General features: G+C 43.1%; 3 protein-coding genes and 2 non-coding genes across 7 annotated transcripts; 1 reads left to right on the top strand and 4 right to left on the bottom strand.

Annotated features, from left to right (window-relative positions):
- Positions 1 to 41,648: 41,648 nt before the first annotated feature.
- On the bottom strand, positions 41,649 to 43,685 carry RASL11A (RAS like family 11 member A). Its single transcript, XM_058799927.1, has 4 exons — positions 43,519 to 43,685; positions 43,375 to 43,431; positions 43,216 to 43,295; positions 41,649 to 43,017 (listed from the first exon to the last, which is right to left on the bottom strand). The coding sequence occupies exons 1-4, from the start codon at positions 43,637 to 43,639 to the stop codon at positions 42,565 to 42,567; spliced, it is 711 nt and encodes a 236-aa protein (XP_058655910.1). The 5' UTR covers positions 43,640 to 43,685; the 3' UTR covers positions 41,649 to 42,564.
- A 4,513-nt stretch (positions 43,686 to 48,198) lies between these two features.
- On the bottom strand, positions 48,199 to 52,893 carry RPL21 (ribosomal protein L21). Its single transcript, XM_058799955.1, has 6 exons — positions 52,854 to 52,893; positions 51,370 to 51,448; positions 50,753 to 50,814; positions 49,686 to 49,798; positions 48,877 to 49,027; positions 48,199 to 48,329 (listed from the first exon to the last, which is right to left on the bottom strand). The coding sequence occupies exons 2-6, from the start codon at positions 51,434 to 51,436 to the stop codon at positions 48,240 to 48,242; spliced, it is 483 nt and encodes a 160-aa protein (XP_058655938.1). The 5' UTR covers positions 51,437 to 51,448; positions 52,854 to 52,893; the 3' UTR covers positions 48,199 to 48,239.
- Positions 49,494 to 49,626, bottom strand: LOC131555006 (small nucleolar RNA SNORA27). Its single transcript, XR_009274501.1, has one exon. It is a non-coding gene; the product is annotated as a small nucleolar RNA SNORA27 (small nucleolar RNA).
- On the bottom strand, positions 49,982 to 50,062 carry LOC131554994 (small nucleolar RNA SNORD102). Its single transcript, XR_009274489.1, has one exon. It is a non-coding gene; the product is annotated as a small nucleolar RNA SNORD102 (small nucleolar RNA).
- A 13,281-nt stretch (positions 52,894 to 66,174) lies between the features above and the next one.
- On the top strand, positions 66,175 to 98,912 carry USP12 (ubiquitin specific peptidase 12). 3 transcript variants are annotated; one of them, XM_058824647.1, is made up of 9 exons: positions 66,175 to 66,395; positions 77,172 to 77,252; positions 82,659 to 82,872; positions 85,861 to 86,087; positions 91,115 to 91,191; positions 91,371 to 91,454; positions 93,780 to 93,977; positions 95,733 to 95,811; positions 96,352 to 98,912. In XM_058824647.1, exons 1-9 carry the CDS (start codon positions 66,348 to 66,350, stop codon positions 96,451 to 96,453), a joined length of 1,110 nt encoding a protein of 369 aa, XP_058680630.1. In that variant the 5' UTR covers positions 66,175 to 66,347; the 3' UTR covers positions 96,454 to 98,912. The 3 variants fall into 3 exon arrangements, with proteins under 3 accessions (XP_058680630.1, XP_058680639.1, XP_058680636.1); XM_058824653.1 differs by lacking the exon at positions 66,175 to 66,395 and adding an exon at positions 79,197 to 79,389 and having other exon boundaries at positions 77,178 to 77,252; XM_058824656.1 differs by lacking the exon at positions 82,659 to 82,872 and having other exon boundaries at positions 66,298 to 66,395.
- The last annotated feature ends 44,560 nt before the right edge of the window (positions 98,913 to 143,472 follow it).

Genomic DNA, 143,472 nt, shown 5'->3' with positions numbered 1-143,472 from the left:
TGAACTGAGTTGCTGCATTGCAGCAAATCCCAGGCTGATAAGCAGCAATAGCATGTTAAGCAGGTTTCATGCTTCTTTCACAGATTGCTTGATTCAGCTGATACAGCCTTAAACTACGATTAGCTCCATTTTCTTGCCGTGGTCATTTGACTTTAATGTCTCTCTGGTGCTCAGTCTGCATAGTCAGAATGCAGTGATAATAACAACAGACAAAATCTCTTTTAATGTTGAACTCAAGCTTCCTTGAAAAGGTACCAAGATGTGTAGCAAATTAGACTTCATCAAGTGGATTGTTACATCCCTTGCACAGAAGTGTATTAATTGGAAGTGCACCAATTCAGAGTTTCCCAGCTGAGATAACCTTTCAGTACATCAAGAGATGTCACACAACCTTTATGCAATCTCACTGTGCTGCTTCAAAAACATCCTTTGACAGATTTAGATACGTGGATCAGAGTGAGTCCTTGCTAAAACACTCCAGCCCTGAGGGGGTCCCAGGTAAGTCTGAGCTGCAAGCTGCAAGCCTCTACGAGTAATTGACCTGTGTGGAAAGCCAGCTGGATCACCTGCAGATGTTAGTTGTCCACAGGGAACTGGATTGAAGTTACTCAGTTTTCATCAGATAGCAAAAATTATCCCTCTTTATTGACCCCAGATGAGCCATGACTTCCCAGTGTGAAATGGCTCTGGATACCAGCTCGAGCTCATAGAATAGAAGTAATGTCACCACTGGTTTCCTCCTGGCATTGGATGATCAGTGCAGACAGAAAGCCCTTGTCATTCTGCCCTCAGTACTTACACCTCTGAGCTCAGTCCAACTCTTAACACTGCAGCCCAACTCTTAGCACAGCGTCACAGACCACAGCCCTTACCTGCGAACTGTCTGCATCCAGATCTGTAATGAGCACCATATCCTCATCTCTCAATGAGTCCTGGTCAGAGGAGGTGTCTCAGATAGCCTTGGCCAGTTAAAAACAGTCCAGAAAATCCAGATGAATACTGTTGGACCTGGACATGACTGTGGAATTAGCTGAGGACTAGAATCACTAACGTAACAGCTTTGTGCCTGACTGCTTTCAAAGAGATAGGGATGTGTCCCCAGACCAGGATAAGCTCAGAACAGCCCTTCAAGATATTGGCAATGAAGTAAAATGCCATTCCTCAGACTCTTTTAGTGCATGGCTGATGTGCAAGAGTCTTTACTCATTCAATATCTGCTTAAATGACTGCAGATAGTATCAAGCCAGCTGGGAGGGTGGAGTTGCTGCAGGCACTTTACAGGACGAGAGCCATGTCTTGCTTTCATTCCCTCTGAAGTTTAAAGGCAGCTTCAGTGAGCCCTCCAGCTAAAAGGCAGTGGAGATCTCCTGTGACAGGAAACTCAGAGCAAAGATAAGAATGCATTCTGGGAAGATTGCTTGGGTACTGACTGTATGGTATGGCAGACAGAATTGTAGAATCACAGGATATGCTGAGTTGGAAGGGACCCATCAGGACTGTTGAGTCCAGCTCCTGGCCCTGCACAGGACACCCCAAGAATCACACCATATGTCTGAGAGCATTGTCCAAATGCTTCCTGAACTCTGTCAGGCTTGGTGCAGACCTCCTGCATCTGCCTGAAACCTGGATCTGTGCTTGAAGATCTCCCCAAGCACTCATCTGCCACGACACCTGCTGTAAGAGAAACCAAACAAATTAGTTGCAATAGGCATGAAAATGGGGATACTGTAATAATCTGCATTCTTATTTTAGGCAACATTTTTGCTACGACGAAGGCTAAGTTTTTAAATACAGTTTAAAGAAACACTGCATCTGGAAGGTCTGGTTGGGGTCAGAATAGCACAGGTGTGTAAGTTTGTAACTGTATTTGCCCCTGAGAGCAGAAACAGTCAGTGTGGACCTCTTTAGGACTAGGAGGGTGAGAGTGAGATCCTCAGATAGCTACCTATATCCCAGACTTTGTAAGAAACAAGTTCCAGCACACAGTCTGAATTTCAGTTCGGGATGCTCACAGTACATGATATGAAGCCCTGCTTGGTACTCCAGCTTTTGTTCACCTCAAAACTGAAATATTCTGTGTAAGAATTGATTAGCAGTTTGAAAAATGGAGGAAACCAGTTGCTGGATAATTTACTTGATGGCAAAGCTAGAGTGATTCTTCCCAGAGGTGTCCAGAACAGCAGTCCTTGACCTTGGTGGAAAGGAGGAGAAGGCCTTCTCTGGGAGCCCCAGTGTGTATCTCAGGATGTATCAGATGGTGAAAAACCCCAAAAGTAGTTTTCTTTGCCCTCTTCACTTTTCTGTATCTTTGTCCTTACACACATATATCCATGAATTTTTTTTCTCTTCAGGAGCCATATGAGGACTATACTTGTCCGGAACCAGGGCCACTCTCTGGTGACTCATCCTATTCCATTAGATCCAAATGGTCAGTATGTTCTTAAAAGGTTATATCTCAGGCTGAAGCCCAAGCAGACATGGATGGGGCTGGAAAGCCAGTTTGAGAACCAGGAGTGCAGGCTCCTGTGTGTGCATCAAGAACCATGGGAGCAATGAGGAGCCCAGCACACACCAACATGTCAGCATTCCCATGCCTCCCACCCTCACACTGACACTTCCACATGAAAGATCCATGCTCAAGTTGAAAGATCCATGCTCAAGTACATTTCTCCTGGACACCAGAGCTCTGTCTTGCCCAGAGCCTTGACTCCATCTTACAGCTCTGCAACAGAGGTCCACAAGTTCTGGAAGTCACCAATTCCCCAGTGTGTCACAGACAGCTTTGGCTCAGCAGAGCCCAGGAGTCCAGACTGCTTCACAACCTCCTAGACAAGCTGGCAGCATCTCACAGTCAGATCTGATGGATGTGTGCCCAAATTGAAATTAGAGTATTTCTTGAATATTCTGGCTCCTGCAGATTGATATTCAAGCCTGGAAATCTCTGTCACTGCAGAACTCGCAGCCTGCCCTGACTCTGCCCTCAGTCCTGCTTTCTGGCATCAGGACAGCCCCTGCACAGTTCCCTGCACCTCCACCATCCCAGCAGGCACCACTGCTTTGGTGTTTTCCACAGACCATGATTCCACCTGAGTGGCCATCAATGCTGTCATGCATGTGGGAGGCACATGGGACACGTTTTCTGTTGAGTATTGACAGGAGGTGGTGACCTTTGTGTTTGTGCTGCTGGGGATACATAGGGAGTGTCAGCACTGTGTTATTGAAGAGCTTTCACTGCAGGAAGAGTTAATAATGCCTGCTTCTTTCCCTCACACTCCTGCAGGACTCGGTCAAGCCCAGCACCGTGATTGATGGTGTGAGCAAAGCCTTGTTGGCGCCGTCTCGAAGGCAGGTTCCTATTAATGACAGGAGAAGACAAGGATGAAGGTGTCTTGCAGGACTTACAGCTCCCCTATCAGCTCTGGGCAGTCAGAGTGAGTGGCTTGTTCAGGGGGTGTATTTGCTGACAAAAGTCTGTGCAAACAAGGACCTTGAGAGAACGCACAGGAACAGCTGCACTGTATCTGCTAAAGGTGAATGCCATTTGCAGAGCAAACTCGCTCTAATTCAGGCAAATACTGTTACAAGCAATGCAGCTGAAAAGAAAACACGTTTAGTGGGATGTTAACATGACTCCTATCAAGTGCAGGGAAATGGAGAAAATGCCTGTGTCTGTGAAACTGCCACCTGAAGCAAATAATTCCTGCCAGGAAAACCCTTTTGCAAAAGCATCTTGCCTTGGCTGAACATTCTCAATATCTGAGGAGAAAAGGTGCTCAGCATGTTGCAGGATTCGGCCTTCACAGGCTCTCTCTGAGCACCAGCTCAGTGATTATTTGCAAAACTATTATTGCTTCAGATTTTGAATGCAGGTTGGAGCTGCCCCCACTGTTGCGCTGCAGAGGCAAGGGGTGCTGAACACTTCCCAGGAATCAGCATCTTTCAGGGAGATGGCACTGAGCATCCCCATGCTGAGCGCCTCAAACCACCTTTCCAGAAAAATTTCATCCCATGTTTCTCCCTCCCCATCTCCAGGACCACTGCCACCACCGTCAGCACCTCAGAGGGAAAAGATGCACATGCCTTCAGGAAAGCAGGAAAAGCTGCAAAATTTGGGGATAGAGCCCCACCTCGTGGAAACGACCTCAGGCCCTGCCTACCAGAGGCTTTTATGGGTTGGCTTCGAGCCCCAGCATGACCTAACGCCTCACATCCTTCCTGCTGCTACATTTATTAGTCTAATAAGAGGTTTTATCTCAGTGTCAGTCACAGTCACACCGTGCACAGCACAGGTATGGGGTGGTGCCTGGGTCTTCATCTCCCTTAGCTCAAGATGTTATGTGCAGCCCATAATGGTAATGATATTTGTGTTACTACTGAAAAGAAAAAAGGTTTTATTCTTTACACTGGGTTTCTGATTTAGAGGCCTGGTTGAAGGCTAGGCTGAGCATATTCCATTGAAGCAAAGAAATTAAATGGCCTTTTAAGTGGTCCCAAGCCATGGGAAGGCACCAGACTGAGGAACCCCAAGAACCAAGGGGCTGCCTACAGCCAGGTCAGCTGCCAGGAGAGCACTGGCTGGGGCAGCTGTTCAGCAAGCAAAGATGGTGTAGCCGAGGAAAAGCCGCAAGTCAGCAGCTCCTTAAACCCTGCATTTTCTGGGTTTCAGGATATAGAAATGGCCCTCTCCTTATTTCCCCACCTGTACTCAGGGAAGGTGGTCTCTACTCACGTTTTTCATATATAAAGTGGGATAGTAAGAACAGTTCATTTTTCTCCACCTTCTGGAAGCCCCCCAGAAAAATCTGTTGGCACTGAACCAAAGTTCAAAAAGGGCACCCTGTTTTGAGAAAACTATCCAGTGATGATGACATCTCTCAGTGCTTGGCTTCATTAATATTTTTCCTAAAATTTTATTTTTTTATCCTATGTTTTGGTGCCCAAATTCCTGTAAACAACAGAGGCGACGTTAAAAGCCCATGACTTGGCACACCAGAGCACAGAGCTCCTCAGCACACAAAAAGCCTGAGCCACTGGTATATCTGATGATGTTCTCCAGGCTGGGAGTTCCCAGTATTTGCTCAGGAATCATTATTAGTTGGTAAGATGTGAGAGTTGCTTAGTCAGCCAAGTTCCCCACCAGCACCAGACATTGGTGTGAGGCCAGAGGTGCTCAGCCAAAGCAGTTGCCTTCTGCCAGAGCAGAGCAGCAGCAGCAAAACCCTGGGCTGTGCCCAAATGCCCTACTGATAAGCAGATCAGTTTGTAAGCCTGACTATTTCTTAACCTTTTGCAGTAAAAATGCAGGGACTGCAGTGTCAGTATGCCTGGGATTAATGAGACTCTTGGGTCCAGGGTTTGGGGAGGATTCAGGGTTTTGATTTAGATGTTTTATAGAAAGCCTGAATAAGCACAGTGCTAATTAATGATTAAGCTGGCACCAAGCTGCTTTCAATTGATTTTTTAGAGGGGAAACAGCAAGCTGAAATCTTCATTTCCATGACACACAGGTGTCACACCTGTCACGTCACACCTTTACAGAGGAGTGACAGGGGCTGGCAGTCTGGACCTGCTACGCTGGGGAGCACAACACCTTCAGCACACAGGACTGCAGCAGGGGACACTCTGTCAGAGACATCCCTGGCCCAGAAACGGTGACAGGAGGAGATTGAGATGGGGATGAAGAGGAGGTGATGGTGGAGACCGGCTCCCCAAGGTGCCAGCACTCTGCTTGGAACAGGTGTCCCTGTGCCCAGCAGAGTTGGCAGTAACATCTCCTCCCTTCAGGGCTCCAGCAGTGGAGGCAGAAGTTTGGATGCTGTCCCCGTGTCCGGCATGGCCCACAGGAGTTTCGCCGCTCAGGATGCCCATGATGCCCTCTGAACACCCCTGCACCGTCCATGGGCTGCATTTGAGGTAAACCCTCCCTCCCAGCCTCCTTGCTGCCTTGGCCGCCGCCCGCAGTGGGAAGGCGGCTCTGGGCGGCTGCGGGGTGCGGTTTGCCCGCTGGTGCCTGGTGCATGGGTGACATCTACCGGCTGGACCTTCAGCCTCCTTTTATGCTTTTACGACTAAAAAAACCCGTGCCAAGGGAAGTGGCACTGGAGGTTGTGTGCTGTTTGAACTGCTCGTTTAACTGTGCCAAGGTCAAAGCCGATACATTATTTTCATAACTGTGTGAAGGCTGTGTGTCTCATGCCACGGACCTTCTCTGGGGTTTGACAAACAGCTGGGAGTTCAAATGGAACAGTGCAAAGCTGCAGGAAATCTTGAAACATGAATGGAGGTTATCCCCTGGTAGTTTATTCCCCTGCAACCGAGATTAGATTTTGGATCTATTTATTTTATTGAGAATTCACAACCAGTCTAGAGCACAACTAAAAATATGAAGTAATATTAGTGAAGTTTTCTCTACAGAAAATTGCTGCCACTTATTTGAGGATTTGTTTTAGAATGGCAAAATAATGCTCGTTTCTCTAATATTTTTTATCTTTTGAAGAGTATAAGGCAAAATTAGAAAAAAGCACCTGCCTAGCTGTGACCAAAACCTAGAATAATAACTAATCCAACACATATTTTCAAAAATTAAATATTTGTGTCATTTTTTAAAAAAAATACTTCAAGGCTGGTGGCCTTTGTTGTATTGGTGTTGGATGAAATATTATAAAGTTAAGCTCCAGGTTATAACACTTGGACCCATGCTCAACAAACTGCCCTGGCTGGATACAACTCACCAAGTGGCTGGCTGTGGGCACAGCCAGAAAGCTGGAGCTGGAGCAGTGTTGCTCCACATCCTGGTTCTTGCATGAGGCTGAACCTTGCAAATTCTTATCAATGCAGCCATAAAGAAAAAAAGTTGTAAATACACTACTCAAAGGGTCAAATTCAAAGGTGAATAGAAAGTAAACAACATTCATGCTTTCAAATACTGTGATTTTAAAGTTTTTTATTATTTTGGCACCTGGCATATAATTTGTGAGTGTTTAGGTAAGGTGAGGCGGTGGTAGAGACTGTACAAGCAGTACCTTGGCATTCCCACAGTTTAATAGCACCCACAGCCACTGCAATATCTGCAGTGCCATAAATGTTAATCCAGCTTGTCCTCTTTCCTCATGTTATTTCTTCACACCTAAAGAAGAATTTCTTCAGCTCCTAAAGCACAAGACTGGCACAAACTGCAGAGAAGCCCTGGGTGTTCTTGAGGATGAAAGGCTGGACAGGAGCCAGCAGGGCTTGTAGCCCAGAAGGCAAACCACATCCTGGGCTGCATCCAAAGCAGTGTGGCCAGCAAGAGGGGATTCTGCACCTCTACTCTGCCCTCATGAGACCTCCCTTGGGGTTTTGTGTCCAGCTCTGGGGTCCTCAGCACAGAAAAGATGTGGAGCTGTTGGAGTGAGTCCAGCAGAGGGCACCAAGGATGATCAGAGAGCTGGAGCACCTCTTTTGTGAAGACAAGTTGAGAGAGCTGGAGTTGTTCAGCCTGGAGAAAAGAAGGATCCAGGCAGACCTTATAGCACTTTCCAGTACCTGAAGGGGTCTTAGAAAAAGGAGGGAGAGGAACTTTTTGTATGGGCAGATGACAGGACAAAGGGCAGTGGTTTTAAACTGAAAGAGAGCAGGTTTAGATTAGATATTAGGAAGAAATTCTTTAAGGGTGGTGTGGCCCTAAAACAGGCTGCTCAGAGAAATTGTGGATGCCCCACCCCTGGAAGTGTTTAAGGCCAGGTTGGGTGGAGTTCTGAGCAACCTGGTCTAGTGAATGGCATCCCTGCCCATGGCATCCATGGGATGTTGGAGCTGGATGATCTTAAAGATGCCTTCCAATCCAAACCATTCTATGATTCTCATTCTGTGATGGGAAACTGGTTCAGGCTGGGAGAAGGCAACTTCAAGATCATCCCTGAACATAAAGATCTCTTTTTCCCTGTTAGCCGTTCCCAAAGGACAAGTGCTGAATTACTGTGAATTTATTAGCATCCCTTCCAGGGACTGTGAGTTTCCATTCAATGCAGCTGAGCACCTGTTCCAGTCTCCAAGGCCACCAGTTGTTCCCCTACAGTGTCCTAGTTTTCGTGTGCACTGACTGAACATCTCCAGGAACCATCCTGGGGTTCTGCTCTCTGCTTTGACCACTGGGGAAATTCTGTCCATGACCAGCTCCTGAAGAATCTGCTGTGATCTGAAAGCCCAGCCTTATGTATGTGCTGTGTTGAATCCCGTTTTCTAAAAGCTGCCTGATAATTTCTCTGAGGGCATCCAATGAGGTGCTTCTCAGATACCCACAGAGACTAAATAATTTTCTCCCTGTGAAGAAAGGTGGCAGGTTTATTTGGTATTACCTACCTTTTCTAGATCAATATTCTTCCTATTTTTTAAATTCCTGTTTTATATCCACTTCTCTGGATTTCATTATTCAGCCTTTCATGGGCATGTGAATTAATGGGCCCATTCGTTTTTCCTGTTTTCCATACTCCTTCTGACTAACCTCATCTCAGTCCTTCTTGATTATAAATCTTCTACAGATCGATAGCACATCCTGCTGTTAATAAATTGCCTTTATTACTTCATTTATATATTTTCTAATCTAAATCTCTCCTGATTAGCTCCATTTGATCACTGAGAAAACTTCCCCATGCTCCAGTGCAGGGTGTTAGCTCATCCATGAATCACTGCTTCCCCAGCAGTCAGCCCCAAAGATTGGAACACTATAAGCAAGCACAGTATATTTAATGTGTGATGCAAACGACTAATACTGTGTTTCATTTTGTGAATTATAAAATAAACTCCTTCTGGAGATACAAGAATGCAAATCATGCAGAAAATTATTTGTTCAGATTGTCAACCATGTGGAAGAAGAGTGTTTAGCAGCTTTAATGCCTGATCTCCAATAGTAGACTGGATGAAATCTAATGCAGCTCATCTTGTGGTGCTCTTTTGGATAAATCTGTAAAGAAAGCTCCTATAAGGAATGCTCCTGCATGTTAACATCCTGCACTTTTATTTTTTTAAGGACATGATTTAGCAGATATCCTTTGGCAAAATTCTCTCTTAAATGTTCTGCTCACCTACCCCCAGCTGACATCTTCCAACCCTTCAATGGTACCTCACAATTATTGCTTTTGAAGCCCTTTGGAATTTACAGCTGTATAAATGTCAGTGCTGTTCTGTAAAAGTATCAGTTATGTGAAAATCTTGGAAAGCTGCCCAGCTATGATGCTGCCAGGAATTTGGATATAAGTACAACATGACTGGTTTGGATTCGATGGAGACTAGAGCAAGTTTTTTGATTGATAGTTCCTAATAACCATGCTCTGAGTGTCAGAATAGAGTTTGCTGTGGTTTAGATTTATCCATTCCTTTAGAGGAAGAAAGTGCTCTGGCAGCTTCTCCATAAAACACATTGTTTGGCATGCCACCAGGTGGTGCCAGCAAGTCAGGAAAACAAGAGCGGGACAGACTCGGGGAAATCAGCCTGGACTGAGGATGAGGCAGCTCCCGGGACCTCTTCTTTCTGTTTCTAGTCGGGAACTTCAATCCCAATCCCTTCCAGCTGCTCTTATAATATTTTTCATGTTTTTATGTCACACTTCAGAAGCCTATTTTAAGACTCAGCTGAGGATGCTGTAGGGCAGCTGGCATGCCCTCAAAAATGTCCTCTTTATAAAAAGACAAGCACTACTGTTGTTTTTCCTAGTTCCTAACAACTGTTTAAAATCAAATGACGTGGAAAATCTAGTGATCTTTATGTCTTAATCCTTCATGCCTCATTTCTTTTGGATTAATATTTGACTGTGACTATTTTTGTTACTTAGTCATTGCAAAAATCAAAGCAAATTCCGGTGCTTCTTTTAAGAAATCAGTCATTCTAAGCTGTGTACCAGACTCTTTCTTCTGAGCTCATATTGCTCACATCCTGTTAAACTGTTGTCAGGATATTTCCCATCTTTGAGTCTGGATGTAAAATTAAGTCCTGCTCAAATTTAAATGACATGGAAAACTCACATGGAGTTTTGTGAGGAAGCCCAGAGATCCACAGAGAGTGGAGCTGTAGAGTTGCTCTTGGCATGGGGTGGTAACAGGGCCAGGGAAATACCCTATAGCTCCATCATTTCACACAAGCTGGGCAAAAGGATGGGGTACATGGAGTGTTTCTCAGCCTTTGCTCATACAGGCAGAAGTAAAAAGAACATTGTAGTGGATCAAGAGAAGGGATTATCCCCTCTAATCACCCTTAATTATACCATATCTACATACTGCATCCAGTTTTGTATTCCCAATACAGGAAAAATAAGATGGGGATGATGGGGAGAATGCAGCAGAGGTCACCAAGACATATTCCTGGATGCGAGTAGGATGAATTACCTTTAAGTGCTTTTCTCTCTCTGATTACAGAGGGAGCCTAAATACCTAAAGTTAGGCTATATGAATCTCCTATGAGGTGAATTTCTGAAAGTTGTAGGAGGGTCTGGACCAGAAGGACAGAAAGCCTGATTTTCCTGAGTGTTTAGCAGCTGCTCCAGCAACTGATTTGGACTTGGTTTTAAGCTTGTCCCTGTGAGTGTGCGGTTTGCCAGGCCTTTTTCATTGGTTCCACCTGTGCAAATGTTAACCTTTAGCCAAGCTTTCATCACAGGTTACTCACTGAATGAATGTAAAATCTCTATATCTACACCACCATCTTTCAGGTGATCCAATCATCATTTCAACAGTAATTTTTGCATTGACCCAAGAAGAATAAGTCCATATCATCAGCTGAGTCAGCTTTTATGGGTAGCAGACTCCATAGACCAGAAGCATCCTACAGACTTGTGTGTAGCCCTAAGAGAGAAACAGGTGTGATCAGCAATTCCTGCTCTGTGATCTGCATTTGAGTGCCTTGCCAATTGATGCTGTGATGCTGAGGTGGCCATGGAAGTCAGTACCTCCTGCTCCCAGGGTTCACTCTCATTTTCAAAGGTGGAAGTTGAAGATGCCTGGCAGTGCAGGAAATGAGGCCTCTTGTGCAAGTCTGTAAATACAGCTGCAAAAATGACGTAAAGAAGAAAACAGATATAGCTGTCTCTTACCTGTCTGCTGCCTCATAGACTCCTGAAACTATTATTGCACAGAGCTCTTGTTGGCCACAATTTAAATGGTAACAGCTGTAGCAGAAAAAAAATCCTATTGAAGTGAAGGGGAGACGACCATCCTTTAATGCATCGAACTCCGATTTATTGATCGATCGGTCACTTTATATAACAGTGCTAATTAACTTCATGCATATTACAAAATCCAAGCTCACGACAGGCTAGCAGAGAAAACTCTAACCACTCCCTTTGTTTTACAATACCTATAATTGTTTATTAGAAACAGAACCAGTGTTCCCACTGTGATATGAAAGGTTCCCAAAACTTCCATATCTGTTCCCAGGGTGCCATCTTTTTCCAGAGAGGGTGTTTTGCTTGTTATGGGAAGACTGTCTGAGAACCTTATTGTTTATAAAGTGATGCATGAGAGAGCCTAATTGTTTATAGAAATCAGCCTGGGAACTGCTTTTGGAACTGCTTTGCAACTACCTTTTACTGTTCTCTCAACTTTATGCCTTCATGGCCTTTTTCTTTAAGCCATGCTTGAACTAAACTCTCCACAACATCCTAGTGTTTTCCTCACTGCGTCTGCAAGACACGGTGAGGGAGAATACAAATTTAAAATATTATTTTTATCTCAAAGTCACAAGATACATGGTGAAACTCTACCTCTCCTTAAAGAAGTGGATATTCTTGGAAGGTCAAATTGTTAGAAAGCTGTTTGCATTATTTAGTCATCTCAAGATGATTTCAAAATTTTAAAATAATACAAAGAAATTGCACTCTTTTCTTCTTCTTAGTTTGCTATCCCTGAAAAAGTTCTGTGCCAGCAGAGCATACAGTCTCTGTGCATGCAGTCTCCTTCTGTAACAGTGACATTTAGGCACAGCTATTTAAGAACTCAGTGTAAGAGACTGCTACAGGTTGTATTTGATAACAGCAGAGGTGCGGGGGAGTCTGTGACCTTTAGTGCAATAAAACAGTGGGATAACAAGGATCAAAACTTAAATCCTGAGGACCCACAACAAGCATGGCTGGTGCTGAGCCCTTGGAGGAAAGGCATCTTTGGAGCTGTCAGTCATAGCCTGCTTGATATGTCACATTAGCATCTTTTCCACGCTGACCCCACTGAAATGTCACAGCCCATTTATTTCATCCAGTGCCAGTGCTTGTGGCACAAGGTTGCATTAGCCCTGAAAGATTTCCTGCGCATTGGCCTGAAGACAGAAGACAAATAGAGGTGCTCTGTGCTCTAGCTTGGTCAGTCAAATTGACCTTTCAGAGCAGCCTTACATGGATCTATCCCAGATTTTCAGCACTGTAATCTGAGGGAAGTCTTGTGTTTGTGTTGCAGAGAAGCAGGCTCTCCTCCAAGAAGGATGGCAGATGTGTGTGTGGGAAGAAACCTCAACTAGTCCCTGCAGGAGGGATAATAAAATCATAGAATCATTTAGGTTAGAAAAGACCTCTCAGATCATCATATCCAACCATTAACCCAGCACTGCCAGGTCCACCACTAAACCATGCCCCCAAGTGCACATCTACACATCCTTTCAACACCTCCAGGGCTGGCTACTCCAGCACTTTCCTGGGCTGCCTGTTCTAATGCCTGACTATCCTTTCAGGAAAGAAATTTATCCAAAGGAAAAGAAGGTCCTTTCCATAGGGACAAGGAGAGCAAGCTGTGTAGGGAGCTCTGTCTCCTTCTTCACAGAGTGTTAGACTTCCTCAGATCTTGCCTCTAGCATCAACATTTGTTTCCATGCTTGCATGTGTCAGAATTTATCAGAAACAGCTCACTCACCTCCAGAGGCAATGGGAGAAGAGGCATGTCCCAGAAGACAGATACATGTCAACATACTCCTCCTCACTGGTGGTCAATGCTATTGCATGACCATGGCATAAGAACCTACACAGGAGAGAGTAAAACTTTTCCAACTCCTACATTAATGTCGTTTTCTGGAGAAAAAAAATTAGTAATTTTATAGAGAAAACTTTAGAAGCAATTAATATGTAGGTGAACCAATAGCCAAATTATCCTTGTAAACCTTGGTGTACAGTTCTCAATACAGGGCAATAAAACCTGGGAAACAGGAGCTCAGTGTCCTTCAGCAAAAACCAAATAAAACCTTCCTTAGTTATTTTAGAAAGCTGAATAGCACTCATAAATATATTTTCCTCCTTCAAAAGGCAGGTCACAGCAGCCTTAATTATCAGAGGGACAGAATGGAAACAACATAAAAATAAATCCTTTGAAAGTTTGCTCTCATTACCACATTTGGCATATTTAAGCATAAACACCATCTGTGTTTATCAAGAAACACAGCAATAGCTGCTGTCCGATCCCGCAGTGACACCAGTGTTTACAGAGATTTACAGTAAGGGCACAGGCAAGGCTTCCACAGAAACTGAGCTTCTCTGAGAGGATTTGCTCAGTCGCCAGCTGCTCACGTAGATGAAGGCACTTTTGCCAAGAGAAGCATCATCACAGAAGGAAAGCAAAACCTCAGATCTCTCATGGAAGTTTCTTCTGGCAACCCCAAGGAGGCAAATAGCAGCAAAAGTTGCTCACAGCGAAGGATGAAGCCATACAACACACATTGTGCTTTTAGCGTTGTACCTGCCAGGGTTGGGAGGAGGAGCATCTGCGGCTCTGGGGTCAGCTCAGTGCTCTGCCCCCCTCACTGGCAGAATGGGCCCCTCCTGCTCCTGTGCCTTTGCAGCAGGCTGGGAATGCTGGAGGGGACTTGCCCTGGCAGAGCAGCCCCCAGGCAGGGAGGGAGCGGTTTGTGACCTGACCGAGCGCTGCGCTCTTGCACCAGTCTCTCTCATCCAGCTCCGGTGCAACAAGAGATCCAGGGGAGGTTGTAGGCAAACCGGTGCCAGTGGGAACAATTCCTCTACAGATGCTGTGGTAGCTTGCCCTGCCAGCCACCTGTGCCCATGGGTTTGGACCCTGGGTTAAGTTTGTTTGGGCTCTCCTTGATCCTACAGCATCCTTCTGTGCAGAAGCAATAGCAGAGGGAAAAAACAGAGACAAGAGCAGAAGCAAAACATGCCCTGCCTAAAGCCAGGATGCAACTTTGCCAAGGGGCAATGATGGCTTCATCACAACCTAGACACTGTTGTCTAGCTCAGCACAGGCTTTTGGAATCCTCTCACCAGGACCAAACTGTCCCATGGATGTGGATCCAGGCAGCTGATCAGCAACAACCAGCAACACATCCTCTGTGAACGTGAAGCCCTGAGCTGTCTGAAGCACAAAGGCACAGGCAACGATAGGCCTGCCTTCGCTGCAGGCTGTGGCACCAGTCTTTGCTTCTCCTTTGCTGACACACAAGATTTAGGCAAACTGCTCATACTAAAATCCCAGTGTGCTTTAGCTTCATCATGCAAAAGAGCTGTGTGAATAAATGTCAACTATTTTTAGATGTTAGAATTATGTGAATACATAACAAGCTCTTTTACACTGAAAGATTAGAAGAAAAATACATGGACATCCAAAGTACATCACCTAAATCTGAACAGCCTGGAACAGCATCTGATTTCCACTGCTCTAGCATCATTTGCCCAAAACCAGTTAAGAAGACTGATACCAATATTCTCAGCATAATTTGGCTCTTCCTTCTTGTAGAGGTGGCATTGAGTGGCCTGATTGTGATAGAGATACAGTGACTGATGCAAAGGCAATCCAATTAAAATTAAAACAAATTAAAAATCCACAGTATTGATGTTAATTTTTTTTTTTTAATTCCAGCCTGATGGCTTTATGAGAAGCGGAACTGTGAAAGTTAGCAAAAACTGTAGGCAGCAGTTTCACTGCCTAAACTCTTTCACCAATATGTCCATAGTATTTAATTTGAATTTTCCTTTTCTTAATTTTCTCTCATTTACCCTAATTACATTGTCAGTGTGCTTGCCTGAGTAATTTTTTTCTATCAACAGTGTTTACTGTCCTCAGATATTTACAGACTGCTTTTATATCTGCCCAAACACATGTGTTATACATCAGAAAAACCTTATTGTGCTTTATGATTTTACTTTAGAAGTTGATCACTCTGATCTTCTCCTGAAATTGTGGCTTTGTCCTGGATTCTGTCATCTCACCTAGACGGTGGTCTCAGTGCTCGGTGTACACTCCCAGAGGCTTTGAAGGCAGCAAGGAAGATCTACATGGTAAACACCCTGTCCCAGACAGAGAAGCAATTTTCAACCTGTGCTCAACTCTAAGAACACAAGAAATCCTACTTGCTTTACTGAGGTTACACATGCCCTTAAAATAAAACTTTGTTCAGCTGCTGTGCTGGAGTGGGACCAGAGGGTTCTGGTTTACATCAAGCCCATTGAAAAGGGTCTTTTCACCCATTTCTCCATGACAAAATGCATGTGTGTGAGTAGAGTTCAGGGTGTGTTCTCTTGCAAGTATTTGATTTGCTGAGCACTGTCACTTCAGTATCTCTGGATGTGCTCTTCTACCTGTGCTTCTCCTCCCTAAACATTTGGGGCTTATGTATCTTTCCTGAACAACTTCATGTTCCTCCAAGCCAAGACACATTCTTATTATTTTTTTGTCCGGCTTAAAAAGAGCATTTGAACAAGTGGAGGGATGAAGAGGGTTTTGTTGATGTGGTTTGCCTTGAGAAAATATGACTTATGGTGGGAATGCAGGTGGAGTGGTTTCCTGGTGAATTTCTGCTGAGTCACTGCATTATTTTGTGCCAGCTCCAAGACTTTTCTCAGTGGCTGTGGTGGTCCTAATGTACCTGTCTCATAGAACTTCCCTGGTGTCTGTGAAGACATTGGTCCTTTTCTCCTGCTTCCCCATGCTGACATGCCCAGCACCTCTTTTTCTCCTGTACATAGCCATTTATTTTTTTTTAAATAGTGGGACACATCAGCTTATGTCAGTCAAAATTTGATAGTGCAGGAATAAGGAGGAACACCTGCACACAGGCTTTTCTGCCTAAATCATGGCATAGCAAGAGCTTCATTTGTGTAGGAAGCTTGGCTAAAAGAAGACTTGCTTGAGGAAACAAGGAGTTATCCCAGATGAGTTATGGAGATTTGTACCATGCTAATCACATTCTCATTCCTTTTAAGCTAACAAATGACAAAATCAGGGAGATCTGCAATGCTGAATGGCTTTAAAGACAGATCTGTTTTACTTAGATGTCCAAGTATGGGCCTCAGTCTGTAATGCCACTTCTGCAGCTCTTGTAGCTGAAGCTCTCCAGGTCTGGCTGCACACTGCACTGGTAAGGCAGGCAGATGCTGGTGACTGCTTCAAATAGAACAAGTTTGAAGACGTGACATCTGTCCTGTGAGGGAAAAACAGTATCAGCATATTGGAACTGCAGGGGACCACGTGAACAGTTGCTACATGCACCAGAGGCTTCATCTGTGATACTCAGACAGTGAAATGGCCACAAGCACAGCTCAGAGAGCTGCAAGATGTGTGGGGTAAAAGTGAAGGGCACCCAGCAGCCCTATGGTGAAAAATGGTGTGTGCCAATGGAGCTGCCATCCTGCCCAGCCACAGAGGGCAGGAGCAGCCATAGCTCTGCTCATGATGAGGACACCCAGGCCTGGCACTGCCAGCACTGGTGGAGCAATTAACTGGGACCCTTGACACACCCATACACAGCAAGTCTCACCTCCAAGGTGATGGTAGACCTGGACTCTTCCGTCTGTCAGGCTTATTTTTTCGTGACTTCAGATCTCACAAATCTTGTGTTGTTGACCCCAAGGAAATTTTCTGCTGGGATGCCTGATTGCTCCTTTTGTTTCTTCTGTTGACCTAGAAGAGATTGTAGAGCAACCAAGTGTGAGGGTCGTGCAGAGGGATGAACCCCATTGACTGCTGCTGTACAGCGAACATATCCATGGCAATGCGCATTTGTTTGGATAACCTGCCTGCACCTACAGCTCAGGTGTAGATCCAGACAGTCCATTGCACTTGTACGTGCACTGAGTCTCTTGGGAGCTGAACTGTGCCCAGGTGTTTGCTGCACCAAAGGGTGGCTGCTGGGCATAAAAACTGTGCCAGAGGTGTGCTAAGTATTCCACCAGCTGCAGGCTGGTGGTGGAGGCCTATGTCCTGTCCCTTCCTAGTTTGTCTACATAGGTGTATCCAGAGACCAAAAGGAGGCCCAGGAGAAGATGGTCCATGCAGGTGAAGAGCAAGACGAGGACAGTCTCTGGCAGAGGTGACGGTGTAAGAGCTGAGCCGTAGCTGGAGTAACAAGCCAAGCCACCACACCACACAGCTGGGTTGCCAAAAGAGGCGAACCCTGACCTCTGCAGAGCCAGCAGTAGGTGTCAGGTTGGAAGGAGCAGGCAGAGGGGGATCAGCTAGAGGGGGAACAACTATGCACACCAGGCTGGAAGGACCCCCCATGCACCTGGGGGCTGGATGGGCCATTTCTTTAAGAAAAATCATCCTCTGGCTCAGAGCCCAGACTCTCAAATCTGCTGTGAATCAAGCTGCCCTCTTTCAGCACTGCACATACCTTTCATATTTCTTTCCCTCAAGGAACTGTTTTGTGATGATTAATGAATTATGAAGGTCACCTTTTGAGTCTTCAGCTCTTGCAGAACTTGAAAGAAAACAAAATCCGGAAAAGTTTGAGCTAAAAGTGTCATGGCAAATGCATCCATTTTACTTTATTTATGATTGTGCTCACAATGGATTTATTAAGTACGTTCTTTAAATAAACAGAACTTGAGACTGTTTGTGAAATACTGGGATTTTCTGCCTTAAAACATCTGCTGCCTAATTCTTAAGGACCATTTGGGTAACACTAGAGCACGTACAGATATGCATCTATTTCCTGGAAATTGCTTAAGCATACTTCAAAAATGTAGAAATCTGCACCTTTACCACCCAAGAAAACCTAAAACTAAAATGAATGAGACTGGGCAGTCTCTAGCTGAGAGAAATTCAATAAATCTAACCTGCACATGAACTGTGTTGGTATGTGAGATTGGAAAGCTTACTGGCAGGAGACAGGGAAGCTGGCTGTAAGTCTGTATAACTCAAACTAATAATTTATCATGCTGCATAAAGCAACCTGGCTATTTGAGCACTGTGCTTTTTCTAATGGTGTGCCTATTGAATAAACATCTGAGAGCTTGCATCTTCTTCCAAAGCTGATGATGCTCTGGATGAGAACTTCCTTTTGAGTGTCCATATCATTATATGGTTGATAATTTATATCCTTGGGGAATCTTCTTTTAGATGCCAAGTACAAAGAGGCAGATATTAGCAACATCTGCAGGATAAGTTTTTAATGAGATATGTTCTTGACAAAAATCTTCACGATGTTTGATGTCTCACCCCCTCTCTGTCTGTAAGAGTCCGACTGCACAATGACATCCGGTGGTTATATAGACAGTGTTAGACCTTCTCCAGTCTGGCTGCTTCTTGGCCTTCCTTTTTGTAACTCTCTTGTCTCTAATCAAAAGGAAGTCAGAAAATTAAGTCAGATTCAGCCTTCAAAGTCCAGCTGCTGCAGAGTGCTCCACAGCATTTCTTGCAGCTTCCTACCTTCCTTGCTCCTCAGCCCATCACAGCCTCGATGTTCCTCTGAATAATGGCGTGTCCTGCCCAAGTTTGCTTGAACCCCACTGAACTGACTTGAAGGATGCAGCTGAGATTGTAAGAAGCCCCTTTGAACATTTGCTAAGCTGCTGTCACATGGGGTGTAGATATCCCATCCCGTTTGTTTGTAGCGCAGATTGCTGTTCTGTTCTACAAGAAAACAAAAGTCCAATTTCCAGTGCATGCTGTTAATGTGGCTAGACTGCACAATTGTTGCAGACACTGTGATGAAACTCTGTCTGTGTCTGTTATGCTGATTGTGGGTCTCTCCAGCAGATGAACAGGGACCATATAAGCTTGTGAGTTTTGGATGAAAGCTGCCCTAGACTACTATTTCCCCCTTCCAGAACTACCACACCTCATCAAAGACTAATCTTGCTCTAGACCTGGGAAAAAGAAGAGGGAAAAAAACATATGGGTTGTAATATAATGTGGTGCATCATCTGACTTGCAAGGGAGGCTTGAGAAACAGAGCAGAATTTTTTATGACAAGAATGAAAAGACCCTTTCTGGTCTGGACCCTAAATGATAGCCATGTGATCCCAGCAATAAACAATCACCCTAATCACAATTCTTTAGAACATGTGACTTTAAACTATCTTCAGAGCTCACAGGTCATCTCCATGGCAAAAAGGGTGAGTTGGTAGCCAGCTGCTCACATCTGTTCCCCTCACTCAGCTCAGGAGCTGTTCAGAGGACTTACTCTCTCAAGCCTTTGCATAGCCCCCTTCCAGCCCGGCGCTTGAAGGTTTTGCAGAGCATGTGTGCAAAGGCTAAATTGATAGCCAGATTCTTTTACATTTATCTGGGGATGTACAAAAACACTATCACAACCCCTTAAGGATCATCTTAGTTATTTACAAATGCACAAATTCAAAAGATGCCTCTTTTTACTTAGTGATTTTGATCTCAGGTCCATTGTTCCCTTGGTCTTACCCTGCTCTTAACCCATCAGTTGAGACACATCAGCCAGCTTCCTTGCCATTTCTAAAGAAACACCTTTATGCCAAACTCTCTTATTCCTGCAGATGAAGGATTTGTCACTTTCTCAGCTGGCTAGCCACAAATGCAAGCTCACAGCATCTGGTTTTACACTAGTGATTGACAGCACATATGTTTATTCCTAACTAGCAATGTCTCCATAGCTGCCCTGTCAGCTGTGTCTGCCAAGATGGTGCACATTGCACATCCTCACTGCTGCTGAGCTGCATCAGAGCAAAGCCACCTTGACCTCTGGACATCACTCCAAACATTTCATATTCTGGAACAGCTGTAGTGACTCGCACATGTCTCTTGAAAGAGCACCAGTCTGGATCCTGGGTTGTCTGGATTTGTTATCAGTGAAAATGCACTGATCCTGCTGACATTTCTTTTCTCTAGGTCTTGTGTGGCTGAAAGGGAGGCTCAATCTGAGCATGACAGAATGCTTGATTGTTAATATTAAATATGGTGTCTCCGGGCCTTGGAGCTTCTTACATTATTCAGGACAGTTATTAAATTCTCCACCAAGACATCTGAGGAGTGTTTTAATTTTAGGAAAAGAAGAGTGTCAGCCTTGAGCAGGCAAGAATTAGCCATTCATGTTCCCTCACTATGCAGGGCATGGAAGAAGGGAGGAAAAACCTGGCAGGAGCATTGTTTGCCTTGGCTTGCTGAGAGCAAAAGGATGGTGTGATCTAGGATTTGTCACTTGGAGAAAGTCCTTCTGGTCAGAGCTTTAGCAAGAGAAGCAAGGATCCTTCCTCAGATCAATCTCATCTTAAACACACATTGGAGAAATCCTGCAGCAATTCTCATGTAGAATTGCAGGCTATCAGTTAAGAGGGTTTGCTATGTCATACAGGAGTCATTAGAAGAGAGAAAACTTTCTTGCTTGAGGGACTTCAGCAGCCTCCCAGCTTGAAAATTCAATTTTTTTGGCAACAGCAACTGCCAACTGATATTATTTCTCTCCCACCTGTGAAGAGAAAATAATAGCTCTGTCTTAGGTGTATGATTTTGATGGAAGTTGTGGTTAAGAATAGAAATGATGCTGAGATGCCAGTCTTGGCACCTCTGGGGTGCAGAGCAATGGGTCTTTCAGCTCTGCATACACCAGCAGTGGGGTGGGCAGTCCTCCCCTTCTCAGGCAGGGGCTGGCCCATCGCCTCGCTCCTCGGACCAACTTTGCCAACACAGCAGCTCTGTGTCTTGTGTGTGTGTCAAGGTGCACAGAGTGCTGGGGTGTTCTAGACTGGTGAGAAAGCAGGCTCTGTACACCTGCTGACCTTGCCAAAAAAGACCCTTACACAAATCTTCAAATGAAGATCAAATATAATGTCTTGATGATAAAATTTCACAGGAATTAATCACGTTCATCTGGATTTATGGAGTAGGAAGCTTTTGCTCTGTTCTGATTCAGTTAAATAATGATCTGTACCAGCTGCTGTAAACTGGGTGAGTTCACTTCTTTGATTCAGTTATGCCTACGCATTTTGGAGTCAGCATCCTCCTCCTGCATGGAGCTATCTTCAGAAAGCTTTGCCCTCCCATGGGGCTGAGAGAGCTGGTCTGCTTGCAGAAGTGGAGCTGTGCTGTCCCACAGCCCACCATTTGTGAGGGCACCACCTCCCACCTGGCCCAGTGTGCATGGATGAAGCACACACCACCAGAGGCAAAAGCCACAGTTTGCAATGAAGTCCCCCTTAAGCCTTGTCTTTGCTCTGATGGTTTCAAAACCCTGGGTAATATTTCAGATGCTGATGTGCTGCATCACCTCCTCACAGGTGTTCAAGGTTGTCCCCCCATCTCCCTCAGCTGCTTACCTTGCCAGGAGATCTGCCATCTCCCACCGTGTCCTGGGGCACTGAGCACCTTGAGGGAAGGGACTGTGCCTCTGCACCACCAGTGGGATGAGGGCTGTGTCAAGAGCTCCCAGTCAGGCTGCTGGGGCTTGTGTAGGCTCAGCTCATACCCCTGTCTCTGCACTGTCAGTATGGGGGCCTGGGAGTGGAGGTAGGGTGTCTTTCTGTTGGTTTTAGCTTCTATCAGCAGAATATCTCTTTTCAAGATTTCATTCTGTTCTGATTTTTCTAGTCACTTAGCCATGGTCTCAGTCCTCCTGCAGTCTGAAGGGCTAATGGATAGTTACTCCTTTCAAGAATGACATGTACTTTCCTGAGGCATCTTTCACCTTTGGAGATACTCCCTTTAGACAGAGATGACTCTTCCTTGCTTCTAAAGAGAGAACCCCTTAGAGGAAGGTCTGTAGTGACAGATATTGCAGAGCCTGGGTGTGGAGCAGACAGAACAGTCATAGACAGAGGTCATTTCAATTTTCTAGGTGGGCTAAACTATCCAGACAGGACAATGAAGTTACTGCTCTCAAGGCCTGCCTATTTTAGGCCTTTATGCCTAGGTCTCTGTGACATGTACTAGCAGTAAAATGTTGCACTTCACAAGCACTTCTGCCAGACTCGCTGACAGCACAGCAGCAGCTGGAAGGGGCGCTGGTGGTTTCCACTGTGCTTTCCAGTTAGGAGCTGGGACATCTTTCATAGTCCTTCAAGGAGAAGAAACATAACAATGAATAGATTTAGGTTCTGGCCTTCTTTTGTTCTTGATTGGAACAGCTCCTGTCCTAATTATAATCATTTGCCATGTGATTTTAAAGCAATTATGAATTGACTGTAATGCATGCAGATTACTGATCTCTCATGCACAAAATTAATTTACTCTGCCAGCAATTTCAGACACTGAACTTCAGCTGGTGACTCACAGCTTTGCGTAAATGATTCTACAGAAAACCAGTGAAACAGTAAACGTTCAATACACATTTTTCTTTAGCAGAATCTTCATTATTACTCCTTAAAAGGAAGCTTTGCCAATGAAAAAGAAAACACTCCCATGCAAACACAGGCAATTTAACTGGATACCTTTTATGAGGCAGGAGATTGTTTTATAACTGATGTATTTATTATGATTACACTTAATTACAGGGAAAAAAAGAAAAAAAGAAAAGAAAATCACACGGGCAGAGAAAAGCTGAGAGCAAAACCTTACCAGGTCCCTTGTCCAAGAGTTGTTGGGTCATCTCTTCAGGTGCTGCATGAGAACTGCCGCAGGTTTAGTGACAGTGGCTGGAGGATGCAGCCCAGGAGGAGAAGCTATAAAACACAGGATGGTCCTTGAAAGATAGAGGCCCTTCCAAAATCACAGGCTGCTTATGAAACAGGCCAGTTCAGTCAAACCAATGGACATTCCTGCTTTGCAATCAATAAAGTAGACTTAAGTCTGATGAAATAGGTGAAAACTGCAGGGAAATCACAGAATCTTAGAAAGGTTTGGACTGGAAGGGACCTTAAAAAGCACTAAGATGTCCTTCTCAAATCTTGGTCAACTTTACTAAATTATTCAAAACCATTTCAGACAAGACTGCCAGGGACCCATCTCAAATTATTCCATGTACCACCACTAGCATACTGACTCTCCAGTGTCAGGGAAGCAGCAGATTCACTATATATGCACAAAGGCCATTTGTCAGGAACTTCTGGGTGTTAAGAAGATTGGGAAACTAACCTGGAAACTCAGGAGATCTCTGCCCAAGGAATCAGCCAGCCATCTGAATAAATAGGGATAGATAGCTTGCCACAGGAACCTTACAGCTGGTCACACTGTCGGGAGAGGGAACTGATACCAAACCCTCAGTTCCAGCTGAAGTTGTGCCAAGCAGTCCAGGCCACAGAATTAGATCAGTCAATTCCTTGGCCTTTGTCATTGTCTGCCCTATACCCCCTTCAGAAGATTGTGATGATAAATTTGCTACAGTTTCATAAAATATCACATGCAATTGCTTGCTTACTAACCACATTGTGACTCTTCTACTGCAGAGACCATTACCCAGCAGGAAAAGAGTGTGCTAATTCACAGCATCATTTCTGGGAGGGCAATCCAGAGCCCTGTATATGACACTATTGTATAGACAGTCAATTGTCTATACAATACTTCTGAACACCAGGCTTCTCCTTCTTTTACTTACTGATAACAGCCGCAGTGTCTGAGGCTTAATTCACATCAAGGCAAAATCCTGCTGGTTCCAGCGAGGGCTGAGCTAGGCCCACAGTGATGAAGGAGCATTGGAGACCAAGTGTTCAGCTGCCTCATGAGTGGGAGTTATTAGCAAACAATGAATTAATTCTCTTTTATCTTTTATAGAGGTCTTGCAGCAGTGCACTCAGGGAGAGGAAACATAAGAGCCACTTGGAAAGGAACAACAGTACTACAGCATGAATGAAGCCTTTATCACAGCAGACACAGCAGTCCAACAAAAGCAGGATTCCATGGCTGTGGCAGAGGAGTAACTGATCAGTAGCACTGCAGCCCTACAGGTATATATACCTTCAGGTCATCACATAAGCTGAGGTGTCACAGGATCCAGTGCAGATAATTGAAGGGGACCATTAGGGAGACAAAGCGTAGGACAACTCTTTGTTCCACAGATCTGCAAATACTTCACATCAGCAAACAGGTCAAAATATCCTGTGCACCTTGGGTTTTTGTGTCCTTTTGTGTCCTGACAGTACTCACTGTCCCAGGCTTGGGCAGGGACCATGGGCAAGGGCTTGACCTTAAATACAGTCCTTGGCTAGAGGTGAGTTGATAACCAGGGTCCTCACGCTCACCCCACAAATGTCCCCAGAATGAAGCAGAGCTATAGAGTCCTCATTTATCTGGAAAAGAGAGGGAGGCACATGTGCAGTGCAGGCAAGTTGCTGGGAAATACCTGCACAAGCACTGCTGGCCAAAAGGTGGTTGAGTATGATGCTGCTGAGGACTGCAATTACTGGTTTTACTGAGTCAAATGGAATTTGGTGGGACTTGCCCACTAGACAGAAAGTCCTGGAGACTAGAGCCAGGCATTACTGTACTTACCCCACATATTTGATGGTATCCATTCCAAAGGCAGTTGTGGCCAATGTGACTATAATTTCACATTATCTTAGCCCTCTTCATTTTCTGCCATCTTTCTGACAGCTGTAGCTCAGGAGAAGCTAAGAAGGACATAAACCAACCCAGGGAATATAGAAGTTCAGGCAATTAACACATCAATTATGTTTTCTGTCTCTCTATCCATCCATTCATGCATTTATCCATCCATCTCTTCCTTCTCAAGTACAGTCTACAGAGAGGGGCGTGGTTGAATTGAGTCAGCCAGGAGATGGGACAGGTGATAATCTGGGATTTCCCTTGTCTTCTAACTTCTATCCTGGCAGAAGTTGAACCCCAGTGGTACTTTCACTCAAGCTCAAGAGAGCCTTACTTGACTTTACCAGGCTGTCCAGTAAGAACTTGCTACCTTTGTCTAAGACACAGATGTCTTTGCTGGCCAGGGGCTACACTTGTTTATGTAAAAAACACCTAAGTGGACTAAAGGTGTAAGAACCAGCAGTCTTTAAAAGATGTACCAACTTTACTGAGTAGAAGAGACCCAGAGAGACAACTCAAGTACTGAATCCCCCAAGCAGTTGTCCACACTCTGAGCTCATGCCCTGACTCCAATCCAGATGCCTTCAGAAGAGAAATCTTGTACAAAAAGGACTAGCCCTGAGCATTGTGGACACTCAGAGCAGGAGGCTGGGGTATGTCTCCAGCAGTATTTAGTCTCCAGAATAACTCATCTAGTCTCCACTGTGTTTAGCTGTGTGGACAAAGCTGTGCAGAATCTGGGTGGTCAGTATATGGATGACTGATCTATCCTCAAGTCATGAGCACATCCTTAGACCTCAACAGCAAAAATGGGAGTGAGAAGTAAGGAAGTAACAAAGTTGTTAATGGTCCTGGAAATTGAATAGAGTTGAAAGCCCAAAAAGGAATCAAGAAGTAAAAATAGAGGTGAGGCTACCTGTTTAGAAGTTTGAGAAGCTGTGATTCAGGGAACTCCTAACTAGGAATAACCAGGTTCTCTTGGCTGAAAGCATATATATTGCTCTTTGCGGAGAAATGGGCAGTGTCTCCAATCTCTGATCCCTGAGTAGATTTTGTCAAGCCAAAAGTAACTTGAATGCACTCCTTCTCCATTGGTGTAGTATATGGTAGAGATAATTCATGCTATATATGTATAAAATATTGTAAAAGTCCAAAGTTATGTCTTTGACCACTCTGGCTGGGAGCAGTCTTATTTCCATTCAACTAGTTCCCGGACAATGTTGAGCTAATATCAAGTCTCTTAATGTATGAATGGGACCATCCTGGGCCATGATTGCTGACTTCCCTGGCATCTGCACCTGGGAAGATTGCATCTAAAACTTCCTGGGCCATGATTGCTGGAATGTCTAAGCTACTCACAAGACCTGCACCTGAGATGATTACATCTACCACGCTCAAGAACTGGCATCACTCTGCTACATATGAATACAGACTCTGCCTGGATGCTCAGACATTTGTCTGGACCCCTGGACCTACCTTTGTCTGTTTCTACACATATATGGCCCCAGTTCTACATGTGAAGAGACACAAAGAAACGTTCAGTCATCCCTGCCTCAGGCAGAATAAACTGTATATAAGGTAGCTGCTTGAAGAACTCGGGGTGAACCAGTGGGGAAATGCTGTCACTTTGTCAGTTGGATCCTGGTTCACCCAGCACCAAAACCCAGGTTCAATGCTGCCCAAGGCTGTGGTGGTTTGTTTTTTCTCAAAATTCCATTTTGTTAATGATTTAATAAATCTTTGTTAATTTTTTTTAATAAATTTGGCTACCAATTTGATCATTTATAACAATTGGGAACAAAAAGTGACATGAGAATTTGATGGTGGCAACTTCTCTAAAATCCCTGATTGGATCTTAATATATAGTAATATAACAATTCTTTCAGAGATATTCAACAGCTGGTTGATTTGGTTGTGCTTCACTGCCCAAAATGTGAAACTGGAAATGGTAAAGCCTAATTCAAAGTCCTTTTCCTTTATGTTGAGGCAACATGTGTTCCCCAGAAATTGGGAGTTTAAAGGATTTTGGAAAGTTCACCTCCCAAAAGGCAGTAAGATCCAGAGGAACATCTCTTCTGCATGGAAAAGCCTTCCTCCTCCTTCTTCATGACTGCTTATGTTTTTTTCCTCTCCATTCTTTTAGTACCTACAAACAAGAACATAGTGATGCTTTGCCTACCTCTTCAGGCTCCTTTGGATGACTCAGAACCACTGTGTGCAATTTTGTGACTTAAATGATAAAGAGGGAAGGGCAAAGCTCGGCCACTTGTTACTGTACTTAAAGCTGTTATTGTGTGTAAGTACTTGCAAATATCAAGGCCATCTTTAGAGACAATGATGTGTAATGGCTCTTCCAGCTATATCCCGTTTTCCAGTGGGACATAATGGCTAAATCAATGCAAAGTGTCATGAATTTCTTTTTTCTGTTGTCCCTGGGGCTGTTCTTTCCAGTTACGTGTGTTCAGCTTTGAACTCTAGAAAAATCAATGAAGATTTAGTAGTTCTCAAAAACCCCAAGCTAAAAATTTAAAGCATTTTCTGTCATCTTGGTATGGAATATGTAATCCCTCTCCCCCTCAAGTACCCTTCGGAGCATGTGACTCAGCAAGCTTTTGTTAAATAAGCAGTAGCATAAAAACAAGTTTTTACTGAAATGGTTTTTTCCTCGAATCTCATTCTTAAATATAATCAGTGAAATTTTATTAGTAGTACTGTCATAAAAGAAACACTACCACTTTGCTGTTCCTGAAAAATAAAGGCAGTTTTCACTCCCAACAAAAGAAATTAAAGAAATTTACTTCTGTATCCATGCTTTGTCATTTTCCTTGTGTCAAACCCTGGCTTTCAGTTCACTTCTACACAATAGAAAACCTCATGATGCAGTTAGCCAATGTCTGCAAGAAGACAAGGCATAGCTATGAAACTGTATGGAGGAATAAACTGAAAATAATAAAAAAATGAACCAGCACACTAAGCACAAACCAAAATATTTCTATGTTTATAGAAAAATAAATCTTTACAGAAGACATATTTGCAATAAAACCTTCATTTTAGCACCTAGACCTTCACAGTGGCTCTTACTTCCAGTACAACTTCCCTACTTTAGGAAAATCAGATACCACAACCAGTAAAATAATGCCTTACCTCTCAAACCCCCTTTAGAAGCAGTAAAGTTTCATGCCCTGAGATATAATTCTGTTCTTACTACAGAAAAACCTACAATTTTCAGGAATGATGCAACACCATCAGAGCATCTCTCTGCAAAGTGTATCGGGGTCTTGGGAGCTAAAGGCATGGCACCCAGAAAGGTTTGGCACCACAGCTCACCGGCAGACTGCTCAATAAAGCAGTGGGAACGCTGAGCAATCCAGGGCAAACAAAGCAATTCATTACCATTTCAGAAAGTTCTTGGTTCTGATTTTAGCAGCTCAAATACCAAAACTGCCTGGATATTGGAAAGTCAAAGCATCTGCTTAGGAGCATCAGGATTTCAACAGGTAAAAGCTGTGAAAAGTACTTTCAAGGCACCTCTTGGCCCATTCTTCTGATTTATATATTTCATAGTATTTGTATATTCTTCCTATTGGTTGTGTGGAAGTTTGAGAGTTTTGCTTTGCAAACAGAAGCAGATTCAACAGCCCAGCTCAACCAGTTGCTAGCACTTCTTCTGAGGAAGGAAAGAAGCCAAATCCTCCAGCAGCATGGGGGTGTATCAGCACACCAGCTGGGTTACTGCTGACACTGCCAAGCAGGCAGGATGCAGAACCAGACATAGCCATTCTGGTGCTGATTCTGTGCCCCAAGCACCCTCATTTCCCCCAGTAATGAGGTTAGTGTTGGCATTGAGTTTATTTGGGTCTGATAGGAAGAATGTGTAACTCCATTTTTGGGGGGGAAAAAAACCCAAGCTCTTTATCTGCAGCTGCTCAGTAACTGATGTCATCAAGACTGTTTCATTACTTTAAGTTGAAAATTGTTTTGTCAAGCATCTTCCCCGACTCTTGTGTAAGAACAGACCACACGGGGTGGAGAATGCCAGGAATCGACGAACACTTATATCTGTGGTCACATCATCATAACTCTTGGGAGCAGAGGATAAAAAAGGGGAGCTTGAGAACTGAAAAGGCTTCTTGTAATGCCACTCATCAAACATGATGTCCTTGCAGGCCGTTTGCGGGGAGCAGGTAAGCCAGGAAATGAAGCTGGAGGGTATTCAGTGTTTGGCTCTATAACAAAGCAAAATAGCCCACGAAATTTTGCTCTGGTTTATCTCATTCTCTCTCCCATCTTCTCTGCCTCAGCCAAGCATCACCAGCCACACTACAGGAAACATCTGGCACTTTTCTTAAAAGGCACAAGCCAGCTCCAACTTGACTGGTGTCTTCAGAGAAATCTGAGAGAAGTTAAACCAGAAAATTAGATTCTCTCCTCATCTGACCAGCAGAAATTTCTGGAGAGCAAACTGCAGGAACCCGGGCATATCAGAGGTGCTCTGAGGAACAGGTCAAACACACAGGAGTTTGAAACTTGGTGTTTGAGATTGTCTAACACAAATGGGGTTTCTGAAGGAAGAAATAAGTCTTGGCCAGCACTCAAGACTGTACTGGGAAGTATGTGGAGAAGAGCACAAAGGCTTGAGTGAACCTGGTCCTTTCCAAGCCTTGGTGTCCTAGATGGGCAGGTGAGGAGGATGTCCCTGTAGATGCATACAAAATGCTTCTGTCTTCCAGAGGCCCTGGTGAGACCCCTTCCCTCTGAAAGAGCAAGAGAGGTCTGTGTAGCAGGGAATGACAGCACCTCCTTTCCACCTGGCTGGACCATCCATCACCCATTCATGCCACTGCAGCAGAGACAAATCCAATTACATGCTAACCCACCAGCTCCTCCATTCATCTCCTTCTGCAGGGGAAAAACTTCCATACCAACTATGCAGCAAAAACCACCACCACCACCCCAATAGCTCACATTTGGGAATGTTGGGAGGACAGGGTACCCTGCTGTGCCTGGGCTGGAGAGGTGATGTCCTGTCTCTTGGCAAAAACAAGGGCAGGAAGGAGAGGCAGCATCCAAGCAAGGGGTGCAGGGACAGGGATGGGGACAGGGATGGGCAGGGAGTACAGGCTGTGTGGTTCTGCACCCCACCACAGAGGACCAGGGATTGTCCCAGCAGGCCTCTGCTTGATCAGGAGCTCAGCAGAAAATGTTACAGACACAGAACTCAGCAGAGGTTTAACACCACATTGTGCACACAAAACCAGTACATGCTAACAAAATGAGACTACATATTTATTATACACTGGAAAACAGGAAAAAACAATACTTACAAGAGACCCTGTAACTTTCTTTTTGTGCTCTTTCTTTTGTGCTCAGCTTGAGCTGCCTCATGCTGGTCTCTGTGAGGTTGGGGACAGACAGCACGATCTCCACACTGGGCCACCACACAGCCAAAGGTATTCCCTGCAGAGCAGAAGCTCTTCCTCAGGTGTGCTGAGGTTCCTGGGCTCCGTGTTTACCCGTGCACAGAGGGGAATAAGACTCAGGAAGACTTTTCTGAGCATTATAAATTTCTGGTGGAGATGGATCCTCCCAGGCCTGGAGTAAGAGCCTCCCATGGTTGTTCACATATCACTGATGCCTATAAGCACTTGATGAGCTCATTTCAGGAAACGGGACTAATGCCCACATCCCACCCTCTCTAGAGGCTGATTTCACTGAGTCAGGGCTAAGCTGTGTCAGTAGCTCCTCCTTGGTGGGGTCTGCCCCAGGCAGCAGCCCCCAGCTAAGGCTTGTGCAGAAGGCTTCTGCTTCCTGCACTCTTCCTCCCTCAGCTGTGTGCTTTGGCTCTCCCAGCTGAGCACAACCCTCTGCCCCACGCTGATGGACAGTAACAAGGGCCTGGTTCAAATTAGAGCTGTTGATAGTAGCAACTTGCTCAAGCCTTCAAGCACCAGGGAGATTAAACACAGCCCCAGGGAGATTAAACAAAGTTGTCAAAGTCCCCAGTGAGCAACATTTCCAACAAATATAAGGGATGAATCAACCAAATTTCCTCAATTCTAGAGAAAGAGGGCAACAGCAGAGCAAGCAGATGATGTACAGTAACCGGCATTTCCTTTCCCAAAGCACACCAACCCCTGTCTGGAACTCTCAAGAGCTGCTGCTCCCAGGTTTCAATGACTCTGATTTTGGCTGACACAACTTTCCTCACTCCAATGGATTGCATCATCATTTTCCTAAAGTACAGAAAAGCTGGAGAAGGGAGAAAAATCACCACAAACCACCCTTTATCTTTCCTAATTCTGTCTCCACATTAGTAGATTGATTTAAAAATCATACAATTTAAAAGATAAGCGTTGGAGCTCAGGATGTTCTCTAATTTTCTGAACCTTTGGGTCACATTAGATCATAGCCCATCACTTTTCTTTTAGTGTGTGAAGGTCAGAAATTTGCATTGAATAACAGGAGAGATTTGTCTCCAGGAGACAAGGGTTTTAAAGTAAAAGTCACACCACAGGACTTGTGCTGTAAAAGCAAGTATTTATAACATTAGAAATAATTTAGAAAAGTTGGTAAGAAAATCTAGCCTGCCTTTGCTTTCTGGTGAGGAAAGTGACATTTTCTTGAGAGCAGCAGCAAAGACTACATGAATCTATCTTTATTTTTCAGACAGGAGAAGCTGTCTGTAGTTGTTAGTAATAAAATATCTCAAACTACCTGCTTGTGGATAGACTATATAGAGTTTTCCAGGAGAAGAAAAGGAACATAAGAAATAGAAAAAAATATAAGATATAAAAGTCTTCCAAGTTCCTATTTGCTTTGGGAAATCTTTCATTATGGCCTTTGATACCACAAAGTGCATCTTAGGACTAAAATTGGTCAAGAGTCATCAAGAGTCTTTCTGAGGCTTCCCCATTTTAAATGTTGTTTAAATAATATAAACTATTACAGCTTCAAGAGTCTTTCTGAGGTTTCCCCATTTTAAATGTTATTTAAATAATATAAACTAATACAGCAGCTGTGCTGTACTGCTTGAATGCACTCTGTTATATGTACAATACTTGCCCCCCAAAACAGACATCATCTTCCTTATTTTCACCCTTTGCAGTGTGCAAAACACCACCCCAGAACTACATCCCACCTTATTTGCAGTTTTGCAGCAAATTCTGAGTGTTCACTGGGAACTAAAACAGAGCAGTGAACATCCATGGGTTAAAATTTTTATAAACCACTTTTGGAGAGCTCTGAAACTGCACATTGCACAAGCTCATCAAGGAATAGGCTGATTTCATTAGGTAATGCAGAAGATTGAGGGCGGTTTTGCTTTTGTAACATCTTGTTTTAGCTAACTGGAGCAGAGATTTGTGACTTGGGATGTCTGTGAATGTCCTTAACTGTGGCTCCTGTGGGGTAAACCTGACCTGAAGGAGGGCTGGGGAAGAGTGGATGTGATTAGATGTCACTGTTTTTTTTTTTTTTTTTTTTGTGGAAATGCACGTGCTGAAGTGAAGAGCTTCAGCCCAGGTTTGACTGAAGTTTTTGGTGAAGACAAGGGTGGGCAGCACAGGCAGGAGCAGCTCCTGTCCTTGCAGGGGTGGGAGCCCTTGGAGCCTCCCCTGGGGAGCAAAGCTGCACCCTGAGCACCAGGGCTTTCCTCTCCAGTGAGCACTGAGCCCTGCATTCCACACTAGATAGTGACTGATGAGGTGGTGCAACCTTTCCATGGCATGCTGCTGAGCTGGAGATGGAGAAAGTGCCCTGACCAAAAGTGCCACAGGGCCACAGGGCACAGCTGTGTTGCTTTTTGACAGGGGGAGGACAAAAGGGAGTTACTGCTGAGAGTGGAAAGCATGACAATTATAGCAGATTTCTGCTGGTATGTGCTGAGTGACTCTCTAAATTAAGTAATCTAAAATGCTCCCTGGCAATGTTCAAGCCACTGCTGAAGGTCATGCTTGAGAGCATGGGCTCCCTGCTGGATGGGAACTGCTCCAACAGACCAAGGGACCTTTCCAGTTCCATCTCACCCAGCAGTATTCCCAGTGCTGGTGGCAGGGAGCCATGCAGTAGGGAGACTTGTTCTGGTTTACATTTCCAGCTCCCTTTCAGGATCAGCAGCCCTCCACATTCCCTGCATTTCCCTGGGTCCTCCAGGAAGGTGAGCAGCCCTCAGCCCCGTTCTCCGGGGGAGGATAGCAGCCCCTTTCCCCAAGGAGTTGTGTGATCACAGGCACCCACTAGCACGGCTCCACTGCTTTCCAAACCATGAAGAGATGGAGCTCCTGCTAGTGAAGGAATGAAATGCATTTTTCTAGGCCAGAAAATGGGAGGGTCAGAGAGAGCCCTTGAGGGCCTGGTCAGGTGGAGAAAGGAGATGAAATGGACAGAGACTCACAGCTGAACAAAGCAAGATGGTACATCAAAGAGCCAAATGTGACCAAAAACTGGGGCTGAGCAGGGCTTAGGAATTCATCCAGCATTTCCAGACCTAGGGCAGGAGTACCTAAACCCACTGCCCTCCTCTTTCTTCTTCAAAATTCTGAAGGGTGAGATTTTATGGGATTGATGTGCTCATTTTCCAGACTCTTAAAAATTATGTTCAAATTTCTGGCCTAAATCCCTGTGCAGCAGCTTATATCCATTATTTGCTGTCTTCTCTACAGCTGACAGGAAGGAGACAAGACAAGCCCCATGGAGACAGAGCTGAACTGTCAAAATGCCTGGAGGCAGGAGGGCTCCTCAGCACTAAGCCTGTGCTCCTCAGAAGTTAGGTGGGATCTGAGCTGGTGCCATGGACCCAACGTGCAAATGGGGGATTGCAGTCTGGATGTGGGATGCCACGGGGGAGTGCTTGTAACCTGACGCCCTAAATCCAGCTGAAGGCCGGGGAGATCACAGAAGAGTAACAGTGGCCCAGGGAGTATGGAAATGACAGCTTAGCAGCAAACAGTCCCCTTGTGCAGCATTTTGTCTGAACAAGCATCTTCTCAATTAACTGACATGTTAAATATATTTGTTTAACTTCTTTAGAAAAAATATTATGTGATTTGTTTTCCATCAGGACATACTGGGGAGCAACTGCCATTTTGAGAACCACTTTAAAAAAAAGAGCAGAAACACTACAAGATAAAGCATCTACATAAGGTGCAAGCCCACCATTGCTCCAGGGGTCGCAGAGCTAGTGTTCTAAAAAAAGAGATAACAACAACTGGAAGCATGGGCAGGGAACTGAAAGGAGCCAGTAAGCATTGATCATTTACTCTGGAATGAAACCAGAAAGGAAAAAGCTTGGCTGGAGCTTAGACTCTATGGCACAAGAAGAAACGTGAAGGATGGATGCTACACGTGTCTTAGCAGCAAAAGCAAATGTGGAGAAGTTGTGAGTCCATCAACAAATGTGTGAGCCAAGCCACTGACAAGACGAGAAGCAAAAAGACTAAAGCATTTAACACTTTTTTTTTGCATACATTTCATTGGCAAGTCTTACTCCCACACCTTGCATATCCAGCATGGTTTACAAGAAGGGGAACAACCAATAAGGGGAGGAACAGATGAAGGTCTGCCTTGAGAAGCTGTAAGTATTGGGATTCAGGTAAGACTGGGATTCAGGTGAGCAGGTGGGATTCACCTGAGGGTGCTGATGTGACCTCATGGCTGCTGTCCATTATCAGAAACTCCCAGTGATCAGAAATAGCTCTGACAGCTGGAAATCCTCCTGCAGCATTTTCATGCAAAACCTGAGCAAACAGGAATTGGATGAACAAATTGTTAGATGGATTGAAAATTAGCTGGACCAAAAATTAGCTGGACCATTAGGTCAAAGAATAATAATCAATGTTGTGATGGGCCATCTGGCAGCCAGTAATGAACAGAGGACCCCAGGGAATGACACAGGAGTTGATATTGTTCAACATTTTCATCAGTCACCAGTCTGATGATACAGAGGGCACTTTCAGCACATATACAGATGGTAATAGATTAGAAGTAATGACAGCCATCTCCATTTGGATGAGCTCGCAGCAGCAGTCCAGAGGGACTTTGAGAAACTTGGGATGTGTGACAATAGAAATCCCACGGAGTTTAATCCCATGGAGAGCAGTGCAAACCCTTTGCTTTGGTGTAGGACAGCTTCCTTCTGCCTACACAACAGCCATGAAGGAAAGGACCTGAGCTTTGCTGTAAGACTTCAGCACAATTGAAGGGTAGTTATTGCTCCCTTTTTACTCACTGCTAGGAAATCTGCCCCAGAAGTGTTGTCTCATTTAGGGACAACAGCTCAGTAGTTCATTGAGGAACTGGAGAAACTCCACAGGATGGTCAGTGGCCTAGAGCACAGGAGACACAGAGAGATGCTGAGGGACATGGATTTGGGTAGTCTGGCAAAGAGGTGGCTTAAGAGAGGTCTAAAACCAGTCTGAATCTGCATGAAGGGGAATGACAAAGATAATGGAACCAGACCTCTCTACATTAGTGGCAAGCTATAGAAAACAATCTTGATCTTCACTGAGGTGAACAGGTTTGTCTCTTCAGGGGCCTGAAGGAGGGTCACTGAGTGGACTCCTGTGGTGGAATTCTGCCCACCTACTCCTGCTGACACTGCCTGTCTCTTGTGTGGTTGGCCCCAGCCAGTTCAAGCACAGCCCTGGGAACAGCTCATTCCCACAAGTTGTCTCCCAAAGGACAGCATGGATGGGGTGGTGTTAGGTCCTGCCACACAGCCTTTATCAGGACCCTCTTGGGCACTGCACTCTAAAATGCCTCTGCGAGCCTCATGCAAGAAAACACAAAGCTATTTTGCATGCTAAAAGTACCACTCTTATGGGCTCAAATACAGCTCTCAAATAATTTGGAGTATTTTGAACTGCAGAGGGAAAGAAAAAAAAGGAAAAAAATATAATTTTAAAAATATTTTTATCATTTTTTAATATTACTTGAGTATCCCAGAGGGCCCAGAAGAGTCCCAGGACTGAATATTATTTCATGTAGACCTTCCTAATCTAGGGGCAATCAGCTTTAAGCAGAGTGGGTATGGACCAGTCCACTAGATGTTGGGACTGGGATTCAGTCTCCAGCTCTCTTTGATGTGGAAGCATAGGCACAACTGTGGAGACTTTCAGGCAGTTGCCAGGGGGAACTTCCCCAGTGTGTAAGTCATGTTTGCCAGCTCAGCTCCCTGCTGGGAGGATGCTGAAGATCAGGAAGGGCACAAGAAGTGGGAGGAGCCCATGGTGTTGCCTCCAGGTAAGCAAGAAGCTTTTATAATTACCAGTTCCCATCATACAACACACAGGCACGTGCCTGGGTGGTGTGGCTGGAAGCAGAACTGACATCTCCTTACCTGTCCTCTGCTCTGTCCACATGAGAGTGGACCCCTGAAATTCCCAGTTTCCTCCTCTGTTTTTCCTTCACTATGCAGCCAGCAACACAGCTCACTGCCTTGGTTAAAATAACTCAGTTCTGCTTAATGTCTTTCTTTTATTTTACCAGCTTCATGTTTGAAGATCTCATTAATACAGACAAACAGATTATAATGCCTTCTAAGCAAGCTTGATCAGAAATCCCTGAAACAATCAAAAGCCCAGGAAAACAATTCATTGCATTTGATGCATCAGTTCTTGGAATTGCAGCTATATTAGGCACTACATCTTTGCTCACTCACATTAAGTTAATTGAATGCATATTTATTGTGCACTGTTCTCCAGCATCCAGGCAAAATCAAAGGAGTCTGTTTCACTAGCGAGATGGTAATTTTGCATAAGGAATATGGACAGATTTACATCAGGCTATTAATGCTATTCCATTATTCAACACCAGAGCTAAAATTAGGAGTCACCTCAACAACCAGATGCATATTTTATCTTCAAGGTAAGAGCTTGAATTAGCACAGACCTCTGCCTCCTGCCTATAACCCCTAATTCTAGACAGGCTCTTCTACAGCAGGATCATTGGCGTGAGAGAGGCACATGAGACTCAGGCTAACACTTATGTTTGCATCTTCCTGTTTAAATCCTGAAGGGTCACCAGAAGTCACACTCCATCTGCATCCATTTGCTATGTGCTGAAAAAACATGAGCATCCAGATATGACATTTTATGAACATTTTTTAATAGCAAATCACTTAGTGGTACCTGTTTGAAGGAAATGGAGGCCACCTGCACCTGATTGAGCCCACTGCAGAAGCACCAGTGCTTTCCCAAGGCCTTCCTTGAAATAAGACAGCATCTTTCCCCCTGCTGTGTGGCTGAGGGACAGGGAGCCCCTAGCACGGAGCAGGTGCTGTAGCTCATCTGCACATTGTAATAACAGCCAAAGCCTTGTTGTGCAACAGCCACAAACCAGCCCATTAGGAGGCTTTTTAATTGGCCATATGTGAGCAGCACTTGGGCAGATGTAAAAATTCCCTCCTAACTAACCCTGTGTTTAAGTACCTTTAATCTGCAGGGACATTGCTACTTGAGTGGGATACTGGGCACCTTGAATGCAATAAACCCAAGCAGAGCTCTCTGCTTTAGCCTCTACATGCTGTCTGAGACATGAGGCATAAGAGAAAGGGTAAAAAAACATCATAATTTTGATATAAATCCTCAAATGCTCCTCCTGTCTGTACTGATGGAGTGGCTACTTATGTCTAAAGCCCAGGCCAGCTCTTTCCCAGCTCAGTCCAGAGGCTCAGAGATGGTGAAGAGTGAAAAGTCTGGACTGTGGCCTTATCTCCTCATTGCTGGGGAGCACAGACCAAGGTGCCCCCACAATGCAGGGTGGTTTCCCACCCATGGAGGAGCAAAATTATGTATCTCATGGGCTGTGGTGCTTGCTTTACTCAGAAGCTGCTGAGGAGTCTCAGTTGAGCTGAGGGCAGGCTCCCCAGCCATGGGCAGGAACCCCTTGGGGGCTGGGGGCAGCTGCCCTCCCACTGGCCCTGGGCACACTGAGGTGACAGCCAGTCCTTTTCTTTCTCAGCATCTGAGTGCCACCAATGAATTTTCAACCAAATCAGCCTAATTGCATCCATATTTATTGCCTGCTGTTTTCTTACAGGAAGGCAACACCTACTTATCTGCTTCAGATCCTGAGGGGCTGCCAGTACCACGCTGCTGTCGCTATGGTTTCTTCATGTTCTCTGCACTCCTCAGGCTTCTGCCAGATCTGTCTTCCAGGGTTAAAAGAGATGTTTGGACTTCTAATACCAAAAAGAAATGGTGGCATAGGGAAGTCTGCTTGCTGAGCATGGTTCAGATCAAATCATCAAGCTCTTCAAGGCTCGTGGAAGGGTTCAGGCTCTGAGCCCCAAACAACAGGCACATTACTTTTCTGGCTTGGGGATTTGTTTGCAGGAGCGGAAGGAAGTACCAGCTGCAGGACAGGAGTCTGTAATTCACCTCACTGCTCAGCTGGGGGAGAGTGTAGTCCCCTCTGCTCTGAGCTGCTCCCAGAAACAACATTTGTTGATATTGGCTTAACCACCCCAAGGGATAAAATTACTAGGAAATGTTTACAAGGGCCATTTGAAACCTGAGAAGAGGATGTTTTTAGTAAGGCAGAAAGAGCCAAATACCTTAGAAGAGAAATATTCCAGCTTTAAGAATTAATTACTGCTTCCCAGTAATGCAGGCTGACAAATAAGCTTGCGCAATTTCCCGGACAGACACATTTTAATGGAAATATTGTGCACAGGTCAAGAGCAAAATAGAGTTGCTGAACCATGACCCCCACAAGCTTGGGTACATGGGTGCCTCTGCCCAAACACTTGCCCAGCAAAGCCCAAAGGGCAGAGCATGGGGCTGAAGCCACTTGTACACAGCAGCTTGTACACAGGACCATGAGGGTCCCTGGTGAGGATTGCTCCAAGGGCTTGTTGTTTTCTGTCACAAAGGAAAAACGTGATTAGCAAACAACCAAGCACATTTTTCAAAACAGCAGCTATGATATCTATGAAACTCTGTAATCATTATGCAAAATTCACTATGTAGCTTTTCAGTTGTAAATCAAGTATTACAGGGCACTGAAATGAAAGCTCAATCTCTATATCTTAATTTTTCTTTTGGTAGTGTGGGAAGATAGTATATAGCTGATTATGGTCCACAGTATACACTGGCATAACAAGTCACAATATACATTTATTATTTTTTCAGTCAAAAGCATCAAGCATTGAATGTAGTAAGAAAATTTCATGAACCAATTCCCTCAAAACCATTTTCAATAAAAAGTGTTTGCTTTCTCCCTCTTTTTAGATAGGCAAAATGAGGAGAGTGGAGGAAGAGCAAGCCTGAGAACCAATAGGGAAATCTGAATTGTCATTAATTACTCCAGATGCAATCTGAGCTGCTATTTTGTGAGCTCTACTCATAACAAGGTTTTCAGGGATGTCACTGAAGATACCTCAGGGACACAACTCTTTGGAGTATTGCCTACAGTTTAGTGCAGTGACCCAGCAATGGCATCACCCTCAAAGATATTGCTCCTAGAAGGACAACAGACTTCAGATCCTCACTTCAGGAGAAACTGAAGAGATCCTGCTGCCCTGCTGATGTGAATCACCAGTGGTCATGTGCCAAGTGCAGCTGCCATAAAAGGTCACCTTTGCCTAAAGGACTTCATTTGAAATCTATTCAGACCTTCCATTCAGCAAAAGCTAATGAAGTCCCACAGGAATAAAATCATTTTACAGGAGATCCATGCATGGCATGCAGATTTGTTTCCAGTCATCCATCCATCCATCCATCCATCCATCCATCCATCCATCCATCCATCCATCCATCCATATCTCTACCACTTTTGCTCGCTGTCTGAAGCTCGAACCCAACTCTTGCCCATGGTGTGAACACAGTCCTTGTTCGCAGCCTGCCTTGTTCACAATTCTTCCTACAAACAAACCACAGAAAACAGCACGAACCTGCAGCATTGACCATTTCCCGTGCTGAGAGGCAAGCCCCCATCAAGAGACAGTGAGGAAGCAGCCTGGGTCGAGGTGCTCGAGGGGGCAGAAAATGAAGGGGACATCCATAAAGCTTTTTGAAGAAAACACCCCTATCTCTGTCTAGGCATGTGCAGCTCCTGAGTTGAAGTGCACGGAACAGGTTGATGGCAGCTGCTATTTTAAAATTCATGAAGCCCTAAAGCATTACCAGATTATTTCAGAGCTTGGAGATAAGTAGACAAAATAGTCCAACAGGGGGGAGATGCTGATGTAGTAGCAGCCATAATAGTGTGTGATGCTGCACACATCCCTGCTACTGAAAACCCACTCATCCATCTTGTCAGGGAAAATTGCTGTGATTCTGTTTCATAGCGGAGGTGGTGGGAGGAAAGAGGCAGATGCATATTTTCCTCTGATGAAGGAGAAAAGGCCAGGCTATGCACCACTTACCCTCCTGAAGCCACCCCACCCCCTCTGTGAAGGGCTTAGAGACTGGGGATGGCAAGTATTCAGTAGGAAAGGCATAAGTGGACATGGCCCAGGAGAAACAAGGCTTTGGAGCTGCTCTGCTAGTACCTGAGATGTACCCTCCCTGCCCTGGTGGGCCTTCTTTGCTCAGGACTTTGCTACAGCTTTACAGGACTGAAGAAAATGCTGGGCTAAAATGTGCTGGGAGCCAGCAGGTTCTTCCTGTGCTTTGCTTGCCAGCTCAGGGTTGAAAACTTCTGGGTGAGAGTAGATCTGTGCCAGCTGGGGGAAGTTCAGACAAACAGCATAGATGCCTAATTTATGTACCTCTACCCAAAACTGTTACCCAGCATGGGCCAAAGCAGCTGCTGCCTTAAGTTGGAGGCATATCAGACCAGCCATCCCTTCCTGCCACCGACACACCCTAATCATCCAGATTCCCCATACATCCCTGAGGGGATCATCCTACTCCACACATGTGGCTGAAGCAGCCCAGCAGCATGAGAATCATGGGATGGAGACAGGAGATTTTGCACCCTTGACCTGAGGATGGGTGCCTATGTAGCAAGAGCCACCTCTAGCTTTTTCCCATGAGATAGAGAGAGAGAGAGAGATGAGGAAAATTTATCCCCCTGCTCCTGCCCACGCCTGCCCCTTGAGTCCCCACTGGTTCCTGCTCAAACTCTTCTCCTGTACCAGAGTGAGGACCCAAGCTCCTGCTTTGCCAGGGGCAGTGGGAGGCACCTAAGTCCGTGCCTAGTGGGATTTTTTATCTGGCCATTGAAGACCATGGTAAGATGCAGACTTGTCCAATAACATTACCTGCCCCTTTAGCATATTTTGTACCATGTGTGTACTGAATATCTTTAGCAACTTGCTTGGTGAAACTCTGTACTGTATACATGAGTAAGAAATAATTTCCAAAAGCTGCAGGTTAAAAAAAACAACTGAAACTCTACCAGAGTGGTATTTTCTCTTGGAAACAATTTGTTATCCTGGTTTCAAGACGGTGACATGTTCCACAAATATCCCACTTGTGACTTTTCAATTCCTCTTGAAAATTCCCCATGGACACATGGTCCATGTGGTGAGTTCAAGTCTGCCAGGGACATGCTCATTCTCACCAACCCTATCATCCTGCTCCTCTCAAACCCAGAGTCCTGGGCCTGGCAGAGCAACTCTCACAGTAAAGAAACATTTAACATGTGTTAAGTATTGTATTAACATGTTTAAGCAGTATTTGGTTTGTCCAGGCAGTTGCACAGAGCATTGTCTTTGACATGCTCAGTCCCCCTTCCCTCAATTAGCACCATCAGGAAGACTCAGATGCAGATAAAGAGTGAAGGTGGCCCAGGAAGCTTCAAGGCCCAGGGATCAGAAACAACAGAGACTGCCCACTAACTGCAAGGCATGGCACCTACCTGCCTTTCCTAACACAAGGAAAGAAGAAGTGGTCTTTTGACTTACCTATTTTATTTTATAAAATAAACCTTACTGGCCTTGCACTTGAGTGAGAACAGCGAGTTTCCCCTGTACAGATTAATCCACTTCCACACTTTCCACTCAGCATGGAGTAGTTTTATTTCTCACATACATAATTCAGAAGCATACTGAAAGGGCAAAACCTACATTCCATGCTCAGACATCCAGCAAACAGTTAACAAAACCCATTCTAGTATGGTTTAGAGTTTATGTGAAGTAAGAGTAAAGCCTGACCTGTTTCCAATAGCTACAAAATTGCTCCGGGGAAGATAAAGGTGTGATTCCTTTTAAATGTAGCTATTTTTTGTCCAAGGAAAAAGTCCTACGCATCAGTCCTTCCTATCATACATCTCCAGAGAAAGCAACAGCCAACCCACACACTCCTCTGCTGTGGATTGCTCAGCACTTTGTTCCACAGCAATCTGTAGGAGAAACTCAACCCTCCTGCCTGTTAAATGCTTGGGGCTCAAATTTTTAATTCTGTAGAAAAAATCTCTAAGGCACATGAGAAATTTGAGCTCATTCCTAACAGCCTATCAGGATTCAGGCTATTACAGGTGCAAGCAAAACAGCAGCTTTGAGGGAGAAAACAGTTCTGTTATAACCAGAATTCTTACAGACACTTTTGTATTTTCATGTTTAATGAAGAGAGCTTTTTTTTATCTCCTACAAAGTTTTCCACCAAGGGCTTTCCAAGCATTGTATAAAGGCAGGTAATGATTTACATCATTAACCCTCCCATTTTACAAACAGGAAATTGAAGCCTCCGGAGAAAATCATATGAATAGCTAAACACAGAAAAGCCCAGTCTCCCCAAAACAGAAATGGAATCAAAGCCTCCTGGCAAAAGTCCCCTTTCCAACTAACTTTATTTAGTTGCTGTGCAGCTTTTTATTTCCTTTTTTTTTTCATTTAAAAATAACCCAACCAGTCAAATGAGAGAACAGCAAGGAGATTGCAAGCTTTGACATACTTACTTCTACACTGCTGGCATTAGTACAAAAATAAAGATTTTTATTAACTAGTTTACAAAAATAAATTCTATTGAGTCCCAGAGGATGTCATTGGGATGTTTACTTGACTTTGGAAGATAAAGCCTGTTTGAAACGTCTCTTTAGATCTTGCATGTTGGGAGATTTGGGCCGAGGGATGATGGATGACCGCCTCCTGTCCGTGCTGCCGGCATGCTGTAGTTTGCTGACCTCCTTGCAAAGGTACTGGAAGACATCACAAACACCTTGGGAGTCCTCACTGGTGGAGATTTCCAAGAACAGGCTGCCCAGTTCATCTGCCAGCTGTAGTCCCTCTTTTGCCTGCACTTGCCTGGCATGGAGGAGATCTGCTTTGTTCCCCACAATAATGATGGGAGTCCTGGCGTCGGGGTGCACCTTGCGAATGTGCTGGTACAGAGGCTGGATGGACTGGTAGCTGCTGTAGTCTGTGATGGAGTAGACCAGCAGGAAGCCCTCTGCCCACTTCACACACCGGGACAGGGAGTCCAGCACCTGCACGCAGTCCTCCTGCACCTGCAGAACAACAGAGAGCACAGATTCGGCACTGGGTCATGAGAGTATAAAGACCAAGCACAGCACCATCAAGCGGGTCCAAAGGGAAACCTGAGCTCTGCCTCAGGTGACCAAGTCTGGGCATGCAGGAAATTTGGGCTCAAAAGCTGAGCCTTTGGGTAGCAGAGGAGAACCGATTGATCCAAAACATCTCCGTACCTGAATGCACCCCGGCGTGTCTTGGATCTGCACGGCAACGTGGTCCCCGTCCAGATGGACGAGGCGGGAGTAGAGGCTGCCTGTGGAGCAGAGCGCCGTGAGCGCGGGCGGACGCGGGGCCCCGCCGCGCCCGGCCCCGCCGCGCCCCGCCCGCCTCACCTGTGTTGGGCTCGTAGTCGCCGATGAAGCGCTTGGTCAGGAACCGCACGATCATGGCTGAAACACAGAGCGCCACGTTAGGCGGGACGGACGGACGGGGGAAGAGGACGGGCAGGGGAAGGGGACGGGCAGCCCCGCACTCACCGCTCTTGCCGACGCCGCGGGCACCCAGCACGGCCAGGCGGAGTTGGGCGCCGGGCGGCCCCGGAGGGCACTCGGCGATGGGCGCCAGCAGGAAGGGCTGGGACATGCCCGGCAGGCGCATGGGAGAGGCGGCTCGGCGGCGAGAGGGCTCGCACGGCTCCGCTCGGCTCGGCCGGCAGCGCCCGGAGCGGCCGGCCACGGCGGCTTTTAAAGGCCCCGGCGGCGGCTCCGCCCTGGGGCCGCCCCGCTGCCGCTGCACCGCCCCCCGCCGTACCGCCCTCTCCCGCGATTTACCCCCCCGGGTTATACCCCTTCCTCTTTCTCCCACCCTCCCCACTCCCAGGGCGTGGGGTGGTCCCGGCGGGCACAGCCCAGGGGTCTGGCGGACAGCCTGGGCAGGCCGTGCAACCTGCGTCCCACGGCAGGGGCGAGCATCCTGCTGGGCATCCCCCCCGCCCGAGGCAGACAGGCAAACGCACCACCCTCTCAGCAGTGACGGACTCCAGTCTTGAAAGAAAGGAAATTATTATTTTACCTCAGACTATTTTGTTTCCACACCCGAACATATTCCTCTACAGCCAATGTTGAAAACTCAGCTTGTGGATTGAACAACAGCCAGCCCTGAAACCTAAGTGGTCATGTTTGGGCCCTTTGGGTTTTTGAAGTAGAAAAGTTTTGGAGAAGAATGGTGCTCCACCATGGGCTGTCCTTAAATAGGACAGCCTCAGATCTGCAAGCAGCTGTGCAGATGTTTCAGTCTCCACAAACCATTGCCCTGGCTCCTGCTTCTGCTCTGTGCTGCCTTGCAACTGTGTGAGTACTTAAAAGATAAATAATCCATTCTGAGGCTGCTTTAATTTTTATCAGGGAGATACCACATGCCAGCAGGACACAACATGGAAAAGGACAGTGGATGGTACTCAAATGGACTGATCTCATGGCACAGAGGGATGGAGTCACCGTGAGAGCTGCAGATGCTTGGACAGCCCAAGTGACCCTGGATGCTCACACACAGGCAGATGAGTTAAGACAATCCTAATTACATCGGTTAAAGTAGCACCTGCAGAAAAGCATAGTGGAAGAAGCACTGTTGATTATTTGTGCTGCTTTAGTGCCAAAGAACCCTTATGGATTTCTTTTCACTTCCAAAAGCTATCAGCCTTAAAGTTCCTACTTTACTCCCCATCATGCTAGCAAGCTCTTTTCTTTTGGGAAAGAAGATTTCTCTGGTACCACTAAAAGCTTTTGGTTTCCATAGGTTCCCGCTATTGTCACCTCCCCCTAGTGATCCCCCTAGAGGATCGCTTGTCTTTGGCCTCACTCACAGAGCCAGCAGCAGCTATTTTTGTACACTTCTTTACAAAAGACCTATCAGAGCACATTCAGTGTGCCCCTGAAAAAATGCTACTGAAACAAGTCCATTCCAGGCAGAAGATTCCCAGGTGCTGAGCTGTGAAAGCAGCATTGAACAACCATCCTCAAACCTTGAGGAGCTGCCTTGCCTGCTGCTGGGAGCACCCTCAAAGGGCAAGTAGGGGTGGTCAAGCAGAGAGATAACGTTGCCCAAGCCCAGGCAGGATGCCCTGTGAAGGAATTCACGTCCAGGGTGTGATGGACTGTGTCTCCATCAACACCTACCCAGGTACAACAGGAGCAGCTCAGTAAATTGAAGCATTGGGGGCCCAGATTAGCTGTCCCCATGCTGCAGACTAAGCATCCCTGGGATGTGTGGGCCTCCAGGCTATTCCAAGGGGCCTTTCTCTGCTCTGCAGGCCCCACTTGGAAGTGCCAGGCTGTACTTTTTTAACCCCCTCTGTGGATGGCCTATCCCACTATCCCTATGGCCCATCACGATCCCCTTTCCCTCAGCAACACTGCTCAGTGCCAGGTATGCCATACTGCTGCCTGACACACCCTGCCGTTCCAAGCTCTGGCAGCATTCAACAGCAGTACTTTTGGGGGGAGTAGGTGGCTTGTTCCTGTGATGGTGGCATGGAGAATATCCTGAGAGCATCTGGAGCTTCTTTTTTTTTATTTTTCTGAGTTCCTAAGCTGTATGGGTGCTGCTGGTGGGAGCAATGTTCCTACCTTGTGCAGCCTCTGTACTGACAATGGTTCCTCCTTCCACTTCCTAGTCCTGCCTTTTCACTGACCCTCCCTGCCTGATACTGCCTACACAGTGCTCAGGAAACCTCAAATCCTGCTGTTGCCAATAGACTGAAAAAGATGAAGCTGACAGCTCAGAAGGCAGCTTCCTTGCTGCTTCTCTAGGAGACAACAGGAGATTTTGCCAGGGGTAAAGGTTTATGGCTGTAAAGGAGCCTCAGAACAGGACTGCAGAGAACTGGTTACAGCTCATGGATTTAGTGTGTAAAACCCTTCCAGAGCCAAGTCAAAACTAGTGACTCCAAACCCTGTAAGGAACATGCTTCATGTTTCAGCTCAGGACTGGAGATGTCTCTACAGGCAGTGCTTCAGCTTTTCCCAATTCACAGATCTCCCTCTTTCGTCAGGATTGTGCAAAAACAGGGCAGCCAAACACACAGGAAGCAAAATTCAGCAGCTGAGATCAGGTACTGAGATCTGTTAAGTGTCTGGGCTGTGAAACCTCAGATGAGTGTGGAAAACCCCCACTTCACTAAGTGCAACAAACAGGCTACACATTCATTTATTTGTCCTCTTTCCAAACATTAAAAACAAACAAAAAAGGTTATTTTCTTCCTGTATAAACCCAGATTCATTTTCAGTCATTTCTGGGAATCCTGACCAAGAAAACCTTCCCAACCTCACTTCCCAGCCTAGATGGCTTCCAAATATGCATTTACAACCAACTACCATTGGCATAGTGACCTTAAAAACACTTTTTTAAAATAAATTGCATAGTGTTGCAATGCAGTGTCTCTGGGAGCACAGCTCTTAAACAGGACCACTGCAATGCTGTCCAGTCTTAGTATTCCAATTTGTTGAAAGTAAGTTCAAAAAGTTTAGAACTGTGCCCCACTTATGATGTTAATCATTTCATCATGCTGCTACAGCTAATCTGCCGTGATTTTGACAAATGAGTACTAACCAAACACAGAACCAAAATAGCTTAGACATGCATGAGAAGCAAATTTAAAATGCCATCACCAGTTTGTATCCAATAGCCTCCCACTTAATTCCTACAAAGCCTAGTGGAAAATGATGCTTATCTTGTAGGGCAAATACCACTTTTAAATGGCTGTGGAAACTGACAAGCCAAGGAGGTTGATAAAGCTCACAAATCTTGCTGCTCCAAGAAAAGCCCCTTGACCATAAAAGCCAAGTGCATGTGGTGCTCAGCTCCACTGTCATGGAGCAGCCTGCTAAGGGGCATGCTCTTCCAAGTCACTTCCAAAGTCATTCCACCTATACAGCCTGCTGCATCTTCTGAGATGGGAGCTTGGAGAACTTCAAACATAGCAATCTGCTCACTGGAACTTGGAAACTCCAGCCCATCCAACCTAAAGCCCTTCACCCTAAACACCAGCCCAAGCCAGATTCTGAATTCAAGGTCTGAAACCTACATTCCATGGGAATGGGAACACCCACGATTGAGAGTTAGGTACAAGCAAACCTCATCATCTCTGAGTTCCTTACTCCCACACTTAGAAGCTGCCCTGCAATTCACTGTTCAGCAACTCTCAGCGGTGAACACCTACAAACAGCTTGAGGTCACTTGCTGCTCCAGTACTTCTGTCTACACGTAGACATGACTTTTACATCACTTACTGAAGGCAGCTGAGCAATGCCTGACATGACACTTCAAGGTAAACTATTATTTACCTGTAACTACAAAACAAGCCTGAGACTGTGCGCTTTCAAGGCTAACCAAGCAGATTCCCTTCAGCAGTCTGTAGCAGGCTGCACACTGCTTCAAGCAAAGCTCACTAAACCAGCACTGGTTAGTAAACACTCAGCTGAAAATCTTCTTCCATTTAAGAACTGCACAGGTGGCAGTGGGCTTTTGTGAGACATGAGTAAATCTGGGATGAGAGGAATTCACTGCAACATTCAACAGGCATGCAATAAACATATAAAGTGCAAGTGTTTAGTAGCTATACCAGCCAATTAAAATGTTAAAAATCAAAATACAAAGGCTGGCAGTTCTGGAATGAAACCCGTTTCTAAACTACCACTATTTTGTAAGAAGGCTTATTGGCATGGGGATGCTGTAAACATTATTTTGCAAGTTACACTGATGGAAGAACAAAATTTGCCTACAGACATTTCCCTAGAGGTTGTTTTCAAAAATGGCTTCAACAATTCCTCAGTATTCATGAGGCTCCTTAGCCAAAACCTTGCATCAATGAAATCTGAAACACCTTATCTCTTTTCCTACAAAAAAAAAAAAAAAACCAAGCCTTCAGTTGGCATTGGCCAATTCTTAATACAAATTCTTAGTTTGCTGGTGAAATATTCTGTGTCCCCTTATAATAGCTCATGATCATTACTAAGCACTAGCAAATTTCAGCATTCCTAGCATTTATCATCTATATAGATGATGAAATTCGTCAGCAAAAGCTGCAGATGATTTCAATGACTAAGCAGCATGGTAAATGCAAGCTAAATAAATATACTTCAATAAAAGGTTTCTAAAGCATCTGTTCAAGCAAAAAAGCCCCAAACCCAACTAAATGAATCAGCCACAATCACATACACTTGTCCAAAACCATATCTTTAGTTTATTTTTTAAACATACATTATGCCATGAATTCATAAGGAATTGGCTCCAGCAGCTCTGGATCCTTGCCATTAGTTCTCACAAAGTGTGCTTCTCTTGGTGGAGCAGGCTGTAAACAGAAGAAAAGCATCTTTTCAGAAAATAACATTTTGTCAACCATTTAGCACATTATTATATAAACATTACAGCAATTTTACCATTCCTAGTCTCATAAACTTGATTCAAAGAGTAGCAATAAGAAAATTATCTGCCAGAAAATGTGCCTGACTCTTGCTACTGAATTAAAAAACCTATGCTTTACTCTCTGCAGCTCATCAACCCAATGAACACGGAGTGATGTATCCTGCAGCTCCAGAAGCAATAGCCATTATCTCTTCTCTAAAGTCTGGTTATTAATTCTTTCCTTCAAGGCTTACAATAGAACCTGTTGCAACTAAAAACTCACCTATAAAGCAAAGACTCTACTGACCCTAAAACCATCCAGAGCTGCTGCTGCAGCCTTTGTTCAAGGCTACAACTACAATTTTCCATGGCACAGAGCAGTGCTCAGCCACAAACATCCAGACAGGCTAAATGCCGACGCACTGCATGAGGCCACTACTCCAAGAACGCAGTCATCTCCTGCTCAAGGATTGTGACCTAAACAGAAACATTACCTGGCGTTTCAGCTGAACCCAAATGCCTTTTTCCTTTGCTTCCTTTTTCTTCCTTTCATTTTCCTTCACGCGCTGCAGGAAGCTGTCTCTGCTCTTGGAATGTTTAATATGCTCTATACGCACATTAATTCTCTTGGCCAGAATCTTGCCCCTAAGAAAGGCAGGCAGTTTTTAATCTACACTTGAAAAAGGTCACATTAAATCAAGACTTACAGACCTTACAGAACTAACTCCATAAGCTCAATTACAGGTAATTTTTTTTTAAAGGGCAGTATCTCAAAACACTGCTGCAGATGCACATCAGATATAACTTACATATAACTAAAAGCTTATTATCATATAACAAAGTAATATATAACAATGTGCTGACAATTTCAAATTAAAATTGTGGAGAATACAGTTTTAGCCTCTTAGCATACAAACAAGTAATTTTATTACCAATGCACAACAGGCCAGCTCCTGGAACCAAAAGAAAACCTATTTGTTTTTTACTAAACTGTACAAAATTCAGCTGGTTCCACCTACATACTAGTATTTAAAAAGGGCTTCAATGCCAGCACACTGGCTGAGAAGCCCTGCTAGGTAATGTGACTTTAGGTGCTGGTAAGAGAAACAAAAAATGTTTCCTCTGACAGGATCCAAGTCAAATGAGCATCATTTGCTTGGGTTATAAAAAGGAAATACACTTTACCCACCTTGAATGACCAATCAAGACAAGATCTGTCTAACTGGTAAAGTGAAAGGAGGGTGCAATCACAGTTCAACTTTCTCAAATACCAAGTTTCAATTCAGAGGATTTCATTACTTACTTAACCTGCTTGTTAACAATAATGCCCACAGCGTGCTGAGTAACATTATACACCCTTCCAGTCTTGCCATGGTAACACTTGTGGGGCATGCCTTTTTGAACAGTACCCATGCCCTGTTAAGAAACATAAAGAAAAGGGGGGGAAAAAAAGGGTTTTTCTTTAAGAAGTAATTTAAAGTATACTCAATATATATTTGAGATTTATTACAAAATATTCCCATTTTACCCCAAAGGCGGAATTCATCGCCATGCATTTTGCATCTGAAGACTACCAAATTTTGCTACATCAGTTCTGGTAGCTTTCAGTGTCGGTGAAATGACAGATCACTTTGCTTTCAAGACAAGCAAGCAATCACAAGAGACATTCATCATCAAGCTCCAGTGTGTGAGGAAGTGTCAATTCTGAACAATACGTTCTCCAAGTCAAACAACAAACTAGCAAATTAAACACCATCTTCTGTGTGACTGCTACAAGAACATGGCATTCCAAATGAAACCAAAGGATTCAACCAAATAGGAATCCTTGATGAAAGGCTTTCACGTTCACCGCAACTGAGTTGTGAAAGTACAGCTGACTTTAAAAAAGTCCTAATATATACCAAGTGATGGGAAATGCTGCTTCACTGTTCTCCCCTTTATTAGTATATATGATGTATCCTCTCATTTATTTCTTGATTTCTAGTTTTAGTATAGCTTTGCAATCACCTAACTATGAACCCCCCACCACAAATCATGGTTCATAATAGAATATCAACTAAGTGACAGCTGAGGCTCCTAGGAAAGCTGTGCCAGTAGCCAACTCAAATATTGGCTATGGCATACTTCCCTTTTGCAGCTGAATACACCAAAACAAAGCACACCCAAATTATATGTATCTACAAAACCCCACATACACCAGCATGTGACGCTGGTTCAGTACCACTGTCATTCCAATATTGCTCCCTAAGTGAGCACAGGCACTTGTGTTGGCACACGTGACCCAAGCAACAAGAGCCCAACCCAAGGAGCTGGAGACCGCTCAGGACCACACTGCTTCAGCTTTCAGTCACACAGCACTGCAGAAAGTACCTTGATATCCACTATGTCACCCTTCTTGTAGATCCGCATATAGGTAGCCAGAGGGACCACTCCTGTTAAAGAGATACAAATTTGGATACTTAGGAAGTCTGGAATTTCACACACACATAAAAAGGATGAGGGACACAGATCATGCACATGATACAGTTTTCCTAAATACCTCAAAAATCAAACCATGCCTTTTTAAAGCAGTAATTACACACTTCACACTTTTAAAATGCCCAGCTAAAGAAAAATCAGATTTGTGTTCCAAATGCCAAAATTGAAGAGACATTAAACTATTTAATTTAGCAATATAAATGCAACTGCTTATTGATCAGAGGAAAAACCCCTCTATGTTTTAAGTAACTGCTGAAGTACTTTCCTCACCTTCAGATTAATTTTCAAGCACTGACAGAATTAGCACTGTGGCTACTGCCAAACAACCAGAATACCAAAGCATTTGCAGTAAGAGCTCAGAGCTCTGTGTATAGTTCCACAGAGCTTTCAGCCCAAGTTGTCAGAAATCCCTTGGCACAAGGCCTTGTTTCACAGCCCATCCCCAGGGAGTGCAGCTGTCCATCAGGGCAGTGAGTGGATGCAGTGCTGGCACTGCCAGGGACACTCACCATGCTTGCGGAAGGGCCTGGAGAACATGTAACGCGTCCCCCTCCTCTTTCCCTTTGTGTTCGTCATTTTGGCTGGTTACTGTAAAAAAAAAGGCAAATTATTCACAACTATCAGTTCACTCACCTCAAAGCTGATGGAATTTTCAAGTATTTCGGATTAATGGACTCTTTAAGCCTATTCAAAACGACATTGCTTCAATTCAAGCAATGGGATTCACTTAGGCATCCAAAGAAATCAGAGCTTACAGGACCACAGCTTAACTCAGGTTAGAATGGATGCCAGCAAGGTCCTCAGTTTAACTCCTGCTTACAGCAAGGTCTGCTGAGGTCAAACCAAGCTACTCAAGAACTTTCTCCGCTCAGGTCTTGAAACTTGACTGGATAAAGTTCTTGAGCAGGACCAAAGAATATTCAGAATTAGAAGGGACCCACGAGGACCAACTCTTGGCTCTGTTGACAACACCAGAAGAGTCACAGCATGTAACTGAGAGCATGGTTCAGAAGATTATTGAACTCTCTAGGGCTGGTGCTGTGACTAGCTTCCCCAGGGAGCCCATTCCAGTGCCCAACCACCCTTGGAGTGAAAATCCAAACCCTGATACCCAAATTAAAACCTTCCCTGACACATCTTCATGCCACTTCCTCAGGTCCCATCTCTGGTCACCACAAAGATCAGTGACTGCCCCTCCACTTCCACTCATGCAGAAGCAGTAGCAATGAGGAGCAGCTACTCCTTGTATTACTTTCCCCCAAGACCTTACTGCACAGCCTTCCTAGGGAGCATATTTGGAGGCCTGGCTGTTGCCATTAACATTATTCCCCTTATAACCAGTCTGAGCTTCTCCAGATGTCAGCTGGCTGTTCCATGCTCTTTCCACATGCCCTTGCCAGGCATCAGGATACCTCCTCTCGCTGCGAGATGCCCCTCGATGACACCTCTGCCCCGTTCCCTAAGCCCCTCCTTACAAGGCATCCATAAGGCAGAACCCCCACCACATTTACAGGCCACTATTCCGTCAGACACAAGGCTCACATGCTCCGCAGGCCTACGCGGCCATCCCGGCGTTGTCGGCCCCGAGGAGCCGTCCCTGTGCCGCCTTCCCTGTCCCGGCATTCCCGCCGGGGTGGCCGGGCCCGCCGCCACGTGCTGCGGCGCTGCTGCTCCGCACCGGCTCCCGCCGCGGGCCTCGGCGGCCCCTGCCTCCCTCAGCACCCCCCCTGCCTCCCTCCCTCCCTCAGCACCCTCTGCACCGCCATCCCACTCGCCACCCGCAATCCACCCGGCACCGCCACCCGCAACCCGCGGCCTCCTCGCTCCCCCACTCCCCGCCCCAGGAAGGCCGTGGTGCTCCCATCAGAGCCGGCGGCCCCCCGCCCGCCCCCGCCGGCAGCAGGAGCCCTCCGGCCGCGTCCCCGCTCCGTGTCCCCGGCACCCCGCGTCCCCAGCGCGTCCCCCGGAGCGGTGGAGGGGCGCGGGCGCTCACCGTGCGTGCGCACAAAATGGCGCCCCGGCTCCAAAGGAAGGGGGCGGTGCCGCGCCCGCCCTTAACAGCGGGGCCTCGGCGGGGCTGTCCGCACCGCGCCTGACGGGAAGGGAACGGCCTGAGGGGCAGCCGGCCCCGGGATGCTGATCCCGAAAAACAGCAGCGGCACAAGGCGGATCCTGCGGCTAAAGCAGGGACTAACGCCGCGGGTTTCAGGGCTGTGCGTGTGTTTTCATGGCAACGGGCAGAAAGCGATGCACAGGAAGTTCCAGCTGAATGCGAGGAAGAGCTTGCTTCCTCTGCGGTGACCGCGCACTGGACAGAGCGCCCAGAGAGGTTGTGGAGCCTCTTAAAGAACTCTCCGGACGCAATGCTGTGCCATGTGGTGTTGCACGGCCCTGCGGGAGCAGGGAGTCTGGACCAGATGCCCCTTCCAGCCTGAGGCACCCTGTGACTCTGATAGGGGGGTGGGAGAGGTCTGGCAGCGGGGCTGTCGGGAACAGGGAAAACAAGCGATGTGTCCGTCAGGGATCCCGAGGAGCGAGTCCTGCGGTGAGCCGCTGGCCCGCCATCCTTAAGGAAACAAGTTTGGAAACGTAAGACATAAGCAGCCAGCAGGGTATTTTACGACGTGAAAGTAGTACGCCAGCATTTAAATTGGCGGCGGTGTGAGGGTGCCCGCGCTGCTGTGTGTCAGTCACGGCTGCCCGACCGGAGATCCCGCATTCCCGGGCAGGGAAGCGGGCTGGGAGAAGCATGCTAACAAACAGGCGAAGAGGCTGCGCAGGTTTGGGTTTTCTTAGTGTTGTAATGAGGTTTTTTGTATTATGATGCCATAATCTTCAGTTTGTATGGCAGAGATTTCCACCAGATAAATAAAGCCCGGATTCTCCACGAAGAGCCCTCGCAGTGCCACAGGTTGCATGGAGAAGGAAGGGAGTGGTGAGCAGGTTCCCGAGCCGGCAGAGTGACTCGCTGTGTTTGTGCATCTCTGGTATCGGAGCAGACAGGAATCACCTTGGGAATCACTGGTTGCAGTGAGTCAAGAGAGGGCCTCCTTCCCCCAGGCTAAACATGCAGGGACGGTTCAAAAGTTGTCTTTGCTGAGGAGTTGCCCTACTGCAAAATTCTTGTTTTGAATGAACGAAGCACTTATTTAATTTACGGGAGGAATGATTACTTAAAGTGGGGTATAAAATCCTTCTTGATCCTCTGACTAACCTCACGGTTCTGCTGATACTGTCTTGCAAAACTCAAGCCTTTTCAATCATCACTTGGAAGCAAGTTTATGGATCACAAGAATGGATAGAGAGGATTAAATTCACTATCATGTTCTGCTTACAGAGCTGCCTGGCAGGACGTGTTCTGACAGACAGGCCCTGTCTCCACATGAAACCTCTTGGAGTAAAGTGTTTAGAAAAATGTGTCTGTACTCATCCCTTCACCATGAAAAATCTAGATTTTACAGGACCTGATATCTATGCAGAGAAAAATCTATATAATTTAATATGCATTCAGCCTAGATACCGTGAAACTTTTCCAAGCATTACAAGCCTGAACAGATCTTTGGTGAGAAAGTGCATTGACAACAGATTTCAGAGAGGATATCAAGCAAAGACAGAAAGCCAAATCCTAAAAGGCATTATTGGGTAAAGGAAGCTAGGCATTTGCAGTGAGTGAGGTGAATGCCTTAATCTTGCCAGTGATTTACATGGAGGACATATCGCCACATCCACCGGGAAGGAACAGGGAAGAAACACCACATGCTAAAACCCATGTCCACAAGCAGAACACATATGGAAACACATATGGAAAGTGTCATTCATAAGGGAGTGGTAACTGGGAACTCACTTGAACTCTGCTCTGTTTGTGGCCAAGTAACACATTCAGAATTTGCTACATATTTTTTCCTGAATAACATGACAGGTTGATTCAAATTTCTGTAATGTTTTTTATTCATAAATTTACCTGGATTAGCACATTCCCAGGATCCTTCTTTAGCTCCACATTTCAAAGAAACAATCATGTTTCACAGTTTGTCTCCATTGAATCATTCCCTAGGCATGCTGAGTCTGATCCAGAAATCCATCTTATCTACCAACGTTTGATACATGGTTTCCCAAAACTGAGACCTGATGAACAGTTAAAGACTGCAAAGCATTTGCATATTGCTCACAAAACGATTTCTTAATAATGGCTGTTTGCAGCAGATAAAGATGCTCAATTTGTGGGGTGAGTTCTGGTCTGGAAGCTGGAGCTAGGAGCCAAGCAGATGTGGGGGAGACCTGCAGCTCTGCATTCCAGACTGCATGTGCTCCCCTTGCTGCCCTGCCCTCTCATAAACCCAGCCTAAACTGCTTTTCCCTGGTCAAACTGAAGTTGTAGGATGCAGACTCCAATTTCTCCTAGGCTGTAGGCAAGCACCACATCTGGTTCTGCTCCAGAAACACCAGGTACTCAAGATGGTGAACACAAGTAGCAATCCACAGCTTAACACAAACATCCAAAACACTGTGACAGTCCCAGACTGGTGCTCCACCCATTGACGTACGCCAAAAATCTTTCTACACCATGCTAAACTGCTTCCCTCCCACTTTGCCTGGTGTGGAGGTAGAGCAAGACAGGGAAAACAGCTTCAGTGGGAGCCAATTCAAAAGTTGCTGGGGAAGGGAGCTTGAAAGGGAGGGCTCATTAGAAGTCAGAGGAGTGGAGGGTAGATAAACATCACTTTGTTTTTCTCAGAGTGGAAAGTACCATGCCAAGCCCCAACCGCTTTCAGTCCCCAAGTTCCCACAGTCAGGATTCTGGTGTCTTCTCTGGGACAGCCCTATTCTCTTCTGACATTTCTCTGCAGCATCTGTGTGGATGATGGCTCTCTGTAAAGAATAAATGTGCTGTGATGATTCTGCACATGGGGTTGCCCGGAATCCTTCACTGAAATTTTAATGCACAGTGGGATCTGGCTTGCTCCTATGCTTAGTGGACCAAGTGATACACACACAGATCCTAAGTGTGACATTCTGTTTGTGTTGGTTTATTCAGCAGGTGTGTGGAAAGAATTTAAATTAATGAGAGTTTGTAAAGTGCTTTGAGGTGAAAAATGAAAAATATTCCCCTTCACTAAGGTGTAGGTTTCCTGTGTCTCACAAAATGCATTCATTACATATAAAGATAAAAAGCTGATTAGGACTGGAGTTAAATTTTAACAGAAATAACTGTGAATAAGTGTTAAAGAGGATTAAAATCTACAGTTCCCTTTGTGATAACATTGCAAAACCAAGATCCTAAATTGAAAATCAAGATTGTGAAGTTAATTGGTTACCCCATTTACAGAAGTGCAGCATCTATACTGTGCTTTTGATTGAAAAGTTACTGACCAAAGTAATCTGTCACCTCCTCAGCTGACCCAGTTATTCCATTGTTCACTCTTTCCAAAAGGATCATGTTATATGGCATCTCAGAGTCATGCTTCTGTCCCCTTTTATGGTCTCTTCAGCTCCCCCATGATTCTAGCCCTAACAACCAAACTTTTTATTTCTGTAGTTAGTTCATCTCTTTATCCACAAATCCCCTTCTGTAAATGCAAGCTTGAGCCTAGTTCCATGGGAGTTAAAATCAATCAAATTAGTGTCTAATCAACAAACCTCCTTCCAAAAATGACAGTGCAGACAAATTTCTTCAAAGGACTCACTGTGGAATTGCAGAAGTGCCAGTACAGGTGGATATACTGAGCTGCATTGCCAGTGAGGCATATCATGGGGAAAGGAATGGGAAAAATGACAGCCTTTGAGAGAAATAAAAAGGCAAAAACTCTGTAGACCAAGAATTGTGATGGGGCTCAGCATGTCACACATGGGTGGAAGTTTTCATTACACTTATGGTATTACAAATTTGTTGCAAATTCAAAGTGTTCCTCGATGCAGGAGGATTGACGCCAGAGTGAAACAAATGGCCCTTTCCCCATCATTATCTAGACTGCAACATGAAATCTCAAATACTGAACAAGTTCTGTCATTCCACTGCTTATTTGATTAACATGGCATTCTACCTATACAGAAATCATCGGGAACTTCCAAGGAAGCAGTTTTGTAACTGTGACCATCTTCTTACAGGTACCAATAATATAAGACATTTATCAAACTTCATTTCAAAAGCAATTAAGGTCCCTTTCTTTCCTTACTAACAAAGCAACTTCTCAATCAATTGGTTTTATTATTCAATGTATCCATTATTCAGTTATTCAACTGGTATCATCATTCAGCGTTTTCTCAAACTTCTTGTGTTTCCATATTTTTGTCTCTCTGTAACCTCTCCTGGGTCCAAACCAGTTACCCAGGAACAAGCAACTCCTTATACTGTCACCATCAGCTTTACTGTAGTTTACTTGTTTTGGCTAAAGGTGATTAGCCACTCCTACACTGATACAGCTGATAATTGCAGAAAATTCCTCTCCTTTGTCATGGAGGAACTCAGCTGCTGCCAGCAGCAAATCTGCATAAGGTGGGGATTTTTGTGGGGATTTTCATGGGGAATGTATGGGATATAAGTATACAATTAATATTCAAATATATTTTTTAAAATCTGATCTTTGGTAATCCAACCTTGAGCCTTTTGCTAGCCCTCTTGGGAATTACTAACTGCAGCTGAAGAACTGGCTTAATGATTAGGGTGCTATTTTCTCTTCCTTTATGTCTGATCTTATGCGTTCTTCTAGCTGGAAGAACAATGCTTGCCCTTTTTCTGTAATTATTTGCACAGAATATCTCCTGTACACTTTAATTTTACCAAACTAAATTCTCCATTCTCCTGAAGCCTCCACACACTTAGCAAGCTCTGTGCATTTTCTCCCATTCCCACACACCTCTTTTGATTATCAGTGATCCAATTTATACACAACAGTCCTGGTTAACTTGCTGACTGTGAACCCATTACTGCTGAGATACTTTCTGCTGTGTACCGAGGATGATCACAATCATCAACAAAACAAAGGTGCTGTAGTTTAAAAAGGTCTGATGGATATAAGTGCACAAAGTAAAAATGTGGGTGGAATCATTCTCTCATCTATAAATACTCTATGGCATTCTATTAGCAAATTGGCATCTGAAGTAGCCATTTGCATTTCTCATTAATTGTTCTGATCACAGCTATTAGCATAATTGTTTTTAATTACTTATGAAATGGCAAAGAACCTTGCTGGAATGAAAGGGCTATATAAAATATTGCTGGTTTCCTTTCAGTTAAAGAAATGTTGTCTACTTAGTGTTAGCTGAACTCAAGTAAGCACAAATTTAAATTTCTCTTCCAGCTATGCCAGGTTAAATTTGCTTTTCTGTATGAATGTCAAAAGACAAAGTAGACTTTTTATGATTTTAATAGAGCTACAAAATGCTGTTTTGAATAATGCATGAAGTAACCAGAGTTATTGCAAACTCATTGTAACAATCTTCCAGTAAACATTATCGTCTCGACTCTAGATTTAAATATTTGGATGCCAAAAGAAACTCCTATCCTGCTTCCATAGTATCTTCTTGAAAGAAAAGGAAGGAAGGATCACATCCAGAATCTACAGGAGTAAAAAGCACACTGTTATCTGCATTAGAGTGCTTCACATGTGTTTATAATTCCACTTAAGTATTCTTTCCTAGGTGCTTTAGCAGAGTTTGGATCTGTGGTCAGAAAATGTTGGCCTTCACTGAGTGATTTCCTTTCTGCCTCCTTTCCAAAGTGGGAAATGGTCTGTAGCTTCTGCAGTCATACACGTGCCAGTATCTTAAATGATGAACCTGAGACAAGAGTCCTTGACATCACAAGGTGCAAATGCCTTAAAACAGTTGTACTTTTAAAAAGTACATGTGCATTTATTTTCACCCTGTTTTGAACATTTTCCTGCCGTAATTTTCCAGCTTTCTAGCTGACTGAGCCATAAACTTGTTCTAATAAGGTGAATTTCTCAAGTAATCCTCATCACCTGATCCCAGGAACTGTGGTTGCAAGGGAGCTATCAAATATCACAAGGCTTGCGATAAAATAATGAGAGTTGGCTACACTCTGACAACCCCTGTCAGTGAGACAACAATAGCTGCTCTGAACAAATACTGCAGCCTGAAAGGAACAAATTAATGGTCAGTCAAGGAGAAGTGAAACAGAGAATTAGCGAAGGATAAACTTGACCAAACTTTGACCAACCGAGGATAAACTAGACCAACTTTCCCATCTATGTAACAGGAATATTAGGACATATTTATGGATTATATATATATGGGGTTATTGTAAACGATCAATTAATTCGTATTTGGGAAATGCTGTGGAGTCCTTCATGGAATGTGCAAAATAGCAATGTGAGCTAATCAGCATATGGGCTACTCCAAGGTAGCTGCAACTTATTCAAGGGAAAGAGTCACGTGAAGGGACAAAACAAGGAAAAATTCCCACAGGGCAAATAGCAATAAGTGCTGCAGGGAGAGAGAAGGAAATGAAATTGCAGGGCAAATGGAAGGAGGAAATGAGACCATGCGGGACAAAGAGGTGATGCTTGGACTGCTGCAGTATAAAGACACAGGGCACAAACTGCAGGAAATGGAGCTTTATTAGTTCCGCTGCTCTTGCAATAACGTGCAGTTGATTGGTGGGTTTGGATTTTTTCTTTGTTTGGGTTTCTTTTTTCCTTTTCTGTTTGTTTGTGGGGTTTTATTTAGCTTTGTTTTTAGAAAAAACTAAGTATAACCAGAAAAAAACAAATATAACCAGATGGGAGTATTTAACTGACCATCTGCAAGTACAGAGGGGAACTGTGGGTTCTCCAGGGTATCAATCTTGCAAGAGAAGAAATCAAAATTATTCTACTTCTGTACTGCTAACAAAGAGAGCATTGTTTGAGAACTGATTGCAACAAGGACTTGAACAATAGCTTTAGATCAGCGGAAGCACAAAATATTGCTGTGACATATGTTTCATTAAAACAAAAGTAATTCACCATCCGTTAGTGTCATGAAAGACACTGGCTATTAACAGTAAATGCTCTTTAACAAATCTATTATCTCCACAAAGCAGTTTCCAGTATTTTTTTTCTACCTCTTATTGGATATTATTTCCTACTGCATATCTATCTCCATGCTGGTTTACATATTCCTCCTTAGCCTCCCTTGTATCTTGGTACTGCAGAGGGCTGATGAGTGGGGGAGACTGTAAGGATACAAAGTCTTCACCTGGAGGCTGCCTGTTGTCAGATGGTGCGTCACTGTTGTTATTCCGTGACAGCTAATCTTGCTTTTGGGAAACTGCTGCGCAGATCACAAAAATAAAACCTTGCTGACTGCAACGGGAAGCGTTGCTTGGTATTTTGGTAGGGAACACAGAGACTGAGGAGGCATCTTGTACTTCTTACCTCTAACAATGGATTTTCCAAGTTAGCGTTAGAGACTGTCACTGACTCACGACGTTTCAGATTAAGGAGAAACTGGAGTTACTGAAACAGTGGCATCTCAAGTGCCTGGATCAAGGATCAAAGCCATTAATTTTTAAAAAGTTTCCATTTTGAAAGCATTTCATTAAAATATTAACTCCCCCTTTTTAAACATACTTGTGGCTTTATTTATTCAAAAGATTATGTTCAGAACAGTGTAACAGTGTAAAAAATAACACAGTTATTATTTTTGTGCCTAGCCCACATCCTTTTATATCAAGATCACCAAGACCCAAGCTATGCACACTTCTCTTGCAGAATACAATAACATCATTCAAAAGAGTTACCATTTTATAGACTCTTTTTCTACAAATTATAACTTTATTTCCAGTTAGAATGCCACCTTTTTTTAGAAGTCTAAAGACTCAACATTGATAAAAGTTTAGAAATCTACTGTTATTTTCAACACAACTATATTCTTACATTTTACAGTCCATTGGAAATCTCTCTTAACTGACGTATATTTTATATTTGTAGAAATTTTTATTCAGTTTAGTAGCATAACATTTTTTATTTTCCCTTTTAGCTTCTCAGATGCTGGTTATCCTTTGTATAGCAGATTAATTGTTTGCCAGCTATACATATATGGCAAGATGCCCAGTATCAGCTGAGCTGTGAAAATCAAAGTATGAAAATATCTCTGTGTGTGAACTCAGCAAGAAACAAATATTAACCTCTGCTTAAAAAGAAAAAAATAAAACAAACCAAACCCACCACACCAAAAACCAACAAAAAACCAAGAGAACTCAACAACTTTACTGAGGAAATCTTTGATCTTCTAAAATGAATGTAAGGCGAAAAGTTATCATGAGCAAATTTTACCCTGTCAGAGAACTCTTGCCTAATCTATTTCCTTAACAGATTTGGTCTAATAAGGATTATTTCTCACACCTCTTTGTAAAATATTATGAGATCTACTGATAAAAGATGCTAATGAATAAAAAATATTTATTTATTGTACAATTATACATAATAATTTGTACATTTTATATACTTTCCTATGATAATAGTTTCTTCATATCTTCCTAATGATTACAACTAAGACAAGTCATGCTTTTGAAACTATTAATAAAATGCATAGTTTGTCTAACTACTTGCTCAGATCCTCCTAAATCCAGGGAGTTTACCACCACCCCTGTCATGGCTGCCAGAGAGCATGTACAACTGTTATGGAAATGGTTGTATTTTCTGAAAATGTACCTTCAATGTAATTTACAAAAATAATTTACTAATAGAGACATTTCACTGTCAGTCGGTACAAGATGGTTTGATAACATTATTTTCTAAATATATTTCCTGTTGTCTCTTCAGTTCCCCAGAGGGATCCAATTTCAGTTTTCATAATGTGTTAAGATTCCAGTTCTGTATAATTTATGTAGCACCAGGTTTTCTTGGAATTATGAGATACAGGTTGGGGAAAATTTCCTTTGTGTCATACTCTCTACTGCCTCACAGCACAAATCCTGGAACACCCATTGTCTACAAAGTGAGGTGCATTTCCGAAGCAAGGCTAGTTTATCTGTCATGAGAATGGTGGATGACCTTCACTGGGATATGTGTCAATAAAAATACAGATGGTGAATTCTTTTTTGCAAGGACAAAACCGCCTCCCCTCCACCCCCACTATTACGTCTGGATCCAAATTTAAGAGTTTCCAGAACAAGTGGAGAATTTACAGAATCTACAGAACCTACAGAATCATAGAGCCATTTAGATTGGAAAAAGACCCTTAAAATCAATTCCAAGGGTTTACCCAGTATTGCCAAGTCCACTCTAGCCCGTGTCCCTAACTGCCATATACACAAAGCAACCTGTTCTGGCCTCAGATCTGACTGTGCTAGGAGCAGAAGGTTGGACTGAAGACCTCCAGAGGCCCTGTCCAACCTGAAATATCCTATTACAGTATGCACTCTGTACACTAGTCCAACAACAGGTGTGCTATGTCTGCATGCAGGTAGTGCATCAATAGTCAGACCAGCTGGTGGTTTGACTGGCTAGTGGAGGGGTAAATAGACTTGTGGGACCAATTCTGTTGTCAAGCAACATTAATGAATACCTGACATGCCCCAGATTCAGCAGAACCATCTATAGTCACAGATGGGTGATACAGGCACAAACACACCTGTACCATGCCTACTCTTCAGTTTCTGAAGCCAACCTACCCACACACCCTAGAGTGAGCTGGGTGCTTGCCAAACCACAAGATTATGAAACAAGGAGAGGCACAGGTTAAGCAGCAGCAGTTTACCCTTGTTATATTATCTCTTTGCTCCCCTGTATCTCTGTACACTTGCAATATAAGTTTTTCAGAAGATAGAATGGGCTTTTCTCTTAGTGTCTCACATATTGACTGAGAAGGCCAAGTGCTGTGGCCTCTGACTTGTATTCTTAGATGTTGTGGCAGTACAAATGCTATGCAATAACCACAGCTTCATGCTCTGAGAGATTTTCAGGGCAGGGAAATAATTCTATCTGTTCAACTGATGTACCTCTGTAAGAAAAGAATCCATTCTTTAGTGAAGCCCTTAGGAGGTAGTGTAGGTGCCATTTCTCTTGGCAGCATGTTCCAACCATTAATGTCTCCCACTGTTAAAAAATGTGTGCCATTTATAATTAAAACTTGTTTCATTTCAGCTTATAGGTATTTTTCATATTATGCCTCTCACTCTGCAAGATTAAAGATCACTGTAGACACCTTCCAGTCTTTTTGAAAAGTCAAGCAGATTGTGCTCTTTAAGTCTCTCAATAAAAAGAATTTTCTCCTGCCTCAAATAATTTCTCAGCACTCTTTTGACAACAAGGACACCAGAGGCTAGTGCAGTATTACCACAGAAATCTGTTCAATGCCATATCTGAAGGAAAAATAATGTCTCTTCCTGATTGCCACATCCCTGGCTCCCTTGTTATATAGGCAAGAATTCACTTATTTGCTTATACCATAGCATTAGACTGGCCCCTGGCCACTCTAAATTTCTTTTCAGTAACTGCTGTGCACACCAAAGCCCCCCATCTCTTGCAGATGTGACCTGCTCATTGTATTTTTAAGCGACTCTACTTGAGAATATATTGAAATATAATGTATCTGAATGGGAAGAATTTACCAAACCATGCAGATCTTACGATGATCCGAGAATAAATTTAATTTCTCATTTAGCTACTCTTTCTATCTTGACAGCATATCAATTTTGCTTTCTCAGTGCTGAAAATACTAATGCCTCTATATGTTTTTCCTGCTGTTAGGAACCCAGTACTCTCCTGCCAGGCTTCCTGAGTAACTTTACCCTTCAGTGCTGCTGTTCATGGCATCCCATCTACCAGTTTCCTGAATAAACTTGCCTGATCCTCCAAATCCAGGGTTGATAATCTCCTCCACTCCTTCCTCAGCCTGCACAGGATCATGTACTCCACTCCTCAGTCTCTACAACCCAGGCTTTGATAACCAAGGGATTGATTACTACATCCCCAGTTTCTCCTTGGTAGAGAAGAGCAGATCCAGCTGCCAAACCATCCTGGGCGGCTCAGCCACAATTAAGAAGTTATCCTTGATGCCTTCCAGAAATCTCCTTGATTGCTTGCATCCTAATGTGTTATACTGGCAGCAGATATCAGACAGGCTAAAATTATCCCCAAACCCATGGTTTGTGATCAAGGAACTTCCTTCTTTCTTATTGCAGTTCTCCTCAGCAGATTGGTGGCCAGTTGGCAAAGATGCTCTGGTTGCCTTTTGTCAGGCAGCGATACAAGACGTGGTGATATATTTTCTTAGGCCAGGTCAGTTACTGTGCTGAGCTATATGAATTACAGTCATTCTGTTTTCAAAACACGGTAGCCTCAAGCATACACAAACACATGCACAGTCCTGGTCTACCTACCCTGTTTTTCCTTAGTTCACCAAATATACTTAATTTTTGAATAATTCCAGTTGCCCCAAAGGGCTTGATGATGACAATTATGGGATGATTTTCAATTCTATTCCTTACTTCCTCATATTTCCCTCTAGCTTAATGGTTGATCGTACAGAAAGTGTTTTTGTATTTCCCCTCATTCTGCATGGTGTGAGTTCAGTTTGCTTATAACACAGCAACTCAGTTTACACAGAACAAAATCAGTCTCTGTGTATATTATTAATTTAGCACCCTCCCAGCTGCTCTTAGTCTCCGACCACAATTATCCTTACCTGCCAGATACAGGCCAGCACAGCCATACATTCTCCATGCTTATTGAAATATAATCCAACAATAACTGAAACAATTCTAAAATAACTGAATTTTTGCCTTGGAACTAGAGACAGAAAGATCACTTCACAACAAGTATATTTTACCTTCTTTCTCTAATTTATGGGCAGGAAGAAACTTCTAGGCAATCTCTGATTTTCCAGTTGAGTGCCTTTCAAAATTTCCTGCAGTGTTCTCTGGCCTGAACGGTTCCACTTGATGCCACATAATTGGTTCCAAACTGAATTATCTCCCAGATAACGGTAGCAGCTTCTGCAACTGTGCAATTGCTTTTTGTGCTTTTCTGCTTCAGGGAGACAGCACACTGCCTTATTTTTTTCTTGTCATGTTTTGAAATTTGGTCTACTCTGGATGATAGAGGAGTATCTGTTGTGGTGGGTCTGATTAATACTGTAAGGAATTGTTTTAGAGATGTTTCTGGCAGCAAATGTATTTCAGTAGATGAACTGCTGGATATCTGAAGGTTTGACACGTCTATCCTGCTAAATACCCATTCTTGCTTTTTTTCCTCAAAAATGGCCAATCCACTACTTTTGTTTCTATTCTTTCTCATTCCCCTGATGCTGTCCTCCCCCATGGTTTCTGTGGCAACAGTTTCAGAATATATTCATCTAAGAGGTGTTCATTTTCTCAGCTACTATACTTTTGAAATATACAATTTGAGATGACAGGTATCTTATAAAATGGTTTTATGTGATATAAAACCATTTTCATGATATTTCAGGTTGCAATAGTGTTTATTTATAATACTTTCTAAAGTCATATTCTTTATGTTTCAGCTGAAGGAAAATTTACTATTCCATTAACTTAGTTGCTAAACAACATGTACTTCTGAAGATCATAGAAATTGAAATGATTTAATGTTATAGACATTAAAACACTTTACAGTGAATAGATTTATTTATGAACAAGACCTAGTGTGCATTGACATTGTTCTTAATGCATCTTGATCTACTAGATTTTTCCTATGTATGAAAAAAGTCAGGGTGGCAGATATCTTAGCTGGCTTTGTGCTTCTTTAGTGCAGGTATCAACACCTTGAACAAGTCATTCAGATTTCTTCTTACAATCTGCAGACAACCAACATGGCTAAGCTCTTTCTCAAGTAGGTCCCTCGGTTACCTGGTATGACTACTCTGCACATCAGCTTTATTTTCCCACATGTCTGAGGCTGGCGCGCTGTGGTCCCTTCTAGCCAGACCCTATTCTGTGGTCAGGTATTGGAATGGGTTGCCCAGGGAGGCGGTGGAGTCGCTGTCCCTGGATGTGTTTCAAGAGGCGTCCCGACCGGACGATGTGGTTTAGGGTCACAGTGCTGGGTGGACTGAAGATCTGAGGGATCTCTTCCACCCTTGTCGGTTCGATGTCTCAGTACAAACTCTGGTGCCGCTGACGGATCTGGCGGTTCCGTGCGTGCCTCCCGCGGCGGCGGAGCTGGGCCGGCCCTTGCGGGGCGGGGCGGGGCGGGGCGGAGGGGCGGGCGGGAGCCGGGCGCTGACCCGGCGGGAGGCGGGGCCGAGCCGGGCGGGATCGCTGGGAGCGGGCGGGATCGCTGGGAGCGGGCGGGCGCGGGGAGCGGCGGGAGGGAGGGAGCGGGGCTGCGCGGCGGCGGAGCGAGCGGCGCGCCCGGCCGCGGGGGCCCCGCAACGGCGGGGGCGGGGGGTGCCCCCGCCGCCTGCCTTCACTGCCTGCCTGCCTGCCTTCACTGCCTCCCTTCCTCCCTTCCCCTCCTGCTCCCGCCCGGCCCGGCTCCGCTCGGCTCGGCGCTGTGATTGGGCGGAAGATGGCGCTGGGCGGATGGAAATCCTAATGACAGTCTCCAAAATCGCCTCCATCTGTAACATGGTGAGCGCGGGGCCGGGGCCGTGCCGGCTGCTCGGGCTGGGGGCGCGGGGCCGGGCTGCGGGGGAGGCGGGCGGGGGCGCGGGGCGGGAGCGCCGCCGTGGGAGGCGGCTGGGAGCCGAGCGGGGTTAATCGGCTTTGGGAGACTCAGCCTGGATGCGGCGCCGAGCGGCTTGAAGCCGGGTCCCGCCTGCGGACGGGGCTGGAGCGCGGGGGCACCGAGCGCAGCCTTTCCAAAGTGTGCCGAGAGCGGGGACAGCGCTCCGGGGCATCGCCGTCGCTCCCATTGCGGGGGTGCGGGGGTTACGGTCGGGCTTGTGGAAGAGCCCTCCTTCTCCCGGCACACTCCGGAGCGTCCCTGCTCTCCCTCCGAGTGCCGCGCTCCTGAGCTGGGCTGGAATCGCCCATCCGCGGGCGGTGCTCCGGGTTACCCGCACACGTGCGCGCATCCCAGCGCGGCCGTGTGATCCGCCTGGGGCGCATCGACCCGCGTCCCCACAGGAGGCTTCTGCCTGGGATTGCTTTCTCATTGCTCTCTCTCTCGTGGTGAATTAGAGCCATAAACAGAAGCACAGATGTGATAAAGCTCTCTTGGGTTGTTTTAAAGAGGGGTGGGGAGCTCACTACATTTGCTGATGGAGGAGTGGTGAATTTAAGGAAGGAAATATATCCCTTAGTCAGTAGAAGTTAGTGCTTGTTATGGAAGAGATGTGCTGATGGTTCATAGCAGAAGTTCTTACATTTGTGCTCTCTTCTACCTATTCCATGGCCATGTGAAAGTTCTTGTTACCAAATATGTTTCCACAGGGGAAGGGAAAAGATGAATAAGGGGAAGAACACGCTCTGTCATCTACTCTGTTAATTTGCTCCCATTATTATATCTCATCAAACAGTGGGAAATGCTTACGTTTCATATTATTGGAAACTGAATTATGATTTTCATAAATTGTGCTGCAAAGAGGTTTGAATGTCTCAAACAGATATTTTAGAGGTGGCCTGTGAGAATTTTGAATGAATATCTGTAAGCTCATAGGATGGGATTGCTCAGGTGGTGTTTAGTCACTGGAATAATGGGGTTTTTTTTGATATGGGAGATGACATATTTTAGTTTGGAATTGGAAGAGTCTGACTTCTTAAATTTATCAGCTGTATATTTATCAGGTGTCATACTGACATCTTGGTGTAGCCAGACTGGTAGGACGTGTACCATGTGCTTCAGGAGTTTCCATTCTCTGAAGGCAGGTTTTAGGTGGCTGAGGAATCAGTGTGATTGTTCCCTGAGCTGGGGAGATCTTTTATTGCAATTCTAGCTGACATCTCTTCACCCAGAGCTGGCCGCTGGCCTTTGTGTCAACATAGATTCAGTGCTGGCCTTTTGAATTTGGGTCAAGTGTGAGACCTCACTGCTTGCTTCTGGACTGCATACAAACCATAGCTCTGGACAGGCAGATAGTTTGAGATTATTCTGTGTGTATGTTTATTAGAAATGATGTTGTGTCACTGAGATTTAGGTCAATCCTGAAAGAAAATTTTCAACCAAAAATCTTCTTATTACTGACTGAAGTGTCTGTATCCATAAAGCTGAAATTCTGATGGCAATTAAATGCTATCTGTCCAATCACTGTCATGTGCACTGGGGTGGATCAACTCCAGGCATAAGTTTTTTGCTGAGCCTTTTTGATCCATAAGCTTTAATAATGCTGTGATATGGGATACCTAGCATAGGATACCAGCTGTAAAAACTTTTCAGCAGTTAATATAAGACTGTGCTTAAAAGTATATCTGTAAAGATAGTGTGAAGGAGCACGTAGTATTTACTGTGGTGTTGTTCAGAACCATGTGGTTGAGGCGAGGCAGATCTTTTTGACTCTAACAAGAGTCAAATACTTATGTTTAAGCATATGTTTTACAAAATTGAAGAGGATTAAAATTGATGAGTAATACTAATTTTTTTCTGGCAATGCTTCTTTGTGTCAACACACTTTGATAAAGTGCCAGACAACTACCTAAGAACTCTTACAAGTTTTTCTTGCCTTTTCTTGCCTGTTACAAGAACTTTCAGACTGTTCTGTGTCTTCTTGTGAAGACAAAAGTTCTTGTTAGTACAAAACCAGTAACAGGCAATTTTTGTCAAGAGACAGTTTGTGCCTACACAAACCTAGCATGCATATACACTTACAGTCTGTAACAGAGCAGTGTAGAACTGTATTGAAGAAACTCTTCCATTGCACTTCTGCTTTTCATTACTTCTTTTTTTTAATCCACATTCAAGTTTTGCTTCTGCTGACCCATTTGCATTTTATGTGTCTTACCACTGTTGTTCAAGCCCCGAATATTACAAAGTAGTATATTGTGTTTTATAGAATGGACAGGTTGTGTGAAGCGTGATAACCAGTATGTTTAGTTTATCTGTGGTACCTTTTGGGGATGATCTTCCAAGAGGACATCCTGTCTGTGTTGTTTGGTGCCTTTGTATATGCTGCATTTGTTCATTGGTCAAACACCTCAGTGTTGCTCCCAATGTTAACAGCTCTTTCTACAGTAATGTGTCCTAGTGTTGTTTTGCCTTTCAGCTTCCTTAAAATTCTTTGCTGTATATCACCATTCACATGCTTCCTTGTGCTGTAGTAAGTCTTAATTACAAAGCTGGAGATTGTGGAAAAGCTCTGAAAATACCTTTGCCCTTGAGTGCTTTAGCCACTGTTCTTGTTGCAAAATGGATGAGGTTAAAATTGTGTGGTCTACTTTTAAAAATTATTTTTAACATCTTTGCAGTAAAAGTAGAACTTGGTCTTTACCCTCATCCCTGAGTAAAACTGCAGTCAAAGCCGTACTTGACTGAACTGTATGGGATTTTTATGCATGGCTAGGAGGGATAAAGTAACCTAGGCTAACTGCAATGAAGATGTGCCCCATGCTATACTCACAGATTGCATCTAGTACTTCTGCTTCTGTTGTCTAGAATCCAGGAAACGTTTGCTAGCAGTTAAAAGGCATCAGGTCTTTGAGTAGCTGAAGCAGAGAGAAGATAGAAATTACATTTGTAGCTTACAAGCTGTGAAAAGCCTCTAAGATGTCAGTCTCAGACATACACAAGGAAGTTGAAATGGCAATAGTGCTTGTTTTCAGTGTTTCTTCTACAAAGTGGTTGATGATGTTGGCACAGCCTGAAAAAGCATGATAATATTTTAAAACTATGCTAATCTAGAAGCTGTAGCATTAGACGTCAAAATCTTCATGTTTTGGGTGTTTGTCTCTGTATTCCCTTCTCTGTCTGCCATCTCAGCATCTGACGTGCAGGGTCTGTCACTGAATGTCTTCAGTGATTGTTTCAGCCCCCCAGCAGTGACATCAAATACACTGTTGGTGGTTAGATGTTGATTGTGTGATGTAACAGTGTGTTCTGCGGGAGAACCTCTGCTTATCTTACAATGCAAATTTTTGTTCTGTTTTTGAGAGGATTAAGACGTGTGGAGTCACTCTGAATGGCTGGCTATTGTCCTTTCCCTGCCTGCCTCCCCTCGAGGGGCACTGCCACGAGCACACTTGTGTCCATTTCAGTCACGTTTCACAAGGGTGGAGATGTTTCAGGGGTACTGGAGCTGAAACAAGCATGTGTGAGAAAAGCATCTTTAGAGGAAACAGACCCTGGAAGTTTCCAGCTGAGGTGCACCTACCTTGAGTGTCATAGCAGAGAGGCTTTATAAAAACTCCCCGATGCAGGAACATTTTCTAGCTGACCGTGAGAGAGGTGTGCATTTATGGGCTTTCTTACTGCTTCAGGAATTGTTTGTTTACAGTCGGGTTTCAAACCTGATTGTGAAATCTGCCCTTAATGTAAATTGATGTTTGCCAGAGTCTGCAGCCAGCCAGCAATGGCTATGATGTACTCAGTCCTGTCCTTCTAATTGCACTGTCTTCTCTGAAGCACACATTATAAGACTTAAACATTAATTGATGATCAGGTTAACAGATTCCACAGGAAACTATACAGAGGGCCCATGCTGGAAGAAAGGAGAATTGAATTACAGGTAGGAAAGAAAAGTTATGGGAAAACGGCTTCAAAATGGGAGGTGATGGCAAAAAACCAAGACAACAGCAGAGAAGGAAGGGACTAAAGTCACACAGAGGAAACCACAGTATTGTGGGGTTCCTTTACCCGGCTGGCTGGCTTGCTCGTGTAGCACAGTTGGCAAGAGGGAACATGTGCTGTGTCTCAGCCAGTGCATTTCACTCTGGCACCATGACCTGCATCTGCGTGCTCCGGAGTGTTCAGACACGTGTCTGCTGTGGTGGCCCTGCTGCAAGCCCAGGAGTTTCTGGAGAAGTATTTGTTAGGCAGTTGGGGTATTTTGGAGAAGTATTTGTTAGGCAGTTGGGGCAGGAGCTTGCACCACAGTGAGGAAGTCCACTCATCTGTTGGAGTTCTTATCAGGAGACACTTGGATGATAAACATGACATTAAGATTCAAGCATTTGTCATCATCATTTTTCTAGCTGTAACATGCTACAATAAAAGATGAATATTTATATTTGGTCTTTTTAACACTAGGTTTGTGGCACTGTTCAGTGTAATAATTAATTTAGACAAATTTGTTTTTAATTTTCATCAAAATAGGAATTTGACTCTAATATAAAACAATTGTCAAATATGAGACACAAAGAAAAAATTCTCAAAGTTACCTAGTTGTCAAGCAGTATTTATACCAGCACAGGGAACAATTAAGTTGACATATTACTTACTTGGATGATTTACGCAAGTGTTCCATTTTCTTTTTACCTACACACATGTGTAGGTAATTCACCTTGCATGTTCTAAGCACAAGGAAAAATTAAATATGAATTTGGACTCTGGTCTTGGCAGCAGAATTTTTAGCTGTGTCAATGGGAACAACTGATCCTGTTACTAGACAAGGCTTGAATATTTAGATCGGTCAGTTATGTAGTCTTTGTATTTACTTTTTACATTCCTGAAGCAACCAATTTGCATTAAAACGTCTGGGAATGATTCTGTAAAACTGTGGCAAAAGGGGCTTTTCTATTCAAATTTCTTGAGGGGAAGAGGTGTATAAAAGCCCTGTGTAAGGGCTAACTTTTGTTTTCGTGGCATAGGAATATTGTCAGAGTAAAATGCTTTTAACAAGTGATTTGTTTCAGTAAGATCTATCTTATCTTTCAGTTGAGGAAAAAAAGAATCAAGATATTTTCTGTAGTGTAAAATCAGAAGGTTGTATTAACATAAGTAGACCAGACTAGGAAAACATTTTTTACCATCTTTAATAAACTCAAATTCTTTTTATGATTCCATGAAAATGGGAAGTTATAAAAGCAATATATTTGTTTTCTGGAAGTGGAATTATGTAAGTAATAAAAGCATGTGTGAAACACACCGGAGGATGCAGTTTATCAAAAACAACTATTGAGCAAACGTGTTTTCCCCACTCGCCCTGCATTTTGGGTAGTTAGGTGAATCTAATTTTTCTGAAATATTAACTTGTCTTTGATTCAGTACTCAAAAGGAATCACACTTCCCACTTACAAGGAAGTGCTGCTATATGTAGTTGCTTGAAGGAAAATACATTGTGAATGTTCAGTGGGGCTCCAGTAGATGGGTTCAGTAGACATACCTAATGTGAAGAGAAATTAATTTTGTATAATTTTCCTTACAGGCAGAAGTGTTTTCACTTCATACTCACAAAATCTTTTGTCTTAGCTGCACTTGATAAGAGTATATAGGACTATGTCTTAGACTGATTAATAAAATAACACTATTTTGAAGTATTTAAAAAGCATTAACTGAAACTATCCAAATATTTAATGTATTAATAATGCATATTCTTTTGCAAAGAAATGAACAACAAGGATTATTGAATCCCACTCATATTTCACTGCTGCTTCCTGGCTAGAAACAGTATCAAAAGAATTGTGTTTCAGTTTTGGTTGCCACTGAAGCAATAAATATAAGCTGATTTAAGATAGCTGTTCTCTTTGCTCTTAGTCCTGATGCATGTGAGTACACAGAGGTGTATGCATTCGCATATTCTGATTTAATGTAAATGGAAGAGTAGAATTCTGCATTTCTTCTTTAGCAGAGAATTCCTGTCACAGTGCATTGGGCTGTGAAATTCTGTATATCTTCACTAGTTGCATAGAGAAGGGAGAATCTTTCTAATACAGAGAATCTTTCTAATACAGAAGCACTAGTGAGTGCTTCTGTACTGAGATTTATTTTTGCAAATTATAAATAATTCCATTAATTTTACATTTGTTCAGGAACATTGCTATTCCTGATTACTGAGTTTCCCTTTTGTCACTAGAAAGAGTGATAGTTCTGTGTTGTGTGGTTCTTTGGTTCATTTACCTATAGCTAAGGTCATGTCTAAAAAATTTATCTTGCATATACCTGTGCAACATGGTTTATTTATTTGAGTCACCTTTAATCAGTGTTGTTCTTGCTTCTTGAGTGAGGTGGAGAGCATTGTAGGGAAGGATCTAGCATAGATCATGCATAGTGCATGTGTGAAGGGAGAAATGGATCTTCAGGATGCTGGAGACAAATGTAAGTTTTCAGAAAAGGAAATTGTTTTAAAGGTGAAATTCTGATTTTACTCAGAAAATGTACAGCTTAGTTAAAGTAGAGGGTAAAGGTGTTAAACCACTGAAAAGATGACCCACCAAGCTATCAAGTGATCTTTATTCTAGAAAGGGGTAGATCAGACCCCCAATCCAAGGCCAATAAGATGTGCAAGCTTCCAACACGTTAGGCCGGTTATGAATCAAGGCTTTGTAAGGGAAATTCTGCCTGCTAGGTTGGATGCTAATGACCAGGTAGGACACTTTTAAACTGCAATTGTTTGCCTGCTTGCTGACATGTTTTTAGGCAGTATTTTTAATGTAGGGTGGCATCTCAATTTAGCACACTTTGGTTTACATTTTGGGAGCGGTCTTAGAGTGCACAAATTAGATGACTTTTGGAGGAAACTACATCAGACAACACAGATCAGCTGCAGCTGGTGTTCAGTCACAGAACCAGCCTGTAACTAATCTGGCAAGAATGCTCTGAAGCCCAAGGTGTGTATGTCAGATCCGAAGCACCAACTGATTTGTTTTACAGATTGGCTCTGGTTATCTTACCCCCGTGTCAGCTGTTGGTGTGTCTCAGAAGGACTAGTTCAACATGAAACACCACAACAGTGCGGCCTCTGAGGCCGTGAGAAAAGGCAGTAATAAATGGCATTTCATGATACTGTTTCAGCAAGTGAAAAACTAAACAAACAAAAAAACAAATCTGCGTTTGTTTGTCTGTGCTTTATTTTTTTCTGCCCTTTTCCATTGAAATGTATGGCATCAGTGGGCCTTTTAGTTTATTTTAGAAATTTGGGATGATGTATATTTATAAAACATGAAAATCAGGAAAATACAACCTTGCACATTTCAAAGATAATGCACCTTCTTATTCCACTGTATTTCCTGGGCTTTTATTCCTCTAAACTGAAATAAAACCCTCATCTACTTAGTGTCAAATGTGTTAATATTTACAAAACTAAAGCTCTTAAAAAAAAAAAAAAGTTGAGAAACTTACTTAAGGTACTTCCATGGTGAACACAGATTCTTATCCCTTCATTGAGAAATTAGCATTTAAGGCAAATGTTATAAATCCAATAGTATAGCTTTTTGCTTTAACTTGACGGAGGAGATGAAGCAATTTATGTTCAACTGATTTGAACATGATTAAATAAAGGTTACTTTACTTACCATTTTGAAGAATGAATTCTGTAGTAGTTCAGTTTTACACCTAACTTTCATTAGGTTTGTGAAGGTTTTTGTGTAACTATTGTTAATTTAAAGTAACGAATAAAAAGCAAATCTTGATTTCATATTTTGTTCTTGTAAACAGAACTTAGTTGCAGAACTTGCCCCATTTAAAGCTATTTTTTATCTACCATAAGAAATGAGTGTTTTGTCTGCCTGCAGTATTGTGTCTGTGCTGGAAGGGGGTCAATGTCAGGCAGTGCTTGGTTGTGCAGCTGTACAGCTTTTACACTGATGCTATGCAAAAAGTGGTAAATCCCAGAATTACAGCAATATTATCATCATCTTGAACTTCTGCTGTGCCCCTGTTGCTTCTCATTTCTAGATAATGACCATGTGTGCTTCCCCTCAGAAGGACAAGGGAAATAGGAGGTGGATGTGCTGACCAGACTTGATGATGTTCCTTTCTGTCCCCTGTGTAATACCAAAGCCAGGTTGCAGTGTGGAGACTGAACATCTGTTGTATGTGTTATTAAGTGAGGCCCCCAAAAAAGAGTTTATTGGGGCATTTTCCCTGGGGATCCCAGTTAGGTGGCAGAGGAATAAATTCTCTACTCCACAGCATATAGCACAGCCTGAAATTTCCCTGGTCTGGTCCCCAAGTCCAGTAACTCCAGCTTGGCCGATGAAAAGAGAGGCACTCCCACTTCTGCCCTAAGCCTGCTCATGTCCAAGAGATGACACAGTACCATAATAGTTGGTGCTGCTGCAGTGCTCTCCCCCTGCATCTGTTTTTGCATAATGGAACAGTCAGCTGGGACTGATGATGTGGACTGTAATCATGACTGGGAAAGACTTTGAAGCAAGGGATAATTAGGTTTTAAAATAGCTTTTATGGGTCAGTTGTGAACATGCATTTCAGTGTGCTCTTGCTGTGTTTCTGCTCTTTGCAACCAGTACACTGTGCACAGTATCAATGATTACTTTGGAGGGAGAGATAGCATCCTTTATGACAGACAAAAAGAGACCTGCAAAAGGAAGTCTGAGTAGCTCGGGGGGTTTTACACTGTTGTAAAACACCCGTGCTGGTTTGTAATAATATTCACAAACAACTGCATTTAAACATAGATGATGCCATGCTTTGAAGTCATGTGAAAGTCTGAGCCTTGAATGAAGCTTCTTTGAGTAATCAGAAAACCGTGACGATCTGGTGCTATCTCAGCATGTCTTTCTTATTGCCAAGTCAGATCTTTATTGTGCTACAAAACTAAATACAGTGTTCAGGTCTGCACAAACAGAAACATCAATGTTTATAGCATAATATTTACCTTTCAAAGATGGAGTTAAGTAGCTACTCCACCCTGGCTTTGAAAAGAGAAAGAATTTCCTTAAACCTGCTCTTGAATTTATTTTTAAAGAGGTAGAGATTTTAACAATAATGTAAAAGTCCCCCACAGTTCCGTCTTTTTCATAGTTTATTTTTAATATTCACCTTGCTGGAGTTTGTGGGTGCATTTAAATAAGGCTGCAAAACTAAATATTCAGAATCTCAGAGTGCTTTAATCTTAAATGAAGGTTTATACCCCTTTCCCTCGCCACTCTAATCTCCATTTGAAAACACCTTCTAAAGTAATAAGCCCTGCAGTTAAATCCTCAGGAAAGGAGAGGCTTTATCAAGCTGGGTATTTGGAAGGGATGTGACAGCAGCCAGGGCTGTGCTATGAATGGAGCAGAACTGTGTTGTGTCAAGCATGGAATTTTCCTGGCTTTTGCCCTATTCTGTTAAAGTTGTCACCTCCTCATGGGCCTTTGAGCACATGCTTCCAGTTTCAGAACTGCTAAGGTAGTTTGTGTAAAGTTCTGCAGTGCCATGCCACATCATCATTTCATTTTAATGGTATACATTTTAACACAGTTCTAATATTCATTCTGTTTCACTTCTCCCTGTCTGTTATTAATCTGTGCAATACTGTGTGCTGGTTTTAATGCAGTCCATGATTTTGATGTAATTTCATTGTTGTAATATGTCATGTAATGGCTATTTGCTATCTTGGGTGTAAAAAATGACCTTGTTGGGATGGAGTTGTGCTTGGTTTTAAGGTTCTTTGCTGTGTATTATCCTCTGTTTTAGCTGCACTTACACCAGTTGGAATATCCATGCTCATGTATTAGTCTCACTGAGGATATATACAAACAGATATAAATATATAGATACCAGTTTTGTTGAGTGTAAAAAGTTGTATACATTTCCATTTCTCTAAAAGCAATCAATGTAAGAGCTCATCCAAAGCTAGGGGTTTTATGTTCTCTGAATTTTCCAGCATACAAGCTTTTCTGTCTCTAAATAAAAAAAGAAAACAATGCTTTTCTTTGAAACACAGTGTTTACTGCATCAGTTCAGTCAGCAGCCACAGAGTAACCAAAGAAACATTCTCTGACTTCTTTTTGAGGATCAGACCAAACAGATTTTTGGGCAAAGGCTGCAGCATTTGTAATGCACACCATCACTAGCTGTTCCGCATTTTCTTTTAGTTTTACAAAGTTCAAGGCATTTAGCAAAGCACTTTGAACAACTTATATTTTGAATGTAGGTGAATCAGACCAGTCTCTTTGCTTCCTGTGAACAATCTGCATCTCTTAACTTTTTCTGGAACGTGCTTTACAGTATGAAAATTACTCTTCTTAGAAGGAGCTCACCACTTGGCCTTGCATCCTGTGTCTGACCTGCTTTGCATTACTGCAAGTGTTACTAAAGTAATTTGACTCTGGAAATAATATGTAAAGAACATTGAAGCAGTGTAATTGCGTGAAAATACATAAAAAGTGTATAACTTTAAGATGCTTTTGAACAGCAAATATTTGGAAACATGTCTTAAGGTAACTTTTAGTTATAATCAGGTGTTTTGCAGGGTTTTTTTAATGGATGGTTACTTAGTTTTGTTTGTTTATCCTTGCTGAAAAACTCTTTTCCACAGCTGTTTTCACTGTTGCCACACTAATATTTTGCTGCTTTTGATTTTTTCCTAGGGCGCCAATGCCTCAGCTTTGGAGAAAGAGATTGGTCCGGAACAATTCCCAGTCAATGAGCACTACTTTGGTTTGGTTAATGTGAGTCTCAGACTGTAACTTACTGCTTTGGAAGGACAGGAATGGATTGGTTAAACAAGACTGGGATGAGTGAATACTTAAAATTCTGAAAGATACAATCACTGAATATTCATACTATTGAAATGTGTTTCAGTATTTAGTGTATTTGTTGAAATATGCTACTGGATTGCTAAAATGGGCTCTCTATTGAATACTTTTATTTAATTTTATTAGTTGTAGAGTAATTCTTACATCACTTTAATGTTATTAAAATGTGTAAGTCATAAAGAAGGCTATTTAAAATACGTAGCTTGTTGTTCGTAATGTGCCAATAAAGTAAAATAAATACATTAAAAGAAAAAAAAATCTTATGAAAGACTATGATGCTAGGAAGTATTTATATTAAGATAAAAAAAAATACAGCCCAAAGAGGGACACAGAAAAAATATATTGGACTGCTTGAACTCAGAAAATATATTGGACTCCATTTTTAAGGAATGATTTAAACTTTAATTTCTGATATTATGAATGAAAAGTGTATCTTGTTAGAAATTGAATTATACTGATGTGAAATATTAAATTAACTGGGCTTCAGAAATGGCATAGTTAAAACAGGTTGATTTAACCAGAGCTATTGTCTTGCTTTTCTTAATGGAACTGATTATTTAAAAGTTGTCCTGTTGCTGTAATGTGTCTATACCTCCAGGTGCTTAGCACTGACCTGGTTTGAGAGTCTGCAGTCTGAACATGCACTCTGGAGTCAGTAAACACTGACAGGCTGACTTCCATGCATCTCAAAACACCATCTCTTAAATTCAAGTGATTCCTTTCCTTTCTCATGAAAGCTGCCAAACCCCCCAGGTTACTTCTCTCAAAGAGGAGATGCAGCAGTTTCATTGTTAATGCCTGTCAGTTCTGCAGCTGAGCTGAGGCTTTCCGTTTTTCCAGTGACAGGGTTTTCTCAAATCTGTTACTCTGTTGACAGATAAACTGTTTTCCTAATTTCTTGTACAAGTCCAGAGAGGATTTAAGACTTAACGGTGAAATTGTATTGTACACCTAATCTTAAAATTTTACATAGTTTTTACCCTTAAGAGAAGGTTCAGTAAAGGACAATCTTCTTAATATGTCATGAAGATCAACAAATTCTGGCTTTTTGTACTCAAGGGGGAGTAGAAATTTGAGTGGGTATGTGTCATTGCACTCATTTAAGAGGCAGGCAGCTACAATATATCAGAGTGCTTTTAATTTTCTGTGTTCTACAGGACTTTTGCTTATTTTAGCTTCAAACAATAAAATTTTATGGGCTAAAATTCTTTGAACTGTAACAAATAATAAAATGGGATCTCATTATGTTTATGGCATGCTGGTGCTGGTTTTCAGGTACAGTGATGGGAAAGGAAATTCTATGATGTTGATGCCTGAATGCTTTTCAGGTCTGTTCTGCAGGTTGTGTTTACTAACACAGCACATACAGACCATAAATGTGTAATGAACTTGCAGCATGTAAATCTGCCAGGAAAAGGGAAAGTAACTATGGCCAATGACTAGAAAGAATGACAGAGATAATGAAAAGAAATACTAGATAATTAGATAATAAATTAGTGCTATTAGATTGAGAAGTGATAGAAATCACAGTTTTTGCCTTCATTGATTTCTCTAATTTATTTGTAGCAATTACACGAAGTGAATCTCCTAGAGGCTTATTAACATTTACTGCTAAGTTTTTCTAATTTGTTTAATGATTTTGTTTGTCCTAACTTTCTCCAGGGTAGTGGGAAAAAGGGAAATAACGTGGAAGTCAATAGCTTTTTTCTAACTGTGTGATAGGTGGCCATTCAAAGTGTCTGGAATACAGAAAAGCATTTTAGATAAAGATGACAATCCTGAAATAGAGATCTGTCAATTTTCCACATGTAGCATAAAAGAGGAGGAGGCAAAAGCCCTGTCTTACCTCTTTTCCAGCTTTGTGGTAGAATCCAGGGATTGTTCAGAGGATGTGCTGAAGGAGCAATTTGAGAGGTAAAAGAAGACCTAAGAAAGGGCAATTATGGGAAACATATGGAAGACAAGATGGTTTACGGGAATGGAAAATTCAGCTTATACTTGAAGGGACAATATTGTTCACTAAATCAGCAGGAAATATCTAAGATACATGGTAAGATGAAAGCATTAGGAGTGTGATGTCCCATGCATCAAGTCTGCTTATCACTCTTCTTTCCCTCTTCAGTCCAGTAATGCAAACTGTTCGAATCTATGTGCTTCACAAATTACATCAATCATTTTATCCAGTAAGGACGAAATAAGATTTTTAATCTCAGAGAGCTGCTCTGGAAGCTCTTCAGCAGTGTACCAGATTTCTCGAGCAGGTTTGGTTATTCAATCTCTTGCAGTGGAGCCATGTGTTTTGGAGAAATCTGTTTCCCTGAAATGGCCTATTGCAAGGATGAAAAATTGTTAGAGCTGCCAGTGCATCAGAGCTGGGAGGAACCCCAGAGCTGCTCAAAAGCAGTGTTCCAAACAGATCTAAGTTCTTGTAAATCTTTTTGTTGAATGGGGTTCAACAGCCACGTTTCTTCCCAGTTGTATGTGCATCAGAAGAGTAAGCTATAAGATTATAAATGTTCATAGGTGTGCAGTGGTTTTGTTGCACAGTGTTTTTGTTTTGCCTACTGTCCCATTGCTCCACATAGGTTTGGGTGTTGTAACTTTGCTTTCAAAATTTAAATGAGATCAAAAAAAGGGGTGTGTGTGTGTAAAACATAGTGAATGCATTATTTTCCTGAAAGGAAACAATCTGATTTCTCAGAATTTAGAGCAGAAGAGCAGTATGAATAGATAAAAAAGAAAAAATATGGATTTTTTTTACATCTCTTAGTCATGCACAGCGTAAGATGGTCCCAAAAAGGTCTTTTTGTGTTTTCTACTGCTGTTCTGAGGCAGGCTGGACAGGCATGAAGTGCCACAGGGCAGGGCTTGACTCCCAGGTGCTGTGGCTCTGGGGCAGTGCTGCCTGGGGTGGGGAGGAGGAGGAGGAAGAGGAAGAGGAAGGTGTCTCTTAGCAGCCCAGCCCAGTGCTGAATGTCCAGGATTAGAAGGCAGAGTGTGAGTGGGTGGTGGGAGCTTGGGAAGACTGGAACCAGGTGTTGGGTGTTTCTCTAAAGTTGGGAACTGAAGTAATACTGGTGGTAAGACAAGCATTTGTTCTTTTAGCAAATTGAGTTGTGTAGTCTAGAAACCTCCCAACCATTTCCCACTTGTTGCAAAGTACAGGTACAGCCTTTTAAATTTTTTTTCATGATTGGAAGCATTTATTTAAAAAATATTTTGAGTTTCAAAGTGATAAAGACTGATGCTTTAGAGATAAAACAAATGGGAACTAATTAAATTTTCTTCAGGAGTTTGCTTTCAGACATTCTCCTGTTGCCTGCTGTGTTTCTGAATCTGGTTGGAGAAAGCCTTTTATGAACTTAGTCTAGTTGCTTTTATTTCATACTCACAGGCATGTAGGTTAACATACATTCATATTAAATTAATCTGAATTTTGTTCAGTGTTCTGAGGTCTTCATATTTTGTCTGTCTCTCACCGCATGGTTGCCATTCTAATTAATTTATCATCAGACTGCTCCTTTTTAAAATTGGAATCTTATGAACATTCTAATTTGCTCGCTTTTCATCTTTTGATGCTTGCTGTAGAAATTTTAGCAGTTTTCTTTTCCAGTTTGATTAAATTTTAAGAACTTTCTTAGCACTTTAATGTAGCTCTCTTTTTATGGCTGTTTCTAATTATAAACTCCTAAACAGCTTACAATATTAAATGTTTTGACTGAAGCCACTGTGTGATTTCATCAGCTTCCTTTAAGGTAAAAAGCCCCAATTTTCCTCTTAAGTTCATTGACTTATTTGCAGATTTGGACCACAAAGAAGCTAATATAAGCATTTTCCTAGCTTAAAAAAAGAAAAATAATGGATGTTAAATTCATCGCTTTTTAATATGGATACCTTAATGACATCTTAATATTTTTTAAAATATGCTTCTTACTTATTCTTTGAGTGTGTCTTGGTTATTTAGAAAGTAGTTCTTTGTATTTAATTTGTTTAAAATAGAGAAAAGTAATTAATTTTTAAATTTTGTAATTAAATTGCATGGTGCTCTTGTTTGTCTTGAGAGAGAGCAAAAACTATTTACTTTCCTGTTATTCCTAAGGTGTGAAAACTTTTAGTTCTTTTTCTCTATTGAAGGAACCTGCTCTTAAAATATCTCTGAAGGCAGTCTTTGCTATATAATTCTCCCCCTCACAATGGTAAAGTCTCAGAATTTGCTGCCTAGATGTGCTGCTGTCTCTGTATAACATAAATCTGAATGTTATTTCCACATTTTGCAGAATATGTGCAATAGGTGCGCGCTTCAATTTGCAGGTTGTGTAAAGGCAGCTGAAGGGTTGGATTACTTGCTGAGGCCTCATAAAGATTTTTCCCACACTTTCAGTGTTGGATAATAGGTTGCACTGGAGGAGGGCAGCTTAAAATTAGGATGGCAGCATAAAATTAGGATGGCTTTATCCCCTGATGGCTCACAGCTCCTTCACAGGGTTGGTGGGGATGTTTGCAGTGCTGGGGGGAGCTGCAGACAGCATCAGTGACCTCAGGTGCCTAAAGGAGTCTGAGGAGGGAACACCTGGGGTGTCCCACCTGGGGTGTCCTGGTACAAAGTGGGTTATGGATGCTTTTCTTGCGATTCTACTTTCCTCTTTCAGTCCAGTGGCCTGTCTCCTTCAAAGTGTGCGCATCCCATTTGTGTTCTCTTTTCCCTGCAATCTTGATTTCAGGCTACCAACTGCCATAGCTTGGAATTCTAAGCAGGCCATGTCACAAATTTCCTTAAACAAATCTTGTCACCCTGGAATGAGAACTGAAAATGTAGGAGCAGGTTAAAGTAGTTATTTCAGACATTGATGACAGCTATTAAGATTTGGAGAATCTAGTTCCTGAAGTGTGTGAGGCACTCTCCATTTTCAGCTGAATTTCTTTGCAGTACAAGGTCATGCTGTGCATGTTCATTGCTGTTGTGACTGATGTGTGGTAGACAGATATTTTTACCTGAGCTTATTTTGGGAGTTCTGACATTGAGGGTATTTTTTGAACATTTTGACCCAAATACATAGAAAATATTACCAATAAGTTAAATTTTAAGTGAGACAAAATTAAATAGTGTTGTTCAAATTAGCCTAGGTGTTTCATGCACTTACATACAGCACACTTGGTAATCCTTTGTGCAATGTCAATACATTTTTCTACCTTAAAGTCAGAAAGAAATGATTTGTAGAAAGTTGACCTCTGCTTATGCACTCTCTTACAGCTTGGAGTTAATTTTACCTCTCTACAGTAATGCCATGCAAACTCACAGATCTCTCTCTTATTTTGTAGTTTGGGAACACGTGCTACTGCAATTCAGTTCTCCAGGCACTTTATTTTTGTCGACCATTTCGAGACAAAGTCTTAGCCTACAAGAGTCAGCCAAGAAAAAAAGAGAATCTCCTTACATGCTTAGCTGATCTCTTCCACAGTATAGCCACCCAGAAGAAAAAAGTTGGAGTAATACCTCCCAAGAAATTTATAACAAGATTACGAAAAGAAAATGGTAACTTTTTTTTTCTTGTGTAACAATTATAGCATTTATAATTTGATTCTGAAGTTGACACAGTGTATGCCCGCTAAATGCCTATGTATTTGTGCTCTGTTGAGTACTTATATAGAAAGTGCTCTTGGTGCTGTAGTATAAACAAGAGGTAAGACTGTAACCCCGGAGCAGTTTTGAGAGGGAATCCTTGTTTCTGTGTATTCAAATAGAGCTAAAGTGCATTGTCATTTTGTCACTATCTGCTTATGAAATTGCTTGCTAGTTTTGTTTCTCTGGGAGTTTAATATTTGTAATCAAAATTCACTGTAAAACCTTTGTCCTTTATTTTAAAAAAATATTTTTTGAATGGAGGAATCAGTCTCCCAAACTGAGTCTGTGAAAAGACTTGCCCATAAGAATCTAGATTAAAGCCACCCCACCTTTTTAAATTGACTTAGAATTTATATATATTTATATAAAAGTAGTTGACCTCCTTTTAAAACCACTAAGTAGTTTTGGCAAATTATTTTTTACATGTCATCATTATCTTAAATTTCAAGAGATTTCTAGGGATTTTTCACATTTCTTGTTTCTTATCTGCAGGCCTAATTTGTCAGAATGTTCTAGAAAATTATTTGATGTTAAAATATAAATGAAGCCTTGTAATCTGCTATTCAATTTGGATACATTTTTATAAAAATACAATGTTTTTTCCTTAAGGAGTAATTACTATAGTTAAATAAACTGTATGATGTACTATACTTAATGCTGCTGCAATAAACGTGTTCAGACTGTTGCAGTCTTTTCCAAGACCATGAATACACACTGAAAAAGCATTTAAATGATGACTATCTCTGTAGTAAAAACAAGAAATGAAATATTATGATGACATTCCTAGTTTGACATGGCTCTTCCAGCAAATGCACTCCATGAGCTGTAATGATATTGTTAAAAAAAATCTCTTGGGTGCTGTACAATCACTTGCCCGTGCAGAGCAAACTCATTCCCTTCTTTGGCACGTAACTTTGGGTAAGTGTGCTTGTGTTTGATACATTTACAGAAACAGTTTGTTATAACAAATGCAGAGAATCATTCAGATGGAAAGCAGAAAGCAAACCACAGGAGCCATTAAGTTCATTGTAGAAAGTGTTCTTTGTAATGTGTAATTATGTCATGCCACTAAAATACTACGCAGAGCAAGGCAATTGGAAACCCTTCAGTAGAGAAGTCAGATGTAGAAGTTCAACCCTTGTATTTTTGGGCCTCTTTTAATGATGATACTCTCACCTTTTGTACAAATAAATAGCTACATTCGGGCTGCAATTACACGGGCATCATATATGCTATTAAGTGCTTATTGTAAGGGTATATAATTTTGAGCCTTAAAGAAGAGTTAGTTTAAGAGCCAGGTAGGTGTGCAACGCCATTCTAGAGTCTCTTCAGTCAGTATCCAGCTATACCAGGGTGATAACTGAGGAGACAGTCTTAGTGTATTCCAGACTCCAAGGCTGCTGCTCCATCTTTATTTGCAATGTCTGAGTACAGCATGGATATATTGTACATCTCTGGGCTGGAGAGGAGCTTTTCACTGGGGTGTGTAGGACAGGACAAGGGGGAATGGCTTTAAACTGCAAGAGGCCAGGTTTAGATTAGAGATTAGGAAGAAATTATCATCTGTGATAGTGGTGAGGCACTGGAGTAGGTTGCCCAGAGAAGCTGTGGGTGCCCCATCCCTGGAAGTGTTCACGGCCAGGTTGGATGGGGCTCTGAGCAACCTGGTCTTGTTGGAAGGTATCCTTGTCCAGAGCAGGGGAGCTGGAACTCAGTAATCTTTAAGAAGCCTTCTAACCCAAGCAATTCTGTGTTTCTCTATTAATGACCTTAAAGTTTAATTGCTTGGGAAGCAGCTGCTGGCTTGAAGTCAGCTGGAGGTGTACTGTTACATTTGCATAAATTTATTCTAATTGTAAAATGAGCAATCTGTAGCTTTCACTTTGCTGTAGTTAATGCTTATTACTGACTGGGCACAAAGCCCTGACAGGCCTGTGGTAGTAGACTGTGAAGAACCTCTGAAGTCTTTTACCTCAAGAGACTTGTAGCTTTTGCCCTGCCTTGATTTACTTGATTAAATAAAGACCTTGCAATTGGCTAGATTGAACTCACTTGTCTCAAAAATAGTGTAGTAGTTCATTAAATAAACTGCATGGTTCCTACTGTTGCCTGACCTATTGCACTACTTAACCTCTCCAAATGACCTAGATTAGCATCAAGGTTTCCCTACTTAGCTAATAACCTTAGACCTTTTTTTTCTATTTGAAGTTTATTCCTGGATGCCATCAGGTGAATGACTGTAAAGCTTCCCTGGAGTGCCTGTATTTCAAAACCTGAACTTCACTGAGTATCTTTTTCATTCATATATCCACTCCTGTACACTGAAGACCTGTCTCTTAGAACATTCTTGGACTGTCAGCAAAGTGAAATAATTGCACATTAAAAGATTTGTGGGATATAGAATGCTTTTTTGATAGGCAGGTAAATTTCCTCTTAGCAATTCCTAGTCAGAGAGAAAAGAAGTAACTATTACTGAATCTGTGTTATCCAAGACACTGACCTAAGCTTGGCAGAGATAGCATAGTCTCTGTAGGAGATCCAGTGGCATCTGGAGGCTGGGCAGAATGACCTGTGCCAGTTCTGGCAGCACCCCATATATACCTGTGTTTGGGCCATTGAATTTTTGTGCCCTGCTTTTCTTGCAGTATGGTTCAGTTTTCAGACAATTCCAATCAGCTGAGTGATTTCTGTCAGTGCAAGCTGACTTGCTGTCCCCTCTTCCCACCCCCTATTTTTTTGGCTTAGTTTATCATGTAGGCATTTTGGGTTGGTGTCGTATTGCTGTGAATGATTCAAGATGTGAAATCTTGACTGGTTTTGAAATCTGACTCTGTTAAAAACCTTTCTGTAGCACAGCACTAACTGATCAGTTAGTAAGCCTTGTGTTTTATCTCGCAGAACTGTTTGACAACTACATGCAGCAGGATGCACACGAGTTCCTGAACTACCTTTTGAACACCATCGCGGACATCTTGCAGGAGGAGAGGAAGCAGGAGAAGCAGAACGGGCGCCTGCCCAATGGCACCGTAGACAGTGAGAGCAGCAGCCCCCCAGACCCCACCTGGGTGCACGAGATCTTCCAGGGAACGTTAACTAATGAAACCAGGTGTCTTACCTGTGAAACTGTAAGTTCTCATGGGCTTTGTAAGCACCAACATGCCACGTTCAGAGCTGCGTGCTTCACGGTTCATTTCTCCCAGCAGAACAAGATATTAGTTCCTTTCTTCAGTGATCTTTGTGTTTGTGTGAATATTTGTGGTTTTTCTTTGTTAGTAAGAACATCCCAGCAGCCGATGCATGAATTGTAGGAGGAGACATTTGGTCAATATTAGGAAAATGCCCAGTTGGATTTTTTGTCGGTGTGATCATAATCACCTTCAAAATTTAGATCAGAAAATTCTAAAGTGGTGTACTTTTAAACAAAGTAAACTCTGTGATTTAAGGGTGTGAGGTCCTTCTCAAATTTAATGTCTAAATAACTTAGTGTTGTACTTACTGATGCATCTCATAATTAAGTATTATGAATCAGTTTCCATGGATTCCTGGTTTTTAAATTTAAAGCTGTTGAAATCAAGATACTAATGGTTGGCTTTTGGCACTCTGATAGTAGACTGGGATTCTCAAAAAATATACCTTCATGTTCATGAAAAGTGATCCTTCCCTAAATGTCTGTCCACAGGAATTCTTCTAATACTACATGCTGCGAAATAAACTCTTTCCCTGAGTATTCTCTAAAATATTTTTGAGAGGTTCTACAATAAGAGAAAAAATGTATTTCATAAAAATTGGATTTTACCAACTTGAGAAAGAGTAAAAGCAGCACAATTGAAAAATTACAGTAATTCTGTCATGGTCTGTTCCTTAGAGATTGTAAAAAGCTAAATGGCTGTGGTTTTTGTATAGCTTCATGCCAATTTTCTTTAACTTAATTAGGTAATGCAGATATGTCAGCATGACGTTGGAAGGCAGGAATTCATCAAATCTGTACATTTCTCATGTAATTTTCTCAGTCTTCTAGAAATACCCATCGCTTTTATTTCAAAGAAAAGAGATTGATAATGTCATGTATAATGTAACTGCAGACTATGAGTAATTTAGGTGCTCATTCCATGCTACCATATTTTTTTCTAGCGGATTTCCCCTCCCTAATCAGTATTTCTTGGCAACTGTCAATTGTTTCTCTTCTAGTTCTTGAGCTGTTCTTTTTTTTTTTTTCCTTGAAACATGAGTTTAGCCTGAGTCTTTTGACACAACTGGCATCATTACCTTTCCTCACTGTGGCATTATGAATTACTGCTGTCAGGATTTTGATCTAGGTGCTGTCCTTAATGCAATTTTAAAGCACTGATATGCTCTTTGCACTGATAAAACACTGATATTTTATTAGTTAACAGGTCTGTCACAATTTTGAGAATTCTACGAACAGTGCGTAGGTTTTTTTTTTCTATTAGCTGTAGCTAATAGAAATATTCAGCTATTGCTGAACAAGATGATAATCAAAGTAATCTGGAAACTATTTTATCAGATTCTGTATTTTTAGTATGTCAGCTTGTGTCCAAAACACAGTGACCTGGAAATGAGCACTTAGAAACACACTTGGACATATTAAATAGGCAATATTACTGTGAATAGTGTATTATTTTAAAAAATAATGAGTATATATGATTGTTTTGATGCTTATTAGGAGCTGTTGGCATTTAGATTCTTTCTGTATTTAGAAATATAAGCTAAAATGTTAGGAATACTTGGAAATAGCTCATGTACAAGATTACAAGCAATAGTGGATGAATTTCTGCTTCTTAAGGACAAGACGATAGCCCTAGTTTATTTTTAATTTAAATTGGAAAATTATTGCATATTTAAATACAAAGCATATATTTATATTAATAATGACTGTCACTATCTTTGCTGAAAGTGACAGTCATTATCTTCTAATAGGACAAACCTCCTCAGTGTTCCTAAAATGAGCAAAATTTTATTCTGATTTTGGTTATCCTGGTTGTGGAAAAGAGCATCCTTCCAGATGCACCCTTTCATTAGCCCATCTTAAAGATAAAAACTGAACTATCTAAAGATGCATCCTCGGTTTAAGTATGGACAGTGGAGTATAAGGAACGTAGATATGATTCTTTAACAAAGATTTGTGTTGTGAATTAAGCCAATTTATGAAATTAATATGTTACAAAAGGATTGTAAGTTGTTTTTTCATGTTTTTAATGTGGTTTCTCTTTATAATGCTTTCATCCTTCCTTGACAGAGGCAGAATGATGAAGTGAATGTAAATTTTAGGGCTAATTTATAGAACTATCTAGAAGTTAATTGGTTTTACGGGTTTCTCTCATAGTTTAAGGAAGGATAACAGTAAACCAGAAAGTGTTATAATTGGCTTCATTAAATTTTGAACAGCTAAATGTGGCCAGTACTTCTGCAGAGAAATACAGGGAATTGTCAAAACCACCATATCAGTCTCCAGGTGATGGTCTTGCTCTTGGGTTCAAATGACTCTACAAGGCATAGAATTCTTTGGCTCAGTTCTGCTTTGGACTGAGAGAAGGAAGTAAGGAAAATCCCATGTTCTCTCTCATATGAGTCCTACAGAGCCTTTAGCTCTGCTCGATTTTCATTTATCTTTTTTTTTTTTTTAACCAGGATAAGTCACACACTTTGTTTCAGCTTCTTTTAAAACTGCTTTCTGTTTTAGCACACACGGCAGTCTCTAGCTGCAAGAGCTTTTTTGCCAGTGAGCAGATTCACATTGCCAGTGAAATCCCCAAGTGTAGGAAATAATGGATTCTGTGAGTTTCAGCCTTCTGAGCTTTGTGTTCTGTGCAGCTTTGGTCATCAGAGTGCAGCTGAGCTGTGTGGGTGCAGATGATGTCCTTGACGTGGGAACAGCACACCATCCCCTTCAGCCAGAGCTCTGGAGCATCCAAAGTCCTCACTATTACTCAGATGTTCCTGTTAGGAGCACTCAGACAGCTTTTTGAATACATCAGGGCTCCATCCTGCAAGTGCTGAGGTTTTCTGATCATGCCCATCATTCTTTTCATTCTATAGATGATTGAAATATATAGCATTGCTGATTGTAGTCTAAGCATAGTAATGTTTATTTGAAACAGAACCTTTACAAAAAGTGGGGGGAGGGAAACTTGTAAGATTCCAGAGTGGCTTTTAATTTTTTTTAATTAAAACTGTATGAGCTCATGTTAGAAAAAATCTGTTCAAATAGTAAGGCTCAAAGAATCTTAAAAATTAAGAATAACAATTTATAAATCACCAACCTAAATGGAAAAAATTCCACTTGGCTATTCTTGCAATGAAGCCTTTAATGGTTCCTCATGATCCTAAGTGCACAGTGGGCTGTCTAACCTGAGTGAGGTGTTTTAAGGCCATATTATCACAGAGAATGGAAATTGTCCTTTTGCAAACTTCTGTTTTCAGTACCAATCTCTTTTTGACCAAGTAGAACACATCCTTTCCCTCCTCTCCATTGCCCTTACAGCTTTTGTGTAGGATAAAGCTGCCTGTGAAATCTGTATTGTTTCACGTAATTTTCTTTGATTAGACCAAAAGAGGAAGAATTATCTAATTGCATGTCTGAATAACACTGATCACATGACTCCCTAATTCCAGCTGTCCTAGCTGAAGACTGCAGCAGCAGAGTATTTTCTGGAACTGATTTTTTTTTTTTTCTGAGCCATTCCTAATCCCCAGTTACAATGATTTCCACCAGAGTTCTTAGTATTATAAATGCAGGTCTGATAATTTCAAGAGTGATTTGCAAGGGGATATTTTGAAGAATTGACCACACAACTAAACCATAACACATCCCTGAATGCAGGAAATGTACAGCACACTGAAGGTGCAGGTGGCTTTTTTTTCCCACTTTAAACATTCTGGAAGTTTTCCATATGTGCTCTGTGATCTCTCTAAAAGTATAAACATTATACTTGAGCATCTGAATATTGCAGTAGAAATGATGTGTACTAACTTAGTGGTGTTTTTTGACATGCACACTTAACTCTTGGAAAGACTAGGGACAGAACAGTGGGAGCCCAATCTTCTCACAGGTATTAACAGAAGCTTTCAACCTAATTTCCTGGGTGTTTGGATTTGCCCTGTGTTCTTAATGCTCAGATATGGATGTCTTGACCATCCGCCTTTTTCTTTTTTTCTCCATGTACACTGCCCTTAGGAGCTGTGTGTTTCTCATCTCTTGATTATTAGAGAACAAATTTCCACTTCCTCTTTTTTTTTTTCCCTTCTGAGTTGAAAAGGGAACATAAATCTCATATGTTTAAAAGATTCAACTTACATTATTTCCCTGTACCTATTTCACTTTTCCTGCATTCAGTCAAGAAATTGCAGCCAGGTATCTTTTCTAAAAGCATTTACTTCTGTATCTAGGCAGAGACCATTGTCATGAGTGGCATTGAGAATATTTAGATACAGAGAGGACACACTAGCAGGCAAAAGTTAAGGTTGCACATCACTGGTTTTTAAAACTTCAATAGCATAGTTGGTTTTCAGGGCTGCTGTGGATTTTTTCATCATTTGTCAGGGTTTGTGGTGGAATTTATTTTCTACTTCTAGAATGTTCTGTTTTACTTTCTTGTTACTCTTATATTTTTCTGAGAATTGGCTGCTATTCTGCCTGTGTCAGACCAAGCTCTCATTTGCCAAATTTAGTGTCTGCTGCTCCTTTAGGAGTATGAGTCTAGCCTGGAAGAGGCTTCAAAATATTCATGCTGTTTATTGGGTACACTGTGACATGCAAATACATAACTTTTGGTTCAAGGGAGTCAGAGAAGAACAGAAGTGAGAGCACTAAGCAGAAGAATCACAGTGATTCTGTTCTTTTGAAAAATCTGAGGTGTAGAAGAAATTTGGCATTAATATTGTTGATCTGAAGTCACAACATAAAGAGAACTGGCATTACATACACCCAGAGACTCATACACACCTCACCCTTCCTGAAAAAAAAAGAGAAAATACAGAAATCTCTGAAATAGAAAGGCTACTTGTAAAATTTTTTAAAAGGATATTATAGGGTAAAAGATACATTCTGTCAATAGAATGTGGTACTGAAAAACAGAGGTAAATTAGTATTATTTGTCTTATGTCTGTTCTGTTGGGTCTTCTTTTCATGCAGGTAAGCAGCAAGGATGAAGACTTCCTAGACCTTTCAGTTGATGTGGAGCAGAATACTTCAATCACTCACTGTTTAAGGTACGCACAAAAATCCAAATTTTTGTGATTTGCCCTTACCTGTTACCCAGAAAGCAGGAAATAAGCTGCCAGTTCTATCTTATGTAGATTGAAGTGTATTGTTTTGTTGATACTGTACATTTATATGGATATTTCATATTAAAAAAATTAGTGTTTACAGCTTTGTTTTTTTTACTCAGGGGTTTCAGCAACACAGAAACTCTGTGCAGTGAATACAAGTATTACTGTGAAGAGTGTCGCAGTAAGCAAGAGGCACATAAAAGGTACATCACAGTTGGGGAAGGAGACAAATAACCCATGCATCCAATGAAAATACTCTGGTACTGCTTTTGTGTGTCTGTGTAAAGGAGAGAACACCCTTTTCCCCTTAGTTTTTCTACTCTTCTTCCACTTAAAAGTAACTTGCCTTCCTTTCTCTCGCTAGAATTCAATGTGTCTCTTTCCATGAGTAGTGAGAATCCATGTAAAGTGTTTTGGGACTCCTTTGATCATTATTTATTTTACAAATAAGAAAATGAATAGTCTTGAGACCAGAAAAAGTTAAAAAGCCAAGTCTAAACAAATTGTCGGGGGCTAATTAAAAATAATTGGCAATGTCATTGATTGCATGTGACTTCTTAAACTTAGTTTTGTTTTGAAAATGAAATAATTTCTGCAGTTGCTGAACGATTCGGTTTGATAGCACTTTTTGTAGCTGTTGTTGTTAACTGAGTTTCTGATTTCTTGAACATGTTTGATTACTTGTGCCAAACTGCTTGACAGAGCTCCTGGAAATCATCCGAAGCTCGGTGGAAGCCTGAAAACCATTATGTTTGTTTAAAACCAATTCCTGTCTGCCTAATAGTTCTAGTCTTGTTTACACCTTTGAAAAACCTGTCAATTTGTGTACTGTGTGGTTATTTATTACCTGAGAAATATTTGGCTGAAGGACTGGGAGCTCTGACATGCTCTACTGGTTATGCCTCTGCTGCTGGTTATTTGGTTTACCATGGTTTGCACACACAGATTTTGCATATCTCATCTGCAAGTCTGCCTTCACACATTGCCTAAGCTTACTAATTGGTGTCTGGTAGAGGTTGTGGATTCAGGCCTGGCCTGTTTTCTGTTGCCTGAGCTCTTTTTCTGTGTGGGAGGTAATGTGAGCCATGACCAATATAAATTGGGTTGGCATAAACCTGTACTGTAGGCACTTCCATGGCAAAACACAGCTTTGATTGCTTATGTTTTGGGTTTCACGTGGGGTGTAGGTTCAGTTTCACTGCAGTCATACTTTTCTTCCTTTTCTATAAAACAGTTTAGCTGTGATGGGGACTACTCAGCTCGCAAAGATGGTGTACCAAATTTCTTCACCATTGAAAGAGCTCCAATTACCAAACTCAGTTATATTGTAAGGAGAGGATTTAGTTTTGAAAAGAGAGCAGAAATTGTAGCCATAATATAATCAAACTATAACTCACCCTAAAAAATAGTTGCTTCTGTCATCTTTCTGCCCTGCTCCAGCTGTTTTCATTGCCTGGTCCCCTTGTGGGCAGGTGAGTTACCAAGGAATTTGTCCACAGTCCCCTATCTTTTGAAAACCAGCTGTCTTTTACAAATTTCCTGACATTCTGAAAGTGTGGCCTTAATAGACCTGTCTGAAACCTGGGCTGTATTGCAGAGACTTTTGAGCTGCCTTTTGGGGCTGTAAGTTTGAAAAGGCAGCGCTGTGCTGGTCCAAGGCTCTTGGCTGTGCCAGGAAGTAGAGAGCTCTGGTTTGGTTGCTTTGTTAGGATGGGCAGATTCATTGCCCAAAGATTTGGAAATCTTTGATGCTGCCAGGCCAGCTGTGGTTGGCTGAGGAGGATTTGTAGGTACTGATGTGAGATATCAATACCTCATGCTAGGGGAAAGGGGCCATTGAGCCCTCAGTAGAGCTAGGTCACTTTCTGGCTTTGACTGCTGTAAAACATTGCTGCAACATTTGTACCAAATTTTTGTGCCAGAGCTCAGCCTTATCTTGTTTGGATAGCAGGAGGTGGGTGCATAACAGCAGGCTATTTGTGTCCCTTGGAAATTTTAAATGAATGGCTTGGAAATGAATGGCTAGGAAAACTTGGGAGTAATACTTATGTGACAAAGTGGTGTAACAAAGCTTATTTTAAAGAGCTTGTTTGACTTGGCTGGTTTACTGGGAAATTCAGCTGGAACAGGACCTCTGAAATAGCTCTGTTGCAATACCTGCACTGTACATCAAGTGGGATCTAGGTTTTACTTTTGGAACTCCGAAAAGCTATGGGTAGATAGACTTAAAAGTTGAATTCTATGCTGTGTGATCTATATGTCTAAAATACTATGTGAGCTCATCACAGTTGTTTTTATGTAGTATATCTTACTGTTTTAAATACATTTTCAGTTCTCTCTCCATTAAAAATCTTTAGTTTAACAACACAATAAACTTTTAAACATCGGATTGTTTTGGTTTCTTTTAATGCTTGCAAAGGTTTTTAAAGACTTCAGTAGAACAAGTTTCTTGTTTTTTGCTACTGACTGAATGTTTAGGATGAATATTGGAAATACTGCTGGTTTTTTGGCTTTGCTCTTTTTTTCAGGATGAAAGTAAAAAAGCTGCCTATGATTCTGGCTCTCCATTTGAAGAGATTTAAGTACATGGATCAGCTGCATCGATACACAAAACTCTCTTATAGAGTAGTTTTTCCTTTAGAGCTTCGTTTATTTAACACCTCAGGAGATGCCACCAATCCTGACAGAATGTATGACCTTGTTGCTGTGGTAGTTCATTGTGGAAGGTAATTACTCTGCTATAAACAAGGGACTTTTTTATAAACATAACTGTGCTTAAAAGAACAACACAAAGCCTCCCCAGTGTCATATAAATCAAATAAAGACCTCGTAAAAAGTAACTAACTTTTTTAGGAAAAAAAGTGTTGTGGGGAAAAGCTATCAGTCCTGACAGAAATTATGGCCTTGTTGCTTTGAGAGATCATTGTGAAACATGGTGACTGTATTTCACATTACAGATCTTTATATGAACTTAACTGTGTTTAAAAAAAAACCCACAAACCACACATTATCATACAATAATATTTAAAAACAGTTTCTAAGGAAAACAGCTTTCTTAGGAAGGAAAGCATTATAGAAAGAATAATTTATAAATCATTTCCTTTAGGGTGTGGTTTTTTCCTTAAGGCTTGAGCAACATTTTCTGAAATATATCCACATATTATGAGTTTTGTTGATTACTTTGTTTCTCTGCTTTCAAAATAGGACTGTTAGATTTATATTTGATTTTGCTATATTCAACAAATGTTCTTGTGGCTTCAAGAACATTTAAAATCAGCTTGTTCTACAAACTGCTTATTTGAGTGGATAAAAGCCTCAAGTTGAAAATTACAATTTGACACCTAGAATTGCAGAATAATTTATATTGTAAGGTTAAATACTGAAACTCAAATCAGGGTAACTTTGACATTAGATTAGGTTGCACTGATCACAGTTTCATAGCTAGGAATCCTAATTTCGCTTTCTCTTTGGACAATTTGCTCCACTTATTCAGTCTTCTCACAATGACTAAAGAGTAGACTTACGATAAATAGATCTCAAATTGGACAATTTTGGAAAAAAAGCCTTTGTGCCGTAGTTTTCTGGGACACTCTTGTTCTGGATTACAGGGGAAAATCTTTCTGGCCATTCTGACAATTTCTGCTTTCTTGGGGACTTCTCCATTCTTGGAGCCACGAGCAGGAAGGAGATGCCCACGCTGTTTTCATGGAGATCTGGTGCACAGACATCTCCCTCGGGATGGCACCTTCCCTCCCTGACCTGGGCACAAAGCCATGGGAGTGCTGCTGGCCAGTTGTGGCAGTTCCAGAACTGCTTCAGCTGGGTTGTGCACTCTCAGTTGTAAGGTTCAGCTGTTTCAGAAATTGTGCTGTTTCCTTACTTGAGACCTGATGACAAATAAGGCACTCCTACAGTTCTGGTGGGTTGTTTTTTCTGGCACAGTCGTGGAGAAATTTCTTGTCTGCCATAACTGAAGAGGCTGAGCATTGTGACGGTTTTAATTGGGAGCCCTTCTCATTGCTGAGCTTCTTGGGACTCCTAAGCTGCCCATTTAATTCAGTTTCTGTTTACAGTGGACCAGATGAAGAGACTGGAGATGAGCAGCAGCTCTACAGGCTTTTTCTTTCTAAAGATCAGAAATAGTTTGGGATCTGTTCTGTCTCTATGAAATATCAGAATGCTTTATTGATTTCACTTCTCTGACTCTTTTTGAGATTTCATTTATATTGTCAGTGCCTGTGCTGCTCATTCCTTATTTGAAATAGTAATACTTTATTTAGCATAATAAGTAAGACTATTGTGAGGATGATGTAAGTAGAGAGTAAAAAGAAAAAACACGACACATCCAAACAGAAATTGTAGTGGTAGCCATTTTAATTACTGTTAAGTGCTGCTTTTCTACAAGAAAAATAATTAAAGGGAATGCATCTCCACATATATGTAAGTTATGGTTTATGTTCTTTCCCCATTTTGTTTTACAGTGGCCCTAACAGAGGACATTATATTGCAATAGTGAAGAGTCATGATTTTTGGTTGCTTTTTGATGATGATATTGTTGAGGTAAGCCCAACCAGAGGACATGCACCTCTCTTGTGGATCTGATTATTTAAAGTAGAATGACTGGTGTGCTGATGAAAAGAGGCTTCAACCCCAGTCTAAATGAGCAATAATTGTGTGTGCAGAGCTGTGCGGCACAATTTGACTGTACAACGCTTTGCATTCCATTTAGGTTTTTAAAAAGAAACTCATTTGTTCATGACCACTGTCTTTCACCATTGTTTAATAAACTGTTCTGTGGCAAGGCAAATAATGATATAGATAAAATGGGTTTTAGTTTACAATACATAGGAACTTAAAGCAATACTTACAGCAACACTTAAGAATTTATATATAAAACATACATAGCTGCTACCCTCTGTGCAGTTGATGGCTGAGGAAAAGCTGAAACATAACAAATTAAAGAATTATTTGGATTTTATTGTGTTATGTAATTATGTGAAAGTTAATTTGGTTTTACAATAACTTTTACAGTGGAACCTAATTTTATGTGTATATTATGCAAGACATTCCTACTTCAATTTTTTGTGTTTTTACATGCAGAAAATTGATGCACAAGCTATTGAAGAATTCTACGGGTTGACATCAGACATCTCAAAGAACTCTGAGTCTGGTTACATCCTCTTCTATCAGTCCCGGGACTGAGGGGGAGCTGCGGTGAAGAGAGATTCTTGTGTCTCACATCTTCTTGTCCTGGAGTGGAGCAAGCACTGAAGAGAAGGAAAGCAGGGAGCTCTAGGGGCAATAGCACAGTTTGCACACAACTAAGGAAAGAGTTTGGGGTTCTTAAAATGTTTATATCATTTTCATTTTATTTGCTCAGGTATCATGCTGACTACACATCTCCACTGCATCCCATAAAAGCAAAAAGAGAGATACCAGCCACACTTGCAGGAGCTTTTCTTTGGGGAATGCCATCTCAGTGGTCCCAGTCCAGTTCAAAGCCCATTGAAGCCTTCCATGGACTTCAGTGACCTTTGAATCAGGTTTGGTGCAGTTAGGAGCGTTAGAAATCTGTATTTTATACAGACTTTGTGTAGAAAAGGTAAAGGATTCCCTGTGAAGTTAGTTTCCTGTGCTTAGGTTTGAAAGAGTGAGGTTTGGAAGGTTAACATGTAAGCAAGAAGTTATGTCTGGGCCCAACTCAATTGCCTTCTTGATGGAAGTGGTTTAACTGAGGGTGTGAAGTGGTGTCAGGGAGGCAAGGATGCTTTGCTTCTCTGGAGAAGCTTACATTATTTATAACGTGTGATCGGGAACAATCAGTCAAGGTTATGGCTTTTCATCTCCGTATGGGGAAAGATTTGGTTTGTAATAGTTTATTTTTTATTTATAAATTATTGTAACTTAGGATCTTGTGTATTGTCCTTTATTCTAACAAGTATTGGAAATTTTATATATTAATTTGAATTTAAACTAATTATGTTTAAATATTAAAGGAGAGACAATAAAAATTACAAAAGCGACACCTACAATATCTGAAAAATTTTTAACACAGCAGAGAGATTTCCTTCTGGAGGAACTGGTATCCAACTCAGGTATTTTATTTAATAAAGTCAGAGTAGACTCTTCCCATTAACGGGTGAAAAAAGGGATGTAGAAGACTTAAATAATAAGAAAACGTTGGTGCAGTGGTGGTATACCAGTCTTTGTAGTTCTTTGATGATTTGTTAATGGTTCATACTCCAGGCAAATTAGAATGATTTGGATCGAAGTAAATAATTTTAAGAATATTATTTCCTCTCCTAAAAGCAGATCAACTTCTGTTAAACATTAAATTAAGTCTGAGTAATAAGAAGAAATCGGTTTGGAATTTCATGAGACTGAAGTTATACCACATTCTTGTGAAAGTAATAATATTTAAGTTTTGTATAGTGGAAATTTTTTGAAACTAAGCAGTTTACCTTGCTTTAAGCTTATGAAACAGCGTTAAGAATTAAATCTTGGCAAAACACCCGATCTGTAAGAAATGTGAACTGTTTGACATTCTTCACTTAGGAGTACATTGTCTGACAGTAGCTGAATGTAATTTCTGGAAGGTCATTGGATGTGCATTCCAGATTATGGCAATCAGGTCTTGGATGTCCTTGTCACTCCCTTGTCAGCTAGTGATTTTTACATTACTGTAATTTTCTAAGGTTATTTTATTGGTACTGTTACAACTTTTGAAAGAATGTCTCCTGTCTGCTGCTATAACTGACTATTTACTTACCTGTATCTTTTAGCTCAGGAAATGACTTCACCTATTCACTCAGTTGAACAAATCTTTAACAGGGTCACTAAATAAATTGGGCTATTTAGCAACTGTCATACTATAACAAATCGCTTTTGTAAGATGCAGAGTTTCTAACGCCTTGGTTTGGCTAGAATTCTTTTATAGACGATTATGTATCATGATTAAACTACCAGCATTGTAAAGTAAAGGCTAAATATTCTGGGAGGTGCAGAAAAATATGATTGGATTTTTCTGAAAGGATTCAAATAATGTTAACATCTATTTTTGGCTTTCAATAGAAAAAGGTTTAAGGGGTAAATTAGTTGCATAATGGTGCATGTTAGAAGGATGAAGTCCTTTGCATAGTAAAGGTACAGTATTGCAAAAGAACTGTCATATTACCTTTTGCTAATTTGTTTGGTCTTTTTTTTCATTTTCTTTTCTTATTTTTGTTTTTTTTTCTTTTGTTTTAATGTAGCTGGAAGCTGAGGCTAGTTGATAAATGTTTTATACTTTAACAAAATTCAAAGCATTTTTGCTGTTTCCCTGATTTACTCCTGCTATGTATTTTTATAAGATACTGACTTTTATTTTGTATAGGGGTTTTGAGATAGTATTCCAAATTACATATTTCGTTTTTCTTTTAGTGCAGCTGAAATAATTATAAGTTCTTCATTAAACTGATATCAGAAGCTGCAACTTAAAACAGAATTGAAAGAGACAGAAATACGAAATATAACTGATTGGTATGTAAAACATTATAGGATTTTTTCTTGACTGTAATACAGTGAGGAGTGTGGGAAAGTTGTCAGTTGTTGTAAATGGTGGAATTTATTTGCTGTGTACCTATGTAAATGTTAATTGGGATTGCAGTCCCTTATTTTGTATATTGGAGCAAAAAACTTCTATTAAATAAAGTTATGTTCTCTAAAGATACATGCTGTATCCTTTGTGGAGTCCAGATGATCGGTCAGCTGCCTTTTGTACTTCATGATGTTTTTAAAAAAAAAACAAACTATGTGGAACTTGCTGTGTTAGGCCAGCTGCCCTGAGCCCTGGGCAGAGAGGTGTGTTTAAATACACTGCATTAAGTGTCTTAATGTGGTGTTAAGGAAATCACAGGGTGGCAGCTGTGTTTGGGGTGGAGTGCTTCTCTAGCAGTAGTTTTTGGTAAGTCCTTGGTCTCTGAGCTAGAAGAGAAGGGAGTTTTAAATACTGTTCTTCCTGGATTTCTTCTCCCTTAAAAATAAATTTGTCCCTTGCCACAAAACACGTGTCCGAGTTACCCAAGGGATTTCTTGGGTGGCCACCTTGTGGGAAGGAAAACAGAAGGAGAGAAAAATGGGAGAATTTACATCATTGACATGTGAGAGACAAAGGACAGGAGTCCAGCTCACAAATATAAGCTGTAGCTGGTTACAGTATCCATGGATGATCTGGGATCTTTCTTTGCTTGGAGTCCACTCTTCTTCTGTAATGCAAGTGAATAAACGCAAGGTTTCACAAACAGCTCAGACCATGCCATATTTGTAGTTGTGATGACTGTGTCTGTAGCCTTCCACTGCCCAGAAATGGTGACTTTTAGGTGTTGGGGTACATGTGTGAATGGTTAAAAACCAAGCTGTGTTTTCAGAATTTAGTCATAAACCAGATTGCATCTCCTTAACTGGCATTCAGGTGGTGTTAGCACACAGGGATTTGGGGCCACTTCAGGTCCCCACCACCTGTGCCATCTGTGTAGGGCTGGCAGATTAATGTGGGATCCACAGATCTGCATCCTTCTGAAGCAGCAGCTTGAAGCTGGGTAGGACATCCTGACGTGTTCCCTGTGGAAAAGGGTGGTGATTTCTATCTGTGGGTTTGGTTTTTTGTTTTCATTTTGTTGTTGGTTCGGGGTTTTAAAAAGTCGTCTGAGAGCAATTTCTTGAAATTGTATTCATAGATGAAACCACCTCTTTGGTTACCTTTGTCTGTAAAAGAAGGAAACGTCTCAGTGCATGTTAATTACCCGTGGGCTGCAGTATTACACTGACAGTACTTTCGTGACTTTTCTAAAAGTTTAAACAGTGCAGGTATTGATTGTTTGCTTCCAAAGAGTGGCTGTACTTTGTAAGGTTTCCAGTTTTCCCCCACATTTGTCTGAGTTGATCTTAACTTTGTGTGTCTTGGAAATTCAGGGGTTTTTTTCCCTCTTGACAATACAATATGCACTATTAATGGTTTTGGTCTTACAAGGCTTCAAAGTCCTCTAACCTCTCACCGCATAATGTGAGATGTATAATACATTAGTTTCTTTACCTGTGAGCCTCCAAGAACTCAATTATTACTGAATTAATATTCTGCATAATCTGTATTCAAGGGTGGTTCACTTTGCAGCAGCTTTGCCACTGATTGATTGCTATAAATGAACTGTGCAAGTCAACTACCATGCAAACAAACACAAGCTTCATAAATACAGAGATCCCTGAAATCCATTGTTTCCTGTTTTAATGATAGAGTGTGGTGAGGCAGTAATGAACTTTCTTTGGTATTTGTTAAAATATATTCTTTGGGGAACTTCTATACTAAGAGTTTGTTGGATATATAAGGAAGATTGTAGATATCACCAGTTTTGAAATTAACAGAGTAGTATCTTTGGCTTTTTTAATAAAAGTACAAATAAAATTATATTCTTTCTTTCTCTCTAGTGGCTTGTGATTGCTGCCTGCATAAGAGATTGTAAGGGCTCAGAAGAGGGTAAGGTGCTTGGTACCCAGGTCATTGTTATAGAACCCATGTTGGCATCATTAGGGAACTCTAAATACAGAAGGACCATCAGTCATGTCCTTGATCTGCATTCTGCAGATTACATAATTCATGATATCCAGGAGAGAGAATGCACAGCAGGAATCCATCTGGAATTAGAGAGACATAGCTTTACAATTATTTACTGGCACAACAGATATGAAAGCAGCATTCCCCCAAAAGACAAAATATTGTATTTAGTGCAGATTTCTGGTGTTTGGAGAATTTAGGGGATGCTCAAAACATCCTGCCATTCTTGACTTTTTCATGCCTTTGTGTGTGTGTTTAATTTGCTGTTTGAAATTTCTGTCTGTACACAGATACTTAAGGTTGATATGATTGTATTAATGAGTGCTCCTCCAGAAATAATTTATGCATATATGGAGTGTAATATTTTAGTGGTCTAATCTACAAATATTTTCTGACTCTTCACTAGGACTCATTTGTGTATTTTCTGTAACTGATTTTAGGAAAAAATAGTGAAGGTCTCAGAATATTTTATTATTGTATTATTAAGTGATTCATTATCTAGGGATGCCTCTGCTCTCCAGTTCATCAGCTGAATTTGAGTGTCATTGGGTCATAGCACAAGGTGATGTGCATCAGCTGCCTTGTGGTGTGATTGTTATGTTGCTTCAACTCTGTTTCACTGAGTGTTGCTTTGTTGCAGTGGCTGCCGTGATCAGCTCTTACAAGATGTGCTAACAGCATTCAGCTGGAGTTGCCTATTTCCATGCTTGCACGTTTATTTGGCGTTCTGGAGAATCATTATCCCAATGTTGTGTCACATCCATCTTCTCTGCATCTTCCATGTCAAGGAAGATTGCCAATACACAGCCTCAGACAGTGTTTGGTAAATCACTGAGTTGTATGTCAGAGATGAGATATAAGGTATTTGCACTGACAATATCTGGTGCTTTCTGTTTTTGTCACGTCTCAGTGGTGAACATACTCTTCCATATAAAAAAGATAATTGGAATCATGGGATTGAACAAATGCAACCTTAGTGTACCCTTTTCCTCCTCTTTTTAAGGAGACTGTGAAAGGCATGCAGTGTTTCCCCCTATGATTGCTACATAATCAAAAGCATATTTGAAAAATGAAATATTTGTTTTACAGAAGATGCCTTTTAAATTGTTTTTGAGCTTATTTAGAGTTGCATGGCATGGCAATGTTACACAGGGGTCATCAGAAGCAGGTTATGAGAAGACCTGTTAGGAGCTAGATGCCAAAGAGGTGTCACTGTAATTGCTAATCCCAGTCTAATGTGGCCCTAAACAGCTACCAAGAACCTTCAGTGAATATTAGGAGAAAAACTGCATTAATCAGGACTGTACTTGCTGCATATGCAATACTCTGAGACTCTTTTCCATTTTTTTTCATGAAAGAGAGACAAACCATTTTAAATGTACAATTTCAATATTTATAGGATGTGTGTTTGCTCTTTTTTGGTTTGTTTTTTTTTTTTTTTTTTTTTTTTGGTGAGGGTGTTGTTTCTTTGTTTTTAATTCTGGTAACTTTTCCTGTATTGGAGAGTATTAAAGGGAGATACTACAAGTTGAGATCAACAGGTGTGTTCCACAAATATAACACAACACCAATTAGCTTTTTTCCCCCCCATATTTTGCATGTAGAATTATTCATAATTCACCAAAGGAGAAAATAGACAAAAATTACTCTAGTTCCTAAGTTGTCTTTTGTCTTTATTCATTATTGGATTGTGTGCAAGTTAATATGTATTTGTGGGGCTAAAAAAAATTTCAAAAATAACTTGGCCATTTAAAAAAAGTAGAATGCATGATAATTTTGTGTTTCAGTGAGTAAAGACATTTTTTTGAAAAATATGAAGCAGTGAAACACTGCTTTTGGACAAATTTGGTAAATTTAAAAAATAATAGTAAAAAATAATGATAAAATAAAAAATAATACCAAAAGATTGTTAATAAGGATTACCGTGAGCGGAAAAAAGCCCCAGAGCTTTGAAATCTCTAAAAGCAGTGACAGGCTGGCTGATGGGGCAGTCTGTATGACACCAGTTATCAGCCTGCACTGTGAATCCATGTGTCCAAAACTGGCGTCTCCTGGTGGTTTTGCTGTAGATCAGGTACATCTGCACACATCAGGAGACACAGCTCTGTGTTCAGCTGGAAACTTCCATGGGGAACACAGCTGGGATAGTAGTGACAGCACAGCAATATTTGTCTCTAAGTGCACAAATGCCCACCTTCATTTTGGAAACAGAGAAGGAGGAACGTGAGACTGCAGCTGCCAAGTGTCCCCCTCGCGAAAAGATAAATCTCCGATTTATATGGGGATGCTGAGTCCTGAGTAATCCAGTCCCACTTCAGTGTTTTCAATCACAAAAATGTGCTTCAAACAGCTGCCACGCATCTCAGGAGGTCTGGCCTGCCTGGCACTTGTTCTCCTGTGTTCTAGTGTTGCAGCCACCTACGTGAAGGGCGATAAAAATTCCATCTTATAAAACACTCCTTGCAAAATTAGTGGTAAGCCTGGACAGAAAGCTGCCTGAACTGGTTGCCTGCTCTTCCTCTTGTGTGCAACAGGCATAGCAGCTTCAAGGGCTTAGCATGTGCTCGGTGGTTTTCATAGTTGAGACATCTTGTTCCAACTTGCTCAGTTTAGTGGTTTAACTGAGGGGCATTTCAGCATCTGCTTGTGGAAATCATCTCGTTGAACCATGATCTGACTCCAATTTCCATTCCTGGCTGGGCATGCATATCAAACATTTCCTGATGTTCTGTGCCTGTTTACCTAAGTACTAAGAGGAGAACTGTGAGGTTTTTTGTTTGGTTCCCTCAAGGTTTGGGTAAGATTGTAGGGGTCAACATGCAGGAAGGTTACAAAAATCCAGTTAATCATTAAATTTAATAGGAGTTACATATTTTAAAAATTGTTGTTGATGAGGAAAACAGATCATGTTAAAAAAAGGCATGATTCATGTGGAAGCAAGGAGTGATGAAAGTTTGTGGCCTTGAATATCTGAGAGAACAAACCTTTTCAAGTGCTCCCTAAGAGTATCTGGACCCTCAAAAAGCAACATTTCTCTCTGAGCATTACCTGATATGGTGATTCCGTGCAGATCTTACCTTTTCTGGTGAAATGAAAAGCATTGAAGTATTTTTCCTATTCTGCCGGCAAGGTCTGCAGTAATTCTGGGGGCTTGAGGTGTTTTTCATTAAAAATCATTTTGATGTTTTGTGATTAATGATTTACTGGAATCCTTACAGATGATTAAATTTGGTGAATTAAGGTTCTAAGTCGCCTTGTATCAAGGCTGGTTTCCCATTGTTGCTGTTATTTTTTAAATTAGATTAAGGAAGATGTGAAGATCAGAATCCAGCTGTCACATTAATGTTCCATTTATTTGGCTGATTGCTCTGTTGTGGATGTCTAGATAATTATATGTAAATCACTGACTTCTTGCTAATGGCCAACTTGAGGGGTTTTTTCCACAAATCTGTCAGTTCTTGAATGTTTCTCCTAAAGTGTGAAGGGGAATTAAAAAAACGTTTTGACATATTCATGCAAATGTAGGCTGAATGTAGATGTGCAAATGCTTAAAGTGTGCTAGCTGAACGTGGCTGTTTTCAAACTGCTGCTTTTGAATGGGGAATCAGGCTACGTATTTAAAAACAAAAACTGATGAAATGTAAGTGCCTGAAACTAATCATTGCAATATGATTTAAAATCCTGCTTGTCTCCTCAATATTTTTTCAGTGTCAACAGTAAAAGTCCCCTGAAATGAAAAGGAGCTGCATAATCCCAGTGTCTTTGGAAAGGTCGTTACAATGTGAATGCCTAATACGGAGTTGGAAGCTTAACTTTTTATACAGAGTTGGCAATTTTGGCCTGACTTAATGAATAGAAATTTTCTGTAGTTTTACATAAGATAAAGAATCCATTTTGTGCCTGGTGATGAAAAAAATTTTTGCATTAAAAAAATCCCTGTTTTCATAAAATCACTAGAAATAGCAATGGCCAAAACATTAGGGCTGTCCTAAGTGTGGCATATTTAAACCTGTGTGAGCAAGGGCTTGTGTTTATGGATGATTAATACTGTTCATACAAAAAGACTAACATCAGCAGTGAAGCTTCCACATGTTGTGTGTGAAAAAGCAGTTCAGTTTTAAAGAGGCTTTTGAAAGCAGTCTTTGCTCATAACTTTACTGTGCTCAGCTAATTGAACTATTCTTTCTCATTCAGATACCAAGTGGGGCTTGGAACAAAACATTTACAGTAAATTTGGATGCTTTTATAAATTCAAGTGAATAAGTTTCAGCCTAAAACTGAGTGAAGTATGCAGCCAAACATAGTTATAATTATTTCATTCACATGTCAGTAATGGCTGACTTATCCCATAGAGAATTTTAAATCTTCAATAATTAATAAGCCTTGGAAAATTGTGCTTAGTCTGTTTTCTTATACTGTTGACCTGAAGGTTTTTTGTTTTGAGAAGAATAGCTTCCTGCTAGAATATGTTATAAACTAAATGATAAAGTTATTTAATATAGATATGTCATTCTGTGAAACTGTTTGTATAGCTTTCATAAAGTACTGGAATAAACCTTGATGATGATAATGTTGACTAATAAAGTGCAATTCCAAGCTACAGAATGGCCAGCTGACTGGAGGGTTTGGATTTTTTGTTCTGTAAGTCATTCTTTGGTTGCTGGATGTATACATGTGCCCATCCCTATGCCTCCGCTGTGCCCTGAGATGAAAACCTAAAACTGATTTCCCTGTTTCTGGATTAGGACTGATAAACCATGAGGAATAGTGACCATTGTGGACAATAGAAACAGGCATTAGTGTTGCCCCATGTTGCTGAAGAGGCAATGCTGTGGTTGTGCCTGAGGAGAGCAGTGGTCCCACCAGGATACCCTGGGACCTGGGCCCCAGGACTGGCTCTGGCTGCTTTATGGAGGGACAAACTCTGTTGCAGAGTTCATACACATTAAACCAGTCCTGCCAAGGCAGTGCCTTCCTTGTATATGTACTAAATACTCAATGTCATCAGGAATTTTGCTGATGACTAACGGTGCACCAGGGATTTTTTGCTTTAGAGTGCTGTTGTGAGGAAAAGCAATTGCATTCATGTCATTAATACACGCTTGTAAAAGCAGGGCTGCAAGAGCAGCTGTCTGAGAAAAGGGAATCTGGTTCTGTTGAAACATGTTTCTCTTTCCACATCAAAATAAAACCCAGCAATTTGCTTGGGCAAACAATGGGACTGGAGAGGGAGCACAGAAGGAGTTCCAGCTTGTTGAGCATGCGGTGGCCACCTCCCAAGCCGTGCTTGTCACAGCAAACACAGCACCCAGCACGCTGAGCCCTGTGCTAGGGCTGTCCTTCCAGCAGGACACTGCCTCAGATCCACTGTGCTCTTCCTGGTCTTCAGAGCACCAGCAGAACGTGTCTCAGCTTCCTCAGAGCCCATCCATCTCTCCCTGAGTCCTGGTGGGTTGGAGATCACCAAACCACCAAGGGCCAGGGTAAAATCCGCTAATGGTGTGTGGCCTTTTCTAGAGAGGGTCCACTCCTGTTCTATTTATGCACTTGTGTCTTCAGAGCTATCACTGGGGAGGAATTTCCCAGCAAAGAAAACTTGGCTAGAAATTGATTTGTGGAAACTGAAGTGTTTTGTGGGAACATAATTCACCAGTTTTTGGTGAAACAGCTGCAGAGTGAAGACAGTGATCCATTCACTTGCCTGACAAGTCATTGGATGGGTTTATGGGCAGTCCAGATTTCAGGAGCACTACAGGGTAGTCATGAGGGTTTCAGACAGTATAAGTATCTTGAGTCTGCTGTGCTTGTTTAAGTTCCCCACAAGATACAGTGGTTTCAGATGAAACATTTGATAAGCCTGATAACATGCATGCACTAAGAGGCTGGATTGAGACTGCCTTCCTCCCTTTGCTACCTTTGCATGCTTGGCTGGATTTCACTGAAAGACCTTTCACCTTCTGGATTTCACTGAAAGACAACAGGGAGAAGCAGAGGTGGTTTATTGTGTTGGTAATTTATCAGTATCTAGAAGAACTGAAAACTTCGGATATGTACAGGAAACTCATTGGAGCTCATAGAGCAAGAAATAGGATTATTAGCTTCAGAAGACTTTGGTATTAAAAAACCATATGAGATAGCAAGGGAGTTTCACAGAGACTTTTGAAGAAAATAGGTGACCTTGGAGGGATCTTTTGACTCCCGGGGCGAAGGGGATTGTTTCCCACTTAACCCTCTTTTTTCATGTCTGCCCATGGCAAGTTTTTTGGAATTATCTTTCAATGCCATCCCCTTGTTTGCTTAAAATTGGTTAGTGAAAGAGCAGGAGCTATTCCCTTCCCAAATCTGTGTTCAAACAGCATCTCTGGTCATGCCAGGTCATTCAGGGCTTCGTCCATTTTGGTCTTGAAAATGCCCAAGGCAATGATGGTACAGCCTCTCTGAGCATCCTGTGTCACTGCTTGACTGTGCTTGCTGTGAAAGTTTCTCCTTGCAAGTCTGAACTTCTCCCTCTTCAATTTATGGCAATGATCAATCATCCTCCCACTGTGTATCACAGAGAATAGCCTGGTTTTCATCTTCTGTGTTTTAAAATCAAAGACCTATTGTTATTTAATGTGACCCCTTGTGCATCACAGAGCTGTAAGTTTCATACTGCTGCTCCTGGGGGACACCTCTAAGTGGTAAATGTCTCCTCATTTAAGGTGCCTCTTGCTGGCTTTCTTATGAGGCTACTTGTGGCAGCTCAGTACCCTTCTGCCTTCAGAATTTTCATGTGGCCTTGTATATGGTTGGTTTGAGCCAGCGATTTCCTCCCCCTGACATGGCTCATCTCTTCTTCCCTGTGTTTGCCCTCACCTCACTCTCCCTGACTCTCCAAGTTTCTTTGTTTGTGTCTAAGTCTCATGTTCCACAGGACCTGCTCCCCATCTCTGGATGCTGCCTCAGAGCAGCTGTCTGCACCCACATCATTCTGCTTTCTGTTCCTCCCTCTGTCTTCCTCAGCCTCGACTCCCAGCCTAGCTCATCCCACCAGCTCCAGCCCTGCTCTCCTCTTGCTCTCTTCCCTCTCCTCTGGGGTAGGTCTGAGATTTGGCTCCTCTGCATTCAGCCTGGAAGTTCTTGGCCTCTCCCGACCTGGGCTCAGCAGCAGGATGTTTCTGCTGCAGATGCAAAGCTAACCCCCAACCCTAGAATTTAATTTGTGACTCATGAGTTCTGCCTTTGAGAGCTGCAGGTTCACAGGCTGCAGGCAGTCCATGTCACAGGGGGATAACCTTCACCAGGGACTGGGCCATGCTGCTTGCCAGAGGGGACATTACCACTTACTCTGTTTTCAGCCTGGAAACTCCTGTGCAGTTCTTCTGTCATACCATAGAAAGCTATGCATTCCAGTTTTGAGATCTCCTACCTGTCAGGGTCTGCTCCTCATCTCTATCTGCACTTTGGCTTGGGCAGCCGTGCCAGCTTCATTTTCCTAGCAATGTCACAATAACTTTTTCTTCATCTCCATTTACGATTAACATGAGGGCTCTGCTTAAGATTTAGTAATTTGTAAACTAAAAGCATTGGAAAGATGGCTTCACTTCATGATCTTCTCAAGAAAAATAATCCTTGGAACACCTGTAAATTATCTGAGGTACTGTGTCTGCTGCTAATAATATCCTATTTATTCTCATTTTCTACTTTTGAGTTTGCACTGCTCGTATCTATTTATATCTCCCAGTGAGTTGCTGTGTTATCCTGAAACTGTAGGAAGATCAGGCTATTTCCACCAGTTCATACAGCCTCAGTCCAGTGGGGCTGGGTCCCTACATGCTGGAGAAGGTAAACCACAGCAATAATTATCTGTGGCAGGAGGCATTAATTACACAGGATTCCTCATTCTCAGCTGCACGTAATGCATTGCCATTTTAATTTCCTGTCCTGCACAGCAGACACACTGGGCTTTCCTGATGCTGTGGTTAAGTCATGGTGGTGGAGCTGGGGCCATGAGGGGGTCCCAGGCAGGCAGCAGTGGGGTGCAGTGCTCCAGCTGTGACCCCCAGCCTCAGGACTGGGCAGCTTGCACAAACTGTTTCACCTTGAAGCCCAGCAACTGCCAGGTAAGGCAAGGAGGAAACGCTGAGATAAAACTGTGCTACAGCAGCTTTCCTGCCCTCAGCTGTCCTCCTGCTCCTGGATCTAACAGCAAGCCCAGAACTCCTCAGTTCTGCAATAACAAACCAAGCTTGCAGGGATGATTTCTGCCTAGCCAAGAGCATGTAGCAGCCCTGAGAATTTCTGGTTTTCTGCCCACAAGTAATGAGTGGCTGCAGGACAGACCCCTGAGAAGTGACGGGGAGCAAGTTGTTAACCATCCATCCAAACAACAGTCCGGTTTGACACACTGGTTTTCGACAAAGTTTAGAAATGGAGTTTTCCCAGCCCCTTGCAGAGCAGAGGATGCTGCTGCTCCTGCCTTTGGTGGCAGCTTCTTCCCCAGCTGCTGCTCCAGCGGCTCCCCCAGCACAGCCACACCAACCCCTTTTGGGGGGGATATGGCTCCCCAGCACCCCCTCCCCTTTTCCTTGTCAGTGTATGAGCTCTTTGCCCCCAGGGGAGGTGAGCAGCTTGGCAGCAACACCAAAGCCCTCAGACACTAACTCTGAGGGAAGTGTTTTATAAACATCACACTATTTTTTACAAAATGTAGTGAGACTGTAATCAGGAGTAATGAGAGGAGGTGCAGCTCCAGCATGCTGCTAATTAGGCACTAAAAACCTGAGCACAGTTGTCAGCACCTCTATCTCCAGTGATAATTCAAATTGTGGTATTCCTCCTCTTCCAATTCCCCCTGATGAATAACTCAAGTGACATTCAGTTATAATCACAAAAAGTTACGGCAAAACCTCTTCCCTTTAAGCTGTTGCACATCCAACAGTCCCTGGCAAAGTCAAGAGGGCTTATTCCAATTATTGAGACACAAAAATATATTGCTATCTTTTTTATAAACAGTTAGAGAAAATTGCACTTGTTATTTCCCCACAGCCGATGGGGGTAGTGCTGCTTCCTCGCTTGGCTGGAATCCAGCCCCAGCCTGAGCCTGCCTTGGCTTGTTTGGGAAATCAGTTCCTGAGCTGTAATTTGTGCCTCCAGCTGGTGCCTGTGCAGTGCTACTGAAGGGATGTGCTAATTACTTTGTATTAACTCAAGCTGAGACAAGCAAAGTGCACTTTCTAATTTGTAGGTGGAATGAAGATGTTGGACATTGGTCCTGTCTTTAACAGCCTTTGTGCACACATCCAAGCCATGATCATTCCAGCTTCTCCAGGAGAATGCCGTGGGAAAAGCATCAAATGCCTTACTGAAGTCCAGACAGACAACATCCACAGCCCCTCCCTCATCTACTAAGCTTGTCACAGAAGAAGATGAGGTTGATTGAGCACAGCCTGCCTTTTGCACACCCATGCTGGCTGGGTGCGTGCCCTCATTGTCCTGCACATGCTGCATGGTGCCACCAACCTGCTCCGTGACCTTTTCTGGCACCAAGGGCAGGCTGGCAGGCCTGTAGTTCCCTGAATCCTTCTTCCAGCCCTTCTTAGAGATGGGCATCACATTTGCTGACTTCCAGTCAACTGGAACATCCCCATTGAGCTAGGACTGCTGGTAAACCATAGAACTGTAGAATGGATTGGGTTGGAAAGCACCATAAACAACTAGTTTTAACCTCCTTGCCGTGGGTACCGACATCTTCCACTACACCAGATTCCTCCAAGTTTCATCCAGCCTAGTCTTGAACATTTCTGAGGATGGAGCATCCACAGTTTCTCTGGGGCAACCTGTTCCAGTGCCTTATTGTTGCCATCTCATTGCAGGGGTTCCATACTGTTGTCTCCTTACCACAAAAGTTCCATACCTTCTCAATGTTTCTCGTGGTCATCTCCTCAGGGCACTGACTCTATCATCTTCACAAAGCAGCCAACTGACCCCAGTTCCCTTCTCACCCAGCCACCCCACTCTTTTATGGCACTGTTCTTCTCACTGGCTACAGCTGTGGCCTGGTAAAGTCAGGCCTGTTCCTAATCTTTGATAGTTGGCCCAGCTGCAACTCCTTAGGGGTAAGATTACTTTCTACACCATCTTTATTTTCTTATATTCTATCCCCCTACACCTTATCACTCTCACAGTAAAGAATTTCTTCCTAATATTTAATTTAAACCTATCCTCTGATGGAAAGTTGCTTGATGAACACTTGATCCAGGTCTCTTGGTACCCTTGGATGAATCCTCTCCAGCCCCACAGACTTGTGTCTAAATGGCGCAGCAGGTGAGGATAACTAAACATTTCCCTTTGGAATCTGAGGGCTTCACTCCGCTCCCCATCCCTGTCTTCTATCTCAGGGTGAGCCCTGTAAACTTCTTTAGGCAGGCCATGTTGTAAAGGCTGCAGGCTGTATTTATTGCTGAGATCTTGCAGGAAGAGAAAGTGACTGCTTTTCTTTAGAAAATCCTCACTTTTCTAGATCACTCCCTTGTCTTTCGAAAATCCCTAAATGGAATTTAGGATAAAAACCCTGATAGTTGGCATCCTGATCCTAGAAACAGGTTGATTAGCTGGGATATCCAAGGGAGTGTGGCTGTTCATCATCCTGGCCTGTGGTTCCCCTGTCCACTGCCAGGGGCTCAGGACCCTCTCCCCTTGTCACTTCTGCTGCCAGCAGCACCCTGGGGCAGAAGGACACTTCCCAGAGCTTTGAAGGCTGGGAAACTGGAGGTGAAGATGTTTACTTCTTCACCTGACATTTACCACAGAAGTAACAATGAAATCCAGCAGTGGCATACAGCTGGCAGGAGGTGCTGAACCCGGGAGTCTGGTGAGACAAGCAGATGGGTGGCTTTAGCTTCAGGGAGGAGTGCGTTTGTGCTCTCAGCCCCCAGAGCTGTGCTGGGTTCCAGCTGCTGCCCCAGGGGATCCCACAGGATCCTCTCCTCACCCTCCACACCCAGTGACTGCTTGCTGCAAGGCAGATTTCCTCATCTGAGAGACCATCCTGTGGAAAAGCCTTCCCCCAGTTTTGTGCCTCACCCACAGCCTTCCCACCGTGCTCTTTCTCCAGCAACTTCTGAACCAAACCCATGCCTGACTCAGGAGTCTCAAAGGCCATTGTTAGGAAAATTAATCCACAAACACCAGGAGTTTTTGTCCTAAAAGGAGACAGAGGGGTGCTTTTACTGTATTCAAATAAAGTGAGAGGCCATGGGGCATTCCCCTGGGGTCTCTCAAATTTTTGGAGGACACAGCCTCCCTTTTTATCCCAATTTCCCAGCCACATTTCCCTTCTCTCTTTCCCCATTGGCTGAGGTACTTGAGAGGTTCCTGATACAACTGATACTGAAGATTTCCCTCTAATGTATAACCCTCCCTTTTAATTTTTAATTCTTACGGAATTTAGGGGGTTTTCTTCCCCATTGTTTCTTTCATCTTTCAATGTCTAATTTCATTTATCAGCAAACCTAAAGTTTATTTGTAAAGGCAAATATCCTTTTCCATTCATCAATCAGTGGAATCCTTCCCATTGTTTCTTTTATCTCCCAGTGCTAGTTTTATCTACCAGCAGACCCACAGCTTGTTTGTAAAGACAAATCCACTATTCCTCTCATAATCAAGTTTCTCCAAGCTTCATGCATGGTGTTGGATGGGTAAAGGAGAAGACACAAATAATTATTTCCACTAGTTGTCTCTTTTAAACTTTTTATAACAGGTTTTCTTGAGGTATTTTCATTATTGAGGAGTGAAAACCATCTCCGAGAGCTGAAGAGGAAATAAAAAGCTCCCTGCCAAGTGTCAGTGACTTTACCCAAATCCCAGGGACGTCTCCTTCACACCACTACCCTACCAAGCTTCTCAGAGTTCAGGTTTTTATAACAGCATGGCTCCTGTACCAAAGGGACCATGTATTTTTGTAGGCTGGATCTCATTTTTTTCCATCTTAGTTTGTATTTTCTATTTTTAAAATTATTCTTCTTCCAATATCTCTATCAAAACACACACCAGGCCTCATTTTTCCTAACTATTTATAGTCCTTCACTGCATTTGAAGTTTTTTTTAGGGCCCTCAAAGCTTGGCACAAGGAGGCTGGCCAGGGGTGGGACAGGGTTAAGTCATGGCAGGATGTTTTAATTCCACACATGATGGGAAAGCATTAACCCCAGTATCAGTGCCTTAGTTTTGGTCAATGTGCTTTGCAGAGCTTACCTGGCATGTAACTCTCCTAAGAAACATCCTAAACTAGGGCATATTCTTGGTATAAGCAAAAATACCCCGGAGTTTGCCACTGCCTCTGATGTGGCCGATGTCCTTGAGATGTGAAGATGCCTGGGCAGGGAGCATCCCGCCCGCCCTGGGGCAGCCCTGGGGCTGTGCTGCCCTGCTCCAGCCCTGCACACAGCCAGAGCCGGCTCAGCCGAATGAATCCTCCGAGCTCGGCAGCCTTTGCATTTCTGTAGGGACCCGTCTAAGCCCTTAAATAGCCCTTGCTGCTTTGAGGCTAGACACAGGTACTGAAGTCCCGCAAATATTTCAGCTGTCATCAAAGGCAAGAAAGAACTTGAGTAGGCAGCGGCTTATTTTTAGAGCTGATTATACACCCATGGAAAAGGTTTTGTGGTTGTGTTGTGAATATCCTTCCACTTAATAAGACTTATTCACCCACTCTGCCACAGTTTGCTTGTCTGGAGTAGGCAGTGACTTGGAGTTTCAGTCACAAATCCTCACTCTCAGTTTATGAGGATCTCTCCCAGCAAGGTCTGCTCCAGCCATGTTGGGGACAGCGCTGGTGTCAGCCCTCCAGTGTGTCTGATAAGGCAGGGAAAGCCAAGTAGTCTGTCATCCCTCTGTTATCAGCAGCAGGGAGGGACACCTGGTGAGCAGAGTGTGGGGACTGGGGCTCTTCCCCTCTCCCCAAGCAGCTGAGGGTTGCATACTGCTCGCTGTTAGCAAAACACTCCATCCCCCTCTTCTTTAACCCTGGAAATTGTAACCTGTTCTTCTGGCAGTGCTTCTAGAAAATCTCTGGGCAGCAGGGTGAGAGTGTCCCTAGCAGAGAGGCACGCTGGCATCATGATGGCTCAGGTCCCTGTGGTTAATCAGTCCCTTGGATAATTAATGGATGTTTTTCAGATTGGTAGGTCCTGAAGATGATTCTATTATTCAAGGTAGTAATACTAGAGAGAAGGTGGGAAGAGGCCTCTGGGCTGTGATGAGCAGTGGGTGTACATGGAGCTGCAGTGAGCAGGGGGTGTATGGGTAGCACAGCAGCTGCCAGCCGTGTTTGCCCATGTTAGTTAGAGCCTCTCTGAGAATCAGGTTGCTCTGAAAATGCTAAAACCTGCTTGCAAGCAGTCCTAACAGCAATACTGAAACTTGAACAGAGATCAGCTTGATCTGGAATGAGATGAAAAGTCCCTGGGTTTGGATATGAGGAAGGCCTCCATCTCCAAGTCTTGCTCTCTGCAGCATTTTCTGCTGACTTGCTCAATGCAGCTCTCTCTCAGATGGCAAGGCTCTGGTTTTTAGAGTTGCTTGCCTGCTCTGTCTATGCCACCATGTAGAGTATTTTATTCCAGTGGGGGATGAGAGATAGAAAGGGAGAGATGCTGCAAGCCTGATTGCAAGTGCCTCAGTCAGCAGACCTTTCAGTGAATTCCTCTCACCTCACATGAAACATTCTTATTTCAGGTATGTAATGTGAGAGATGTAATTAAAGAATGAGAGGCCAGGCAGTGCAGCAGTGAGCCCCTGTCCCACAGGAGGTGCTGCCTGCAGCCACAGAAGCCCTGAGGAGCTCAGTGCTGGGCAGCTGGGGACAGCCACAGGTGGATCTGTTTGCCATCTTCCCTCTGCAGAGCCCCAGCTGCCCAGGGCTCAGTAGCCAAGCTCTCCTCTGGACAAGGATGTTCATGTCCCCAGCAGAGAGGGCAGTGCTAACGTGCCCTTCTGGGGGGTCAACCAGAATTTCCCCAAAGACACAGCCAGACCCAGCCTGGGTCCTGAAACAGCACATTTATTTTAAGACAAGTAAAAGATTCAGTAAGACCTACAGGAAGGTTTCTAAAATGCTTCTTATTTTTTTAAATCTAAGTCTATAGGAAGCAAAGATGTTACATTGCAACACTCACACTGGGCTGTTTGATTTAGTAGGTCAGGTTGAGCACAAATGTAATTTTGTCTGTCCCTCCTCTGCCTGCTGTCCTCAGATATAGGCCAGCTTCCTTTTAGATACAGTCTAATGGTAAAAGATCTGATTTCCAAGGGCCCGACCTAGCTGTGCCACCTGCTGCCTCCAGCAAAGTTCAGGAGCTCGGGGGTGTGTGAATAACCAGAGTGCCAGCAGCACATGGCACACACAGCCTTTCCCTGCAGGTCTGCCAGGGCCTGGAATCAGCTGTGGTGTTAGATCCACGCAGAGCAAAGGCTCATCCAGCTCAGTGACTGGTTCAGGGCTGTCCTTTGTTCTCCTCCTCTGCTCGTGGTGCCGCACTGAAGGGTATGAAAGGTGTAGGAGTGCTCATCCATGTGCGGCTGCTTGGAAGGGGAGTGGGAAGGGAAGGAGCAGCTGGCTCTGCTGGTGTGGGTGCTGTGAGAGGCAGTCGTGGGCCTTTGGGGTTATTTCTGGTGGGGACTGCAGAATAACTCGGAGAAACAGCATGTGAGCACCAGGGCCTGCCTGCTCAGTGCACGTGCCTGCTGAGCTCCCTTAATCACCTCTCTTGTTGTGCCTTTTCCATGAAAGGCTGTTGGGAGCTTGGAGAGGCTCTTCTTGGGGAAAAAACTGCAACTGCCAAGAGGAAAGAGAGAAGAGGGGCATTAAAAGGAGACCTCACAGGTGGAATATCCTTCTACATCCAGAGGAGCAGCAGAGCAGCAGGAAGACAGGAGGTCTTTATGCTACCTTTCCACAGTGCCCTTCAGCACGCCCTGCCTCTCTGGGGGAGTGACTTCAGCAGCACTGACTCAGAACCGAGTGTTTGCTTCTCCAAGTCAAGAGATAAGCATGAAGGGTTTTGTTGGTGTTGCCCACATGGGGGGTATGGACACTACAGCAAGAACGGGACAATAATTCTTGCTACACAAATTTGCTGCTAGATGAGGGTTGGAGATTTTCAGGGTGCCAGAGGGGTGCAAAAACATCCATGCTCTGATCTAGGAGGGTGGGGGCTCTGGCAAGCCAGACACGGCTTGTGTGTGAGAATTCAGGACATCCCTCTGGCTGTCCTGGATTGCCAGAACCCCTGCCAGGGGGCTCAGAGACCTTGGCACAGAGCCCAAGACACCTGTGACTTTGATTATGACCCCTGGAGCAAATTACCAACCTTATATGAGGATCTGCAAGCCATGAAAGTATAAGAATAATTAGTCATTGGGTGAAAAATAGATTTTTGGGGGTTTTTGAATGTGGGTTCAGGAGGTAAGATGGAGGAATCTGGCCTTGTCCAGCCTTTCTCCTTCTTCTTCTTGGCCTCCATCTTCTGCTGTGATGCTGGCACTTTTGGATTGGTTTAGAGTAGAAGCTCACTGTCTAACATAGGTGATAGGTATTGGGAAGTTATGGTAAATAAAGTACACGTAGTTTTTAGTATAAAAAGATAACACCGCCCTAGGGGCAGGCAGAGTGCCTCTGACTGTCTTGTTGAGCAGACCTCAGCAGGTCAAGAGAAAGAATTTTATAGATACAATAAACAATCTTGAGACTGAGAAATGAAGAGTTCTGACTCCTTCTTCGAATGCCAGGCTGGGAAAAGAGACTTCTGATGTATCTCAGGGTCACTCTGACCAGTAAAGTCCTGAGACTCATGGACAGACAAAGCCTTTTGCTGCAAGACTTTTGCCAAGCAGCTGTGCTTCTCCTGTCCACCTGACTGGCAACATGCTCCCTTTCACAGAATCACAGAATATTTTGAGTTGGCGGGCACTCCTGAGGATCATTGAATCTAAATGTAAAAGTGCATGGCCCATATGGGGATCAAACTTGCAACCTTGGTACTATTAGCACCATGCTCCCAACAACTGAGCTGATCTTGGGGTCTTTACTCCTACCAGCTCCTGTGGGACCTGACCTGCCTGTTGGGATTGCATTAGTTCAGCCATAAATACAATAGTACTGCTATTTATTTCAATTAACCTGTTTTCTGATTAGAGCAATCAAGCTAGCAGTCACACATAGAAAGTGGCTCAAGATATTTTTTCAGTGGCTAATGCTGCCAGCTGAGGTCCCACAGGAACCTGGGATCCAAGGGCTCAGGTGCCTGGGCTTGCTCCTTCCCTGGTGCTGTGTCCCCTGCAGATGCTCCCTGCCACCTAGCTGAGTCAGCGTGTCAGTGCCATCAGCGCTGGCACAGCCATGAAGAAAAGCTCTTTGCAGGAGTATCACTGTCTTCTTTTGCAATCTGTAGTGTTCAGGACAGCACCCACTCAGCTCCTGGGCTGAAAATGCGAGTGACAGTAGATAGGATCATAGAATGGATTGGTTGAAAGCTCACTCAATCCAGGACAGGCTACACCTCCCACTAGACCAAGTTGATTAAAGCCATATCCAGCCTGGCCCTGAACACTTCCAGGAATGGGGCATCCACAGCATCTCTGGACAAGCTGAACCAGTGCTTCACCACCCTCACAGCACAGAATTTCTTCTTAACATCCAATCTAAACCTCTCCTCTTTCAGTTTAAAACCAATCCCCTTGTCCTATCACTGCAGGCTTTTGTAAAACATTACCCTCTCCATCTGCTGTATGTGGTATGGGGCTGTGGTCCTTCTTGTGCACTCCCCAAAGTCTGTCCCTGCCTGCAGCTCAGGTGGGGAAGGACCAGGAGGTGGTGGCTGGGAGCTGTGGCAGCTCCTGCCTGTACTCCCCCCGTGGGGGCAGGATGGCTGCTGGGGTGTCAGGAATATGTCTTGTGCCTACAGACGTGGTGAGAACCTGCAATCTTGTTGCTTTTATCCTCAACAAATCCTATGTAGGTGGAACCAATTATATATAATGTACTTCAGCTTCCTAAATGCAAAGCATAGGAGGCTAAAATGTGCCCCAGACTGACGTCAGGAGTATTTCAAGTGTATAGCTGAAGGCAGTATCCCTTTGATATCTGTCTATTAGTATCTGTTTTGCTGATGTCATGGGTAGCTTTTTCTTCCATTCATCTGTTTAGAGGGTTTTTTAAACTGTGTTTTAAGTAATCATTTTCACCAGCAGAATGAAAGAGAATTAGCTAAGCCCAGGATGGGAGTGCATGTAGCTGTTGCAAGAATATGATGCCATGGAAAATACTCCCTTGAGCTTCCTGGGTTCAGAAATAAGCTCAGAGTCACATTCTGTGGAGGTGCAGAGCACATCACGCACAAGCCAGTGGACTTCAAACTGTGCATGTGTTTCAGCTCTTGGGGATTCAGGTGATGGTTTTATTTTCACAAGCACATCTATTCGGTAAGAAATGGTTTCTCAGTAGCTCTGGAAATCCAAGGGCTGGCTCAAAGCTGGGCAGGCAAATAAATTCATTTCTGTTTCAGGCAGCAGGGAGGGGGCAGTGTGGGGGACATGTGGGGGCACATATTGGAGTGGGTTGAGGATGGAGAACAGCCTTCAGGGGACAAGAGCTGGGCTTTTCAGGGGCTGCTGATTGGGCTTTTCATCCCAAATCACCTTCTACCTCATCTCCTTGGGGAAGGGAACACCTCCCATTAGGGTCTCACAGGTCCTGGGAGCCAGAGCCACCCTCATGGCCGTGCTGCTGCCTCCCATCGCCCCACTGGATCAGCCCACGTGGAGAAGGTAAGGGATGCACAAGGAGTCAGGGAATGCAGCCTCCACAGGTAAACAGTTAAACAAAGATTCTCCACAGGTAGTCAGACCTGAGAAGGGTGTGAGATGCAGACTTTCCGTAACTCCCAGACCTTAGGCAGACAAATAGGAGTCCCTGGGATTGCATGACAGGCTATTGGAAGATGTGCACTTCTCACTCATATTGAAAATGCTACCAATTAATACAAGGACAGAGATTTATTTATGAGATGCTGGGCTTATTTAGCACACTCAGTAACCAGACATTTCCTTGTCACCAGTCAAGGATTTCCACCAGTTCAGGCCAGCCCCAGTGCCTGCATCTTTAACTCCCACTGACAGTTCCACTGCATGGGGAAAAAGATGGTGAAAAATAACAGGAAGATTTATCTGTCCTCAGAAAAGGCCACATTTTCAGTAGCCACTGACAACCTTTACATTTAATCTGTAGCATCTGCTAGCACTGTATTTGTAGTAATGCTTCGCACTGTGGATTTGGTATAAACAGTGGCTTTACATAAGCTGCTGCTTCAGAAAACTCATATCAAGCAGCTAATAAAGTGTAATTAGTAATCTGGGCCTTTCGTGATGTTACTTTAAACAGATTGTTCTCTGTGGATGGTAACTGTCAGTCTGTTCTCTGTATCATTTCCTTGAAAGCTCTCACAAGTAGCTCTGCCCTCCTGGTAAGGGCACTGCTTGGGGAGTTGGGAAATGAAGAGAGAACCTGAGCACAGAGGCAATTAGTTGAAAGTACATCTTGTCCCTTGAAAAGCTGGCCCTGTTAAAGAGCACTCAGCCCACCACACTCAGGCCTGAAAGAAAACACCCTGAGAGGTCATTTGGGAAAAACTGTGTCTCAAAAACAACATGTACCCAATCCACTCAAGGTAAAGGACATTCAGGTTCCTGACAAAGCCAGCAGCCATCATCCTGAGGGCTGTCTATACCAACAGCTCTTGTAAACTCCTGTTCCTCCTGTGCCTCTCAATCCTTTTCAGTATTGCCCAGCCACCACGCACTGCCACAGTCACTGCCCATCTCAGATATTGAGGAAGCTGGAAGAAGTGCTCACTGAGCCACTTTCATGGAATCGTGAAGTCACAGAATGGTTTGGGTTAGAAGGAGGAGGTGGGGGCAACAGCAAACTAAGACCTAGAAGCTGGGAAAAGCTTCATGGGGTTCAAAAGCATCATGAGAACTCCAAATATCAGCCAGCAGCCTTGGAGAATGCAAACATCTCTCCAGAGGCAGGTCCTCTGAAGCCACTAATGCTCAAAACTGTTGTAGTTTCCCTTATTTCATGCTTGCAAGTGATGGAGCAGAGTGATTTTGGCTCAGTCTGTTCCAAGTCCACCTGAATCTCATACCTACCCTGGAAAAATCAGCACAGAGTTAAAGCTGATAAATTTAGACAGAAAATAAACTTTTCAGTTGCAACAAATGTCTACACAGTAGGGAAAGTCCCTAAGCCTTGCCTAAATGGGCTATCCTGAGCTGGGGAGCATCTCTCCATTAGTGAGCAGGAGGGAGATATGTGAAATGCACTGATGCAGATGCAGCAATGCCACTCTGCCCTGTCTCCTTGGCTGTGCTGCATTTGCAGATGTACCCAGACACAGGCTTGCACTAGGTTTATTTTCTTTCTGTTGTTTCTTTCTCAGTCATACCCAGAAAATGCAGCTCCTCTGACTGATAAGAGCCTCCACAAAGCACACCATGTTTGGTGTTCAGTGCAGGCACATCCCTCCCTCGGCCTTGCCTCAGTCATCACTACACATGAAAGCTGCAGGGGACAAAGCAGTGATGAGCAAGGCAGCAGAAAGGTCAGTGGAGCAGGGATGCTGTGGTAGGGATGTTGTGGCCTGAGAACCTTGTTAGTCAGAGGGAGAGTCATGCTGGGGTGACTCAACTTGGGAAAATGTGCTTTTTTGATTACTTAATAAAACATACTTTAATTGTTAGGTTATTTGATTTAAACAATTGCTGTTACTGATTTGTTGCTAGTGGATATCAAGGAAAGGGAATGTGATGGTACAAGCTTATCTAGCAGACTTGTAGCTGCCACTGCAAAACATGTTCCATGTGGTGCCACCTGTATGTTAGGCTTTCATTTATGCCATCCCTGTGATTTTGGTACTTTACAATTTTGCCAAGTGGGTATGATTTGAATGGAGTGTTGCCGTGCAGGTAGCCTGCCTTGAGCTCCTGTTAGTAACAGGATTGTGGTGTTTCTGCTGTTTCTGAGAATTAAATTAGGTGGAAATGTTTTGCATATCACTGTTTTATACATTGCAGGACATAACAGCAGAGGTTCTGGTCTCAAAAACCACCACATGACATGAATGCTTTGAAATGCATCAGCCTCTGCTTTCTCAGATCTCATGTGCTCCCTAGAGGCTTCCCCCGATCCAGCTTCTCTGCAGATGCTTTACACCAGCTCTGGGCCTGCTGTGCCCTGTGCACTGCCTGCCCTCCACGCTGGCCATCTCCAGGGCACAGTGACCCATTGCTTCCCCCACGGGCCAATGCCAGAGCAGGGCTTTGTCAGCAATAATTTATTTCAGCTCCTGGGTGCCATGGGCCAGAGGCCAGAAAGCCTCTCAGCCCTCTGCTTTTGATACTTCTCCCACTGGCACAGAGAGGCAAGGAGGGAAAGGAAGTATCTTTGCTCGAATGCCAAACTGAAATAAGTTCATTCAAGGATAAAAGGTGTGGGGGGAGGAGGAGCAGGGCCTGAGGAGACAGACAGACAGACTGGAGACAGCAGGGGTAGAAGGGGTCACACCACCTCGGAGGGGATAAGCTGATGGAGAACAGCCTGTAACCAGCACAGAACACTCCTTTCCTGAAACCTGGAACCAGCCAGCCCTGGCAGTTCTCCACATTCCTGGGTAACCAGCAACATCTCTGCCCTCAGCCAGCAGTCGGGATACATGGGCACTGGCACAGGGGTGTCCTGTGGGTCCTGCAGCAGCTGGTTGACCACAGATCCTCATAGTCAGCCTGAGGAAAGCTCGTGTGAGTCTCCTGGGCTTCAGCAGAGAGAAATTACTGCTCATACGTGCCCTGGAAAGGGAAGGAAGGAGAGAGGAAGGAGTGGGCTGTGCACACCATTGTGCCACAAGACCTCTGCTGTGACAAAGAAGACATTGCTGAGAACACTGAGAGCACCTGGGAAATGCCGCCACACATGCAACCTCCTCTCCATTCCTCAGAGAGAAGGAACAATCCTTTCTTGTTTCATTCCTCCTTTGAGTAACCCCATGCTTTAACTGGCATATCCGAGTGGGTCCAGGAGCAGAGTCCTACAGCACATCCCCTCCTGCTGCAGCTGCCAAGCTCCTCACCCTTTCTGTAAGTCATTCAAATCATCAGCTTGGGTCTACTGTCTAGGAAGGCTCTGTCCCAGGCTCTCACTTCTCACATCACTCTTCAGATTCTGATTCCTTAGTGTATCAATTTTAAGTCCACTTACTCTCAGGCTTCTCAAAGTTTTCAAAGTACCTCATGTACGACAGAAAGTGCAATCTCTATGCTAATAGGCAACTCCCCAAAGTACAAACCTGACAGAGTATTTCTTTGATTGGTCATTCTCCTATTGGTGGCATTTGTAACACTGAATGTTTTTAGAGATATTGCTGTATGTCAGCTAGAGTTATTGCACCAGACTGAACTTAAACAACAGCACTCTATTGCCAATATTGAAAATCCACACTGACTGAGACCTATGAGCCTACTATTTTTTGTTCCTGTTTTGCTTAAACTTTAGCCCAAATCTCTTAAACAAGACAAGAAATGCATTTGAGAGCCTAAGCTCTATATCCGCTGAGCTTTCTGGAAGATGGATTAGTGAATTTATTTGCCATATAAAATGTAACTAAATAAAGCTATAAGAATGTTCACTAAGAATAATTCAGCACTGGCAGAAAGACAGATTCTAACATCTATGTGCCTTCTCTTCAACAAGGTTTTACAATTTTAAAGGAAAGGACACACAGTCCCTGAGAATTAAGAACCGGGTGCTCTCAATCACTCCCACTTGCAGCTGTGTTGGTCTAATTCTGTGCAGCCTAGATGGGTGCATGGGGACCTGTGTCCTGGAGAGGAGAAGAGTATCCCAACCCTTACAGACCATACCAATGCCCTGGCACTTTGTTTTGCCTAAGAAGTATCACAGAGCATAAAGTTTTTGGGTGGAAAGGAGGGATAAACTACCAACAACAGCCACTCGCTTCGCCCCCATGCCTTAGGAAATCCCTCTTCCATAATTCCAGCTCTTGCCCTTCCTGCATCTTTCCCATGCCCACCCAACCTTCACCCCAGCCCGTGATTTTAGGAAACATCTTTGCCCTCCCCTTATGGTCATATTTTCATAATTCCTTTTTTCCCACTGTCTTCCTCACTCTTCTCCCTTTGGGCAAATTGTAACCGTGATGTCCCGGACATCCCGGCCCTTCCACAGCGCCTTGGCTGCTCTGGGTGTCCTTCAAGCATGCCATGGCCGCAGTCAGCTCCCATCCCCACCGCCAGCTGGGCAAACAACAGCAAGAAGTGCCGTACGCCTCCGTGGCAGGTTTATCCGTAGATAAAGGCGGTGCGGGAGCTGCCGCACCTCGGTGGGAGCGCGGTGTCCGCCCGGCCCGGGCGGCTTTGGCTCGGTGTCGCAGCGCCACCTGATGGGACAGGGCGGCTCCTGCTGCTGCTGGTGCCCGGTGTCACCTCCCGGGGCCCTCGGCTCCTCCCGGTCAGCGGAACACGCCTGAGCCCCGCCCGGACACGCTTTGGGAGTGCCGTGGCTTAACCCCGGGTGGGCATCCAAGCCCTGCACAGCTGCTCGCTCAGTTCTCTCTGGATGTGCCGAATCCGGTCCCCATTGCTGCCCGAGCAGTTATTAACCTCTACTACTCCCTCAAGCCTGAAAAGGGGTGGAAATCCTGAAAAACCTTGGAAAGCAATGTCTAGGCTTGCAGCACATGCATAATGATTCCTTCGGTGGAGGATTAGCACAGAATTAACAATAAAGCACCCAAAAGGTATTAACAAAGTTCCCACCATGGAAAAATTGATTGAAGTCGCATCCTACACAGTCCTGGAGAAGACTTCTTGAAGAATAGTAAGATTTCCATCCCCTCTGCTTCCCACCTTGCTGTCTGTATGCAGCACATTTGCACTCAGAGGCAAATTCAAGTCCTCACCGGCAGAGCTGCTGCAGATCTGCTCCACTGTTCATACCTGGGACGCAGCCTATTGCACCTCACCTCCCATTTCCAGCAGAACAGACATGCCTCATTTCCCCTGAGGTACTGTAAAACTTCTGCTGTGCACCCCATTGCAGGTCAGGCCGAATCAAATGGAGGGACAAGTTCAGGACATGGGGAAGGGCTCACAAATTGTGGATTCTAACCTTGTCCTGCCATATCCATACATCAACCCCATTTTTTCTGCCTGTGAAAGGGTAAGAGCATGGGAGCCCTTTTTGTCTGCAGTCTAATGAGGTCCCAGGAAAAGCAGCTTTAGGCTGTGTAGGGGCATGGTCTGCAGCTCTGCAGGGGAGACCTAAACATTCTTTGGAGACCTGTGCTTGTGGGTTCCTCTTTAAGCAGCAGATGTGTGACCCGTGGGTGAGCGGTGCGTGCCACGCCTCTGGCCTCAGCAGCCCAGCCACTCTGCCTCCCCTGCCTGCTGCACACACAAATGTGCCACTGGAAAAGTTATGAGCTTTTTATTGTCACTTGTGGAGCAAGATACTGAGCCATCGGAGTGCTTATTCATTTCTGGTTATCTGATTGTCGTCATGTTTCTGAACTGCCCGTTGGAGGTAAGAGATAAACCACAGCCAGCCTCAGACTCAGAGGCGCCTTTGACGTAGCCAGGTTTTTTTCACCTGGGGATAATATATTATTTATTGACTCACACAGGGTCACCTGGAAATTCTTCATGCAGGGAATCGAAAGGGAAGAGTAAATACTAAAACCAAAGGCTGTCAGGACCTCCTTTTGCCAGTGGGATGGGTTTTTTCTGCTTGGTGGCTCTGCTTCTTAGAGGGAAGGGAAACTCCTGTGCCCTCTGTCACTCTGGGAAGAACAAATGCAGTATAGAGAAACACAGGCAGCTGTTTATTTATTTCTCAAAGAATTCTGTTTCCCTGTTTTCATAACCTTCCTCTTTTTACACCAGCTTAGATGTGCCAAACTACTTGAAGGAATGAACTGCAGGGATCAGCTCAGGGATGGTGGGGAGAGCCAACATTACTGCCAGCAGGAGAGAGCGTTGCTGTTCTGTAGATTTCCCAGGTTTGCTCTCTAAAAATTAATCCAAATCCATCCCATGAAGCAGCATTTGCACTATAAAATGAAAAAAACAGGTTTTCCTGAGGCTCAAGGGAGTGGTGTATGCACAGAGCATTCAGAGATAACAATTTTCTGAACAAATCTTTGATGTTAGTCTTTCACCACATAATTTCAATGGGAGCAGGAGAGACATCCATCTGCTAAAGGGAGTATTTGCCTCTTCCATTCTGCATGCAGCTTTGCTGTTGCTATGGTCACATATTGTTATAATTGTCTTTTATTAAGGAGAATCTCCCTTAAAGACTTTTCTACCCAATGCATCCTGCCAGCTCTCTGGTTCATGAATACATGTTTACCTATTTAGCCTGCCCAATGATGGCATTTTTAAGGCCTTAGGGTATTTGGTTTCCAAGCACTGAGAGAATTAATAGAGAAGTTCCCAGCATGATCATGATTTCCTGAAGTCAGAGTCAAATGGAAAGAGGTGGCATCAGATATTTTTATGTCCCTTTATGGAAAAAAAAGAAAAAGTGAAGATTTTTGCTTTTTATCAATCAGAGATCAAGAATAATAGGGTGAAAGAGATTAATTAGTGTAATTTGTCTGCTTGGATAGAATGGCTTGCCTGCCTTCTGACAGAACTTTCTCTCCCCCGTTTTTCAATGGCCTGCAGTTGACATACATATGGATTCTACAATTTCCCTGGAGTCATCACTATGCTGGGGAAAGTGTCTTATTTTCAAAAGTAAATTGCTCTGCATCAAAGCCTCGCTGTGCACCAGGCTGGGTGTGAGCAGTGAGACCAGGGCCCTCTGCACAGGAACCACAGGAGTTTGTGACATCTCCATCCCTGTCACTTGTGCCAGTGCCTCACCACTCTCACAAGTTAAGAATTTCTTCCTTGTATCTGGCCTGAATGCCCCTCTTTTAGTTTAAAACTGTTACCATTGTCCTATAAATGACCCCGTGGATGGTATCTAATTGGATCAGACCCATATTGGGCTTTTCTTCATGTGCCCTCCAAGATGGGAAGTTAATTGTTGGTAACTATTTCCTTCTTTGGTCTGAGCACACAGAGAGGTTGAGCTGGCAATGTCCCTTCCATGCTGAGTGTAAAATGTTGGCTGAGTTCAGTCTGACCTGGAAGAGGGATAGAGCTTTCAAAGAAAATTGTGTCTGTATAAATGTCATGGAAGTGCATATAGCCAGACAGAGACAAGGACCCTTCTCAGCAACTTTTCTGAGCAAACAGCTGTAGCTGAGCTCGTGGCTTGTCAGACACTGAGGAACCAGCACAAATGAGAGCTCTTGTGAACCCTCCAGACAAAAGCAGAGCTGGAGCCAGGCTTATTGCCACTGATGCTGGAGTCAGTCACAAGGCAGGTCTGTAGGCAAGCAGTCTGTGGGAGGCACAGGGCTGAGCACAGCAGGCCCAAATCTGTTCCACAACCACTTTGCCTCTTCTGCTGGGTTAACCCCAGCTCAGACAGGGTGAAACACAGCACACTGGTCCAGAGGAACAGAAAGCAGCAAGTGTCACCCTGTAGCAAGGCAATGCTGCTGCTGGCTCTGCTGGACAGGGCATGAGTGCTGCTGGGTGGTCAGCATTGAACAGTGGGACTGTGGAGCCAGGACCAGGGGCCAGGCTCAAGTGGCTTTAATGGTTAGGAGTTTGGTGCTCAGAGGGTAAAATGCTAAAGTGTTGCTGACATTTTGGTGGTGTTGTAAGGACTTGCTTGCTTAGAGGGAAAATGGGAAAGAAGGAAAGGGAAAATCAGGTGGTCAAGTGGCAAAGATGAAATGGCATAGTAAGAAACTCGCCCTTTGTTTTCCTGAGGTGAAGAAGTGGAAGGGCAGGTTGATGGGGTTGCATTCCTCCTCCTTATCCTCGGCATCCCTGAGTTCAAGGAGCACTGCCAGACCCTTGGCAGCAGAGCAGCTCCAAGAGTGCATCTCAGTCCCCTGTTCAACTGTGTGATTATTTGCAATTAGCTGTGTGTAAATCCAGCAGCTGGAGTATGATGGGAGTTACCTGATCCAGCTCTGGGGCAGTTCTCAAAGTATTGGGAAGAGTACTACTAGTCACTAAACTAGGATGGCACCAGGATGATGGTGAGGTCATAGGAGCAGCCTTACCAGCCCAGCTCAGCATCCTGTCCCCAGCAGGTGGCTGAAGAGAGAAGGAGGTTATTTTAGTCTTGTTGAATTTGTGTTGATGCCCATCTCTGGTGGAAAAAAACAACAGAAGTGGTTCACGGGAAAATAGAAGAACCAAGCAAGTATATTGAGACATTTCAAAAATATCTGTTCTATTCCACAGTCATCTATGGCTCAGAGACCTAAGACATCTCCATGGATTTCATCTCCTTGAGGATGTCCAAAACTTATGTGAATCCACACACATTTACCTTACATCCATGAAGTCCTCTCACAGGGAACATCACAGATCTAAACATTGTGCAACTCCATAAGTTCTGCACTGTATAAAAATAAATCACATTTTGTTTTCATTGAAATTGCAGCCAGTTTTTTGTGAGTTGCTCCCATGTTAGAAAAGGCTGATGGGTGGTTTCTTCACCTTCTTCCTGTTGTTTGTAATTTATAACTTGCCAGAATAACTTCCTGTCTTTTGGAGAGCTAAAGAGTTCTCTCTACCTGTTTTTTTTTCCACACACAGAAGCCTTTCTGTACCTTTGTTCACCTTTGTCAGCTTTCTCCATATCTTTCCAGCCATAAAGTAATGTGCCTTGTCACCTGCCAATAGCACTGTGTAAATGCTAAGTAAGGACAACATGTGCCAATCATTAAGCTCAAGGGAAATGTTTGGAGGTGTTTCTGTCCCACTGAGGTGGATTCGGAGCAAACAGACACAAGGGGGGACCAGAGTGTGGAAGGTGGAAAATCTGCAGCACCAGAGACTGAGCAAATTCTAATACCTACAGAAAAACAACGTTCTCAAACAGCTGATAAAAAATGCAAATTTCTGGGTACTGAACACAGGACACTGCCTGCTGAGTCCTTGGAGGGAGATGTCTGAAATGTTGGAAGGGCTGGACATATCCTTAGAGTAACAAACCACACTTCTGGGTCTCCCTTGAACCAAGCAATGGACACAGCCTGAGTCAAAGACTTAAGCCACTCTGCAGTATCCAGCTGTGTGCAGTGAAATGCAAAGAGTCTGTGCTGGCAGGTACAGGGCAATGCAACATTTAAGTGTTTGTCTTAAATTCACAGAGGGCCTGGGTTATACATGGAAAAGTCTCCAGATAGGTGGGATCTGGTGTTCATTTAATGTGGCAGCCTGGATCTTAATATCAGGTCCCCCTAAATTCTTAGCACAGTCCTTGGAACAGTGTTCTTCTTTTTTAATATTCATCACTGAAACATATAGCTATAAAAACTGACACAAATCATGGCCCCTTTTTCCCCTCCTAGAGCTCCATCTGCTGCTCAAGGTGGTTTTGCAGTGCCCATGTGCTGGTGACACTGAAATTAATGAACCACAGACAAAGCACTCACAACCCCTTCCTCTAATAATTTCCCTGAGTTTTCCTGCCCAACTCTGTGGCTAGCACACACCCTGAGGATGGAGAAATGAGTCCAGTCCCTGCCTCAACAAGTTTCAATCCACATCTGCATCCTGCCAGGAGGGGTCTGTATTACCTGCTGTGCAGGTAGTCAGTGTACACAAGAAGGGAGAAGAATGCAAAATACAGTTCTAGGTCACCTGAGCATTTTAGAGGGGAAAGAGCCTTCTTTAGGTGATGCCTTTTCTGCCCTAAAATCACAAGCCAAAAAAGATTAAAATTATAAAAAAGCAGTAACCGTTTATTGAAGGTCCTTCAGGCGCACTCATGGCAGAGTGCCCCCATGACAAAGGGCTTTGGCAAAATATCATAACTGACAACAATGCCCAGTTAGAAGTACTTAATGAATTAATTCCCCTCTTGGTTTAGCCCCCTGCTGAAGCCTCCCACCTTGCTTCTAGCCCCACACTGTTTATGTCTAAACACATGGAAAAGTGACATGGCCTTGGTTCACAGCAGAAGCAAGATTAGATAGAATAGGATTCCAGGAATGTGTTTGTCTAACAAAATACTGGCATTAGCTTAAGAAACTATATAACTATACAATAGTAGTCTACAGGGCCACAAATATGTGAAAAAATACAATAAGTAAAAATCTTCTGGCATCATAGGAGTGACTTTTCTGACCTGCTGCAGACATCTGCTCTAGGCAGAGCCCAGCTGTACTGCAGGTGACACTGCTTCTCTTCATGCATTTGCAGGAGGACCACAACACAGGTCAGCTAGACCCACAACTGTGTGGTTGTGTCTCTATGTGATGAATATCCAGGCCTAGTGACAAAAGTGAAGGCTCTGTTGCCTTGAAAATGTGTTGCTAAGAAGAGGCTGAAAAGTGTGAAATACAGGCAGCAGAGGAAAACACAAGCAGTGCTGTAGAAGGAAGGAAGAGGCTGTCACTCATAGCTCATCAGATACTGCAAGGTTTAAAACCACGCTTTCAGGAAGATCCCAGAGCCATTTTTATTGAAGGATATGAACATTTATAGAGCTCTACATATTTTAGTGAGCCATGTAAACACTAGCTAATTCATTTAAGTAACAGCATAAAGCAAGTTAAACCATTTATCTCCTCAGAGATAAACCAGTCAGCAGAGTTTAAAAAACAAATCAAGTCCCTAGTAGAATGGTTATTTAAAAGGGGAAATGTTTACAGTGTTTAATTTATTTCTCCAGAATAAATTCCCTGATATTCCTGCAACAGATGAGTACAGAAAAAAAGGAAATTCATTTGGAAAGCATGATTTCCCCTCCAGTGTTACAGCCACATCAGCCCTTGTTTTCAGAAGCACTGTTTTTCATCAGCTGGTGAAAGCACCTGGAAAGCTGGAGCCCTAATTCCAGTGATTGCTTCTTCAGCTCTGATTTTCCTCTTTCATATGCACACAAAAGAAGACTTTAACAATGTGCATAAAATATTTTGATGGTGAAATTGGGTTCAGCTTCTTTTCTGCTCCCTCCACTCACCGTGCTTAAGCTAAATGAAATGGTCTTCCCAAAGCTGAATCCATCTGAGTCCCCAATCATTGTCTAAGAACTGGGCATTTATTTTCCTTGCAGCCTTCCAGTCTCTCTCCTGAGCTCATGAGCAGGAGCACAAACCAGAGCTGGCTGTGTTAACTGGGGGCCACATCTCCCATTGCCTCTGCAAACCCACACCTGGCCTCTGGCAGGACCTTACATAGCTGAATAAAGGTTTTGAGGATGTAGCCATATAAACTAATGTAAATACTACATAAAAAATAATCTTCATTGTGGAGGAGGAAGTAATGCAACTTTATGAGTGGGAAGGTCAAGGAGTGTTATCTGCTATTACCCATGAGCTTTGTGGTCTCCATTCACATTTGATCTATTTGCTTTTCTATTGATACTGGCTTGGGATAGAGGAAACTCAAGCTAAAATCAGATTGCCTGTCAAGATCCTGACAAAGGAAGGAAAGGGCCCTTGATTACAAGGGACCTGACCTGGCATTCCTCATGGAGCTCCCTGTCCCTTGGCAGGGCTTGCTGCCCTTTAGCTGGCTGCTCCAGGTGCTTCAGGCTGGCAGCAGGTGTCTGCTGTAACTTGCAGACTGGCTGTCATCACCTTGCTTGGAAAATTTCTACTGGAAGAAGTTTCAGAAGAGAGTCCTCATGAATGACAGCACTGTCCCTGCTGGGTCCACTTGGTCCCCTCAACCAAAGCACGACCAGTGTTATTCTTTGCAAAAACAGTTGTCCATCTAACAGTAGAACACATTTAAATACCATTATAGATCCATTATATGAGTATACAGATACATGCAGACACACACCAGATTATACAGCAGGAGCAACCTGCACACATAGTAAAGCTGGATTTTTTTTTAAACAGCTGTTTTTCAAAAAATTATGATAAGGTGCTTTGTAAACCATGGGGAAAAAAATCCTACAGTCTATAACTCTAAAAAATAACGAGTAGAAATTAAGAAGTAGGGCAAAATTTGCACAGGATACACAGATAATTTAAAAGGTATTTTGCTTTGGAAAGTAGCAATTTAACAGCACTGCTGAATTGCAGGACATTCACTGGCACAGAACAAAACATTCCTGATTATATTCTGTCTCTTCAGCTCAGTTTTGCAGATTTTTCTCTCAGGAGGTCTGAAAGAAAACTACATTTGTCTCCATTTTCAGATTTATGCCCATGAATCAGAGACTGGGATATGGTCTTCCATATTTTCATTACAGACGTTATAGGAAGACTAAACCTGTCCCTTGTGATTATTTCCCCTCTTGGTCTAAAATGCAGCAGCAGGGAATTCTCTGCCAGTGCAGAGACAATCAGGAATACTGGGCCATAGTAAGGATTGAGTGAACAGCCCACCAGGAGAGAGGCTTTGCCCCTGCAATGAGTTTTCTGGGCCTAGGACAGATAAACTTCCCCATTGACGCAGGCTCGTGTGTGCCTGCACACACACAGAGGCAGCCAAGGCCTCAGGGACTTTTGCCACCCTGCTGTTAATCATTATCCAAGCAGAGGCTACTCTTTGAGATCTCTGACCTGTTTTGCAGCCCTGGAGGGGTTTATTGCAGGCAGCACAGCCTTGGCCAGTGTTTGGATTGCGTGCTGACAGGCAGCCAGCTGGCCCTGGTTCAGAGCCCGCGATACGGAGCCTTGCACGGCCGCGCATTTGTACTTCTTGGGAACAGGGAGCAACTCCTGCTTCCATCGGCCAAGGGAGAGCAGGCAGTTCCAGGGACATGGGGTGAGCAGGAAGCAGCCAGGTGAATTTCCCTTGGGTGATAATGAGGTCATGTGGATGTGGTATCTGCAAGAACCACAAGCATGGAATCAGGACTGAAAACAGGTCACTGGGGATGGTGCAAGGAGAGGCCCTGCCTTGAGTGAACTATGCCAAACACAAGAAATCTCCAAAGCTCCAAATCTTACAAGATTCATGCACACAGAAAAGATTTCTCCCAGAGGTCTTTCAGTAATTTATAAATTTTTTTCAGGTCTTTGGGAGCTCTTTCTGAGTCTTTTATGACTTGCTGTAGCCTTGAACTTCAGCAAGAAGTTCATTCAAGCTTGATTAATTCAAGAATTTATGTTGTTCTATTCATGTTCCCCTAAATTGTAGATAATTTAAAACAAAGAGGAATCAGAACCATTTTGTCAAACATTTTGATGAGCCAGTATCCTGCTGAATCCTGTATGTCAATTCTTGTTGGTGAAGTCAGGGTATGTGTCTGCTTCCAATCTCATGAAAGTGTCACATTAAAAAAATCCATAAAGAAGTGGAATTAGGAACTTAAACCCAGTAACCTTGCTACTGAAAATATGATACTCTTCAAAGATCCCTTCCAAACCAAACCATCCTATGGGTCTGTGACTCTGCAATAAGTGCATGATCATGCAGTCACTCAGGGAAGTAATAGGGCATAAATGAATGAAAAAGTTCCTTCTTTTCAGTACCAGAAACTCATTAAAATCCCCTGCAATTCTAAGGAATGGCACCAGCCACATTACGTGGCAGACAGATCAATGGAGTTTCTCTGGTTCAGGAGGCTAAGCCCTTGCAGAAAAGTGTGCGGCAATCAGGATGGAATCCTTCTTTCTTCAGAACGTGGAAAGGTGTGACTTTCATAGGAGCAGGAAAGCGTTGAATTGATTTTTCTTTTTGGCACGTCTGGAAGACCAGTACAATTTGAGCCTCCTCTGTTGGCTTGCCAGTTCAAATCCTTGCACTTTGCAGAAATGACAGTTCTGTGCAGGAACTCGACTCTAATGGGACAAGGAAGGCTGCATACTATTGACAAAAGTCTTTTCATCACTTACGGCCAGCTCACTGGGTGCATAATCCCAAAATCCTTTGAAATTTTGGGGACTGAATTACTTTGGTTGCATGTATCTGTTGTCTTCTTCAGTCTTACTCAGGAGTTTGCAGTGAGCAAATTGTACTCACTAGGGATAAAGGTCTATTCCATTTTACCAACTACATCACAGGCAGTAATCTTTAAGGTATAATATATATATATAAAATATATATATTTTGTTCAGCAAAGAGCTATTTTTGTGCAGTCAATAAAGTATAAAGGCACTGTGTGTCCAGGAAAGAACAGTTTAGGGCAATTAGGAGTTGTTTCATGAATGCAAGAACAAAGCTCCCTTCCAGCAGCTCTCTGCTCTGTGGCTTCTCTAGTGCCTGAGAAAAGGCAGCCTGTGTCCAGTGGGGACACAAAGGTTACAAAACCTTCCCTCAAGCTGTCCCCTGGAGCTGTCTTTAGATCTTGAAGGAAGGGCTTCTTGATGAGGGGATGAGTGTGTTAGTGTGCACCAAAGGTGTTGACTGCCATGCACTCTCTGTGTTGTGTTTTTGGGGTCTTCCTGAAGGCTAGAAAATTATTTACACTGTGCTGGACATCTGAGGGTATAGGTGAAGTAGGTTTGCTCTTCCCTTGATACACATCTGTGAGGAGGCAATGATGCAACTGAATGACATTTGTTAGCAGAGGGCATAGTGCAGAAGAACACAAATGAGAAGTATAGAAGTGGAAAAGTTAGGAAGAGAGTAAAAGAAACAGGAAAGGATAAGGTTTAACTTTGGTAGCAGTTTTCTTAGAATTGGGATGGAGAGAAGAGCTGAAAATAATAGAGAAGTGAAGAACAGTCAGCAGTCCCCAGTTGTCTGATTTATAGGGCCCATATAAACCCTCAGTCACACAGCACTTTTGTTTTCCAGAAGTCCCAAGCCATGGTGCAGCAGATACCCATGCTGTGGCTGCACAGGCTCATGCAGGATGCCTTGTGTGCCTGCTGTAGGGTGCAGCCCTCTGGACAGCTCTGCAGACCCAGCGCTGTCAGCACCACCCTTTGTCTTGTGGTCAGAAGACAAACTGCAGGTGTGTCCAGTTCAGGATCTGGACATATTTAAATTAAGTTTTCCAAACCTCTTGCTCTGTCTGCAGATCTCTGTGCATGTGCTGTTACTCAGGCACACATGATTTTTTGTGCAAGTAGTTTAATATGATGTTGTATTCCCACATGCTAATTATCTCCCCTGTGGAAGCCCCTGGTTGGGAGCAGGAGGTTCCTGTCCTTCTCATTACTTTAGCTGATTCAAATCCTTTCAAAGAGCAAGGCCTGGAACAGCAGTTTCATGACCTACAGTCACCTTCAGTGCCGAGGCTCACTGAAAGGCCACCCATGCAGGGTTTGGGCAGTAGTGTGCACAAAGTGACACCCGAGCTCTTGCATTTTCCATGAACTGCCACACAACAGAATAAGTGCATTGCCCATATTTCTCTGAGTGGTGCTACATGAAATGCCAACACTTAAAACACCTTTGTATTTCTGTAGAATAGCACAACCTGAAACAGGAGCAGAGCAAGTTCACACAGCTCAGAGGTACCACAACGTGAGGGTAGTTGATCAATCAACTGACTAATTGCGTCTGACTGCAGCAAGGAGAGATTCTTCTGTCCTGTGTTCGCTTGCAGTGAAGCGAGAAAGAGAACTGGGTTGCCCAAATGGCCTGGGGTGCAGGCTACCCAAGGCAATCAATTGCTTCACTCAGTCATCCTCACTGATGATGGGAAAACACAAAGTGCCCCCGGTAGCCCTGGAACCTTCAGCCGTGAGGCTGCCTGCAAAGAAATGTTCAGGATAACAAGCATTTTATATTTTTTATATATTTCTAAAACATAACTGCTATTTTATCACCTAATCAAGCTATATAGTAGTATTTTATTGCCAAATCTGAAATTTATTATGGGTGCTTTGTGGTTATACACCAGTGTTGAATTAGTGCTTTATTACTATAAGCAACTGATAACACCTACCCAATTAAGGTATCTTTGTATCTATCTCTATTTGGAACTGTTCCGACACCAAGTTCTTGTCACTACTGAACAATTGTTATTATTAGTGACTGAAACAGGACTAAATTAACAGCTAGAGAAGCTGTGATTGCACCACTAAACTCCTAAGTAGTTTGATTAGTAAATAATACAGTAATACCAATTAAACATAACAGCTGCTTATCTCACGGAGATTATAAAATAAATATATAGTTGTAAATATATCTTGTTATGGTACAGTATAGTTCGCATGATTTAAAATACTTTTAAGAAATAATTACACTTTCTAAGAAGTCAGGCACCAGAAAAAAACAGTGGTCTGTATCTCAACATTGTGAATACATCATCACAAAAAACCACAAGCAAGTAAAAGGAAAATATAAGACAGGTAATTTATGAGATATTATTTTGTGATACTTAGTTCTAAGTAGTATTTAATGTTCTGTTTTGTGTCTTTACTTTATAAAAAACTACAATCAAAGATGGCAGAATTTGCATGAAAATTGTGGCTTTATGGCAGAAGGATTTGATCTTGCTGTTAAGCTGGTCTTTGAGTTTCAAAAATAGGCTGTAATTTGACATAGACCTTCCTGTGCTTTCAGAAAATCAAGGATTTGAATCCTCTGTGTAACAAGACTGCAATACCTGCTCCTGGCTGCAGTTTCCTTTTCCAACTGCACCCCCTGAGGCCAAAACTGTTCCAAAGAACAAGAAATACCCCAATGAGTGATGAAATGGTCCCCAGTGGGGCACAGCTCCTTAACGTGTAGCTCAGGAAGATCATGGAGCTGTAGACACTGTGCTGTTGAGAGGTGCTCCATGCTGCTGAAGGAAGCAGAAATCACTGCACAGCGCTGGAGCATGGCCCTGTTCTTGAGGTTTGGGTGTCTCAGGACGATACTGGAGGCACCTCATTTTCTATTTTCTATTAGGGATTTAGTCTTCTGGGAAAAAATATCAAGGAGCCCAGAGAAGATACAAGGCAGATCAATTTGATTTTCTTATAAAGGAAGTAAGGAAGAGGCAGAGACTGTGACATGAGTCATAGTTGCCGTAACTGGGGAAGGTGGGAACAGAATGTGGGTTTCATTATTTCAGTTAAAATTTTCTTCTATTTTTTCCTTCCTCACTTACAATTTTATTCAATTCCTCTCCTCCTCCCCTATTCTCCCCCCTCCCCTAGGACTGACAAGTAGGAAAGGCAGATGATGAAGTATCTGCCACTAAAATTCAGCAGGCAGCAGGGCTGGTGAAAATTCCATGCTCGCAGCGTTTATGGTAGGGTGCAATCAATGGCTTGCGTTTGCTATTTGAACAAAGGAGCTTTGGAGTTAGAGGGAAGGTCTTCCCCAAGAAGCTGCTGACTCCTGAAACCTGATGTCCTGTTCCTTATCAGGCTGGTTTATGACAGGTTTCATAAATGTTTTATGAGACCCTGATGACTGCATGGCTAAGCTGGGTGGTGGCAGCTGCCTCCAACTTTGTGCATTATTGACAAAAGATCAAAGACCAGATTTACCACCCTGATAAGATCAGATGGATAAGAATCCTGAACTGACTTTTTTCCTATTTCCTGCATGAACAAACACGTTGCAGGATTTATTGACAGAGGCTCAATGCTGAAGACCTTGTTCGGACAAAATTGCTGCCAATTTCTACACCCCTTCCCCTAGGCTTAGTGAAATTCCAAGAAATGAGCAGTGAAGTTTGAGACCCTTGTCTCACCACTTTGACTGAAAACCCTTCTAGCAAGAGTCTCTGGATAGAGGGACCTTAAGGGGATCATTGGTCTTGATGGAGTCAGGTTGATGGGAACCACGATGCATTGCCAATTTCCCAATTGTTTGAAAGCTCTGGTGCACAAGGCCTCCTGCCACACCTAGCAGAGCTCTGTCTCACTTCCATCCGCAGTCCTCAGGATGGGGTCTGCTGACCACCAGCTGAGACCAGTGGATGCAGCAACTGGGAACATGGGCTGCACGACAGAGGCCAGCCAAGCCTGTCACACACAAAGCATCTGAATTTAGGGCATTCCAATTTAGCACATCTGACTTTCCAACAGCCAAACCCCTGGGAAGGTCCTTGGGTTGATCTTAGCCAGGGTGTGAAGGAGTGCTTGTGCTACAAAAAATGTCTCTCCTAGGCATGTCTGCCAGCACCTCCTGCCCCAGAAGCACTGTCAGCCCAGCTGGGCACTGTGGTCCCAGGACCTAAAGGCTGCAAGGTGAGAGGGCTACTCAGCATGGTCAGAAGCACATTACACCTCCCAGATTTAGGGTGTCAGCAAGCCAAAGAAAGGGGGTGACAAGGCAGGACTGCCATGTGTTTCAAACAGAGCTGCAGGTCCTAAGAATTGACTGCTGTTACCATTTTTTGCTGTAAACTTTCTAGGCAATTGTCAAAAAAATGTATCTCTCTTTTCCAAGCCTGGGAAGAGAAATATTTTTAGTTTCTTGCCAGGACATTATTTCATTATTAGTCAAAAAACTTTTTAAGACAGCTAAAAATAAGATACTGTGGAAACACTAGGCTCAGGCTCAGTCATTCTGTGTTTGTTGATTTTTTTAAATGCAGGAGCAGAACAACTCAACTATCTTTGAATGACACAGGGCATGCCTGTGCCATGACATTTGTTTTCCAGGAAGCCTGACTACTGACTCAAAAAATGTTCAATAATAGGACTTAGTGAGACTAAAGTATCACAGAAATTGCCTTCAGAGCCACATTGACCAGCAGAAGGGATGCGTCATAGAATTTACTTGCCCACAGCACTTAAATACAGGCAAGAGTACCAAATAAAGAGAGGTGACGTGGGATTGAAATTCTGATCACCAACTGCTCAGAGCCAGAGCCTGGCTTAAATCGGATTCTTCATTGCCAGACACACCCTGCCTGAGTGAGACTGGTGTTCATCTCTCTGGAGAGCAGGGAAACACTGTCTGAACACTCTAGGAAAGATTTAGATGTTCTCATTCTGCTGTGTCAGACAACAGTTGGCTAAACTGGGGATTCTCCCAGGCTTGAAACATGCAATTTGCTGGGAGCTGCTGTCTGGTTTGAGTGCTACATTTTCTTCAGTCTCACTGAAAATCAGTCTAAAAAAAGTGCATGTTTAGGCATTTTTCTTCTGTCCCTGATGCCAGAAGCTTGCTTCTCTAGAACTCAAAGGAAGATACTTATTAAAAAAGGTAGAGCTAATTGACCATGAAGTAACCTGTCAAGTGGGAATGGCTGGGTTTAGTCCACTATTTGTGGAAGTATAAGTAACTCCACAAAGATATGGAGAGCAAAAATCAAACCTAGGGACCTGAGGTACCTGAGGGACTTTAAAAAATAAAATGCATAGAAAACTATAACATATAAAATCTGTCATGTTTTTGCTGGACTTGATAAGAACAAATACTGTGTTATACATCATAGATCGATTACAGGTCTAGTAATACAACACCAAATTACAGAATGTGGAGAAGCAGCTGCTGGTGGCTAAGAAAGGAACTGAGAAAATTACAAAGAAGAAGAAAATCTTGTTTGAAACATTTGATGTTGCTCACAACTCATCTCTAGACAATGTTGATCAGTGCCAGCAGGACAGGCAGCAGAGCCAGCACAGAGGCAGCAGCACCGACTTTTATAGCGAGCACAGGCAGGTGGACACAGATCTTTATCTTCTTCCAATTTGTTTTCTAAACATTATCAACTCAGATTGCCCTTCACAAATTTCACTCCAAAACTTCAGAGTAATTGGCTTTTACAAGGCAGTAAAGAAAGATATTAACTGGTTTAGAGATTCACTAGACAACCATTCACATCACTCTTTTATCAATATTGCCATAATTTGACACTTTTGAATGGAGGAGGATTGTAAAGCGCCTGCAGACCCTGTAAAACATGTTAAATGGAGATTAGTCTTACTGCTTAGTTTAAGCCTAGTAAAAGATAATTAAATTGACTGATGCAGCTGTAAATCTCACTTTTATCAAATCCTGGCTCTCTCTGTCCTTATGATTTTACAGCATCATTAATGCTGTTGTGACAATATCAATAATCTCCTCCTGCTGTTCAGAGAATGAAAGGCAACCAGCAAACACTATAAAAATCTGCTCTCTCTTCACTAGTATTATCTTTTCTCCCTTCTTGGCTCTCATACAGCTTAGACACATAATTCATTCTTGAGGTGATTTCATAAGCTGAAAATTAATTGTAAATACACCATATAGTTTCTGTGGTTTGTGAAATAGTATTGTTATAATAGTATATTATATGGAATTTGTAAAATGGTTTTATTAGTTTTGGGGGTTTAGAGGATTTATTTTTTGTCAAGCAAAAGAGATTAGAAATAATTCCTCAGTGTTCTTTAGAGTTTTGTTTCAGCCCTTTTTTTATGCAAGTCTTTGTAACAACACAAGATATCATCAGGCCTACAAATGTGGTACACTGCTGTTTTGGAAACCCTGGGACTTCCACCTTAAATCATCAGGTTTTTATTTTTCCTCAATTTATTAGACAGGGAAGATGAACTTTTTTCTGCTTCCGTTTTCCTAGTGAGGGCTGGGCTTGGGGAGGAGGTGAACAGCCTGTATGGGGAGCCTGTAGGAAAACAAGACCATGTAAGCCATTCCAGTGTAGTAACTGCGGTAGGCTTTGCACATCCCTCCCTGGTGCTGGGGACATCACTCACCCCCTTCTTGCTGTGCCAGAACTAAGGCACCTCTGCCCAAGGCACCTCTGCTTCTCACAGTGTCTATTCTGCCCACTGCTGTACCTCAGCATCTCCACAAAATGATTCCATCTTTCTTTTCTCTGAGTGCATCTCCTCTTTATGGTTGAATATGAGCTGTACAGCCTGAGTCATATGGCCTTTTAATTTCCAAAGTACTTTTCTTTCCAGGACACTTGCCTTCCCAACGTGTAACCCTGGATGCTGGGTCATCCACCTTGAGTTGATCAGGGCACACAGAATCCCCTCTCTTGGGATGAGGTGGACAAAATAATCCCACCTCAAACAGGAGGAGACTTTAGATAAGTGAAGTTCAGATAACCACACTGTCTGTTTTCCCCAAGGTCAGCTGGCTCAGCAGGACTTTATCCATATTGTTTTACCCAGGATATCTACCTGTAACCCAGGATTAAATCCCTTCACAGCCAGATTTCTACTTGGGTGCTTCACTTTGGGTGGTGGATTTCACATGACTGAAATTTTGTGGTATCCACCTGGGAAAAAAAACCAAACAAACAGCAACCCCCCAACAATCTGAATGCTGTTAGGGTCTCAGCCGGCTGCTGTCTCTGACTGTCTGTATTTTCCTGGTTAATTCAAGGTTTAAGGTTGTCCTTTAGGCCCAATGTAAAACCAGAATTGTGCTGAACTTAGCTGAATTCAATGGAACAAATGTACTACTTTAGCTCACTGTTTATGAGGGGGAGAGTTTATGTAAAAAATATTTCAGAGTTCATAATCTGGCATTTAAGTTACAGTTAAGCCTAAATATAGTGCTTTAATCATCAGCAGCTATAATTTCACTCCAGTATTTCTTTAAACTCTTTGGTTTGAAAGTCCAAAAGATAAGAAGTACTTCTCAGTAATGCAAAGAGAGAGAGAGCATGGAGTTCACCCAGAGACTGTTCCTCCAGCCTGGGCTGTGCTTACCTTTTCAGCTCTCAGATAACTGGGAGGAAAAAATTCCATCTCAGCTCTTTCAAACCCTTGAGGTGGCCAAGGCTTGCCCCTTTGCAAAGATCTAGGGCAAACCACACTCTTCTGTATCAGCCCTGTAGATAAACAGCCATGGTGGTTCAGGGGTGACCCCTAAGTTCTGCAAAAGGAAGTGGTGAGGAGGGTACAATGCTGTGGGATAAAGGAGTGATGGGAATAAAATCATAGATAGTTTTTGGTATGATATGTGTTAAGGTTGAGCTAGCCTTATAAAAGACTAGCTCATAGCTAGTCTTTTATAGCTCACTAGCTTTATATAAAAGAACTGGTGCAGCTTCACCTCGAGTCCTGTGTGCAGCTCTGGACAGCACAATATAAAAAGAGGGTGTCCAAAGGAGGACAATGAGGGTGGTGGAGGGTCTGGAGGGGAAGCTGCATGAGGAGCTGCTGAGGTCACTTGGTGTGTTCAGCCTGAGAAGGGGAGTCTGAGGGGAGATCTCATTGCAGCTTCCTTGTGAGGACAAGAGAAGGGGCAAGGACCAATTTCTTCACTCTCATGAGGAGTGACAGGACTTGATAAAACTGCCCAAAGTTGAGTATGGGGAGGTTTAGATTGGATATTAGGAAAAGGCTCTTCACCCAGGGGGTGGTTGGGCATTGGCTCAGGGACCCCAGAGAAGTTTTCGCAAGCACCAACCTGACAGAGCTCAAGAACCATTTAGACAATGCTCTTGGGGTGTCCTGTATATAGCCAGGAGTTGGACTCAATGATTCTGATGGGCCCTACGGATAACACAGAGTGAGTCCTGTCCTGCAGAGAAACTATCAGAAAAGAGAAATCTGTGTGAGCAAAACAGAAGGGTGACTGTGCACAAGTCCCAGGTTTGGTGTGGGCAGCTCACTGCTTCCTGCTGCCTGCCAGGGATTTGGTCACAGAGAGAGACCTTGACTCCTGTTTCCTAGGGCAGGATGGGAAGGGCCATCATGTGGGGGCAGGTCAGCAGGGCAGGAGAAGGGTTTTTCCAAGCTGGAGTGGCCTCTCACTGGTCAGAGCTGTCCCCCAAAGTCTGGAGACACCCTCTAGCAGGGCACCATGCTTGGCTTCTTCCAGGGCACCATGACCTGGAAAACTCTCTTAGGCAGGTCAGCAGGTGCAGGTGCTTAAGAGTCCAAGGGCAGAGTTTTGCCAAAGTTCACTCCTTTATGGCACACAAAGTTCTGCCACCACAGCTGGGCGGCTCCGCTGCACCCAAGAGCAAGGCCTGGGCTGTCCTAGCTCCAGGTGGAGCATGTGTGCCCAAGCAAAACATAGTGTTTTTCAAAACCTGCTATTAAACAAGCTCCCAGATGCATCCCTGGGTCTGCCAAATGGCACTGTCAATGCTCAGTGTCACAGTGGTGCAGCAGCTGGAGGGGCTCCAACATTTGATCCCAAACTAATGGCACAGATTATCTGGAAACAGAAATAGCAGAAGATACTGTGTGTTGTTACTCCTCAGTGAAAGATGCACATGATTTGGTTCTAATTATATTTAGTTCAAGTTGCTTCCTAACGCTTAGCATTTGAAAGAGATGTCAACAATTTTCACTTTCTTTAAATGAAGGGTGATAGGTTTTTATAGCAGAGTATAAAGATATCAGCTGGGAAATCTATGGCCATCAATGGCTTTAGTTTTCTCCCTTTATCTATTGGTATAGCCCTAATTTGGCACTTGCCTGTTGAGGAAGCTTGTAAAGCAACTGCCGACCCTGTTAAATTTAGATTAGTCTTACAGCTCACTTAAAGCCAGTAAAGTGATAATTAAATCCACTCTTGAGCTGTAAACTCCAGAGTATCTGGAATTAGCTCTATTCCTGCCACTGGCAATGCAGCTTCATTAGAATTTGTACTGTCCCTTCATGTGGGGACCCTCCAAACATGGAAAGGAGGGGAGTATCTGTCTGACCATGCTGTCCAGACCCTGCAGCCTCCTCTGGCCCATGCAGCCCTGTGAAACACTGCTAGCTTGCTGCCACAAGGCTCTTCTGAACCTTGGCACAAGGCTGATATGACAATACTTATCTCTAAATTCAAACCAGAGGTTACAATGTGGGTCAAAATCATTTAGCTTATCAGAGAGAAAAGATAGCCCTGCCCTGCTATTGGGGCAGACAACAAATAATTTTGTGTTGTCCTTTCTTGGCTTCTACTTTGAAGGATCATTAGTTATTTGGAAACTGAAGCTCTCAGACTTTGGCTGAGGTTTCGTTGTGTCTCTGCTGAGCTTTGCAGGAGAGACCCCAAATGCCCCATTGCTTTTGCCATCTATGAGCCAAATGTGCCACATCCCCATGGGGACAGCAGAGGGGAGACTCAGCCATGGATAAGAAGAGGAGCTGGAAGAGAGCATGGCAGTCTGTCCTTTCCCCATAATGACCAGTTTCTTGGATCATTTAATTCTGTGTCTGTGTCCCTGGCATCCACACATGGATTAGGAAACACAGAGGAAGACAATCTTCTCTCAGCAGAACCTTCCTATGTGTCACTTGGTTTGGAACAATGACTGTCACTGCTTGCTTCTTTGGTAGGGGAAGGGATCTAAAATACCCCAAAACTGTTTTCACATGTATCAAAAGGAAAGAATTGCACATCAAAAAAGTCGTGCAGAGGAGAACAGGTTTCAGGTTTGATCACTGATTCAGCAGAAGGCTTATGATAAAAAAAGGTTTGAAATACATTCAGTGTACTTTGTTGTCTTAGTTCAAGTTTTGTCTAATTTTTTTTTTCATTTCAGAATTTTTCATTTTCAAAATCCAAGCACTGGATCATATCTTCTGAGAAAGTACTGCAGACATTTGTCTGTCCTTAGTCTTTCCCCTTCATCCACCACTAACAATGTCTTCTGGAGCAGGAGACAGGTGGAGTTTGGTGCTGAATCCAAATTACCATTTATTTCCTAAATTTATTGAGAAAGCAGCTGAGTAATGCCC

Source organism: Ammospiza caudacuta, chromosome 2 (assembly GCF_027887145.1).
Source record: "Ammospiza caudacuta isolate bAmmCau1 chromosome 2, bAmmCau1.pri, whole genome shotgun sequence".
NCBI classification, from domain to species: domain Eukaryota; kingdom Metazoa; phylum Chordata; class Aves; order Passeriformes; family Passerellidae; genus Ammospiza; species Ammospiza caudacuta.
This window is presented reverse-complemented; position numbering and strand designations above follow the sequence as displayed.

What these genes read in the sequence shown, in the direction of transcription:
- RASL11A (XM_058799927.1), bottom strand. Translation starts at nt 43,639, where the DNA reads ATGCGCCTGCCGGGCATGTCCCAGCCCTTCCTGCTGGCGCCCATCGCC. An exon ending in CCGCGGCGTCGGCAAGAGCG is followed by an intron (nt 43,432 to 43,518) that starts GTGAGTGCGGGG and finishes TCTGTGTTTCAG; the next exon opens with CCATGATCGTGCGGTTCCTG. An exon ending in ACACGCCGGGGTGCATTCAG is followed by an intron (nt 43,018 to 43,215) that starts GTACGGAGATGT and finishes GTTGTTCTGCAG; the next exon opens with GTGCAGGAGGACTGCGTGCA.
- RPL21 (XM_058799955.1), bottom strand. Translation starts at nt 51,436, where the DNA reads ATGACGAACACAAAGGGAAAGAGGAGGGGGACGCGTTACATGTTCTCC. An exon ending in ATTGTTAACAAGCAGGTTAA is followed by an intron (nt 49,028 to 49,685) that starts GTAAGTAATGAA and finishes TGCCTTTCTTAG; the next exon opens with GGGCAAGATTCTGGCCAAGA. An exon ending in GGGTTCAGCTGAAACGCCAG is followed by an intron (nt 48,330 to 48,876) that starts GTAATGTTTCTG and finishes TTCTGTTTACAG; the next exon opens with CCTGCTCCACCAAGAGAAGC.
- USP12 (XM_058824647.1), top strand. Translation starts at nt 66,348, where the DNA reads ATGGAAATCCTAATGACAGTCTCCAAAATCGCCTCCATCTGTAACATG. An exon ending in TCGCCTCCATCTGTAACATG is followed by an intron (nt 66,396 to 77,171) that starts GTGAGCGCGGGG and finishes ATTTTTTCCTAG; the next exon opens with GGCGCCAATGCCTCAGCTTT. An exon ending in AAGCAAGAGGCACATAAAAG is followed by an intron (nt 91,455 to 93,779) that starts GTACATCACAGT and finishes TCTTTTTTTCAG; the next exon opens with GATGAAAGTAAAAAAGCTGC.